Source organism: Schistocerca cancellata, chromosome 5 (assembly GCF_023864275.1).
Source record: "Schistocerca cancellata isolate TAMUIC-IGC-003103 chromosome 5, iqSchCanc2.1, whole genome shotgun sequence".
NCBI lineage: Eukaryota > Metazoa > Arthropoda > Insecta > Orthoptera > Acrididae > Schistocerca > Schistocerca cancellata.
The window spans coordinates 468,664,430-468,808,608 of record NC_064630.1 but is presented as its reverse complement, the minus strand read 5'-3'; the positions used below and the strand labels follow the sequence as shown (position 1 = coordinate 468,808,608).

Here is a 144,179-nt window from a genome sequence, read left to right as displayed (position 1 = left end):
CGCGATAAAACGCACTGTGACACTGTAACGCTGAAATGACCTTGAAAATGGAAATACATAGACGCCGCAGCACATTAATATTTACCATGACAATTTTTTAAATGAATTAAGCACAGCAGAAAAATAAACCTTTCAAAGGACGGAAATTCACTATGAAACCTCAGCTGTTGGTACCCTGCACACCAAGCGATCACCACACAACAGTATAGAAGCAAAATCAATTTTCTTTCAAGATTTAACTCTTTTAACGCCAGCATTGAAACGAAATAATTACTTCCAAATAAATGAGTACTCGGCTGAAGACCTGTTACTATGGAAACTGGCAGTCGGTTAACTTAGATTTATTCATTTGTCAGAGTAACAGGATTGATATAATTCTGTTAAATTGTGTTTCATATTTATGATACTCGGTCATGCCGATAGAGAAACCTGGAATCGGGAGCCTATCCGATGTAATAAAGACAAGGTAGTCTTCCACACTCAATCTGTTATGATACAAAACCTTATGTAATAGGAAAATTACTGTTTTCAGAAGTGTTCCTGGTATGCCTCCTTGCATTTTGCACACTTTAGATGTTGGTGCCCGGTAAATTTCACTTTTAGCCGATAAGGTAAGGTAATTCCCTGTGTGACAAATCGTGTGAGGGCGCTCGCCCTTTTTTATATTTCTATGTCTCGACTGACATGAAGTTTGAAAATTCTATCGTAAAGGAAAATGCTTAGTAGAAGACTTCGTGTCTTCCATTAGCCCTCGAACGCGCTGTGCGAGAGCGAATTACAGAGATAATTGTTTTGATTTGACTTTTAGAAGATATAATAACGCTGATTTCAGTTTATGCACCGATCAGTCAAAACATTATGACCACTGATCAACGTGACGTTGGCTGCCACCTGGTGGCGTTTCGGGCACGTGACGCTGTAACATAAGTCCGTAAACGGAGGAGACACGGACATGGCATCACCCTAGAGAACATATGGGCTGCAAATGGAGAAATCCACTGAGATAAGCGACATTGACAAAGGACAGATTATCATTACGCAGATCCTGTGAACGAGTATCTCGAAAACGGTGAAGCTGGTCGAATGCTCATGTGTTACTGTCTTGAGCATCTACCGAAAGAGACAGAAGAACAGTGAAACTAGGCGCTAAATGGTTGGACCTCCACGACTCTTCATAGAACGTGTGGTTCGGAGGCTTCTTTGCTCTATAAAGTAGGACAGATTGTGTTCTGCCACATCTCTGCCGAAAAACACAATACTGGTGCACGCACAAGTCTTTCAGAGCACGCCGTTCATTGTACATTATTGAGCAAGAAGCTCCGCAGCAGATCACCCCTACTTGTTCACATGGTGACCCAACGATATCGTCAATTACGACAGCAGTGGGGACGGGACCATCGGGATTCGACCAACGATCAATCGAAAGGTGTCGACTCTTGCGATGAATCACATTTTTGCTACAATAGGTCGATGGTAGTCTCCACAAACGCTGTCATCGAGATGAACGGTGGCTGGAAACGTGCAGTGCGTCACGGACGCAGGCTGATGGTAGCAGTGTTATGCTATGGGAAACATTCTCCTGCGCTTGCTTGGGACCTGTGGTAGTAATCGAAGACACACTGACAGCTGCGAACCACCTGTATCCTTTCATGCCTGATGTCTTCCCCGACGGCGATGTCATCTTTCAGCAGTACAATTGTCCGAGTCTCGGAACCAGAATCGTGCTACAGTGGTTTGAGGAGCATTATAGTGAACTCACGTTGATCTCTCGGTGAGCAAATTCGCCTGATGCGTATCTTATGGAACCCATCTGCGTCGCTATCGGGCTCCATCACGGCGTACGCAATTCAACGTCTCATTAATTACGCGAATTACATGATTTGCGTTTAAAAATCTTGCCGTACATCTCGACAGACATAACAATAAACTGTCGGATCCCTGAGATACAGAAGTATTTCGTTCCAAATACGGACAGTCAAGCTATTAAGCAAGTGGTCATTCAGGTTTTGGCTCATCAGTGTATATGACCGTATAAGGCTTGATTTATTTTCTCTGGAGGCAGAATAAAAATTTATTCATTTTGTAGCGTTAATTCAAACGAACAGTTTCTTTGAGTACATTGCTTTGTCGAGAAACCAAACAATTTTCAAGATAAGCAGCAGTGATCGCTCTATGTGGTTCGCAGCCCAAAGCCTTAATATCTGCAAACACGAAACTCAGTTTCTCGCAATTCTTTAAGGAGACTGACTTAGTCACATACAAACAATTCACTTTACATTACGCGGCTAGACCCTAATGAAGAGAAGAAACATGTAATTGGTACACCTTAAAATATTTGATACGTACACAATTGTAGCTTCTGAAATTTTCTCGGTGTATTTCTTCTTCTAGGAATTTTCGGACGTGCAGCCCGACCCAGTCGACATCCTGCCACAATATTTCGTCCCAGAGACGGCCGACTATCTTCACGTGAGTAGACAGCTACTGAAGAGCCCAAGTGCATTCGCGATATTTATGCCAAATCTCGCTCATGCGAAGTGTGGTGGTGTCTTTCAGTGCACGCTTCAGGTGAGGACATGCGCCGAACAGCCGAGTACTGTGTGGTGACTTCGTTCGTGGAAGTAAGAGATGATCTAATCATTCAGTATCGAATGACCCCGTCCATTCCGTTGACACTGGATAATTTTAACTACACGATTCCAATTTTTATCCAGTTTAAAGCCGTTGTCGCGATTTATAAGATTGTCGGGAAGACGTATTTCTACTGAATCTTTGATTACTGAATCCCAGAAACTGGAAACTGGAGGTAAAATTGTTGTTCTATTGTGTTCATTGAGTGTCCGGAGGAAATGCTACTGCTGATTTTAATGGTTCCCGGAAACGGGTGTATCCTTCGTGTTCTATACAACGCTCCAAGCTCGTTTATGTCGTCTGGCCTATATACAGGTATGCAGCCCCACACTCATGAAGAATTTTTGTAAACGCCCGCTTTTTTTCAGTTGTAAGTCGTCTTTAACGGATTCAATGAGGGTCAAGCTCTTCGGTGCACGGAAGATAACTTCGATTTTATTTTTCCTAAGCAATGTGCGTGTTTTAGAGGACACATTCCCGGCATATGAAAGGAACGTAGTTGATTTATAGTCGCCATCTAAGTACTCAGTGCGGTGCTTCTTGTTACTATAGCTGTGCATGGCCTTCCCTAATTGTCATGAAGGTTAGCCATTCTCTTTAAAAACCTCCTCCGAGTGCATTAATTCTGAGTGGAGGTTTCCATTGTCCAATATTACCTGCGTCCATTGTATTGCGTTATTACGAGGGCTATTCGGAAAGCAAGGAACGATAGGTCGCGAAATGGAAACCACAGTGAAAATCAAAACTCTTTTATTTGCAACAGTTAGCTACAATTTCCAGCTACTTATCTGCATAGTCGCCGAGCCGACTGAGACGTTTGTCATAGCGTTGTGCCAACTTTCCAATACCCTCTTTATAGAAGGCAGCCGCCAGTGCTTTCCGCCAATTCTCTACGCTGGTCTACAGCTCGTTGTCTGTGCCAAAATGTTGTCTTCGCCGCCAGCGGTTCATATGAGCAGAGATGAAACTCAGAGGGAGACAATTATGGGTCGTATTGTGGGTAATGAAACATTTCCAATTGAAAACGGTGCAGGAGCATCTTAATTGCCCCCGAAGAATGCGGCTGAGAATTGTCTTGGAGAAGAAAACGCACGACAGTAATGTAATGTTGGCTGCATAGCTTTAGGCGAAATGTCTGACCAGGCCCTCGTACTTGGCTGGAGATATTATTGTTCTAGGTATCTTTATTGGCTCCCTGTGTTTTCAGAACTGAAAAGAACGGCGTAACGCGATCGACGGTCATACTAGAGAGACTGCCCGACACACCTGTGCAAAAATTCATCGGATTTTCACTGTGGTTTCCATTTCGCGACCGATTGTTCCTTACTCTCCGAATAACCCTCGTAACAACGCCAGAGGTTTGTGCTGGGCAATGGAAGCTAAACGCATGGAGATATAAATCTGTGTGCGTGAATTTTCTGCGTACAGAATGTCCCAGTGACCCATCATTCTTGCGTCGTACTAGCACGCCCGGTGTTTCTCGATCTCCATCGCAAATTTGATGTTCCCATGTAATGAGTTTGAGTGACAGTGGAATTTCTTCAGTACTTGCCTGCCATGAGGCCACACAACAAAATCATCATCTACATAATGCCATAATACTGTGGGCTTTAAAACAGCAGACTCAATTGATTTGTCTTCCCATGGCGACGCTGTCTGTTTGTTTAAGAAATTCGTTATTGAATAAGAAGTAGGTTGAAAATATGCTCAGAGAGAGCCGCCAGTTCATCAATGAATAAGTTACCAATAAAATGTAATGAGTCCATTAAAGGCACTTGCGTAAAAAGTGAGACCACATCAAAGCTAACTAATACTCCAAAGCAGCTGAGCTTAACTGTGTTCAAGCGACTGACAAAAGCCGCAGAATTTCGTATATATGGTCAACACTTACCCACATAAGGTTTGAGTGGAGAGGCCAGATGTTTTGCAGTAAAATAGGTCGAGACACCAATATTACTCACTATTAATAGTAGTGGGACACCATCCATGTGGATCTTGGGAAGATCGTATAGTCTTGGTGGTACTGCATTGTGTGGTCTCAGCCTCTTGATAACTTGTTTAAGTTCAGAGCTATCGTTCAGTAGAGTAGCAGTTTTTATTTAAATACGACTCGGTGCGTCCTTTTCGATTTTGCGGTACGTATATTAACTTTGCTGACTATACATCTTCTCGTTGTAGCGCATCTTGTCAAAGGAACCGTGGCATTACTATTTTTTCTGAAGAAAGTACGTCTGTTCTAGAATGTTATCTGAGGCTGCGGAGAGCAGCTCTTTTGGCTGGCGAGACGTTACTCCGTTGCGGCGCACATTTCAACAGCGTTCGGCAAGATTCTCGTCGAACTTCGTCTGCAGAATCCATAGAGAGAGGTCTAACTGCTTCCTCAATAGAATTGATGAACTCCATTAAAGGAGGTGAAGAAGGTGTAGGAGCGAATTTCACAAGCACTGATATCGTCAAAAGATTTCCCTGTGAGGTTCACAGCGGATCGTCCAGAAATAGCTTCTGACGGCTTTCGTGTCGCAAAGTCAGCTAAACTTTGCACTATGTACTTTCCTACTCTCCCTGTGGTCCCAGTCGGCCTTGGCCCAGGATACATCATCAACCAAGTCTCAGCTGAGGGAAGAGTGTCTCGCTGCGATCTTAAGACCTAAGTAAAAAGAAAAATTGGAATCCTGTAATTAAAATTACCCAGTCGCAACGGAATGGACGGGGTCATTCGATTCTCAACGCTTAGATCTTCTTTTTATCCGCCACCCATGGCAGTACACACAACTCGACTGTTCCACGCAGGTCGCCACCTAACGCATGCGCCGAAAGACGCCACCACATTTCGCATGCGCAAGATTCGGCCTAACTGCCGTGAATATATGGAGCTATTTCAGTGGAAGTCTACTCACCTGTTAATGGCTAACAGCCTCTGAGCCGATATATAGCCAATATAAAGGGTGAGTCAGGAGGGAAGGTAAGTGTTTTCGTGAGTGATAGCATTACTGATTCTGAACAAAAAACATGATGTGGACGTATGCCCTATGGCGAATGGTTTCCGAGATAGAACACTTTTAATGTACATTTCTATCAATTTTCTGTATTATTCATTGTCATTATTAAAACGTACCACAGCTATATAGAGGAAGTTAAGACAACCCTTTTAATACAGGACGCTTGTGGTCTATCAAGTTGGAAAACTACTTCAAACTAGCCTACAAAATGTACCTAAGTTACAGTGCACGTGCGTCGCGCGAGATTTTCAATATCATCGTGATCTCTCCGCGCAAATTGTTAGCCATAGACGAAAAATAAATAGGACCTGTTTTGTAGCAAATTTAATTTAGTTTAATTGTGTCCTGAGACAGCTTTCGTTGGAGTGTGCGGTTTTCGATATTAAAGGAGAAAGTGCAAAAGTGATATTAAACGTGCTATACTTCGGAAACCATTCGCAATAGGGCATATGTCCCTATGAAGTTTTTTGTTCAGAATCGCTAATACTATCGCGTCTCAAAGCATGTACCTTTCTTCCTGGCTCACCCTGTATATCGTGACACATTGTCGACGTAATCCGCCTGCACACCTGGTTTTTGAAAACTTTCGAATGCTTGAAATGCTTGCGAGAGGGTAAAGACTAACCTGCTCGTGGCGTAACACCAAACGCAACAGCTGAAAACAATATCCTGATTACGATGAAAAAACGGTGAAGCGCGAGATTAGTGTACAAAAAGTTTGTTTAATCTAGACGCTTTTGAAATACTTTTGCACTGAGTTTTTTTTGCTTATGAGACAGAGAGAGAGAGAGAGAGAGAGATAGAAAGAGGCACAAGTCTTATGACTATTAATATCTTGTTTGTTGCAGTGTGTAAATGATAGTTAAGTGGTGACTGTTATGTATTAGTGAAAGGTAATACACTAAACTTTGTGCACACCAACCGTGAGCCTTTTTAGGGACAATATTTTCCTCTTTTCTGTCAGTCATGCAGTTAGAAAATTCTATCATAGGGGAAATTTCTTAGCGGAACACTTCAAGTCTCATAGGGGCTCTCGAATGGTGTGTTGTGAGAATGGAATCACACAGATAATTATTTTGATTAGTCTTCAACGCCCATTTCATTATATACATCTATAATTAAGATCATTGTAGTGTCGATTTTTTCTTTTAATTTTTTTGATTTGCGACGGACTAGGTTATCACGATCTATGATTTGTAAGCAAGATCATAGATCCTGAGAGCCCTTTTGAAAATTAAGATTTAGCGAGCATATTAGTACAATGTAACATAGACAGTTGCTGCATTCACAGCTGTGAAAAATGTCAACGCCTGCCAGTTGAAACGACACTTGTGCTCCTGGCGGCTAGAAAGCCAGCAGTAAGATTAATGTTTGTTTTTAATTATTTTCTACTTAATTAACTAAATGGTTGTTACACCTCTGCGTTCCAAGCATTAGTAAATGATCAAGAAACATGAATATTCGCGAATAAATGCAAAAGCAGTCGGAAGTCTAATTCGATGACGTAAGTTACAACTTCTTCATGAAGAGAATGTAAACACATATTTGATGCATGAGAAGCATATATATCTGTTTTTGTTCATTCTTATTGTAATAGGTACTTTCGGATGCAGAAAAACCTCAGGGAGGGGGCGCTAATGATATCTTGAGCTACGTTTACTTTTACCGTTATAAAAAATAATCAAGTCACATGCAAAGTTTAAGAAAGTTTTGTTTAAGCTAATTATACACATACACAAGATAATGCTATCTTATAATATAAATAAGTTACAATTGTTGTTCCCTTCCTTAAATAATGAATTCTACGAGCCTATTCTTCATGGAAAATTGATTAATTACATCGACAGTAGGACAATCAATGTCAAAGTGAGTGTTCAACAGAGCTAAGCCATTCAGTCGATCCTCTTCACTGTCGATCTCAGCCATGTCTTTGTACGCTGCAATGTTGAAAAACATCTTTCTACTGTAGCAATAGATGCACGTAGACAAGCAAATATTTTGCACAGCGTGTGGAAAGTAGGATAGTCAGCACTTGCTACAACTAGCACTTTTTACTTATTCATACTCCAGTTAATATTTCTGCTTCTGAATGTAAACTAGCTTCCTACTCAGCGAGTAGTCCTTATTTATAACGCTTCTTATCGAATTTTGGTTCAAATGGTTCAAATGGCTCTGAGCACTATGGGACTTAACATCTGAGGTCATCAGTCCCCTAGGACTTAGAACTACTTAAACCTAACTAACCTAAAGACATCACACACATCCATGCCCGAGGCAGGATTCGAACCTGCGACCGTAACGGTCTCGCGGTTCCAGACTGACGCGCCTAGATTATCGAATTTTCTCTGTACAACAAAACAGTAGAATATTCACGACTTTTCTCGAACATCTGCCAGACAGAATAACGTATCGAGATGACTAGAATGGCCGCGACTTTTCTCGTAGATATGTGTTAGCTATCTATGTGCCAGACAGAAACGTATAAAGTACGATGACACGGACGCGCGTGCTACATAGGAAAGTACAAATACTCGATAGCTCGAATCAGTCGAGGGGGCTGAGGAAAGAAACGAACGAACAGCGTGTGGGCTGACTGGCGGGGGCGGCGCGGTGGCAATGAGGTCGGCCCCGCAATGGAGGGGCGAGGGGGTGGGACGGGGGGCCTCCCCACGCACCTCCCATATGTATCCGCCACTGTCCTTGACACATAACGATATTTTGTGGCGTGTAATGGTTCTCACATCTTATAATTCACTCGACTTTCTAATACACGAATATTTTTGTAAATATAATTATTTATGCTTCAAAAGCGAAGATACTTGCAGTTTTCGCCTCAGCTGTAGCAACAATTGTGGAATTGGTTTCTTCTGTGTTAGAAAACATTTCTATTGGTTATGACGTTTTTATTGTCACATCTGTGTGGTTCTTCCATAAGCTACGGTTGTTGTGACTTATTTGGTACGTTAATTAATGTAGGTATTGCGCTCCACCCCAGTTTCTTTTGTTCCACATTCACTGATTTGTCTGGAAGTGTAGTGAAGGACACTTTACATTTAGTACATGTACGATGTCTTTCTGCAAAACATAAGGTCTTCTGTTGTTTACTCGCCATTTTTTGTTCTTAAAAGAAAACGAAATTATTCTTTAAATATATGTTGGGTACAAGAGTATCTCAAAATGCAACGTCTCATATCTCCAAGGGCCGAAAGAAAGGCAAATGTGTTATTATTTATTGCCGATTTTTATGGCACTACGTACGCCCCCTATTAACCAATACGTTATTACCAATACTACTGTTCATACTCATCCGATACTGTATTCAGAAGTGTAGCTTCCTGTCCGCTTGGAGCGCAGCTGTCTCATTGTACAACATGTGTTGTTTATTTTATTACTTGTGCATTTTAGCTAATGGTTTTACCTAGAAGTGAAAGTTGTTTGGTTTATTATAAAAGTTAGAAATTACAATTAGCAGTTGTAAGACAAAAAGGTAACGAGCGGTCCTCATAAAGTAGCTGATAGCAGTAAATGATGCAAATGATTTTTCAGATGTTCTTGCTGTACACAATAAAATCTCATTAAACAGTAGAAACTAGTGTAAGTAAAAGAAGCAGGGCTACATTAATATCTGGAGTTAGTTTTTTGGTAAAGGTTCTCCTTCCAAAGAAAACGACTTGTTTCGCATTTGCTCATATTCCTCGCTACAGTAGAATAATTCGATTGTGAGGAAAATAGCTGGCGCAAAAACTGATTTGTTTCGCATCTGGTAGTTTCACATCACAGCTCGTTGATTAAGTGTCTGTTTTTTTCAATACTGATCATAGCTACTGTGATATTTAATTTCCTACCACTGCAGCAAAAAATTTGGAGGGTTGGTAACGGAAAATGTGGTCGCTTGCTACTTTGCAATTGGTTCATTTTAGATGGCCCATTGCTATGTACTAACTATAGCTACCACATCGAAACCGTTTTTAAAATTGGAAGGAAAGTCACATCTCACTACAGTAGGGAGAAAATATAAGTTAAAGCATTTTAACTGAGAATGCTGCTTGACGGAGTCACCTGCAAGCACCCAGCCTGGAAACCGAAAGGTTGCGTGATCGAGTCCCGATCGGATGATCCAACTTTGAGTCAGCCTTTAACCTAACAGTCGCCACTCAGTGAGGTGCAGATATGCCAAGAACTACACTTGTTGTGATTTGACATTTGTGTGTTAACTTTCCCCAGTATGATTACTGTCGTAGGTTAGGGACTCGCTAGCCGCCGAAGTGGCGTGCAGTTTGGAACACTTGCACCTGGCCATTTATCTATAAGACATTATTATCTCGTGAATCTTGACAAGACTGTGTAATTCGCTGCTCCTGTTCTCCGATCATGTCTACGGGAATGTTGCACACATCACACCTGAGATGACTCAAGACAGTGAAATAAAGAGCACAGATTTACGCTGAGGTGACAAAAATCATGGGATACCTCCTCAGAACCTCCTTTTGCCCAGTGCAGTGGAGCAACTAGCCGTAGTATGGACGCAGAAAATTGTTGGAAGTCCCCTTCAGAAATGTTGACCTATGTTGCTTCTATAGTCGTCCGTAATTGCGAAAGTGTTGGCGGCGTAAGATTATGTGCACAAACTGAACTCTCGATTATGTCCAAAAAGTGTTCGATGGGACGCATGTCAGGCCATCTAGGTGGACAAATCATTCGCTCGAATTGTCCAGAATGTTCTTCATACTAATCGCGAACAATTATGGCCCGGTGACATGGTGCATTGTCAACCATAAAAATTTTATCGTTTTTTGGGAACATGAAGTGCATGAATGGCTGCAAATGGTCTCCAAGTAGCCAAATACAACCACTTCCAGTCAGTGATCGGTTCAGTTCGACCAGAGGACCCAGTCAATTCCATATAAACACAGTCCACACCATTATGGAATCACCACCAGCTTTCACAGTGCCTTGTTGGCAACTTGGTTGCATGGCTTCGTGGGGTCTGCTCCATACTGGAGCACTGCCGTCGGCTCTTACCAACCGAAATCGGGGCTCATCTGACCAGGCCACGTTTTTCCAGTCGTTTAATGTACAACCGATATGGTCACGATCCAAGGAGAGGCGCTGCAGGCGATAACGTGCTGTTAGCAAAGCCACTCGCGCAACTCATTGGCTGCCATAGTCGTTTAACGCCACATTTTGCCGCCATGTCCTAACGGATACGCGCGTGGTACGTCCCACATAGATTTCTGCGTTCATTTCACGCAATGTTGCTTGTCTGTTAGCACTGACAACTCTACGCAGACGCCACTGTTTTCGGTCGTTAAGTGATGACCATGGGTCACTGTGTTGTCCATGATGAGGAGTAATGACTGAAATGGGATGTTCTTGGCACACTCTTGACACTGTGGACACCGGAATATTGAATTCCCCAAGAATTTCCATCATGGAATGTCCCATGCCTCTAGCTCCTACTACCAATCGGCGTGCGGCCGTAATTACGTCGGAAAATATTTTCCATCACAGTTCCACCTGAGTACAAATGCCAGATCCATGAATGTACTCCCCTTTTATACCTTGTGTACGTGATGCTACCGCTGTCTGTATTTGTGCATACCGATGTGCCGTGACTTTCGTGACCTCAGGGTATATATAAATTATGTTTATGTCTAGGTTGCATTTTGTTTTTCTAATTCGCGCTTCTGCAGGTTATCGTTATCAAAGCAAAGCTTCAATAATCAGTACGACGTATTACCTCATGCAGTACATAATCGTGCTAAGTATAAGTGCATACCCAAAAAAAAGTATGCTCTTATACCCGGTACGATCTGTACTGCTTCGTGTAATACTTCGCATTAAGTAAGCTAATGATCTCATAATCGCAGGTGAAAGGGGCTATCAGAACAAGTAAATTTTGACCAAGACAGATAAATTTTTTGTGAAAGTGCATATGGCCACTTCCATTCCCAGAGGATTGAGCTCAGGTGACCTTGGAGGTCAGGGTACAGGCTATGATCAACATCTACTCCTTGGACCATATGGACGTGTTATAAGTCGTCTTGAAAATCAGCAGCAAGATATGCCGGGCCCCATCATGGAAGTACCACATTCCCCAACGTTTCTCAAAGGGAACCTCCTCAAACAATCCCAGAAGATATCGGCACAGAAACTGAAGGAACCGTCGACCATCAGATTTTCTTGGAAGAACATGTGGTCCAATGAGACGATTACCTACGTCCCTACCCATAAACTGATGCTGTTGATCTGGTGACTCATTAACAGCTTGTTGGTCTGCGTCAGGTTTGATCCCTATAAGATGGAAATTTAGTCAAAAACTTCTGCATAATTTCGATAAAAGCATCGTTCAAATGATGTACACTCTAAGACAAAAAAAAAAAAGAAAAGAAAACAACGATTCGCCACGAAGGAATTATCCATGACACGGTACAGACATACAAATGACTACAATTACAGAAATTATTCAAAAGAAAGAGCAAATCAATAACGCACTGGTCGACATCTGGCCCTTATACAAGTAGTTATTCGGCCTTGATACAGCTGTTGGATGTCCTCCTGCAAATCATGCCAAATGCTGTCCAATTGGTGCGTTAGATCGTCAAAACTCAGGTTGGTTGGAGGGCCCTGCCCATAATGCTCTAAACGTTCTCAATTGAAGGAAGACCCGGCGATCTTGATGACCACGTTAGGGTTTGGCAAGGACGAAGACAAGCACAAGGATCTCTCGCTGTGTGTGGGCGGACATTATCTTGCTGAAATTTAAGCCAATGTTAGCTTCCCATGAAGGACAACGAAACGGGGCGTAGAATATCGTCGATGTACCGCTGTGCTGTAAGGGTGCCGCGAATGACAACCAGAGGGGTCCCTCTGTGAAATGAAATGGCGCCCAACAGTATCACTCCTAGTTGTCGGACTCTGTGGCGGGTGACAGTGCGGTTGCTATCCCACCGCTGTCTGGACCCCAGTCAACGAGACTGAAGGCTGAAGACGTACCTGGAGACACCCTATCCAACTCACGTGGCATGCGGCTCTACAACCAGGAGTGATGGTGTGTGGTGGGAGATCATTTCATACCAGGACATCTTTATTTGTCGCCCATGGCACCCTTAAAGTACAGCGTTACGGCGACGATATTATACAAACTGGTTTGTCGCCCTTTGTGGCATGCCATCCTGGGCTTGTCAGCAAGATAAAGTCCGCCCGCAAACGGCGAAAGTTTCTACTGCTTGTCTTCGTGCTTGCCAAACCCTATCTCCCCAACTGAGGATGTGTGGAGGATTATGGGCAGGGTCCTCCAACTGTCTCGAGATTCTGACGATCTACTGTGCCAATGGGGCAGAATTGGCTCTGTATCCCACAGGAGGACATCCAACTACTCTATCGATATATGTCAAACTGCTTGCTTAAGGGCCAGGGATGACCACCTCGTTGTTGACTTGCTCAGTTTGTGAAGCTCTTTCTCTTGAATAAATCATCCAATATTTCTGAAATGGTAATCATTTGTTTGTCTGTACACGTACATCATATCTACACATTTCCGTCCCATTCGAATAATTTCTTCGTGCAGAGTCGTTTTATTTGTCTTAGAGTGTTTGTATGTAATAACTGGGACAATATTTCATAGTGAAGTCAGTAGTGGCCAGTAACCATACATTCGCAGTTATCTCGCAAAAAGGATGTTGCTCCATTGTCGGTAACTTACACCCACGTAAAATTTCGCAAATGGTTATCATACACCTACAAGCATTCCGTGTTTACAGTATTCGAATTCCAGTGTTCCCTCAAGGTTACATTAGGGAACGAAACGGCACGAGGCGCTGTCAGACAGCGAAGGGGCGCGCTGTGTCTACGGGCCCTGCAGCGGTCAGGCGAAGTTTCGGAGTCGCGGAAGTTCGCCACGTGCCGGCACAAGTTCTCCAGCCTGCCGACGTCAACGTCACGGATGGCGCCGCCAGCACTTCGCCTAAGGCGGCATCCAATCTTCCGCTACACGGGTTTATGCGGGGGCGGGAGCGCAGCCATGGCAACAGCGCTGGTGGAGGGCGTGAGGTGCATCTCGTGCATTCGCGCCAGACAACCCTAGGACCAGGCGAAAATAAGACACCTTTGCCTGCAGTTAAAAACATCGTTCATTCATATACAGGGTGAGTCACCTAACATTACCGCTGGATACATTTCGTAAACCACATCAAATACTGACGAATCGATTCCACAGACCGAACGTGAGGAGAGGGGCTAGTGTAATTGGGTAATACAAACCATAAAAAAATGCACGGAAGTATGTTTTTTAACACAAACCTAACTTTTTCAATGGAATCCCCGTTAGTTTTGTTAGCACATCTGAACATATAAACAAATACGTAATCAGTGCCGTTTGTTGCATTGTAAAATGTTAATTACATCCGGAGATATTGTAACCTAAATTGACGCTTGAGTACCACTCCTCCGCTGTTCGATCGTGTGTATCGGGAAGCACCGAATTACGTAGGGATCCAAAGGGAACGGTGATGGACCTTAGGTACAGAAGAGACTGGAACAGCACATTACGTCCACATGCTAACACCTTTTTATTGGTCTTTTTCACTGACGCACATGTACATTACCATGAGGGGTGAGGTACACGTACACACGTGGTTTCCGTTTTCAATTACGGAGTGGAATAGAGTGTGTCCCGACATGTCAGGCCAATAGATGTTCAATGTGGTGGCCATCATTTGCTGAACACAATTGCAATCTCTGGCGTAATGAATGTCGTACACGCCGCAGTACATCTGGTGTAATGTCGCCGCAGGCTGCCACAATACGTTGTTTCATATACTCTGGGGTTGTAGGCACATCACGGTACACATTCTCCTTTAACGTACCCCACAGAAAGAAGTCCAGAGGTGTAAAATCAGGAGAACGGGCTGGCCAATTTATGCGTCCTCCACGTCCTATGAAACGCCCGTCGAACATCCTGTCAAGGGTCAGCCTAGTGTTAATTGCGGAATGTGCAGGTGCACCATCATGCTGATACCACATACGTCGACGCGTTTTCATTGGGACATTTTCGAGCAACGTTGGCAGATCATTCTGTAGAAACGCGATGTATGTTGCAGCTGTTTGGGCCCCTGCAATGAAGTGAGGACCAACGAGGTGGTCGCCAATGATTCCGCACCATACATTTACAGTCCACGGTCGCTGTCGCTCTACCTGTCTGAACCAGCGAGGATTGTCCATGGACCAGTTATGCATGTTCCGTAGATTCACTGCCCCGTGGTTTGTGAAACCCGCTTCATCGGTAAACAGGTAGAACTGCAACGCAGTCTCTGTTAATGCCCATTGACAGAATTGCACTCGATGATTAAAGTCATCACCATGTATTTGCTTATGTAGCGACACATGAAACGGGTGAAAGCGGTGACGATGCAGTATGCGCATGACACTACTTTGACTCAGTCCACCGGCTCTCACAATGTCCCGTGTACTCATGTGTGGGTTCATGGCAACAGCAGCTAACACACCAACTGCACCCGCTTCTCCTGTGACGGGCCTGTTACGGACCCATTTGCGTGCTACGACCATGCCTGTTGCATACAGTTGGCGGTAGATTTTTGCAATGTGCGGCACGTTGGATGCTCTCTATCCGGGTACCGTTCTGCATACACCCTGCAGGCTTCAGCTGCATTTCGTCGACACTCGCCATAGATGAGTATCATCTCCGCCTTTTCAGAGTTCGAATACACCATGGTCACAGTTCCTACAACACTACACTATCACAGACGTCTGGTAACACGGTGTACTACAGTTGGTCTGCGTGCGGAGACGAATGCAGAATAACAATAGCAGCAAGCGCTACATGCGGACACTGCGACAGTTAGACCAAAACCACAACAGTGCACTACAGCCACACTCGTAAACACGGTCATCATCATAAACATGTCCCTGTAGATGCTGCTCGCCGACCTTGGCCCGTATTTGTTACAACAAGCAACTGAACGTCGGAGGTTTCAAGCGTCAACTTTAGGTTACAATATCTCCGGATGTAATTAACATTTTACAATGCAACAAACGGCACTGATTACGTATTTGTTTATGTGTTCAGATGTGCTAACAAAACTAACGTGGTTCCATTAAAAAAACGTAGGTTTGTGTTAAAAAAATACTTCAGTGCATTTTTGTATGGTTTGTATTAAACAATTACACTAGCCCCTCTCCTCACGTTCGGTCTGTGGATTCGGTTCGTCAGTATTTGATATGGTTTACGAAATACACTCCTGGAAATGGAAAAAAGAACACATTGACACCGGTGTGTCAGACCCACCATACTTGCTCCGGACACTGCGAGAGGGCTGTACAAGCAATGATCACACGCACGGCACAGCGGACACACCAGGAACCGCGGTGTTGGCCGTCGAATGGCGCTAGCTGCGCAGCATTTGTGCACCTCCGCCGTCAGTGTCAGCCAGTTTGCCGTGGCATACGGAGCTCCATCGCAGTCTTTAACACTGGTAGCATGCCGCGACAGCGTGGACGTGAACCGTATGTGCAGTTGACGGACTTTGAGCGAGGGCGTATAGTGGGCATGTGGGAGGCCGGGTGGACATACCGCCGAATTGCTCAACACGTGGGGCGTGAGGTCTCCACAGTACATCGATGTTGTCGCCAGTGGTCGGCGGAAGGTGCACGTGCCCGTCGACCTGGGACCGGACCGCAGCGACGCACGGATGCACGCCAAGACCGTAGGATCCTACGCAGTGCCGTAGGGGACCGCACCGCCACTTCCCAGCAAATTAGGGACACTGTTGCTCCTGGGGTATCGGCGAGGACCATTCGCAACCGTCTCCATGAAGCTGGGCTACGGTCCCGCACACCGTTAGGCCGTCTTCCGCTCATGCCCCGACATCGTGCAGCCCGCCTCCAGTGGTGTCGCGACAGGCGTGAATGGAGGGACGAATGGAGACGTGTCGTCTTCAGCGATGAGAGTCGCTTCTGCCTTGGTGCCAATGATGGTCGTATGCGTGTTTGGCGCCGTGCAGGTGAGCGCCACAATCAGGACTGCATACGACCGAGGCACACAGGGCCAACACCCGGCATCATGGTGTGGGGAGCGATCTCCTACACTGGCCGTACACCACTGGTGATCGTCGAGGGGACACTGAATAGTGCACGGTACATCCAAACCGTCATCGAACCCATCGTTCTACCATTCCTAGACCGGCAAGGGAACTTGCTGTTCCAACAGGACAATGCACGTCCGCATGTATCCCGTGCCACCCAACGTGCTCTAGAAGGTGTAAGTCAACTACCCTGGCCAGCAAGATCTCCGGATCTGTCCCCCATTGAGCATGTTTGGGACTGGATGAAGCGTCGTCTCACGCGTTCTGCACGTTCAGCACGAACGCTGGTCCAACTGAGGCGCCAGGTGGAAATGGCATGGCAAGCCGTTCCACAGGACTACATCCAGCATCTCTACGATCGTCTCCATGGGAGAATAGCAGCCTGCATTGCTGCGAAAGGTGGATATACACTGTACTAGTGCCGACATTGTGCATGCTCTGTTGGCTGTGTCTATGTGCCTGTGGTTCTGTCAGTGTGATCATGTGATGTATCTGACCCCAGGAATGTGTCAATAAAGTTTCCCCTTCCTGGGACAATGAATTCACGGTGTTCTTATTTCAATTTCCAGGAGTGTATATCCAGCGGTAACGTTAGGTGACTCACCCTGTATATTGGTAACAATGGTGCTCACTGCTAATCATCCAGGGCTTAATAGTTGTTATCTTTTGTTTCGCAATTCTATTCAGGCTCATAAACTATATTATATGAATTATATACATAAGTGGTGTCAGTTCTTTCAGGCATTCATGTAACTGACTCGCCTCGAAATGCTACAAATGGCTCTAAGCACTATGGCACGTAACATCTGAGGTCATCAGTCCCCTAGAACTTAGAACTACTTAAACCTAACTAACCTAAGGACATCACACACATCCATGCCCGATGCAGGATTCGAACCTGCGAACGTAGCAACAGCGTGGTTGAGGACTGAAGCGCCTAGAACCACTCGGTCACAACGGCCGTTGACTCGCCTCGACGGGCAATGAGTCCACCAATTTCAGTGAGGATGAGCAATTACGTTCGACCTCCTGCGGGAACCTCAAAGTAGTGACCATGGAGGAACATGAGCGGGGACTGCTGGTAGGTGGCAATAGGTGGGAATGAGGGCCGGCCGAGGGGCGTATCGAGATAGTCCGTGCAACTGCGATAAATATTGTGTCCAGGTGGCGCATTGCTTAACACAACTGCTTAGTGAGTAGGAGATCCCAGGTTCGAATCCCGGTCAAGCTCATACTTCCAATCGTCGCCACTGTTTCCTCGTGAAGGCCCGATGCAGCTGACGTCAATAGTTCCATTCCTTTCCCCCCTCCCCCTTCAATTTAGATAAATCATTTTGTAGTGATGAGCAGTTGAATGTGAACAGCGCATAGCGTTGCGCAGTTGGAGGTGAGCCGCCAGCAGTTGTGGATGTGGGGAGAGAGATGGCAGAATTTTGAGAGCGGACGATCTGGATCTGGACGTGTATCCATCAGAAGAGTAAATTTGTAATACTGTATATCATGAACTGATATATATATATATATATATATATATATATATATATATATAGGGTGTTTCAAAAATGACCGGTATATTTGAAACGGCAATAAAAACTAAACGAGCAGCGATAGAAATACAACGATTGTTGCAATATGCTTCGGACAACAGTACATTTTCAGGCGGACAAACTTTCGAAATTACAGTAGTTACAATTTTCAACGACAGATGGCGCTGCAAGTGATGTGAAAGATATAGAAGACAACGCAGTCTGTGGGTGCGCCATTCTGTACGTCGTCTTTCTGCTGTAAGCGTGTGCTGTTCACAACGTGCAAGTGTGCTGTAGACAACATGGTTTATTCCTTAGAACAGAGGATTTTTCTGGTGTTGGAATTCCACCGCCTAGAACACAGTGTTGTTGCAACAAGACGAAGTTTTCAACGGAGGTTTAATGTAACCAAAGGACCGAAAAGCGATACAATAAAGGATCTGTTTGAAACATTTCATCGGACTGGGAACGTGACGGATGAACGTGCTGGAAAGGTAGGGCGACCGCGTACGGCAACCACAGAGGGCAACGCGCAGCTAGTGCAGCAGGTGATCCAACAGCGGCCTCGGGTTTCCGTTCGCCGTGTTGCAGCTGCGGTCCAAATGACGCCAACGTCCACGTATCGTCTCATGCGCCAGAGTTTACACCTCTATCCATACAAAATTCAAACGCGGCAACCCCTCAGCGCCGCTACCATTGCTGCACGAGAGACATTCGCTAACGATATAGTGCACAGGATTGATGACGGCGATATGCATGTGTGCAGCATTTGGTTTACTGACGAAGCTTATTTTTACCTGGACGGCTTCGTCAATAAACAGAACTGGCGCATATGGGGAACCGAAAAGCCCCATGTTGCAGTCCCATCGTACCTTCATCCTCAAAAAGTACTGGTCTGGGCCGCCATTTCTTCCAAAGGAATCATTGGCCCATTTTTCAGATCCGAAACGATTACTGCATCACGCTATCTGGACATTCTTCGTGAATTTGTGGCGGTACAAACTGCCTTAGACGACACTGCGAACACCTCGTGGTTTATGCAAGATGGTGCCCGGCAACATCGCACGGCCGACGTCTTTAATTTCCTGAATGAATATTTCGATGATCGTGTGGTTGCTTTGGGCTATCCGAAACATACAGGAGGCGGCGTGGATTGGCCTCCCTATTCGCCAGACATGAACCCCTGTGACTTCTTTCTGTGGGGACACTTGAAAGACCAGGTGTACCGCCAGAATCCAGAAACAATTGAACAGCTGAAGCAGTACATCTCATCTGCATATGAAGCCATTCGCCAGACACGTTGTCAAAGGTTTCGGGTAATTTCATTCAGAGACTACGCCATATTATTGCTACGCATGGTGGATATGTGGAAAATATCGTACTATAGAGTTTCCCAGACCGCAGCGCCATCTGTTTTTGGAAATTGTAACTACTGTAATTTCGAAAGTTTGTCTGCCTGAAAATGTACTGTTCTCCCAAGCATATTGCAACAAACGGTGTATTTCTATCGCTGCTCGTTTAGTTTTTCTTGCCGTTTCAAATATACCGGTCATTTTTGAAACACCCTGTATATAAATATATATATATAATGACTTTAGAATATTATTAAGGTAAATATATTGTTTATTCTCTATCAAAATCTTTCATTTGCAAACTATGCCTATCAGTAGATAGTGCCTTCAGTAGTTAAAGACTTTTATTTAGCTGGCAGTATTGCCGCTCGCTGTATTGCAGTAGTTGGAGTAACGAAGATTTTTGTGAGGTAAATGATTCATGAAAGGTATAGGTTACCGTTAGTCAGCGCCATTCTTTTGTAGGGATTATTGAAAGTCAGATTGCGTTGCGCTGAAAATATTGTGTGTCAGTTTACTGTTGATCAAAATAAGTAAAGAGAGAAATGTCTGAGTACGTTCAGTTCTGCTCAGCTGTTTGAAAATCAAATAACGTAAGAGGTTTATCAGCACAGTAATTCATAAATTTTTCTAAGGGGAGGTTTCAAACACAACAAGTGTCTGGCGCAGTTGTCAGATCGATTACTGTTGCTACATTGGCAGGTTATTAAGATTTAAGTGAGTTTGAACGTGGGTGTTATAGTCGATGCACAAGCGATGGGACACAGCATCTTCGAGGTAGCGATGAAATGGGGAATTTCCCGGACGACCATTTCACGAGTGTGCCGTGAATATGAGGAATCCGGTAAAATGTCAAATCTCTGACATCGCTGCCGCTGGAAAAAGATCCTGCAACAACGGGACCAACGACGACTGAATAGAAACTTTCAATGTGATAGAAGTGCAACTGTTCCGCAAATGGCTGCAGATTTGAATGGTGGGCCATCAACAAGTGTCAGCGTGTGAACCATTCGACGGAACATCATCGGTATGGGCTTCCGGAGCCGAAGGCCTACTCATGTGCCCTTACGAGTAATTTACGTCTCGCCTGGATCCGTCAACGCTGACATTGGACTGTTGATCACTGGAAACAAGTTGCCTGATGGGACGAGTCTCGTTTCAAATTGCATCGAGCGGATGGACGTGTACAAGTATCGAGACCTCATGAATCCATGGATCCTGCATGTCAGCAGGGGACTGTTCAAAATGGTGGAGGGCCTGTAATGGTGTGGGGTACGTGAGGTTGGAGTGATGTGGGACCCCTGACACTTCTAGATACGTCTCTGACAGGTGACACGGGCGTAAGCATACTCTCTGATCACCTGCCCATTGTGCATTCCGACGGACTTGAGCAATTCCAGCAGGTCAATGCGACACCCCACACGTCCAGAATTGCTACAGAGTGGCCCCAGGAATAGTCTTTTGAGTTTAAACACTTCCACTGGCCACCAAAGTCCCCAGACACGAATATTATTGAGCATATCAGGGATACCTTGCAGCGTGCTGTTCGGAAGAGATCTCCACCGCCTCCTAATCTTACGGATTTATGGACGGTCCTGCAGAATTCATGTTGTCAATTCCCTCCAGATCTACTTGAGGCATTAGTCTAGTCCATACCACGTCGGGTTGCGGCACTTCTGCGTGCTCGCGGAGGTCCTGCACGAAATTAGACAGATGTACCAGTTTCTTTGGCTCTTCCTTCTATCATCCCGTGTGTCAGTTGATTCTCAAACGCAAGAGGTTAATTACATAGGCAATAAGTGAAGGACTCCTGGGGACTGGACTGTTTTGACTCGTAATCGTAAGGTGGAAATTTCCATTGGGCATTACATTAAGGTCTGACAACATGATAAACTTGATGCTATAACTGTTTTTTTTTTTTTTTTTGAAAACTTTAGATTTAAGGGAAAAGAGTTATTTTTGGATATTATCCTTATTTTCCACTTCTTGCAAACCCAGTCAAAGCAAATAATTTCAAATAATGGCCGGCCGCTGTGGCCGAGTGGTTCTAGGCGCTTCAGTCGGCAACCGCGCTGCTGCTACGGTCGCAGGTTCGAATCCTGCCTCAGTCATGGATGTGTTTGATGTCCTTGGGTTAGTTAGGTTTAAGTAGTTCTAAGTCTAGGCTGACTGACAATGTTGAGTTGTATTATCGATCAGTGTTTCTTCAGACGAAGATCAAGAATTTGACGGAAATGGAACAGAACCTGGCACTGTTCTCAACCCAGGCGATTGTTCTGAGTTGAGGAGTCATTTTTTATTTTAGGAGACGTTGTTCAAAAATCCTTAGTTACTTCTGGGAGTAGGCCGTCTGGATTCAAAGTTATCATTTGTAAACGTGATGTCAGTGAATTAATGAATTAAATAACAAAAAAGTTCATTTATTTAATGTTACAATAAAGTGATTAGAGATATAACAATTTTTATTCGGAAAACAGAATAAAAAACAACAATTCAGGCAACATTTTTAGTTTAATTTTGTTTCTTATTCTCCTAGATCCATACCAGATTGATCCGTCCCTCGAAGACCAATAGTCAGAAATGAATAATAAGATTAACAATATTGTTTCTATTCAGCCCCGTTTATCAGAAACACCAAGTTTTAATTTTTTAAGTTATAAAAGCTTGAGATAGGACCAATACAATTATAAATTTAAAGTTAGGGAAAAAACCTGGAATCCCAATTTTTGATTCCCATATTTCTTCTAAAATTATCAATATTTTTTAAAAATTGATAACTGCTTCTGTTCAGTTTATTTTATGGTGTACGTCCACGTATCCAATAAGAACAAAGTCAGTTCAGCGCACTGTTCCGTGTAATGTTTACAAACAGCGAGTGTACTTGTATTTCTGTGGTGCCTATGGCCACAGGAATTATTTGTGTGTGTGTGTGTGTGTGTGTGTTGCGCGTTTCACATATTTGACTAGGTTTAGTTGTGGATAACTGGTAGCCATTCATTTACAAAGAAACGGAAAACGCGACATTACTAAGGTTTCTCAAGTAGGACTATAAAATCACTTTTCGTAGGACTGTGGGATACTCATTAGAAGTACTTAGTCTCAATGTAGATAGATGTGACAAGTTCAGGTTATTAATTTTATCAACTGTGATTCGCTTTATCACTTCCACACACTTACCTTTCGACAGATATAATGTTCTTTCTGCACAACGCGATTATGGCTTTCAAGATTATCATTTTGTGTCATCACGTGTTTATCGCAAACTGTATTGACATGCACGCAACGAATCTCAGTGCACTAGAGCAGTTGCAGAGTCTGAGGATCTTTACGTCATCGGCCTCATTGCCTACAAGATTGGACTGAATGCAACATCAGAATAACTGACCTGATGACATGAGCCACATGCTTCTGTCATGAACTGTCAAGTCTAGAGACGTCAATATATGATTACAATCTCAGCTAAAGTCAATGTATGATAAATTTGAAGAAGAGCACCGGATCTAGACTAAGACTGTGATCTCAGCCAAGAATTCGAAATCTATTACACATACATTTCTCGATTCTTTGTAGCACCATGTTTCAATGATGGAGTGTAATTGTGAAGATAAAAGGTGAATATGAGATCTAAAAATTCTTCAAAAATAGGGAAAATTGGGCTGAATGTTGCTGGGACATGTGCTCAGATGAACGCCATCAACGAATACTAGTGCCGTTACTTGCCTAAAAATCCTTTTTGACAGCAACGCAATAGTTAACATTCTATGGCCAACCGTTCGAAAAGTGCTGTCGAATATTGTGAAATGGTATCTGTACTGCGGTCCCAGGTTGTCGTAGATGCAGACAGTTGTCACACTGAGCAACGTTTGTAAACTGGAACGTAAACATGGTACGAATTAACACATTGGTCAGAGCGGTTGACTGCCATGCAGCGGGACCGGGTTCCATTTCTGGCCCAACTCAAAATTTTCTCCGCTTGGAGACTTCGTGTTGTGTTGCCCTAATCATCATTTCACGCTCATCGACACGCAAGTCGCCCAATGTGGCGCCGAATGAGAGGACTTGCAACTCGGCGGCCGAACCTCTCCAGGTGGGGATTCACGGCCATTAATGCCATTCGATCATTTTGGCGTGACAGTCACAACTATTGCTAACATTTTCCATGGTAAATAAATCTGCTCCAGTTGTAGTTGACAAATCCTTTATTTTAATAAAATAGTACACGCGGTCCGGGTTTCAGGATATGAATCCTGCCTTCAGGTGCTTTATTGGGTTCCAGAAAGTCGAACCAATCATGTACAAAATCCAGAGAATTTGTCAAGTAGCATGCCAGATTCCGTGCGGATGAGGCATGAAAAGGCTCTCTGAGTCAACCAGTACCACACTCACCCCATGTCGATTACGCCCGCCCAAATGTTACCCTGTCTTGTGGAAATTAAAATTTGTTTCTCTCAATGGTTTATTCGTGATTTCTCTTCCGTATATTGTTACAAATGTTTCCACAATGCTTCGTTGCCGCACGATCAATTGTTTTTCCTTGGGGTCCTCTCTAGAAGCGAAGGTTTAATTATAACCACCCTGTAGATAAGAAATATGGTCGCTTTCCCCTCCCTGTATTAATATAGAGATTATAGGCCAAGCATTTCTGACACATGTTCTAGGCTATCATGCCGAGGTCGAATGGATTTCACCTTAAAACCCGACGTTTCGTCCCTACCTGCGGAGGACATTTCAGGGGGGATCGTAGGTTCTTTGAATGTCCGATTCACACCTAATTTTCAACATTAGACTGTAGCACCACATCTCAAATGCTTCGATTCTCTTCTCTTCCGGTTTTTACACAATCCATTTCCTCGAATTAATGCCTATGTTTGGTACTAGTAGACTTCTTTTGGTAGGAACGCTAATTTTGGTTATTTTTCTGCCTAAGTTGTAGCATTACTTAACTCCACTTACTTACCTGTTCTTCTACTCCTTCCCCTACAACTGCAGTCCATTCCTCCGTGACTACTAGCTTTCCATTTCCCTTTACTTTTATTCTTTCAATATTCTCATATACTTTCTCTACCTCTTCATCTTTAGCTTGCAACGTCGGCATGTATACCTGAACTATTGTTGTTGGTGTTGGTTTGCTGTCGATTCTGACAAGAACAACCCTATCACTGAACTGTTTACGGTAACACACTCTCCGCTTTACCTTGCTATTCATAACAAATCCTACTCCTGTTATACCATTCTCTATTGCTGTTGATCTTACCCTATACTGATCTGACCAGATGTATTCTTTTTCATTTCACTTCACTGGCCCCTACTAAATCTAGATTGGACCTTTGCATTTTCCTTTTCAGATTTTCTAGCTACCCTACCACGTGCATTCTTCTGACATTCCACGCCCCGACTCGTAGAATGTTATCCTTTAGTTGGTTATTCAGTCTTTTTCTCATGGTTACCTCCGCTTTGGCAGTCTCCTCCCTTTACAAGCTTTTATAAAAACTGTCACTAGTTCTAAAAGGAGTCTAATATGCACAAACAAAAATGTTTGCTCGTTTAATCAATAACATAAAATGTCTGTAATTCAGCAAAATAAGAATGGGTTGTTAAGGATAAACGTCTTTAGCCTAAGTTTGAAAACACTGCTGTAAACTGTTAGATATTTTATTTCCATGGGTAGAATGTCAGAGTTTTAAAGCTACACACTTCACCAATTTCTGCACCACAGTTATTTTCATCGAAAGATAATACAGATGATTTTTCCTTCTAGTGTTGCGAATACCTGTGCTACTCTCAAATGCTGATGAACTTTAGTTACACATTTCATAAGTGCATAAATGTACTATGAGGCCATGGTCAGTACTTACAGCACCTTAAAGAGATACCTGCAGGATGTACCTGTGTGAACTCCTCACGTAATTGTAATTACTTTCTTTTCTGCGATGAACACTTTTTACCTAAGCAAGAGTTTACTCCAGAATATTTCCCATAAGACATCAGTGAACGAAAACACAGAAAATGAGTTGCTAACTTTTATGTCCCCAAAGTCGGCAATTATTTTTATGGCAAAATAAGCCAAATCTAAATGTTTTAGAAGGCCAGTTATACGGTTTTTCTAGTTGACGTTTTTATCAATAGGCACACCTAAGAATTTACAAATTTATAATATGTTTATTAGTTCTTGTTTACAGGAGATGGCTTACTTCCGACAGTGTAACACCTGATGCACTGAGATCTTTGAAATTTGAAAGTTAGACCGTTTGTGCAAAACCACAGATTAAGTTTCAGAAAAGCACCGTTTACTATTTTCTCTCTTACCGCTTCTTTGCTCGGTTTCACAACCATGCTTGTATCAGCTGCAAACACGACTAATTCTGCCTCCTGAATAAAATAAAATGGCAGATCATTGACATAAAGCGAGAACAGTATCTTAGATAGCCTCGATCTTCGCTGGCGGTGGTGTTATGGTGTGGTCGTGTCTTTCATGGACGGGGCTTGCACCCCTTGTTGTTTTGCGTGGCACTATCACAGCACAGGTTTACATTGATGTTTTAAGCATCTTCTTGCTTTCCACTGTCGAAGAGCAATTTGGGGATGGCGACTGCATCTTTCAACACGATCGAGCACCTGTTCATAATGCACGGCCTGTGGCGGAGTGGTTACACGACACTAACATCCATGTAGTGGACTGGCCTGATGTGAATCCTATATAAGACCTTTGAGAAGATTTGGAACGCCGACTTCGTGCCCGGCCTCACCGACCGACATCAATACCTCTCCTCAGTGCAGCACTCAGTGCAGAATGGGCTGCCACTCCCCAAGAAACCTTCCAGCACCTGATGGAATGTATGCTTGCAAGAGTGGAAGCTGTCATCAAGGGTAAGGATGGGCCAACACCATATTGAATTCCAGCATTACCGATGGCGGACGCCACGAACTTGTAAGTCATTTTCAGCCAGGTGTCCGGATACTTTTGATCACATGATGTCTGACAGGAATGTACCCTGTCGTACATCCTTTTTAATCCGAGAACTTTGTTCTTGGTCATCCTGTCTTATTGCTCCTTTTTGGTTGTTGTATAATACCTGTCTCTCCCTAGAACTTACCCTATTTTTCTCAAAATTCCGAACATCTTATGCCATTTTACATTGTCGAACGCTTTTCCAGGTCAACAAATCCTGTGAACGTGTCTTGCTTCCATTATCAACCGCAACGTCAGAATTGCCTCTCTTTCCTAAAGCCAAACTGATTGTTATCTAACACATCCTCTTTCCAATCCTGCTGTATATTATTCTTATTAGCAGCTTGGATCTTGAGCTGTTAAGCTGAATGTGAGACAGTTCTCACACTTGTTAGCTCTTGTTGTCTTCGGAATTGTGTGGATGATATTTTTCCTTAAGTCAGACGGTACGTTGCTAGTCTCATACTTTCTACACACCAAAGTGAATAGTCTTTTTGTTGCAACATCCCTAAATGATTTTAGCAATTCCTATGGAAAGTTATCTATCCCTTCTGCCTTATTTGATCGCAAGTCGTCCAAAGCTCTACAAAATTCTGATTCTAAAACTTGATCCAAAATCTCTTCCTTGTCGATTATGTTTGTTCTATCACGTCATCAGATATGTCCTCCCGGTCATAGAGGCCTTCAATGTATTCTTTCCACCTATCCGCTCTCACCTCTGAGTTTAAAAGTGAAATTCCCATTGCACTCATTATACTATTGCCATTGCTTTTAATTTCATTGACTGTTGTTTTGACTCTTCTATATGCTGAGTCAGTACTTCCAACAATCTTTTTTCCCTATTTCTTCACATTTATTCGGTAGCTATTTCGTTTTAGCTTCCCTGCACTTTCTGTTTATTTCGTTCCTAAGTGTATTCCTCAATTGCCCTCAATATTTTTGCACTTATTTCTTTCGTCGACCAACTTAAGTATTTCTTCCGTTATCCATGGTCTCTTTGGAATTGCCTTCCTTACAGCTACGGTGTTCTTTCCAACTTCTGTGATTACCCTTTTTTAGAGATGTCCATTCGTCTTCAACTGAAATGCCTACTGAGCTATTCATTATCGCTGTATCTATAGCCTCAGAGAACTTCAACCGAATCTCTCCATTGCTTCGTATTTGCATATCCCACCTCTTGCATTGATTCTTGACTTCAGAGTTCTCTTCATCATTAATAAATTGAGATCTGAGTCTATATGCTTTACAATTCAGTATCTGATTTCGGAATCTCTGCTATACCATGATGTAATATAACTGAAATCCGTCGCGTACGTCCCGGCCTTTTCCAAGTATTCCTCCTCCTCTTGTGAGTCTTGAACAAACTATTCACTGTAACTAACTGAAATCTATTGGAGAAATCGATTAGTCTTTCTTGTCTCTCGTTTCCAGGGTGTTCAAATTTTGCTACCTGTGAAGGTGATGTTTTAAAGCTCAAGCAATATTTCATCTTCCACAAACATCGTAATGTAACGATTGTATCTAACGAGGAGAAATTTTGGGCTGCATGATGGCTTCATTTTTCCCTTGGAAGGGCGGGGGATTGGGGGTGAGTGAGTGGGGGGGGGGGGGGCGGGGTGCACGGTAGAGAAAATGCAAAGTATGTTTCTTTCCAATTGTACGTCTTAGCCTGGAAGATTCAGAAAAATCCTCAGTGTTGGCCATATTGGCACTTTGTTCTCTCAGCTTGTCCTGCCATGCAGGGCAATGAAAACACGTTAATAAACATAGCGTGAAAGTCTCTACTATTCCCACTGAAATGGTTTTCCTTATAGGGATACCAGCTTAAAATTATGATAGTTCTCACACTTTAACATACTTCGCAACTAAAAGTTAAGAACTTGGTTAAAAAATAAGTGTTAGGCTACAAGGTAATATACATCATTGTCGGAAACAATTTGAAAATCTTGTAAGAGCGTTGCAAGCTGGGGTTTGCTTCGAAATAATTTTTAAGGAAAACATTGATATATTGCGCCGTTTCTGTGTTAGTTAGATTGAAGTTAGCCAACCAGGCCGTTGGATGCGCAAATTCAAGCTTCGCGCCAGAGATGGTGTCATCAAATGTGTGCTTCACTGGTTTCCTAAAACAGAAAATGAGAGCTGTATAGCGAACGTGGGGCGCTAGTAAGGATCATAAGCGAGCCAAAAGCTGAGCAGTCTCGTGCGATATCATCTATTCTACGCTGCTAGAACAACGGACTCTAATTGTATACGGACACTAATTGTATATGGCGAGCCCAACGGCTTGACTGGCTAACATCAATGCAAATTAACTCCGAAAAGGCCGAATTTTGTTTATAAAATTATTTTTCAGCCTGTCTGCCTTGCAACACTCTCACAAGCATTTCAGAATGCTTCTGACTACCCGGTATATAAATGTGGCTTAGTTTTCATAAATTGCTTAAATGACTAAGTTATTCACAAAAGTGTTCAATGGGAACTTTCTCATCATTAAACAATAGTCTCCAATGTTTATATTATTATTTATCTTTCATAACGTATAACAACACATTATCAATGAAATTATGAATACCATCGTCGGTTGCTGGACTTATATGGAACCTCTCGCCTTTGTCAACTTGGGGCAGAAGATGGATTTTGGATAGGTAGGCCACATCTCGACGTGCTGCAGAATATTATTGTGTCAGTAAAACGTTATACTACAGATATGAAGACAGAAATTAACATCCTTGTGTTCTGTACGCAAAACTACATCAATTCTAAGCAGATTTATTCGATCAGTTTCCGGGAAAAGGATGCAAGACTGTGAGATAACGTCCCATCGACGATGAGGTTATTATAGAGGATCAGAAGCTCGAGTTTGGAAGGACGGGGAAGGGAATCAGTGGTTCAGTATCTGCGCACTTTCGCAGTATTGCTAAGCCGCTGCCTAGGTTCCCGCCACCCGGCGCTGTTCTGCGACTTCGGGAGCCGGCAGCTGTTATAAAGATAGGGATAATATCTTTCGGGGAGGGAATGGAACCTCGTCGATACCGCTGTCACTCCGTCTCAGGGCAGTAATGGAACGTTGTACTGCTTGTGAATGTAACCCGTCCCCAATCTCCATGCTCCTGACGTCATTCTCCACCACCCTTTCTTGCTAAATAGTGGGTTACTGCCCCAGGCGGACAGCTCTAGTGCCGGTCGTACCATTGGGCAGTGAACATAAATTTTATCACCCATGGAAAAGTACAGTATGAGGCTCCTTTTCAGTATTACATTTGGACTGCCGGTTTCGGCTTGTAATACTGGTCATCTTCTGATCCACTTAACTGATGAAAGAGGAAAAAAAGGATGGGTTTTGCAAAACTTATAGCAACGTGACACTGATAAGATACGATGGGCATTCAATAAGTTACGCAAGACATTTTTTCCTCGGACAGCTTCGGGTAAGAAAAATGCAGAATTTGTTGTGGAAGATGGTGGAATATTCCTGCATCAGTCCTTGTAATTTCATAAGTTCCGACAGAAGGCGGCGCTATGCATAGCTTTCAAAATGGTGTCTGTACCCAAGATGCGTCCACAGGAGAGAGCTGTCATTGACTTTCTTTTGGCAGAAACCCAGAGCAACGCAGATATTCTTAGCCGCTTGCAAATGTCAACATAGACATGGCAGTAAACAAAAGCTCGGTGAGTTGTTGCGCGACGCGTCTGTCATTATCTGCAACAAGGTCGCGCAGATCTGTCCCACCTCCAGCATGCCAGCCGGCTGCACACAGCTGCGGCTCCTGCACGTGCGGACACACTAACTCGAGGTGATCGACGGATCACATTCAGACTCCTCGATGCCAACCGGGCGCTTCTGTTGGTAGTGCTGACACACTCGTCCACCAGTTGGGCTGCTCAGAGGAGTGTCCCCGCTAGGTTCCTCTCCGCCTAACAGCAGATCATAACGAAGGACCATCTGCACGGAATTGCTTGCGAGTTACATTTTCTTGTTGAACACTGTCACAGGCGATGAAACATGGGTTCATCAGAACTGAAAACAAAACGGCAATCCATGAAGTGGGGCCACGCTAACCTCCACCTCAAGTGGCTCTGAGCACCTTGGGACTTAACATCTGAGGTCATCAGACCCCTAGAACTTAGAACTACTTAAACCTAACTAACCTAAGGACATCACACACATCCATGCCCGAGGCAGGATTCGAACCTGCGAGCGTAGCTGTCGCACGGTTCCGGACTGAAGTGCCTAGAACCGCTCGGCCAAACATCCAGTTCTCCCCCCCTCCCACCCCCCACCACCCTCAGTCTGTAAAGTCATGGCGACGGTCTTCTGGGACTCTGAAGAGGTTATTCTGTTGGATCTCCTCCCTCATGGTGCAACAATCAACTCTGTACACTGATGTGGTACTCTCAGAAAATTGGAGTAATGACTTCAGCGTGTTCGTCTCTGCAAAAATGCAAACGAACTTCTCCTTCTCCATGAAAACGCAAAGCCTCACACAAGTCTGTGCACCCGAGAGGAGCTCACAAAACTTCATTCGACTGTTCTTCCTCATCCACCCTACAGCTCTGCCACGAGGGGTATCCAAGCGGTCTGTGGCGCCTTGACACGGTTCACGCGGCTCCCACCGTCTTAGGTTCAAGTCCTGCCTGGGACATGGGTGTGTGTGTTGTCGTTAGTGTAAGTTAGTTTAAGTTAGTAGTGTGTAAGCCTAGGGATCGATGACCTTAGCAGTTTGGTCCCATAGGAAGTTGCCACAAATTTGCAAATTTTCCTTACAGCTGTGATCTCGAACCTCCCGACCTCCATCTCTTTGGCCCAATGAAGGAAGCACTCTGTGAGAAGCAGCACGTGGATGATGGGGTGGTTATTGATCCACCAAGACGACCAGTAGTGTGGGATAATGAAGGCGTACGGACCCACCAAGTAAGGTGACGTAAGGCCACCGTATTGAACAGAGATTGTTGGAAAATACGGATTTGTAGTCAAAAGAGTGCGTGTATTTGAATCCTGAATAAAACAAACCTGCTTTCAGAAACACAATGTGGTGCTTTACTTATTGAACGCCTATCCTACAAACAAGATGCACCGTGAAAATAAAATACGAATTAAACTACACCTGTTCCGCGAAGCTTGTCAGCGTGGCTATATTCCACAGATATGGATCAACGTAAAAGGTTATGTTGTGTGCCACGAGAAAATATGTGCGTGTTTCAGCCTCCTGAGATAACTGAAATGTCACCTGTATGATCAGTTCAAATTTTAAGTGGAGTTAGAACGGAAAAAATGGGTTCACTTTTACGGATTTTTATCTCATTATAAAACTTGCAGTTTTCTGAATAAAATGGTTTATATGTTACTTATAAACTTACACGGTAAGTATTTTACAAATATATTTTTTTACATGTCGTTTAGACCGGTTGAAAATCTTAAAATTCTTACATGCATTACTACAAGATCGAATAAAATCAGTAACTTTTTATATAGAAGGCCGTGGATTGCAGGGTTGTAAACGTGAAATTATGTTGTTTGTATTGGTAGCACTGTCGAAAACAGTATCGCATCGTTTCGTAGCATAAAGACTAGTTGTTAGTGGAAGTGCTAGCCTTTTTTCGAGGAAAAAGTGAGGAAGAAACACGAACATCTCTCCAAAAGTGAAGTGTAACGCCGAAACGAAATGGTTTTAAGAAAGGTGGGTTTCATGCTAATAGATTTTCGAAGAAAGGAAATGTGCTCAACATGTAGCGTTTGAAGTTACAGACAGTAAAACACAGTCCAGCTCGTCAGTATCCAGAGAAACACCCGTTAGTGCTTCGAATATTAAAATAAAATCTTGTGAAACACAGTTTCCTGAAAGAAAACGCGATATAAAAGATAGGTTAGGTTATATTCTGATAATTTTAAAAATTCTAACAAAAATGTGAATGTGTATGTTGTGAACTATGTGGAGGGCCAGTTAGTTTAGGAGAAGATATTGAGTTATCAAATGGACTAGCCAGGAAACTTACCATTGATTGTGCTAGTTGTAAATATATTCATTCATTTTGGAATTCTGATAAGTGAAAAGTAAATTTTATGTGGTTTTATGGATAGAGAGATATTGGCAAAGGACATTCTGCAGCAGAAACGATTTGTGTTGTGAGGACTATGCCACGTGCACTTTGTAATATCGACGAGTATACAAGGTTGGAGCTGCTGTGGAATCTGTTGCATGAAGGGTGCTGCAAAGGAAGCTGTAGAATTTAATGATGGTTTGACTAACATACCAGCAACTTTTGATGGTACTTGGCAGAACTGCTGCTACAGTTCTAAGAATTCTGTTGCTATGGTGACTATCATTAAGTTCTTAGGTGATGGAGACTCGAAAGTACTTAACAGCGTTGTAGCCGCTCAGCCTTATGATGATAAGATTATCACAAAACTGGAATGTGTTGATCTTGTCTGGAAGAGGATGGGCACCAGGTGAGGAAGTTGAAACAAAGTCCGAAAGACAAGAAACTTTCTAATGGTAATACCATAAGAGGCACGCTGACAGACAAAATTATTAATGAACTACAGCATCTTTATGGGATGGTCATTGGAAGTAATAATGGTGATTTGTTGAAAATGGAGCCTGAAATTTGGGCTACTTTCTTTCACAGACTGTCAACAGATGAAAAACCATTATCCCAACTTTGTCCTCCCAGACTAGAGACATGGTGCAATGCAAACTAACTTAAACTAACTAATGCTAAGAACAACACATACACTCATGCCTTAGGGAGGACTCGAACCTCCGACGAGAGGGTTCGCCCAGTCCGTGACATGGCTCCCCAAACTGTGCGGCTACTCTGCGCGGCTCCAGACAGCTCATTCAACTATACACATTCCATTCCAGCAGCAGTCACGGATGTCAAAACATCTTTATAGAGATCTGCCAAATCCTGAATTACTGAAGAGTCTTTCATCAATCTCACAGGGACTCGCTTACCAAAAAAGTTTTTGATGGAATGAAGACACTTAGCTGTAAGGATCACTGACGCTGTTATTGCTTTTAATCGTGGCAACATTGGTAGGGTGGAAGTGTTATAGCATATGAGCATCAATTCTAAACAGACCAAGAGGATGATACACGGTATGGTGCATGGTGTTTCTGAGAGAGTAAAAACAAAAACTGAAGTATTTAATAAATAAGTTTTAGTCTTTTGAAACTTTAAAAGCCATTCCTGGAAATTTAATGGTGTGGACAGGGACTGTATTGTCCACTCGAACACCTCTTCACGAAGTTGTATGCATTAACACAATGTGGAGCAATTACAGCTGATATTCTAAGTTGCATATGCATCACTAACTCAAGGTATTTTCCCAGACAGGTTAAAATATGCCATTGTCAGGCTTCTCTACAAAAAGGGGGACACCACAGATGTCAATAATTATTGGCCAGTATCCTTGCTTACAGCATTTTCAAAAATATTCAAGAAAGTAATGTACGCAAGAGTGGTTAGCCATCTCAGCAGTAATGGGATAATTTGTAAATCAGAGTTCGGATTTCAAAAATTCTGTTTCACTGATACAGCAATATACAGTTTCATTGTCCACATAATACAGTCTTTAAACAGTAAAATGTCACCAACAGGAATTTTCTGTGACATGTCCAAAGCATTTGATTCTGTGAACCATGACATTACATTACAGAAATTACAATTCTGTGCTATAAATGAATATCATACAAGTGGTTTAAGTCATACCTACAGAACAAGAAACAAAAAGTTTCTTTATATGGGTCAATTGATTTAAGTAAGTTTGCCGCCTCATCTAACTGAGTGAAATTACATTAGGTGTTCCACAGGGTTCAATCATGGGGCCCTTTCTGTTCTTGATATGTGTGAACGACCTCTCTTCTTATCTGAAACAAGAAGCTGAACTGACACTGTTTGCTGATGGTACAAGCGTCATTATTAATCCAGTAAAAGAAACTCCAATTGAAAATGATACAAATAATGTCTTTGGAACAGCCATTAATTGGTTTTCTGCAAATGAGCTTCCTTTAAAATTAAAAAAAAATCACGCACATACAATTTTCTGCTGCAGGAAGTACAGTTGCTTCAATAAATATAACACATCAACAGAAGTCAGTAGATGGGGTAGAGCATACTAAGATTTGGGTGTACATATAGATGCGAATCTTAAATGGAAAATTCATATTTTGGATCTTCTAAAGCGACTAGGTTCAGCAACTTTTGCAATCAGAATAATTGAAAATGTTGAGGTTATAGAAATTAGGAAGCTAACATACTTTGCATACTTTCACTCTCTGATGTCATACGGAATAATATTTTGGGGTAACTCAACACTTAGACAAGAAGTATTCACTGCTCAAAAGAAAGTGGTTGAATAATGTGTGGGGTTCATAGTCGCATCTTTCAGTTTCGGTGGAATCTGAGCAAAGTGTTCCTGTATACTGGCTTTGAGATCAGGTAGAGACGGAATGTGTCCATGGTAAACGCTTTCTCTTTTAAATCCCCTGAGTCAGAAGCAAACTGAGTCAGATCAGGTGATCTTGCATGCCATGCACCTGGGAAACCTCTAGAGATAACACGTTCGTGGAAGGTTGCATTAAGCACATCGTTCAGTGAGCGGGCGACATGAGGTGTTGCCTCGTCTTGCATCAAAACAGTGGTTCCCACACTTTTACTCGCTTCCAAAGCAGGAATCACATGCTGTAGAAGGAGGTCTCGATAACATGCAGATATCTCGGTACAACTGACAGTCTTTGTGGGGGCATCATCTTCAAAGAAGAACGAACCGAGAATAAAGCTTCTTATCAATTAACACGACATCACATACGGCGCGTACAGTGGTTCTTCGTGCACAACAGGGGGTTTAACAGTACTACAGATTCGGCAGTCCTGTGGATTCACTGCACCCTGTAGTGTAAAATGTGCCTCGTCACTTGCCCAGTCACATATCATCAACTTCGATCCGTGTCTGAAACTAAAAAGCAAATTCATAATGTTGCTGTTGATCATGAAGTTTCAGTTGCCGCACTGTCTGGATTTGTATGGGTGACAGTGTAATGTAGTGTTGTTGACCGTGGGATGGACAAGTCTTGTGACACTGCAGGTGCGTTGGCATTAGAAGGGGCACGTGTTGCATGGTCTTTACAGTAACAGCAAGCCCGTCAGTGACTTCGTCCGGGATAGTACGCCATCGTTTCCCAGGTGCCACACCAAGTTCACTTATCTTCTTCAGTCCATTTAATGAACCGGGCGCCTACAGACACCATTCAGTCGGCGATACTCTTCCAATGCTGAGCTCTAATTGCTGTAGTTCACATGAAAGAGTTTCACTAACAGTGGACGGTCTTTCCTATTGATAGTCATACTGTTCACTCACGTTATGGTTTGTCAAATTGTAGCGTGGATGACATACTGTCGTACAAACGACATACAGCGCCATATTTGCACCTATTGGCCGAAATTGAAACAAATTTTATTCAAGAGTAAATCGGTTCCGCATTAACGCATTAGCATATCTACCACGTTTCGCTGCCATACGATGATTACATCCCACACTGGACCTCCGTGAGTAGCTTCACTTTAATTATAACCACCTGGTATATCAATGTTGACTGTCCAACCTGTTCTAAAGGAACGCCGGATCACTCACATCCATGTTGAATTGTTGCTGTCAGTGGATACGTGTCCATCTCAACCATCTTCCGAGCAAGCATTGCGAAGGCGACTGCATACAGTGAACATTTGGAGGCGGATACCTTGCAAAAGACCATTGCTTACAGCGGCACAAAAAGCTGTAGGTCTTCACAGGGCCAAACAACACAGGAACTTAATAGCGTATAGTGTTATCCGACGACACGTGATTTAACCTCTTTTCGACTGATTCCACGGGTCCTGTGCACTGGCAACCCAGTGTGGCATTTAACTAGCAGTGTGTAGAGGGTGTAGGTTAGACCTGAGGCGGTTTTGTATCGACCGATTCGTTCAGGTTTATGTGAACATGAACTAGCACATGCATTTGAACATGCACGGGCACCTAGTGGTGCCCTTTCTTCCATCGTTTCGCTATGACTATGCTGTGGACACTCCTGTCTCCCAAGATGACAACAGGCGTATTTACAGGACTGCATGTAAACGTTCCTGCACTATATAGCACCTCGAATGGCCCGCTAAACCACCCGATATTACAGCTGAAAAACTACCGTACGCGTAGACTACAGTAGTTTTCGTAGTAGCCTTTATCATTTAAGATCCTAACAGCGGAACCTCTACCTTAGGTGTGTTGCATACCTATAGGGCGTTAACCATTTCATTCGGATTGTTTGCGTCAGTGGCGGATTTAAAAATTTTGCGCCCCTAGGCACACCATATTACGAGCGTCGTCCACAAAGTACAGGGCTATTACAAATGATTGAAGCGATTTCATAAATTCACTGTAGCTCCATTCATTGACATATGGTCACGACACACTACAGATACGTAGAAACACTCATAAAGTTTTGTTCGGCTGTAGCCGCACTTCAGGTTTCTGCCGTCAGAGTGCTCGAGAGCGCAGTGAGACAAAATGGCGACAGGAGCCGAGAAAGCGTATGTCGTGCTTGAAATGCACTCACATCAGTCAGTCATAACAGTGCAACGACACTTCAGGACGAAGTTCAACAAAGATCCACCAACTGCTAACTCCATTCGGCGATGGTATGCGCAGTTTAAAGCTTCTGGATGCCTCTGTAAGGGGAAATCAACGGGTCGGCCTGTGAGGGAAGAAACGGTTGAACGCGTGCGGGCAAGTTTCACGCGTAGCCCGCGGAAAATTGGCTCATGCCACAACTGGAGACCGACAGCGCCGACTTTATCTTTCAACAGGATGGTACTCCACTGCACTTCCATCATGATGTTGGGCATTTCTTAAACAGGAGATTGGAAAACCGATGGATCGGTCGTGGTGGAAATCATGATCAGCAATTCATGTCATGGCCTCCACGCTCTCCCGACTTAACCCCATGCGATTTCTTTATGTGGGGTTATGTGAAAGATTCAGTGTTTAAACCTCCTCTACCAAGAAACGTGCCAGAACTGCGAGCTCGCATCAACGATGCTTTCGAACTCATTGATGGGGACATGCTGCGCCGAGTGTGGGAGGAACTTTATTATCGGCTTGATGTCTGCCGAATCACTAAAGGGGCACATATCGAACATTTGTGAATGCCTAAAAAAACTTTGAGTTTTTGTAAGTGTGTGCAAAGCATTTTGAAAATATCTCAAATAGTAAAGTTATTGTAGAGCTGTGAAATCGCTTCAATCATTTGTAATAACCCGGTAAGTTCCGTTTCTATTTCTATCCGCGACAGCGCTACAATCGCAGTTCCGAGCATGCGCGGCAGTTACTCTGACTCAAGGAGAAGATATGTACGCCATTTTCAGATCGCTGCTGCGGACGTGTGCTTTGTAGTACTTCTTTATAATGCCAGCCGTAATTGAAAATTCGGCCGCATGTGAAGTAAGATCTGTGATTAGTTTTCTAAATTCAAAGAAAGTTAAATCAAAGAAAATTCACCGGCAAATCTGCGAGGTTTACGGACAAAATGCTATGAGTAATTCAATGGTTATAAGATGGGTCAGACTGTTCAATGAAGGACTTGGTCAAGTGCACGATGAGGAACGAAGTGGACGCCTGTCTATGGTTACTGATGAACTGGTTCACACAATTGAAGAGAAGAATAAGCACAACCGTAAGTTTATACTTAGTGCCCTTGCTATACAAGTTCCGCAAATCTCATGATCACAAATTCGTGAAATTGTTACTGAAAAACTGAAATTTCGAAACGTTTGCTCACGTTGGGTACCCTAAATTCTTACTGAACAACACAAAAAACAACGGATGGGCAGCGCACTTCAGTTTTTGACACGATACAATGAAGAGGGCGATGGTTTTATTTCTCGGACAGTCATTGGGGAAGAAACTTGGGTATCGTACGACACCCCTTGAAAGAAAACGGCAATCAATGGAAAGGAGGCACACTTCATCCCCAGCGAAGGTTAAGCACATCTTTACACCTCGAAAAGTCATGTGCACCGTTTTTTGGGACAGGAAAGGCTGTTTGCTGACTGATGTCTTACCACGAGGCCAAACAATCAATGCATATGGTTACTGCGAGACCTTTAAGAAATTGCGCCGTGCAGTACAGAACAAGCGCCGAGGATTACTGTCAAAAGGTGTTATTTCTTTCCACGATAATGCCCCACCTTACACGGCGAATGTCACCGAACAACTCTTACGGGGATTTCAATGGGACGCGTTTGATCATCCTCCGTACAGCCCGGAACTCGCTCCTAGCGACTTTCATCTCTTCTTACACCTAAAATCTTTCTTGGTGGTCAACACTTCAACGATGACGAGCTGAAAGAAAATGTTACCACATGGTTGAATACACACGCCGCAACCTTCTATGAAGAAGGCATACAAAAACTCGCGCCACGCTATGATACGTGCCTACAAAATTTCGGAAGCTATGTAGAAAAGTAGTTTAATAGTTGTAGATTTTTGTACAGTAAATACTTTTTCTGTATCTGTACACGTTTGTTTTATATAACTAAACAGAACTTACTTTGTAGACATACCTCGTATGTGCACCCCGCCCCCCTCCCCAATAAAAAGAAAGTTGTTGTTTCTAAATGATAACTATTACCCGATCACTTTACAACTGCCGTTTTTGGTGGGAGCGCTGTGAGCTGTTTCCGTACTCTGCTGTTCGTTGTTCTGAAGGACGCGTCAGCGGTCTAGTCGCGCTCAATCATAACGTAATGTGGTTCCTGAACTGCACTTGGTGCACGGCAGTGGATAAAACAAACTTAAAACTGCATTGTTTTAACACATTCTTCTGTCGAAAGACAACAGAAACGAACACAAGGAAAATAACTGTTCTTTTATGGCCAAAACATTCAACAAGCCTGTACGAGTCAACGGATTTTTGTTATACATTTACTTAATATGTTATTTTACACGAAACCGTTGAAAATGAAAATATAAAAGTTGTGATACGATCTAAAAATAGAAGCGAACGTGTCATACATTAGAAATTAATAGGTACTTTTACAGAGATGCGTTCAAAATTAAAATTAAACTGTCGTTTTACGATCTAATAGCTTGAATGTGTAACAGATAGAAAAAACCACGTTCGGTATTAATACGGGAATCTATAGGAAAGTGTAAGAAATGAAGATGAAATAGAGATTTCGGTGCACGAACTGATAACTAAATACGGACGAACAAACACAGAACTGGATTTGCTATTACGTAATTTTACAGACTAGTGTGGAAAAATCAAATTTGTTTTATAATCTAATAGTTAACGTGTAAAGCATTAGGGTCTGTGTAGCTTGGCGCTGCATAATAAGTGTACACAATACCTTTAATCCACGTAAGGGCTGAACAGTTTTGTACTGCAGCTACTGCTCTCACTATAGCTCTTTCTAACGGTATTAGCAAATCTTTTAAGTATTTATCGACAGAACTGAACTAAGTTGTTTATTAACACTGTTTCATCTGAACATACTCTCCGATAACGTATATTTCCGCGATAACTATACATTTCAGCAGACGCCAAGAATGCACATCAGTTGTAATATACTACAGTAGCAGTATGACTTAAATGTACAGCGCCGAGCGGCTTGGGTCATTCGGGTATTGTTTAATATTTTCGGGCGCGTTCGGTCACGTCTGCACGTGAACGAGGTTTAGTTCCGCGTTCTGCCTTCGGCAATTGTAAAATAACAGGTAATACATACGATTCTTGAAGTTTGATGTTCCATCATCTTTCGGGCGTGCACTCGGGACAGCGACAATTCTTCTTGCGATATTTCGGCTAGAAACCTCCCAGCCATCTTCAAGGCGAGTCGGAGACTGAGTTCATAGCGTTTGCGCGTGCCTATTTATACGGAGAGTCACGTGATACAAAGCTGCTGAGGACTGAAAGCGCATGCGTCAAAGATATCAAAGTTGCCACTACTGCGCTAGTCATAGATAAGATGTATATAGCAAAGATAAACATATAAGCGCAGAGTGCAAACAAAATTGTGCTGCTGCGAATCCACCGTGCTTGTAAATAAGTAATTAATCTTTAAAAGTGGTAACATCTGTCGGAAGTGAAGATGCAGAAATTCTTACCAAACAAAGGTGTGAAATAAGCGATTTCCAAGCATTGTCAAGATGAAATCCTTCGTCACGGTTTAGCAGGTTGTCGGCTAGTTGTATTTCTACAGCTTCCTTAACAACTGAGTCCCAGAAAGATGAAGCAGTAGTTACAATCTTAACATCTGTATAATCCATGGCATGGCCAGTAGAAATGCAATGTTCGGCAACTGCTGATTTGTTGGACTGAAGAAGACGTGTGTACCGCTGGTGTTCGACGCATCGTTCCTGTACAGTGCGCGTGGTTTGCCCTATGTAACGTTTGCCACACTCACAAGGGATTTCATAAACTCCCGCCTTTCGCTAGAGCAGATAATCCTTAACGGACCCCAACAAGGCTGCAGTCTTAGCTGGTGGGCGGAATATCACATCCACTTTATGTTTCTTCAAGATTCTAGCGATTTTAGAAAAAACATTACCCACGTTTGGGAGAAAGGCTGTAGATTTCACTTCCCTTTCCACTTCCTCATCCTTTTCCTGTGATTTTTCTGCAGTTTCTATTTGCAGGGCTTTCTTAATCTGCTGCTGCGAATAGCAATTTCTCCTAAAAACTGCCTACAGGTGTACAAGCTCATCCTGCAGGCTGTCAACATCAGACACTACATGAGCCCTGTGGACCAAAGTTTTCAGAACACTCATAATTTGCGACGGATGGTGACAGCTAGACGCCTGCAAATACAGGTCTGTGTGTGTGGGCTTACGGCATACGCAATGACCTAGGGATCCATCTTCTTTCCGGCGAACCAGCACAGCCAGAAACGGTAAACAGCCATTCTTCTCTCGCTCCATCGTGAACTTGATGTTTCCGTGAATGGAACTAAGATGTTCCAAAAAGTCTATCAGTTTATCCTCTCCGTGGGGCCACACTATGAAAGTGTCATCCACGTATCTCCAGAAGACCGTCGGTTTTAATACTGCTGAGTTGAGGGCTTTCTCTTCAAAATCCTCCATAATCAAATTAGCCACCAGGGGAGAGAGAGGGCTCCCCTTAGCGACACCGTGAATTTGTTCGTAATATTGTTCTTAAAATAAAAAAGAAGTGGAGGTTAATGCATGCTACGAACGTCCAGTTCAGAAGAAACTGAAAATCTTAATCCATGTTTGGAGCAGATTTTAAAAGTGCTGACTTTTCGACCAATAGTTAGCAATACAGGTGCACCAACGTACTCATTGGCAAAATATTTAGCCTCTCTGTTGAGACCGTTTGTGGGGAAATGCATGCTTAAACAAAGCTGTTATATCATCCTCAAACTTGCTGTTAATGAGACACAGGGAGTCAGCGAGAGGTACTTTGGTGAACAAAGAGACAACGTCAAAACTAACTAATAAATCTGCGCTATTGAGCTTCAGACCTTCAACCTACTGATAAAATCCGACGAGTTGCGGATATGATGTTCACATTTCCCTATTCACTAATGAGGTTATTTGAAGGTCTTATTTCAACAGTGGTACAAGTCCGTTACCTCCAATGTTCTGCCTATAATGCTTCTGAAATTAGTGATCCAAACAAACAGAAAGAAAGGTTCATCTCTAGAAAGAAGCCATATGCTAGAATACTTCTGGTATCTCAACTGCAGATTTTTCAGCGCTCATTAACTTTAGGACTCTGTATCTCTAACTGAACAAAAATGGACTTGTACCACTATTGAAATAAGCCCTTCATTTCTTTTTGTAATGTCTGACTCGACACTTAGTTTTTAGTGAAACTCGAAATCAGGAACAATTTGCTTCTCTTTATTTTTAACTTTTGTTTCGTCTGTATTTACTTCTTTTACAGCAGCTGCAGTGCCAGAAATATCATCCGTATTACTTGAACTCGAAGTCAAACCAGCAACATTTTTTGCGAAAATTTATCTACTCTTCCAAGCCTTTTTAGAACATTAGCTTCTCGTTCTCGCCTTTCCTTCGGTAATTTCCGAAATGCTGCCCCATTTAATTTTGCACGTTTGCTCTTTTTTCACTGTTATTCATGTTATGGCACTTACAGAATTGTCAACCGTCAAAACAAAAGAAAAAAAATTGTAAAAGGGAAGAAATAAAGACTGTATCCAGTTGCAATCGTACTACACCGCACATGAGCACAAAGCATTTTACTATAAACACGGCACACAAGCACAAAGATTTTTCTTTTAACACGGAGCGATTAAGTGACCAACTCGATGATTTAATTTCATTGTTGGCTATTTCTCTTTTGTCAGTGAACAGTAGAAACACACCTGCCGGCTGGAATTCGTCTCGTCAAGAAAACGGGAAGTCTCTTTTTTGGCTTCTGTTTCTCGCGTCGTCCGAATTTTAGCTGTGTCGCAGATATGTTCTGAATATTCTTGACACTGTCTTTCTAATTTAAAGAGAAAATAATTTCTTCAGTTTCTTGCAGTGAGGTGTGATGGATCGACTCTTATCCCGTTTATTATTACAGCATTTTAGCGGTTTCTGTGGGCAGAGAAGACAGACTACCAAGTTTATGCAGTCTTGTTGGCAGTTGATGTGGTGTGATGTCATTTGTGTGAACACTGCTGTTATGTCTACACGCAAATGCACCTTTTGTTCCAACATAAAATAAGAAAATAACCTTTCCTCGAAGAAAAAAAGCTTAGTTAAGAAGTTTAATATAAAATTTGCAATGCCACGTACTATTCGAGTGCACAGCGTGGGAACTTTGATATCGTGCAGGCTGCAGCACAACAGATGAGACAAACGAAAGATTGTTTCATCTTATTATTTCGCGAAAAATGTAACTAAATAAATAAATAAAATTTTTAAACTGTTGTGAAGTGTATGTTCTTTTCGTATAAACATGTGTTTAAAATTGTAAAACATTCCCTGTATCAACAGTATTTTTAAACGGATATCATTAAATAAAAGCTCAGACACTGAAGACCACATTAATTACAGTAATGGGTGGCTGACTTGATACTTCCCCGTAATTTCTACAAGAAGTTTAAGTAGAGTCTGGTTTCACATCCTGAGGCGCACATATGGTACAGTATTTAAGAAACTGCTAATTAGTTTATTACAGCTCTTCAGAGGTCCCAGTATTTTCATGGGGAAAATATGGTAGGGTTCAGGAGTGAAACGTTACCTTGGAAAAACTATGAATGACTGTGCTGGTAAACTTCTACATTATTTGATACAAAGACAGCTGAGTAAAACTGAACGTACTCAGCCAGTTCTCTCTTTACTTATTCTGATCATCACTAAATTGACACACAATATTTTTTTACCTCAACGCAGTCTGACTTTCAGTAATCCCTACAAAAGAATGGCCCTGACTAACAATAACATATATTTTTCATGAATCACTTACCTCACGAAAATCTTCGTTACTCGAAATACTGCAATATAGCGAGCGCTAATTCTGCCAGCTAAATAAAAGATTCTAACTACTGAAGGCACTAACTACTTATAGGCATAGTTAGCAAATGAAAAATTTTGGTAGAGAACAAACAATGTATTTACCTTAATAATGTTGAAAAGTCGTCATATATATATCTATCAATTCATGACATGCATCTTTACAAATTTCCTTTTTCTGGCGGACACACTTCCTCTCAAAACTCTGACATCTCTCTCTCCACATCCACCACTGCTGGCGGCTCACCTCCAACTGTCCAACGCACTGTTCACATCCAACTGCCTAATACTACACAAGCGAATATTCCAACAATGAGTCCAACCAGCCACAGACTGCACACAGCACAGTCAGTGATTGTCATACAAAGCGCTACTTGGCGTTACCGACACAAAAACCTAAACAGCCTACTTACAGTAGAAGCCGACCACATTCTCGGAATAAAAACATTTCAAACACTCTATTGTAGATTGCCGCCCTCACAGCTTACTTCAAAATATTTTGATCAATCATGAGAGTGATACCAGACAGAAACCCAACATTAAATTTCCATTCAGTCACCAAGTAAACTACGTACATTTCCAACCTTGTATTGTCGAATTTCGTTCTTAACGCTTATTTAAACTAGCAAGTTGTTGAACAATATTAAAATTTTTTGTCGTTTGTAAGCGCAGTTATTTCATAACGTAGAAGGTTAAAATGAGTACAGAGCAAGAAATGCCGCCCCCCTTAGGCCCGTTGCACGCTTACGCGGATGGTCCGCGTTCCGCGCGCTGTTGGCGGACCCGCGTCATGGTTCACACAGTCGGGCGGATGCGCGCGTTGTGGCGTTCTCTAGGTTATTCAGTGGTTTGGTATTTAACTAATTTGTAAATGAAAATGATAATCTTATTTCAATACATTGATTAATTACTAAATAAATTTTCTCCCGGCTAAAGAATTGGTCAAGTTGCTAAAGAACTCCAAGTTAACGTCGTGTTAAAGTGTTGTCTGTAAGTTGTGTAAGTGTCACTAATCACAGTTCATACAACAGATTCTATACAATATGGATTATGATGGAAACAGTTATCTTCAGCAAAATGATCATTAAAACCACCGAATATCAGCCGCGCACAACACTGACGTATGTTACCGGAAACAATATTCTTCGCAACTCGTGCGTAATTAATTTCGGCTCCATACATCAGCTAGAAAAGTTTTTTATAACGTTCGTGCTATGAGCACTGTTTTTTAAGAACCAATCTGATTCGAATCATTTTCATTCAAATGAGTTCGGGACCACCGGTGCACATTTATTTTTACATATTTGTATTACGTTCAGCATTTATGTCTGTAGAGTTACGTAATTTGAATTTGCTGCTGAGACAATTGTTAAGATGGCGGCAGACAATTGATAGAGACTTTCTATTGTTAGACCAAATAAGTATTTTAACTGCTTATTAAACTTTACAGAAACACTACTTTCGTATTGTGCACTATTTAGACTTCATCAAGCAAACATTTGATTTGTTTCTAAGGAAAACACAGACAAAAACGCGATACAAATCGCTATTCTCAATGGCTGCGCTCCTTGCAGCGGAAAGAAACAATTAATACAGATAATGCTTACTGAGAGAGGAATTACAGTTACAAATAATTATTACTCATGTTTATAATAATAATGAACTCTATTTTCAAGTAATAATTAACAAATAATTACAATTTCTTAACAGACCTCAGTTTGATATGCGTCTTGCGTGCTGAACCTACAAAAGCCATCCAACAAAAGGTAAAAACAAAGGAAGACAAAAACAGATCATAAAAGGAATTTGCAATTATCATTGTCTTTGTATGATACACATCGATATGTACAATTACATCATAGACTATTATATAAATAATTAATATTTATATGTTTTCACTGTTTTTTCATATGTCGAATAGATAATGTTAGAGGCATAATTTCCTCTCGTCGCACTGTAGCCAAAAATTTATCACGTGGATGTTACGGCGTTCTGTGCAGTCGAGTGAGCGCGGTTTTCCCTGCACTGTGCTGGATCTCATCTGTGGTGTAACACATCGTTCTGTTTGATCGGATGTCTAAAGATGAGCTCGCTGCAAGTAAAAGTCATTTCAGCCTATATGATATACAAAAAGAGAAATTCCACGCGCGAGAGACTGTTTTGGGTGCATCATATGGTGGAGCAAAGATGTACGAAAGGAGCGTTCGTCACATTGTATTCCGAATTGCGCAAAGACGAAGACAAATTTAATACATATTTCCGTATGTCTATTCGTTGCTTTGACGAGCTTGTCGGCAAAATACGAGACAACCTGACACCTGAAAGTCTCAGGATACCTATTACTCCGACAGAACGAGTAGCAGTAACCTTATGGTAAGAATTGCAAGTAGGCTGTTTAGATTTTTATATTGGTAATGCCACGTAGCGCTCTGTATGAAAATCACTGACTGTGCTGTGTGCAGTATGTGACTAGTTTGCATTGTTGTCTGCCATTGTAGTGTTGGGCAGCGACAGCTGGATGTGAACACCGCGTAGCGTTGCACAGTTGGAGGTGAGCCGCCAGCAGTGGTGGATGTGGGGAGAGAGATGGCGGAAGTTTTGAAATTGAACTGCTATATATATTATGATTATTAAGGTAAATACAGTGTTTGTTCTCTATTAATATCTTTCATTTGCTAACTATCCCTATCAGTAGTTAGTGCCTTCAGTAGTTTGAATCTTTTATTTAGCTGGCAGTAGTGGCGCTCGCTGTATTGCAGTAGTTCCAGTAACGAAGATTTTTGTGAGGTAAGTGATTTGTGAAAGGTATAGGTTAATGTTAGTCAGGGCCATTCTTTTGCAGGGATTTTTGAAAGTCAGATTGCATTGCACTAAAAATATTGTGTGTCAGTTTAAGCACAGTCGTGTACAATTGTTCTAAGGGGACGTTTCATATGGCGACCCTGCCAGGATACCTCACTGGAATCTTCTGATTTTTTCTTGTGGTTTGTGTATTTAGTGTAGCTTTTGTTTATTGCTAGCGCGTAATTATAGAGAGAATTTCCTTGGTAGTTGTGGTTTTTCATTGTTGCACAGTAAAACAGTTGTGGCATGCATGTAGATTTGCACCAAGTATTTCGCAGCTGCGCTTGCAATTAACTAGATATTATTTTCAGTTCTATGTTAATGTGTTCTCTTATTTTTGCTATTCAAATTGTGCTTTTCTGTGCTATCGTGTGAAATATTGTGACAATAATGGCGTGTGAAAAACGTTGCACTAGGCTCCAAAGTAAACTGAGAAATGACAGTGAAGACGAAAGTAGTGTGTTAGCGCCACCATGTAATGAATTAACTAATGTTCAACATAGTAATTTGGTAATTGTGCATAGGGAAATGGAGCGGGCGGCAAACAATGGTGTTGGCAGTGAAACAATTAGTGAACAGGGAAGCATTATCGATCGATCGGTCGGCAACAGCTCGCCTCAGGAATCCGAAATGACAGGACACAATCTTGCAAATACTGTAGATTCAGGTTTTGCGTCCTCACCCTTTTCTCAAATAAGTCAAGACACATTTTCTGCTATTCAAACTGCGAATATTGCCGGTTCAAATGCGTTGCCGAATAGCACTGAGGAACATGCTTCAGACACCAGTGCACTGTTATTACAGTTAATGCAACAAATGGGACAAAGGTTACAAAAGTTAGACACAACTCTTGAACAAAATCAGAAACAAATGGAACAAAATCAGAGACAAACACAGCAACAGTTAGACGCAATGGAACAAAATCTTCACACCACGCTTGAACAAACACGTGAAGATTTAACTACTTAGTTACATAACATTGAATCGAAATGTCAAAAAGTCTGTAATGACGTAAAAACACAAATTTGTGAGCATTTTCAACCTATTTTTTCGCGGCATGAAAATGCATTACAGAATCACGAAGCAGCCATAAAAGAACTGCAAACCATTGTTCATGAAAATCATGAGACCTTGTGGGCTAAAATTGACTCAGTTGCATCTACCGATTCGGTTACGCACTTGCAAAAACTCAGGAAAACTTAAAGGACACAGTAGATTCGATTTCAACACAAATGGACACTCTGAAACTTGGTTCAGAAAAACACACTGAGGAAATGTGTTCACTATCAGAGAAAGTAGCCGAACTTTCGGATCAGGTCACTAACTTATCTACAAAGGTAGATGATGATCTGAATGACACAAGACCCGTAGCCTTCACTGACACAGAAGAGTATGAACAAATAAGAAAATTCAAACAAAATCAAAATCAAATCAATACACAGTACAAAAGAGAAATCCAGGAAGTACAAGATCAGCTGACACAGGTAATACAAGAATTACGTATTTCAGAGGACACTCGCGCTCCAATGCGGGAAGAGGGACATAGAAATACGGAAAAGCCACAAAATAATAACACAGGGCATTTCGGAAATTATGAAAGAAATTGGTTAGGTACACCGAATTTTGAGATGGAACCGCCGACACGACGTAACAATGACCGATATGCTACTCGCCGACACGATGATTTTGACTATAAGCTGTTCATTACTACACGTAAATTCAAAACGTTTAAGAATTCTGCCAACGACATTCATCCACAAGCGTGGCTCCATCAATTCTCTCATTGTTTTCCTCCCAACTGGTCATTAGAGCACACATTAGAATTTATGTGTGGCTACTTAGAGAATGAACCAGCTGTAAGAATGCGATCGGTCATTCACGATTGCCACAGTGAACGAGAATTTTACCATGCCTTCCTCTCAGCATATTGGTCTCAAGCCACACAAGACCGAGTAAAACATGGCATCATAATGATGAAACATTTCGAACAATCTGAATTTTCCAGTCTTGTGAAATATTTTGAAGACATGTTGCACAAGAATCAGTATCTGTCAAACCCATACAGCACCTCAGAACTCATCCGCACTTGTTTAATCAAATTACCTGAACATTTACGGCATATTATTTTGGCAGGACGTTGCAAAGACGACATTGAAGCTTTTCAGGGACTCTTACAAGAATTAGAAATTGACACAGACAGTCGCGGGATGCGAAAACAGGAACACAACAACTACAGGTCACATCCGTCGCAATTCCGCGATGAAAGAAATAATAACTGGACACGACAAGGCTATTCTCATAACGTAAATCGTGACCAAAACAGACACCACCCCTATGACAACCGTTGGCAGAGTAGTAATAGTTACAGGGAAAGATCACCTTTCCGCGGTAATGACTATCACAGAGACAATCAGAGAAACAGACAATATGGGAACCAAAACAATTATTATCAAGGGAGACAGAATAACTTTAGACGCAACGGTCCAGCACGCAGTTACGACTAGGGAGAAATTCTCCACCACGTGACCGACAAGAAAGAAACTATGTAAACTACCGACAAGACGACAGACGTGAATTTCATCAGAACTGGCGGGATTTAAACAGAGCTGGGCCCTCTTGGCAAGGCGAATTTGTGGAAGTTAGCTCTCCTAATCCCAGTAATGATGCGCGCCAACAAAGGAACAGACAATGATTCGCACCGCAGGCAGCCGAGGCAGCCGCGTGCGCCGGCTGGCTCAGAGAAAAATAACATAGACGCTAACCATGAGAAAAATTTTAGCACTCCTCACCGACGAATACCGCATGATAATTGCATTCAAGTTGAAACTCTGCGTACTGGGAAGAGTAAAGGTTTACACCACATTTCACATGTAAAACCGTTTATTGACAGATAATCTGCTTTTTAACTTAGTCTTTGCAATTTTCACTTCACACTACTTGTACAATTTGTCACACTGAGAAACTGTTAACATGTAACACTGTTTTGAAGTTCAATATCCACTCAAGAACCAAGAGAACTTATTTAAACAGAAATTACGAATGCATTGTTATTGCGAACGGACGACACAGTGTTATTATGTGTGTGCATTCTTGCTTGTTAGTTGCACGATTATGTAACGACTATAAGGCTCACATACTTAGAACATTTACCAGTACTGCTAATGAGATTTTAATGCAACATTTTGGTTTACTGGAAAATACATTTGGGATTTAAAGTACTTTCTGTGAGATTAAAGATGACTTAGTATTTGGTTTCTTTGACAGCTACACGATTATATCACGACGTTACTAATGTGTGACACAATTTACATTGTTGCTTTTGCGGTGTATCTGTTTTATATCTGCACAGTTTTTCTGAATTCTTCTGGAAAGCAAAACATGTTGTATCAGTAACTTTTGTGGTATAGCTACAAGGAGACAGCCTTTTCCATAGCACAAGAATACCTTACAGCACAGTACTTTCATCATCACAACAATAAGCGTAATAACTAAGATATCTCTACGCCAAGCATTTCACTTTTGTTTATCATGAGGTAAGTACATTGGCTTCTGCAGAACTTAGCTTTCGGAGGAAAATAACTACGATACTTCCACAGAGATTATCTTACAGCAAGACGCACATTTAGCGCTACAGGACACGTATTTGAGTGATTAATTTTGTACTAAAAACATTTATTTTCAAAGATATTTGAAGTACAATGATACAAAGGTTTTCCGTAATACATTTCATTCCATTCTTGTAATCTGTAATACCTGAGGGTACAATTACATTAAGCCTCAGGGGGGTACATGCTTACTTTGTGTACCATGTGTTTGGCAAGCACAAGGAACCCTAGCTAATATGGTATTTGCTTATACAACTTAACACATCGGTACCATATTTCTCTAACACATAAATTACACAGCTATCTGATCATTTAACAGAGAAACAAACATCTTTTTACTATGTCAGTGACACATGTTTACGCAATTACAGAGTTGGATTTCTTCACACTTACGAAATTGTATTTTGTCTGTACTGTGTGAACTCTTCATATTTTTTCGGAACCATTGTGATACTATGAGAGCTTTGAATGATGTATTTGGTATGAGATCATGATTTTTAAAGTACGTTTGAGGCAGATGACACTATTGAAATGAGCAGAGAATATTTTTTATGGTTTGAAATTATTGCAGGAAGCTACGACGTTTTTGAGATTTGACTGAGGTGTTATGATGTTATTTTTACGACGAGGATGTTATTATGCTGTTGAGGTATGTTTATGTCAATAAGATGATGCTACCATATATGAGGAATGTGATTACGTGTTTATATGTATATGAATAATGAATAGAAGTTAGGGACTCTTGACTTGTGAAAAAGGATGTTGGAAACCAAGAATCGTACTTTAAGAGTTATGAAATGTGTGTAAATGCGTGAATGTATCACAATGCAGGCGACAATTTTTTGGACACTGTCATATCAATAGCATTTTGTTTCTACAGATTTGTAACGCAAATTCTTGACCTGTGAAATATTTTGTATATGAGACTGTCACTGTAGCGGAAACTGCTGTCGTAAATATTTCCGTAAGAAAGTTAAGTGACCACCTGCACGTAATGCGTTGTGAGCCACCAGGTGTGCCAGCCGCCTTGAGAAAAAGCCATTAGGGTGTGCATTTCAGAGACAGAGGTGGAGAAAAAAAAAGGGGGACCATTAACCTCGCTATTGACATTTCTTTGTAGAAAGCATCGCAAATATAACACATTCATTACTTGAAAACATATGATTACTCGTACTTTGTGCTAATTACTGAAATGCTTATGAACTGATGGGAAATATTCGTACATCTGCACACCTGATTATGACAAGTGTCTTTCTACGAGAGTTGAGAGCTACTGACTTACGAAATGCCACATAGCTATTGAATGATGTTTTTATGCTTTGGTTTGCGTAATTGCTTATTTCATTTGATACCTGTTTTCCAGCTATGTTACAGCATTAGTTTTATAAAATAAACTTAGATGCATTTGCTAATGTGAACACTTTCTGTCAACAGATCTATTAAATAATAATTTTGTAATCCACATTCTTTAAAAAAGGAGCACCTGGAAAGGAAAGAACAATAAGAAGGGACTAGTAACAGTAACTGGACACATAATTTTCTTTTCAAGTACATGGTAATATTTTTTTACAATAAGTTGTTGTGGTGCACCACTTTAATTACATAGACATTAAGATGTGAATAGACATTTCCCTTCACAGGAATTGCATAAATAATTTCTTTACGATTTGGTAACTTACCTGCTAGTGTAAGTTCTCGTGATGCATCACTTTAGTGTTAAGATGTGACATAGGTATTAAACATGGCCATTTTAGTGTAATATTTTTTCTGCTTGAGCTATGTCATGTTTAGGTATAAGTTACTGCTGCTGTTTGCCAGGCATAGTGTTACTGAATTTGACTTTGTATTACGCTGTTAAGCCAGTTTACCACTGATTTATGTTTCTTGTTGCTGCACATTGGCTCATATTAGTTGTAATGTTGCATTGCTTGGTAATTTAGATTTACTGTAGCTTGCTTTGCAATTTTCCATTTTTTTGTCATTCCTGTTTGTGTTAATTTGTTGTGTGTTGCTGCATTGCCTTGTCCCTTAGTTTAGCATCTGAGCTCAGTAGATTTAAGTTAGCTTAAGAGGGGTAGACTATATAAGAAACTGACTATGGAGAATAGGTAAAGAATGCATTGCGAAGTTATATGAAAAAGATTTGGGCCAAAATGAGTATTGTACAATGAGAAATAATTATTTTGAAAGAAATATGAATAGAATACAGGAAGGAGGTATAGATAGGACTTTTTGGGAATAATGATGAATGAAGGGAGATCTCCAAGAAGCAAAGAAAGTTTTGTTTGCAAAATACTGCAATGAAACAAATCCTGTCCTTTCCTTTTGTGTTATCCCACTATATGTTTGTGTACCCTTGTGTATTTGTTTTCTTCCTGTCTCTGTGTAGTTTCATAGAATTTTCTCTTCTTTTAATATTAAGCTACATTCACTATGATGAGGAATACTGTTATCCTCAAATATAATTGGCATTAATAATATGTTATTTACCTTGTAAATATGTTTAGAAATTATTTATTCTGTTTTGTTTTAATGCTCATGTGTGAAGTTGATGTTTCAATAATTATTCTGATCTTTTATGTATGTACTCATGTCATAATTCCTGTAACACTGATTTATATATCTATTTCTATTCTTTTGTAAAGCCTGTATTACTACAAATGTTATCTGTATTGTTATGTTCTTTAATGATGTATTTTGTACCTTTGTTATTGTATTTTTATGTTATAAAATTGTAATTGACACCAGTTCATCAAATTAAGTAACTTGTAAGTTACATTTCATTGCACACGTTTCTGTTGGTCATAGTATATGGACAATATGTGAGAAGTTGGGGCTCTTAGTGTTTACATGTGTGTTAATAATTCAGCAAGGGACTGGATAACAGTATTGCTGGTTCTAAGGACATTTAAAAAAAAATTTTTTAATGAGTGCACAACTGGTGGTTATGGACTTGCTATATTAACTGCAAGACTCTTCAATGGTGATTGTGCACCCGCACAGTCACAACAGATGGCTGCTGGCCATCTCTACAAGGACTACAGTGGGTCTGCACCTCTGGTGACCCACCAATACCATACTCTCTACCAGGACTACAGTGGGCCTGTCCACAATTTCTACAAGGACTGCAGTGGGTCTGCACCTCTGGTGTCCCACCAATACTCTCTACCAGGACTGCAGTGGGTCTGGTCTGTGATGACCTACCTACCAATATTCTTCAAAACTTCGACTGACTCTACTGTGGGTTTGCTCTGTTGTGGCCCATTACCTGTCTGCATGTCAAGAGTCAGCACAGTCTTTCCGTTGGAAGGACAACACTACTTCTTCACGACTGCATGGATATCCACTACTTCCGTGTGCATTGTCTTTTACTGCTCAGACTTTGAGAAAACAAACTGCAGGTTTACTCTTATGATGAATGCTCAGGACTGTCTTTATGGACTGTGAGAAACTTTTAGCTTTTGACCAACATTGTATAAATAAGTGTGTGCATTTGATATCTTTGTTATTGTAATTATGAAAAATTTTTTCAAATCATTATTGGCCACTGCCCCAAAATATTTTGTAAAATTTTTTGTTGGGAGCATGGGGGCTATGTAAGTAGGCTGTTTAGATTTTTATATTGGTAATGCCACGTAGCGCTCTGTATGAAAATCACTGGCTGTGCTGTGTGCAGTATGTGGCTAGTTTGCATTGTTGTCTGCCATTGTAGTGTTGGGCAGCGACAGCTGGATGTGAACAGCGCGTAACGTTGCGCAGTTGGAGGTGAGCCGCCAGCAGTGGTGGATGTGGGGAGAGAGATGGCGGAAGTTTTGAAATTGAACTGCTATATATATTATGATTATTAAGGTAAATACAGTGTTTGTTCTCTATTAATATCTTTCATTTGCTAACTATCCCTATCAGTAGTTAGTGCCTTCAGTAGTTTGAATCTTTTATTTAGCTGGCAGTAGTGGCGCTCGCTGTATTGCAGTAGTTCCAGTAACGAAGATTTTTGTGAGGTAAGTGATTTGTGAAAGGTATAGGTTAATGTTAGTCAGGGCCATTCTTTTGCAGGGATTTTTGAAAGTCAGACTGCGTTGCGCTAAAAATATTGTGTGTCAGTTTAAGCACAGTCGTGTACAATTGTTCTAAGGGGACGTTTCAGAATATGAATATGTATACAGATGACGATTAATTTTAATAATATATTTAATCATTCAAAGCTTTGCTACAACTATGTATTACATTCGTTTGGCAATAGACAATTTTACATTTGTATTGTATTACTACGGACTTGCAATAATTTTTATAACATTTCCCAAGATGGTGATGACGTTGATTGGGCTAGAGGGGGATGGGGAATCGCAACTTGTGTCTGTACGGACGGATCCTCGCGGTACTGCATTGATTGGTTAGGATGCTGTTGGGATATTGAAGGTGTGGCGTAGGTGAAAGAGGTCGGTGGATAATGGAATGAGCTGATGGGAGTTGGAGGGTGTATGTTTAAATTAGCCTGATTTGTTTGCTTAATCGACATAAGCAGTTGAAGTACCTGAGTACGAAATAATAGCTTCTGATCAACATTTAATGTCTTCACAGAGGGCAACAGCGAAACAAAGAATGCTCGGCCGTCGTCTTCCTCCTTCTCCTTACCATCTTTTAATAATGTAAGTAAATTATCTTCAAATTTTGTGTTCTTGATAGGCCTCTTCCTCTTGAAGGATTGTTTTTCGGTGTTGACATTCAGTCGGATATCATCGGTTTGTTCTTTAGAGGGTTCGCCTCGACTGTTTTCTGCGAGTGCATTGTTGTTATACAGATTATCTTGCACGACCGATACTGAGTCAAAGTTACTCTCTGTTGGTGCAACTCGGAGATGGTCAAGAAATTGAAAGTGCTCATGGTAGATGTATTTTTGTCTCTTAGTCGCTGCTGATCCGGACATCGTTCGATTTATTCTAGTGAGGCTTTTAAAATAGGCATCCAGTGCAGTTTTCCATCTCCTCTGGATCTTGTCAACTGAAATAACGAGGCCGATAAGTCTTTTATTACTGAGGACGCGTACATATATTATTTTAAGAAGGAATAAATCTAAGGTTTTATGTCAGCGTAGCCGACTTAATATCTAGAATTAAGTCTACTTTCCTCTGTGAATGTACATAAGTATCAAATATATGCTTTACACGTTACAGGTATCTTGGAAGCGGAAACACATTTACAGATCTGCATTACTCTTATTTAATGGGTGCATCAACAGTTGGACAGATTACAAGGCAGGTGAGCGCCACTATTTGGACTACGTTAAGAGAAGAATGCATGCCTGAGCCCTCAACAGACAAATGGAACGAAGTTAGCCATGGTTTCCAAAATGTCGCTAATTTTCCTCATTGCATCGGAGCCCGGGATGGAAAACACATTCGTCTAGTAAAGCCTATCAAAAGTGGATCACTTTTCTTCGATTACAAGAATTATTTGTCCATTATTCTTATGGCCACCTGTAACACTAACTATTGTTTCACGTTCAATGATGTAGGAGGATACGGAAGGAACTGTGATTCAAATATTTTTAAAAACAGCGTCTTTTGGAGGAAAAAGGAAAATTAGCGTTACCCCCACGAAAGCCACTGCCAGTTACACACGACTCTCCAGTGCCATATGTTCTTATGGCAGACGAAGGTTTCGCATTAACACAACATGTGTTAAGGCCGTATGCACGATAAACCATGACTCACAAAAAGAAGATTTTCAATTACCGACTTACCCGAGCCCGAAGGTTTACTGAATGTACTTTCGGAATATTAAGCCACAAGTGGAGGGTTTTTCACCGGACTCTGATTGTCAATCTTGATCTAGCAGTATCTATTGTCAAAACGTGGTGCATTTTGCATAATTTTGTTCGAGTAAGAGACGGATACAACTTTGAAGATACCCTGTATGCTACCGTCTTCGAAGATATGGCAGAAACTACACCTGTCAGTAAATCGGGTAATACTGTACGAGATAAATTTGCGGAATATTTTGTCGGTAGAGGAGCTGTGCCCTGGCAGGAATAAAAAATTCACTGAACACAGGCCACTTATCTCAATGACAGACATTTGCGCTTGTGTACAGTTTTTCAACATAATCAATGTTTGTATTGTGCATAAACCGAACTTGTGAATGTCTATAATTCTATCATTGTAAATCATTGTATTTTGTATAGAACTATAATAAAAACACAAGGAAAACATGCGTCTACTTACCACACTTTTTCTGATCTGCCTCGTTCAGACCTTCAAAGCCGAGTATTATATTTGCACAGACGTCTAGCCACGCCTTCAATCGCATTTCACGGTTCTTGTAGTCCCCATGCGATGGATCCCATATGTGAGGCCTTCCTCCAACTTCGGCAATTAACATGCCTCTATCGATTTCACAAGACATTCTGGAAACTTTTTAAATCACACCCGTATTTACCACACTAGTCGAATGCTACGGCTGAAATAGGGTACTCTGCTTCTACTGTGCGCGCGGTATCCGCAGGACTGTGCACGCACCAGCTTGTTTCTGTGTATTCACCTGAAGCGGACGGTCCGCGGCGCGCAAGGGCTGCGCCGACTGCTCCGCCGCTTGCGGACCGTCCGCGCAACTGTGTGCTGCCCCATTGGAATACGTGACTACCAACCGCGCGCGGAACGCGGGGCGCAGACCATCCGCGTAAGGCTAGGCGCGCACTGGCGATTTTCCGTCGCGCGATTTATTTGTCGCAAGAATGAAACACAGTGGCTCGAATAGGAGCGCGCGGACGTGCGACAAAAAAGTAGCGGCGATTTAAAAGACGCAACCGGCCCTATTCCACGCGCGACGCGATTGTCACAGGTGTGGAGTGATTCTCAGGCACTGGCATGGGCCCGCGCGCACTAGCGACGCGATTTCTCAGTCAGTCGCTCTCGCTCTGTGTTACAGACAAGTTCAGTGCGCCAGCAGCATGTCTGATAACGGGAGTTGCGCTACGGATGGCATTGTAAGTTGTGTTGTCGATTCAGAAAGACTAATTGCAGAAGTAGAAAAGCGACCAGCTCTCTACAACAGGAAATTAAAAGAATACAGTGATCGCAATTTGAAAGAGAAACTATGGGGAGAAGTATGCTGCAGCCTAATTCGGAACTGACTGAACTGCCTGGACCAGAAAAGACTAACAAAGGTATTTCATGGTTCACTTTTATTCATTCATTAAATTTTTTCATATTGCCAAGATACTGATCCTTGTGAAGTCACAAAGTAGTTTGCAAAATAATCCCTTATCTGCATACCACATGCATCAGCTCTTATTCCTACAGGCTCACAGCCTTGCAGAAGGCATTCGTACGACTCGTCCTCAGTTCGTACACCGTCATTTCGTCTTACGAAATTATGCAGAATACATGCTTTTATGATTATGTTTTTGCAGTTTTCTCATGAAACAAGTTCGCCAGTTTCGACTTGCAGTAGTGATTTTCTTGATGTATCTGATCAGTAATGTAAAATGGCAACAGCAATTGTTGAATGATATGATTCTCTTGATGTATCTAATCAATAATGTAAAAGGGCAATAAAAACTGTTGAATGAAAAAATGTGTGCTCACCTCAAAGTCACTGATAAGTGCTCCTCATGTGGTATACACTTCCTCCATGTCGTATCTTGTTTTGTTACATTCGGTCCTACTGTCTGAAGCAGTGTATCAAAACTACTCATACTCATTCGATAGTATTGAAAGAATTTATTTTGGTGATTTTGTAACTCTTCGTGTAATTTGTAAAACTGCCCTTTAACTAGTCTTTGACTTACAATCGGATGCACCCAGTAACGACATTTGCGCTGCTTTCTCGCTCTTCTTCGTAGTAAAAGCGATACCAAACAAGCTGTTTCGATGAAATCCATGCTGGTACTGAGAGTAGTTGCCATTTTCCTGCCGCTGTGTGCGCACCACAATGTACTTCCGCGACAGCGATTGTTAAGTCGCGCCGACTGAAAAATCGCCTGTGCGCGCCTAGCCTAAGTGTGCAACGGGCCTTAAGGTGCCACCCCTAGGCCCGTGGCTAGTGGGTCTATAAGAAAATCCGCCACTGGTTTTCCTTCGCTGTTCGTGTCTTACTGAATTCCACTAGAAACTGAAAGTGTTGAATTGTCTAGAAACTGAGTGAGGATACGCAATGTGCCGAGTTATCAATGGAACATTTTTGTTCAACATAGTTATTTTCCTGTCTGGTGCCTGAAAATGTACCGTATTTATAGCTAAATTGAAACTGTCAATGTTCAGTTCAGTTTTTATTCTGTAATTATTGATTTGTAACGTGAAACGGAGGGAGGACGCAGAAAAAGAAAAAGAAAGAGAAAAAATCAGATATCACTTAGCGCTCAAAAACTCAATTTCTTCAAAACAAGGTAAAATCTAAAAAAAAAACACACAAATAAAAGCACATCAGTCATTGCTTTAATACGTCGGCGAGCTTGTATAAAACAAGAAGCCCAGAAGTTATACGGTCAACTAATTTTTATTACTTATAAAATGCAGCTAATATTTTGTAAGGATATAAGGTAGACAAAGAATTAACACAGAACGATGTGCGGTTCTAACAAACAAATAAACAAACAAGAAACAGTCAGAAGTCGTCGACTCCCAGTTCCTCTCACAAATGCAGTTATGTCTCTTTTCCTACCAGTACTAACGGGACTCCTATCATTCACTACGTCACTTAGGTACTGTGAAACATCCCCTTAGAAAAATTATACATGACTATGCTTAAACTGACACACTATATTTTTAGCGCAACGCAATCTGACTTTCAAAAATCCCTACAAAAGAATGGCCCTGACTAACAAAACCTATATGTTTCACAAATAACTTACCTCACCAAAAATCTTCGTTACTCGAACTACTGCAATACAGCGAGCGCCACTACTGCCAGCTAAATAAAAGATTCAAACTACGGAAGGCACTAACTACTGATAGGCATAGTTAGCAAATGAAAGATTTTAATAGAGAACAAACAATGTATTTACCTCAATAGTGTTCAAAAGTTATAATGTATATAGTAGTTCATGATATCCAGTATTACAAATTTCAAAACTCCGCCATCTCTCTCCTCACATCCACCACTGCTGGCGGCTCACCTCCAACTGCGCAACGCTACGCGCTGTTCACATCCAGCTGCCCAACACTACAATGGCAGACAACAATGCAAACTAGCCACAGACTGCACAAAGCACAGCCAGTGATTTTCATTCAGAGCGCTACGTGGCGTTACCAATAAGAAAACCTAAACAGCCTACTTACAACTGTACCAAAACCACCGATCCGCAGTTTTGGTAGAGCGCAACTGTACCCGATACTAATCCCACAGCAGATATGTGGGACTTTTTGCAAAAGCAAGTGAAACGTAGCAACCAACATTCCCCCACCCACAATTTCATAGCTCTACTGGATATAATCAATGAGTGGCTTCTACAGAATGTGGCACACCTAAAAAGATGTTGACTCTCGTTTTCGTTGATCTGGGGTCAATATGATGGGTAGAGGCGTCTTTACATGGTGTTAGCGGGATGTGCCTCGAGGTTGACGAATTTTGTACTGCCTGATTATGCAGCATCTATAGGGGAAACACGGGCGCATTTAAACGGAGTTCTTTTCTGAATTTCTTGAATTGTTTTGGTAAGATTTATTGCCTTTAAAATTGTTTGGTCTTAGAACATGGTATTAAAGTATAACTTGATAGATACACCCCTAACTCAACATTACATTTAAGAGGGCAAAATAATTTTGTATAGACTCAAGACGCTAGCGTAAACGTGGCAGATTTACGCAGCTGGGGCAAGTCTCGGCAGCTATGGGACACATTTATGCATGTCATAGAACTCAATAATTAGTAAACAAAATATATGTGTTATTGGAAGTAAACAAAATTACAGCCTTATTGACATCAATTAACCTGATAAAATACAAAATTTTACTGCCAGTGAGCAATTTTTTTGGCGAACTTCCACCTGTTTCCATGATACAGCTTACAATGAAGTTCGACTATTAATTCAAGGCCTATTCATCATCACTGTCCGAGTTTCAATTTATGCATACAAAGGTAGTCTTTCCTGAGCTCATATTTTGCTGCTAAGGCACTGAACCCATTCTTTTGTTTTCTTTTGTTTTGTTTGTTTGATCGATTGTGTCGTTTCAAATAGTAAATACAAAGGTAATTTTCATCCTCTTCACGAGACCACTGGAGAAGAGAAGAGCACCTTGATAAGACATTCGTTGAGGTGGGAGGTCTAACAGACGGTATGGAAGAACTGGTTTGGGAGAGGAGACTGAGAGGAAAGAGTAGAGAAATGATAGACAACATAACGGGAAGCGGAACTTACGCGGATCTGACGGCAGAAGACAAGAGAACATGAGTAGGTACCGTGTGAAAACCTGCCTTTGGATGGAACACTAACGATAACATCAGAATTGGGCCTATCTACATTTTCCCTTGTTCTTGCTTTAAGCAATTGTTGCCCTTATCAGTTCTTGCTGTTATAGAATTAATTCTTTCTGCTTGAGAGTCATTAGGTTCAAATAGTGTTTTTAGCAATTCCTATTCTTTATCTCCCGTGCCTTAATTTTCTTTAGACTGCATTTATAACTAATGTCGTCTTAAAGTTTCCTTAACTGGTTTATCAGTTCGGATGTCATTGCAAAGCATTGCGTAAAAGTGCCTCAAGAGAACTGCGCAAACATGCCCCACCGCCTTGTTTGAATTAGTTTCCAAGACGCAGTAATAACATTCAGGGTTTCAAATTACGAGGCGTGTGAGAAAAGTAACGAGAGCTTTTATCTACAATTTTTTTCATTTTTTTAAAGAACACTATTGCCCCCTTCAAAGTATTTCCCTTCGACAGCTGTAAATTGGCGGAGTCACTGTTTCCAGTCTTGCCAGCAGGCTTCAACTGGTTTATCCTTTAACATGTAAGTCACATTCTTCTGAAAGTCCTCCGCAGCCCCGGAATGACGACTTTTTAAGACATTATTCAATTTCGGCGAAAGAAAAATGTCACAAGGAATCCGATTAGGTGAACAGGGAGGCAGTGGAACAACAGGAATGCTTTTTGAGCTCAAAAGGATGGAAGTGGCCGTGTGACATAGGACGTTGTGTTGATGCAGCATTCACTTTTGTGCAATGTCCGATTCACTCTTTTCCTCAGTCTTTCAAGGACATCTGTCTAAAACTGTTCGTTCACATTTTGTGCTAGAGGAACAAATTCTTTGAGCACGACGTCTCTGCTGTCAAATTGTCCTTCTACTCAGCTGTGAAGTTTTTCGGCACCACTTTGACACAAACCTTTCGCATATGCAAATCGGCGGAGAAAATTCCTTGTACGGAGAAAGTGTTTCAGCTTATCAGGTCACCCATCACACATATTGTGAAACGTAGGTCTGGTCTCACAAGAGCACGCACATGTTCGTCTTTTTCGTCGCTTTTTGAAGTTGAAGATCTCCTGGAGCGAGGTTCATGTTTAACGCGTTCTGGACCTGACAAATACGATTTGTGCCAGCGATAAACTTGTGCTCTTGATAAGGAATGTTCTTCATAGGCCTGTTTCAATTTTTCATAGGTCACGTTCGCGGATTCCCCAAATTTAACACAAAACTTGATGACTATAACGTCGCCCTCAATTCCGCTGTTCCATATTTGTAACACATACACACACACACACACACACACACACACGAATTACTGATGGTGCCCTCAAAAATTAGGTGATGGCTGTACGGAGCTGAATCTCGAACTGAGTATCTGGAGTGCATGAACACTCCGGTCTACACAAGTTGAACAGCAGAACGTTGTCAGATCGCTCGCAGTTTTGGTCGCATTGCTTTTCTCACACACCTCGTATATAAACGTATCTTGTAAAGTCGAACAATTTCGTGTGAACGAAAATAAATCATCTATTGGCATTTCTAGAAGTAGCTTTGATATTTGACAGCAAAATTTACTCACCTTGTGCATAAACACGAATATGTTCTCGTGCTAAGATGTTCACTCAGCTGGTGCCATGAAGTTTGTTACAGGCTCAGCATATGGCAGTACAGTACTGATCTTCCATTGTCGGTGGCGCTCTAGCAGGAAACGTTCCCGAGAAAAGTGCTCTGCGTAATATTCCTTCGTCGTTTTCTGTTGGTACCATGAATCTTCGTTTAATCTCAATAGGAATCCATTTTTCTACTGCAAGGCAGTGCAATGTTAGTTTGGAAATATTTTTAGCATAGCCTTTAACTGAAAATACCTGAGTGTTAATGTTTGTCGAGACGTCTGTTGCTAAATTAATGAAGACAGCTTACAAGAATATTCTATTCCTTCTGAAAGAAAAACGAGGATTCCACTAATATAGTGCATTACATGACGTCGCAAACTAGTGTTGTTGTACGCATATGACGAAACAAAATTGAGAAACACATTATCCTTGTCAACTACTACTCACAGGACAGTTTTTTCGATACATGTTGGTAATGTGCAGGAAATTCAAGGGACAATATGGAAACAGTTTTCACAAGAATTCTTCAGATTTTTAATGTTAAGATTTTAGCTTACAAAAATGTTCAATGTAAATATTAACAATCGACTCTATAACTATAATACACGATCAACAGTATTAAAATCCGTTAGTAACTTTTTCTGACCAGATAGTCTTTTGTGCGAAGTGCATCACAAGAATTACCAAATTTGTATATATTCAATGTCATACTTGGACAAATTAATTGTATAGTTTTCTCGTCACACATGCAGGACATCCGATGCATATCAGTCACATTCCACACAACTTGAGCATTAAGGAGCTAACTACAATTTCGATTTATTCTTTCATGTTGCGAGTGACACCAGGTCTTTCAGTAAAATTTTGTAGAATATGGGTAGGATTATTTTTCACCACTGTGATAAAAGTAAGATAAATAGTTAGTCACACGGCCTTTAAAAATCCAAGCACTACGCAGACGATATATCACGGGTATTAATTATTACACTGCTTCAGTGAACATTAAGAACGCACTCAGTTGCGCCATGTAATGTCGTATCAATGGAATCAGGAGTATTATGTCACAATGTAAATAAGGATGCAGATATGTTCTGACTATTTATTTCAGTGTCTTTCTGTCACTAATTTCACAAACACTGCCTGATATTGCCACCATACAAAGTCCTTTTCTTCGCTAAAACCATAATCACTCACGTATCTAATCACACCGGAGTAGCGACGGAATATTTGGATTTGAGTATTTAATTTTCAGTCATAACTAGTGGATAATTGTTGGTTCCACCATAAAAAATGGCTTCACTGGTTGTCTCTTCAAGTTCCTCCAATAACACACAGATAGGTGGCTCAAAATATATGCCGCATAATTACCTGGAAAACCGAATGAAATTCGATAATAGAAGAAAGACAGTATTAGCAATACAGTTGTTTTTATTCACGTGTGATGTATCCTACAAAGAACCTATGTGTTCTTCCACAGAAGAAGTTTGTAACGAATTATAAGAATAGCAAATGGTAGGTTTTTGGTTATCTATTGGACCGTGTTCGCTATTTCCAGTATTTCTTGTCTTTTGAGAATCATAATTTTAGTCACATTGTAACTGCCCTTTTGCTGAAATGGATTATTCTTGAAATCAGAAAATGTGTATGGTAACAAATAATGTAACGAGAGGATAGCAAATCTCTGGCCTCATTTGTCAATAAATGATTAACTGTTCATTATTTCATGTCAGCTGAATAAACAGATAAATAAGTGATTTGTGAGTGCCATCCGAATTATTAGATTTATGGACTGTGCAAGGAAAGCATATAAAGGACAAACAACGCTGTTGCCAGTTGACTGTGTATTTTATTGCTGTGAGTGACAACAGAAAACAGGTCCAATGATATGTCAAACACATCAGTTTATGTGCATAAAGCATTGTAATTGAAATGCGACTCTATCAATTAGAAGGAACATGGCGAAAAATGCGTGGGAAGTTTTTAAATTCATTTTGACGGCCTTCATTAAAATTTTGTGGCAGAATCTATGGGAACTTCGTTCTTTGTTTTATTTTGTAGGAAATTTTAGTGTCTGCGTTGTATAGTCCACAATGTTAGAGAACATGTCAGTTCACATGACAACTCGCCGTACATGTAGGAGGACGACTTCTACGAATTATCGTGTAGAAAAATGACAGCGAAAGTACATGCCAGTGAACTATGGCTCATATACCGGGTGATCAAAAAGTCAGTATAAATTTGAAAACTTAATAAACCACGGAATAATGTAGAAAGAGAGGTAAAAATTGACACACATGCTTGGAATGACATGGGGTTTTATTAGAACCAGGCGCTCCACCCCATATTGCTAGACTCGTGAAAGATCTCTTGCGCTCATCGTTTGGTGATGATCGTGTGCTCAGCCGCCACTTTCGTCATGCTTGGCCTCCCAGGTCCCCAGACCTCAGTCCATGCCATTGTTGGCTTTTGGGTTACCTGAAGTCGCAAGTGTATCGTGATCGACCGACATCTCTAGGAATGCTGAAAGTCAACATCCGACGCCAATGCCTCACCATAACTCCGGACGTGCTTTACAGTGCTGTTCACAACTTTATTCCTCGACTACAGCTATTGTTGAGGAATGATGGTGGACATATCGAGCATTTCCTGTAAACAACATCATCTTTGCTCTGTCTTACTTTGTTATGCTAATTATTGCTATTCTGATCAGATGAAGCGCCATCTGTCGGACATTTTTTGGACTTTTGTACTTTTTTTTTGTTCTAATAAAACCCCATGTCATTCCAAGCATGTGTGTCAATTTGTACCTCTCTATCTACATTAGTCCGTGATTTATTCAGTTTTCAAATTTATACTGACTTTTTGATCACCCGGTATAATTAAAAGTAATGCAGTCCTGCTTAAATAATGACACATGCTTTCTACAACTCAGTTAATGGTTAAATAATGAACATTAACCAAACGTTCCTCCAATGTCTTGGTTGTGAATGAAAGATAGCAGGCACTGGTGGTCCATTTTCATAATGTTGCAGAAGTTAGGAAGGCATCGATATGTGACGCAACATAGTACTTATATTTCATCATGTGTGTAGCACGCGGGAAGATGTCTTTCTCTGAAATTGTTTTCTTGGTCTTCATAGTCAGAAAAATGGAGTTTGCTCCGTCTGGATAGACTGATTTGTACTTTTCATGGTTTTCCTGCTTCAATTCAGGCAAAAGCAGGGACAATTCCTTCGTTAAGACCGCAGTCGATCACCTGTCCTATCCTCACAAAAGCATACTATTATATTCTGTGTGTGTGCGTCTTTTTGAACTATTTATTTTCACCATATTACAGTGATAAAACATGATGATTCCCGAATGAATAAACAAATAAATGGAAGTGAAACGTTGGTAATAAACATTACAGATAACAAGAGAACAGATGATCTTCAAATGCCATGCTACAGAAGAATGTTGAAGATTGGATGGATAGATCGATTAACTAGTGAAGAGATCATGAAGCGAATTGGGGGTGGGGGGGGATGGGGGTGGGGGGAGATAGGAACTTCAAAGTGCAGCTGAACAGCTTGATTACAGGTTGATAGGACACGTCCTGGGGCATGAAGGGAGAGTTAATATAGTAATGAGGGTAAATGTGAGGGTAATATTGAAAAGATTGGCCGAAACTTGACTATGCAATAAAATGGATGTAGCTTATGTGAAAATATTTGGAAAACGGAGACTAAAGATGGAGAACTGCGTAAAACCAGTCATCACATTGAAGGCTACAATGACAGCAAGAATTACACGTTACGTGGGAGAAATTTACCTAACTGATTGTACTATTTAAAGTTAAGCAACTAAATATTCCGAGTGTACCTCAGAGACCTAGGGCTTGTAGGCCTGCAATGCCATTAGTTTGTTCTGGAATTGTTGAAAATGATAATGTTGAAAAAAACACGGAATTTAGTGCGAAAAGAACAAGTTACAGTAAATGAATTACGTTGATCATAAGCAAAGGCTATAAAAGAACGAAAGCTACTTTACCGCTCAGCAGAAGAAATGAAGGAGTGTGTAGTGTTAACGTCGACGTAACCAGGGACGTCGCACTAGATAATCCGTACTCGATAATCTAACATGGGAAAAAATCGACTTCGTTCTTCCCAAAATCCGCCTGAAATCTTTTGGGAAACCGTGGAAACATAAGTTAGCACGGACGGGGATACGAAGATAGCACTACACTCTGATATCTCAGTTGAAAGAGCTGTTAACTGGAAAGACATGAATATAGTACCGCGAAAGTGTACGTTACTTCATCAGAGTATAGGGTTCTTGAGCTTTACAATGGACTACATGTTACTGTAATATTGTTACGACTGTGAATATCATAGAAATGTAGGTGCCGAAACATTGGTTCTCAGGTCAAACAACGATACCTATTCATGATTCTAATGTGACAACACGTGGAAAAGTTCTGAAGTACATATTACTATCAAAAGTTTTTTTGGATATATAGCGACAGAACCTTGTACTGTCTGGAAACTGCAGATATGGATGTAACAGCACTAACACAGAGGAACACATGTGATGTGGAAATTATCGCAATCAGAAAAAAAATCATGATAGTCTACGTTTCGAATGTAGCTCTTTACAGGACGTGGAAGGTGGACAGTGGAGTACATTGGAAATGATTCGATTAGAAGCCTTTTAAATGTGATGTTACAGGAGAGTGTCGAAGATCACATGGACTGTCGAGTAAAGAATGAAGACGTTCTGCAGAAAATAAACGACAAAAGTTAAATGATAAATAACATAACATAATGAATGAGAGAAAAAGAGTGAGTGGGCACGTGTTAATAAATGTTGCTGAATACAGGAGGACTTAAGATTTGGAACGAAGAGATAGAAGAAGCCATACAAAAGTAAAATAAAGCACATAGGGAGTTCTTACAGAAACAGGAAACTAAAGAAAAATTTAATGACATCAGACATTAAGCCAAAAGGACAGTAAGACAGGCACATAGATCATCATGGGCTGCATTTACAAGTAGAGTTGAACACGACATACATGGCCGACAGGAAGCAGCATTTAAACTGATCAGACAGCTAAAAAGAACAGACAAAGGTACTGCAAATATTAGTATTATTATTTCAGAAGGCTAGATAAATCCCTATATGAAATATGGAATAATCCGAGTGCAGAAGAGCCAACGGAAGAGAACATAGAGGAAGGGTCAGAGTTTATAGATTTGACAGAATTAAAACAGGCATTCAAGGAAGCAAAAAACAGAGTAGCACATGGATTAACAGAATTACTGCATAATTGAAAATATATGGGGGCACAATTCTAGAACTCATAATGTTCCCTCTATGTAACATGTGTTAGTATGCTGCTGAAATACCAGAAGAATCGAGATGGGCTAAAGTTATTTCAGCGTTTAAAAAAGTAGACAATAGTAACTTACAGGGGAATAAGTCTTATGAATGCTTCTTAAAAAATTGAAGCAAAATATTCAATGAAGGCTTCGAAACATCTCTGATTCAGTTTTATTAGAACATCAATCAGGATTTCGTAAAGGAAGCCCTTGTGCGGGCGGTGTTTTAACTTTGAAATAAACTACACAAAAAAGTCAAGAATTCAGTTTGGAGGCACACCTGGCATTTATCGACTTTGAGAATGTATTGGATCTCACACACAGAAAAGTCTCTGGTGAGTAATGGAGGAAAGAGGTTTCTTCAGACACTTGATAAAAGTACGCCCAGGTTAATACAAAAATACCAAAATAAGAATAGATACTGGAAAAGAGTTGAACCTAGAAATGGATATAAACCAGGGAGTAAGTCAAAGCTGTAGTCGGTCAGCAACACTGTTTAATATATACATCGACGAGTTGGTCAGGGAATTGCACGCCAGAATACTTGAAGGTATGAGAATTAGTCCAGGCAAATTTTTAAATACGACTCTTTCTGGCCGGTCGGAGCGGCCTAGCTGTTCTAGGCGCTACAGTGTGGAACCGCGCTACCGCTACGGTCGCAGGTTCGAATCGTGCCGCGGACATGGACGTGTGTGATGTCGTAAGGTTAGTTAGGTTCAAGTAGTTCTAAGCTCTAGGGGACTGATTACCTCAGAAGTTAAGTACCATAGTGCTCAGAGCCATTTGAACCATTTTTGAAGTATTTCTGCCGACGATCAGGTAATCATACAGGACAGTGAAGATACATTACAAAAAGATTAAACAATATAAGGCCAAACTATAATCTAAAGATAACGACAAAGAATGGTCTCTTCAGGAAAATATTCCGTAAGAACTAAGATGATTATCAAACGATATAATAATAAACCAAATGTCCTTTCCAATACCTATGATGTAATATAACTTTTGAAGAATAGAGATACATAAGAAAGAAAATTAACAAAAAATGGTTCAAGTGGCTCTGAGCACTATGGGACTCAACATCTGTGGTCATCAGTCCCCTAGAACTTAGAACTACTTAAACCTAACTAACCTAAGGACATCACACACATCCATGCCCGAGGCAGGATTCGAACCTGCGACTGCAGCGGTCGCGCGGTTCCAGATTGTAGCGTCTAGAACCGCTCGGCCACTCCGGCCGGCGAAAATTAACACCTACCAACATATTGTTGCCCGATAAGAAAACTGAAGCGTAAAACGAGAAGAGAAACCTACATGAAATTTTATAAAGTCATGGAACTACCCGAAGTACTATAGGGGCTAGTTATACATTAAGTTCAAAAGACCTAATACAACTTGTAACATCAGAAATGAAATTACTTAACTCAATGAAAGGCTGCCCAAGAGAAGACAGAATAAGAAATGAAGGAATAAGGAAAGAATTGTGAGTACAGTTATTTGCTGAAAAAGTAATGCAACGAAAGCGGGGGCGGAAAAGGCAGCTACTGCATATGACATCTCAGAGAATCCCCTGACAAGCGATGGAACACAACGCATTTGGAGAAGGAGTGCGCGAAGACCGAGGGAGATGGTGAGGCCAGAACAGGCCATAAGGCCTGATGCAGGATTGGCAGAAGAAGAAGAAGAAGAAGAATCGAAGGAACACTGGAAGGAAAGAATCATAGGCTCATATCTAGGTATGACTGTATGAAGTACATTGTTGACAACGTAAGATCCAGCAGTCGTAATGAGGCAGATATTTGGCGACAGGAATCGAGAAAATGGAACTGATGACCGAAACAGCAACGTGGAATCCCATAATGCAACGGATGCACTCGGTTCATATCTAGGTTAGCTTTTCCTTTGTCTTTGCATATCACGTCAAATGGATTTCAGCTGGATTACATGAAATATAAGTTGATTCTTTTTATGTTTGGTCATAGACCGTTTGGGTTAATACTAGTTCTAGATTGACCTATCTGTAAAAAACCAAAGAAATACTGGTGTCCTTTCCATTAGGCTTGTAGCTGACGGAAATTTATAGTTCAAGTAGCGATAACGCACTACGTAAAAATGATAGGCCTATGATAACAAGGAGGTAGTACTTATCCACCGTATGTGTCAAGACAAACGGTTTTGATTTGATTATTCGTGTCAGATGAGTATATATATATTTACATAAAACTTGAATCATGGGATTGGGAAATGTTTCTGATTGATCTACAACTCCCTCTCGATTGTATCAAACTGGAATATTCGTGTTCAGTGACTCAGTTTTTAGTTTTAGTGGTGGATTGGCTGTTAGTACTTCTCTACTATTTTCTGGAAGCACATAGTAAATAAAAACTTTACTCGAAAACATTAGGGAATAACGGATCTCATGGTAATTAACTTGCAGTATCTGACAACAAAGAGGTGACTGTAAGAGTAGGTGCGTTGTTTTTGTTTTGGAAATTAGATATTCGTTAGGGCTAAGTACTCGCGTAATGGCATAGGACCAGGAAAGAGTTTCTCATACTATGCAGATGATCGGGTGTCCTTCCTTCGGTTAATTATGGGCAGCGAGGTAGAGAATAAAGTCAACTTTCTACATGCAGTAGGCAGAAGAATTAAGATTGATGTCCAATGTATTCCTAGTAATACTTCTCTGAAAATCAGTTTTAAGGAAGAGTTTTAGGGAGCTATTATTGCTGCTGAATGACAGCGCTCCCAATAAATGTTTCCTAGAAGCTCCCGGAAACGAATACTTATGTTAAGACCCTTTTACTCTTTCCAGACTTAAGCCTACAGGGCTGTACGGAGATGTGCACTCGTACAGTCCAAATAAAATGGACAGATTGTTATCATACAATCTCTGTCAGTCTGGAGACGCCTACGGGACCAACTTTCAATCACTGACGAGCAATAGTTGCTTCATTTGATGGGTGAACACAGCCTGCTCGTCACTGGCTGGCAGTTCTATAGCAGAACATACAGTCACCAGCGATCTTTATTTTACAATCATTATTGCCTACTTTGGCCCATATGAACATATACCCGTCTGCATTGAGCTTCTTCCTTCTTCTTGTAGACAGAGTAAACGGCTTGTATGGCACCAAAGTCCCATAAGGAACCTTAGCAAGGAGTCCTGTACTCTCTGATATACTCCATGTCTTCCAACCCAAGATGTTAGAGTCTGGAAAAGCTTCAAGGCCACCATAGTCTGCGTGGTTGCCCATACAACTGCCAAGGTAAGCCATGTACTGCCTCCAAAAACCGCTTGAACATCACAAGTGAACTGCATTCGTAGTCCACGAAACACATTAGGACCAACTTCTTTTTTTGCTGAACAAAGATGTTTGAGACTTTCAAGGCACTGTTAACGTGTTACAGTTGCTACCCACGCTTGGTGATGACTGCGTACTAGAACGTGTGACCTAGAAGCTCCATAAAGGCAATGCCATCGATAACATGTAGCCGTTTCTATAATTATCGGACTAAATATCTCAGATAAGCTTTCGAAAATATCTGGAAAGCTAAAAATTCTGTGTCCATGAAGCATCAATCGACACTGTTCTTCCAGCTTGTCTTGAACGAAGAAAACACTCGTGCTGCTCGTTTGGCTAAAGACGGCCCTAGACGGAGGAAGACGTCTGGCAGCTGCTTCTCCTGGTGAATAGCGACGACCTTATGTGGGTACGCTCTTCTATGACCTTTGGTTCCTTGTGAGGGATGATCGTTTCAGATGGGAGTGTCCATTGTTGGTGTACGGCAGCTGTTATCCTGAGGTCCGTAGGTAAGTGTGGCTGTCTGTGAGGCGTGGAGGATGCTATTTCTGGTGAATGGCGACAGCACAGACAAATGTGGCTATCAGCGGCGTCTCACAGCTGCTACTGCCGTCATTGCAACTGCCTCAGACGAGCCTGGACTTCAACGTCTGGCACTGCTACTCGTGGTGATGGTGACGTCCTTACATATCGGTCACATGAGACGGGCGTGGCTAGCGGTGGCGCCCAACAGCTGCTACTCCTGACGAATGACAACGGCCTCGGGCGACGCCCGGCAGCTGCTACTCTCGGTGCAAGGCGACGGCCTCAGACGAGCGTGCCCTCGAGGACGTCCGGCAGCTCGCGGGGCCGGCCCTCCAGGCCTCACATGTGCGAGCCGGCGGGGGGCGGCGGCTCGGGCAGCGCTCGCGGGGGCGGCGCCGGGGGCGGCAGCTCCGGGGGCCCGTACAGCCTCTGCAGCGCCTGCAGGCTGCTGGAGGAGACGGCGCGCTCCAGGATCTCGCCCCAGCGCTGCTCGCTCAGGCACTCCAGGTCCCGCGGCGAGCCTGGGCAGCGCGCCTTGCTGCGCCGCCGGCACCAGATCTGCGGCACAAACACACAGCCCGGTCCTGCTTCAGACACAAAGTGCGCGGTGCTCACGCCAAGACTCAGTGTCCACATTTGAGGACTGCATTTGACCCTGTTAGACGAGGTTTTTACGTCATGCTGACGGGACAGGCAACATGATCATTCTGAGAGCTTAAATGGAAAATTACTTTAATTGAGATGTAAGCTGTTATCACTGTGCCTTCACTAATGGCCATGGCAGTCAACAAAAGTGATTACGTGTGCGTTGAGACAAGCGCGGAAGACACATTGAGAATATCATCACTGTACTGCACCATACACTGTTCGGTCAGTTCACGAACCTTTCCTACAGCAGGAAGACTTGAATTAAGTTACATGGCAAGTAACACGAGACAGATATTTTGATTAGTTACCGTACAGCCAGATATGTGCTAATAGACAGTATTGCACTTCTTTGAAGATGTAGTCTTAGAACAGTAATGAAAATCGAGAGGGAAATGACGAGGAAAACATTGCGGGCATTTGACGACACATGGCCGTTGATTATCTGGTTGGGCGATTTTTGAACAACTGCCACTTCTTGGAAGAAAAGAAATCGGTCTGTCATAGGCTTTCAACACAAATCGATTTTACCAGGACACTTTCATCTACATCTACGTCCGCATGGATACTCTGCAAATCACATTTATGTGCCTGGCAGAGGGTTCATCGAATCACCTTCACAATTCTCTATTATTCCAATCTCGTATAGCGCGCGGAAAGAACGAACACCTATATCTTTCTCCCTATGTAGGTCGGTGTCAACAAAATATTTACACATTCGGAGGAGAAAGCAGGTGATTGGAATTTCGTGAGAAGATTTCGTCGCAACGAAAAACACCTTCCTTTTAATGATGTCCAGTCAAGATGCTGTTTGTAAAAAAAAAAAAAAAAAAAAAAAAAAAAAAATGTGCAAATGGCTGAGCAGTATCGGACTTAACTTATGTGGTCATCAGTCCCCTAGAACTTAGAACTACTTAAACCTAACTAACCTAAGGAGATCACACACATTCATGCCCGAGGCAGGATTTGAACCAGCGACCGTAGCGGTCGTCCGGTTCCAGGCTGTAGCACCTAGAACCGCTTGGCCAGCCCGGCCGGCCCAAATCCTGTATCATGTCAGTGACACTCTCTCCTATATTTCGCGATAATACAAAACGTGCTTCCCTTCTTTGAACTTTTTCGATGTGCTCCCTCAGACCTATCTGGTAAGGATCCCACAGCGCGCAGCAGTATTCTAAAAGAGGACGGACAAGCGTCCTTAGTAAATCTGTTACATTTTCTAAGTGTCCTGCCAATAAAACGCAGTCTCTGGTTAGCCTTCCCCACAACATTTTCTTTGTGTTTCTTCAAATTTAAGTTGCTTGTAATTGTAAGTCCTAGGTATTTAATTGAATTTACGGTCTTTATATTTGACTGATTTATCGTGTAACCTAGGTTGAACGGATTCCTTTTAGCACTCATGTGGATGACCTCACACTTTTCGTTATTTAGGGTCAACTGCAAATTTTCGCACCATTCAGATATCTAACAGAGAGTTCTTCTGTACTTCCTATGTTCACATTGGGAGAGGAGCGTGGCTACAGAAACCAATCGAGCTAACTTTTTATTTTCATGTCTTGATCGCTACATTTTCTTTATATAAGGTGACTGATTTCAACCGCACGGTCATCTTCGGGCCTAATAATAACAATTGGAAAATAATTAGGAAAGTTTAGAAGGTTACAATAGCAGACAGAATAAAATGTATGCAGTACACTACTCAGGTGAAGCAGGTAAGACAGGGCACCAAAAACACAGCCTAAGATAAAAAAAAGAATAAAAAATAAAAAAGCCGGATCACCAAGAAGGAATTATCCCAATGGGACGGAAATAAGAACGTGTGACGTGCATGTACAGACAAACGTATATTACTATTTCAAAAATATTGGATGATTTATGCACGAGAGCACAAATTGTGCAAATCAATAATGCGTTGGTCCACCTCTGGTCCTTATGCAAGTAATTATTAGGCTTGGCGTTCATTAATAGAGCTGATGGACGGTCTCCTGGAGATTATCGTGCTTAATTCTAATTGGCGCGTTACATCGTCAGAATTCCGAGATACTGGGAGGGTCCTGCCCTTAGGGGTCGATACGTTTTCAATTGGGGAGAGGTCCAGCGACCTTACTGGCCAAGGTAGGGTTTCTAAGGCACGAAGACTTGCAGTAGCACCTTTCGCCTTGTATGAGCGGGCATTTTCTTGCTGAAATGGCAGCCCAGAATGGCTTCCAAGAAGCGCAACAAAACGGTAGGCAGAATAATGTCGACGTAGCGCTGTGCTGTAAGGATGCCGCGGCTGACAACCAGAGAGATCCTGATATGAAACGAAACGGGATCCCAGACCATCAGTTTTATTTGTCGGGTCATATCGCAGGTTGGTACACCACCGCTGTCTAGGACGTCTCACGACTCGTTTCTGGCCTCGAATCATATTGCCTTCAGTTATGAGTCCCGCTTCGAGTTACCATCGAAGACGTGTTTGGGGCACCCCAGACAGCAGTGGGGAGTCGCTGGAAGGTCCACTGTGAGGATGCAAATGGGGTTTGCTTTAACTACACGCTATAACGGTCGTAAACGTTAGTTACCTTTGAGATTGGACGTGGTGAGTTGGTGTTAGTCACGAATTTCTTAAAGGCGACAAAGACGCCAAAATCAACACCTCATTGAGTTTAACCGAGGTGGTATGATACGGCTACGAGAAGCTAGCAGGAATGCAGCTACTGTACATGGTTGCTGGCAACATGTACGGTGGCAAGAAGACGGAGGTCCGGACGGCCGCGTGGCACTACCGACAAGAAATACCGTAGTGTTTGGCGTAGGGCTGCCACCACAGTGACATAACGAGCAGTTACAAATCAGTTACTTCAATGACAGCTCCGAGTCTGACACCCTGCAGCGTGTATTCACTCACCCCAAACCACCGCTATTTGCAACTTCATTGGTGTCAAGCCAGAGCTCATTGGAGAGCTGGGTGGGAGCTTGCTGTGCTTTCTGATGAAAGGTTGTTCTGCCTCGGTGCCAATGATGGCCGTATGTTGGAGGCCAGTTGAGGGCTTGCAGCCAGCCTGTCGGCGTTCTAGGCACACTGGACCAACACCTGGAGTTATGGCCTGGAGTGTGATTGCGTGTGCCAACAGGAGCACTCTGGTCATAATCCCACACATCCTAATTACAAATCTCTGCGTCACTCTGGTGATTCGACCTGTTGCGCTGTCAGTCATGAGCGGCATCCCAGGGGGTGTCTCACAGCAGGATACCGCTCCCCAACATACTACTGTTGTAATCCAACATGCTCTATAGAGTGTCGACTAGTCTCTTAGTGCCGACAGTTGTGCCCGAGCGGTTCTAGGAACCGCGCTGCTGCTACGGTCGCAGGCTCGAATCCTGCCTCGGGCATGGATGTGTGTGATTTCCTTAGGTTAGTTTGGTTTTAGTAATTCTAAGTCTAGGGGACTGATGACCTCAGGTGATAAGTCCCATAATGATTAGACCCATTTGAACCATTTTTGATACTCAGATTCCTTCCATATTCAGGCAAGCATATCCTTCGTCACGGATGCTGTGGCAGTACGGATCCGGTTGTTAAACTCTTCCAGGTTCTGTGAGAGTGGTGGTACAGCCATGTTCAAATGTATCCGAACGATCTGAATTGCATTTCACCTGATTCGCATGCAACACGCATAACGCAGCTGTCTAGCAGGTCCTCTAATCGCTCTTCGGTACAGTCGTTTGACTATTGAAAATGGTTCCAACAAGTCACCACTAGAAAACACTGCACTGTATCGCAATGACTCAAGGTATAAAATAATACCACGATACTAAAAATATCAGGGAACACCTTATCACAGATAAGACTGTCCTTAAGGCTTATAAGCTCACATTTATTACAATAAATGTATGGTTAAGAATCGGAGACCGGCCGTTGTGGCCGAGCGATTCTAGGCGCTTCAGTCCGGAACCGCGCTGCTGCTACGGTCGCAGGCTCGAATCCTGCCTCGGGCATGGAAGTGGGTGGTGTCCTTAAGTTAGTTAGGTTTAAGTAGTTCTAAGTATAGCGGACTGATGACCGCAGACGTTAAGTCCCATAGTGCTTAGAGACATTTGAACCATTTGTCACAGGCTGCTCGATCACCAGATCTGTCTCCAATCGAGCTCATATGGGACATCATCAGACGACAACCCCAGCGTCAACTAGAAACAGCGTTAACCGTCCCTGTATTCACCGACCAAGTGCAACAGGCATGGGACTCCATCCCACAAACTGACAACTGAAACCTGTCCGAAGCAATGCACGTCCGTTTGCATAGTTACTTTAAACATTTATGTATTTTACATCTGCAATGGCTTATCTCTCGCTCATAGGATCCTGTGATTTTGCAGTGTTAATTACTTCAATATGTTACCTAGATAAATATATTCTCGAAATTTCATCACTGTATATTATTTAATTTTTGGTGTGGCGATTTTTTTCCGTCAGTGTATATCAAAGAGCGGTTTTATCAAAGAGCGCTTTTCGACAGGCTGTAGCGGACGATAAGGAGAATTTCCTAACGTTCGGAAGTAAATTTTGTCGTTTATAGTCACCGAATTACAACACGTATGTTTACAAAGAAACTATATAGTTTCTGTGGCATTTGAAAGAAATTTCTAAGAGAACTTCAACGACATAACAAGTATGGACTTGATAAAATAGTATCTAGGTGACAGCACCGCAAACCACTGTCCCACCGTCAAGAGAAGAGGTTCTACAAAAGTCTGCTCTACTAAACCAGGCGTAAGCAAACACGTTAACTCAGGTACGGTTCGATTGTTTACCTGTGCGTCTCAAGCCCATTGGTCTGTTTTATGCTGTTGTAGCAATCAGGTAATTGTTGCTTGTGAAGCTATTTAGAAATTCACAATGTGTATGACAGTCGAAAAAGTTAGTATTGTTTACGGTAAATGTCGCCAAACTACTGGGTTGGTGCGTAAGTTCCTAGCGATTTTCCGTAAGGTTATTGAACTCAACAGATACAGGTAACCGAGACAAGTCATCAATAATAAATTTTCCTTCGCTGTTTACAACAGTTTGCCAACGCTGGGGTAACTTTCCGATTCGGCGACTGTAGAAATCATGTGGCTTTGAGGTGAAGAACTCTTCGAGGCGTGTTCGGAGGGCATTTTCATCCGGAAAGGAGTTTCCTTGAAGGCTGTTCGACAGAGAGCGGTATAAGGTGGATGCCGAATGACTTCGCAACCCAACGACTGTGTAGCGTTTTCCGTCAGCCTATCAGAATGCGAGCGAGCGTTGGTGTGGAGTAGCATCATTTTACGCAGTCTTCCCGGTCGTTGTTCTTGGATTCCGCCTGCAAGACGTCTCAGTTGTTGACAATAAATGTCAGGAGCGGAAAGCAATTCGTAGTACAGCACACCATCGCTGTTCCACCAGATGCATAACATTATCTTGTGTGGATGCACACAGGTTTTGGTACGGGAGTTGTTGCTTTGTTTGAGCTCAACCATTCCTTTCGTTCCCTTACATTAGCATAAAGACACCATTTCTCTTCACCGGTAGCGATATAGGGTAGGAATGGGCGGTGTTGTTCACGAGACAATCGAAGACGAGCAAGCAGAGATGTACACCCGCACATTTTTTGATTTTGGCTTAGAGCATGCGGTACCCACACCACAGAGTTTTTAACCTTCTCCATTACATGCAAATGTAACACAATGGTGTAATGATCGCAGTTCATCAAATCCGTCCGTTCTCGAGAACACTGACGTGGAATATTGTATATTAATGCGTTTAAACGGTGTTTTTCAAACCCTGAAGGTTTTCCTGAACGTAGATTGCCACTAATGTCAAAACGACCTTCCTTAAAACTAGAAAACCATTTCCTTGCCGTGCACTGTCTAGTGGCTTTATCCCCATACACGGCTGTTTCTGCTGCAGTCACCCCTCTGTTGAACATAGACAGAAGAATACGTCGGTCATGTCCCGATTTCTCCTCTTGCCACTCTGTTTTCTAGCGTCCACAGTTGAACTTTTTATCTCCAAACGACAACATGACAATATGCAAACTCAAATAAGATCAGTGAACTACAAATACGAAATGACAACCGATTAATAAACCCATATCAACCGAGATACCAACAATTAAAATAAAAACGCTACGATCTGGTGCACCAGCCTAATATTAGAGCAGCGGTGGGGTTGTATACTATAGAGTATCCCCATAGTGCTAATTACTCACGATCTGTCTTTGCAAACGCTATAAAAATGTTCTAAAATAAAATGCGCCAAACAAGAACAGCAACTGATAAAAGAAATGAAACTAGCATTTTAGCAGCAGCAGCACATAATGCAAATGTCACTAACAGGCATTTCGGAATTACGAGAGGGATCAACCAGACGAGTGTTTTGCGAACATTACATTTTATCGTATTTCATTCTCTCCACATGTCACTCCATCTACAACATCTGGCAATGACATCCAAAATTGGTTACAGTTCCCGAATGTTATCTACGAAGTTTCAAAGTGACGCACCATATCCATGCAAAATTTTATTCAAAGAATAAACATCGTTTACAAAGCATTAGCAAATCAATCTTCGCAACACGCAGAAATTGTCAACTGAAAATCAAGAAAACTGAAATAAGTGGATAAAAACATCGTTCTCGGCCTTTCAACGTTTGCTGCGTTTTGTTGATGGGAATTCAAATACACTCAAGTATCTCGAGTTCCTAAGATATGCCGCTGCCACAGTTTTTGGAGGACATCCCATAATAAACACACGAACCATACCAGAGTTACATGTTTGCTTTCATTTGGTGTCAGCGGGCAGGCGTTTGTGAACCTGTTCTCTTGAGGCGGGACAGTGGTTTGCGGCGCAGTTATCTTGGTACTATTTGATCAAGCTCCCTTCGTATTATGTCGTTGAAGATCTCTTAGATGCTTCTTCCGAATTCCACAGAAAAAAGCATACAATTCCATTAGAGGGAATGTAAACACCGTCGCTCTCTTAATTCGATGACTATAAACAACAGAAATTACTTGCGAACGTCAGAAAATTCTCCATATTGTGCGCTATAACATGGTAAAAATCGCACTCCGATATATTTATTAATTCTGGGTATATTTCTGGTGCCCTGTCTTAGCTGCCCATCCAGTATTGTCGTTACCACAGTATCTACGTCACCATTATGCACAGTCTTATATTAACGCATGAAATACACTGTGTGACAAAAGGAGTGGAACCCAGAAACGAATGGAGGAAACGAAATGGATCATGTATGCCCTTTGATTTTAAGACGTTGACCACGTCGCTATGTGTAGTTTTATTTGAAATGGGGAAAGAAAATATTTTAGTGTGTTGAACGCTGGTGCAGTTATAAAACCAATATAAGAGCCGCAGTTTGTTCTTCTTCCTTAGGAAATTCACGTGTGTGATCGTAGACTATAATGTCACTAAACAGTAATAACAAATGAAACTAGTATCTGCATGCTTTTAATATGAACTATGCTGAATAGTAATGCACATGCAAGCCGTGTCCGTTACCACTAGTATCAAACGAAACTTTACTAAGAACACCATTAGATGGAGCTCCTTCCACACAAATATGTTTAATATGGGATATCATGTGACTATACCTTTTCTCTTAGTGTATCTTTGTTTTTATTATTTTTTCTGTTCTTTGAGCTACTTAAATTTTTGGTATTGTTTCTCTATTAGGTGGCTTGAAAACTGCGCAAGGGGACGAATTTAGGTAATAGGAAAAGCATGCAATGAAGTGTTTATTTCAAAACTAAAAGCAGCTTATACAGGAAAATGACTGCTCAAGAAATTCGCAACAGCAATGGACCCATGTATAAGGAAGGCAATCTATGAAATGAAGGTGAACGTCACGCATTCAAAGTTCTTACAAAGAGGGTGTTGAGATCTGATGATAGTTAAATAATTTTTGCTTGAACAAAAATATTATAATGAGGTTAATTTGGAGACATGTATTTACATTTTAAAATTTAAGAAACAATAAAGCAAACAAAAACTCCAAAAAATTCTATTCATGATCTCAAGCGTAAAATCATCATCACATCTTTCATTTATAAATTACCCTGCACTTAAAATACCTGTTTTAATGTTTTTTAGGATTCATCAGTCCTAACACGAATAGAAATCTCCTGCATACATTTAGATTCTGAATACGTTAATATTGTGATTCATTTAAAAATCGTGTGAAAATGGTAGTATGAATGGCTAATTGCCTTTTTTGTGAAAAAGCCAACAGCAGAAGATAACTTGCTTTTGGAGACAGGCAGAAACTTATGAGAAAACTCTTTAAAAAGAAAGAGAGAAAACATCAGCTAGAAATTAAACTACGCTGCAAATCACGATACAACGTATGGCAGATTTCTTCAACAGCAATACGTTTGAAACAAGGAATATAAACAGCAGACATGCTCATAGTCGACACGGATGTCACTTTGCTAAGAGGCAAAAGTAAAACTGCTAAGAAAGGGAAAGAACATTTTAGCATATTACTGAATGATTCGGCAGTATGTAATTTACACGAATAAAATGACGACTAGCTGGTGATTTGATTGTGGAAACTAGCAGGGTATTTGCTATCGTCGGACCCTTAACTGATATGCAAGTTAGGGGGCAGAACCACGCTGTTTTGAAAATCATACTCAAGTGGGTCTGTATTGAATCTGCACAAGATATGTAACGCATTCTTATAATGGCCCACTTATAAATTCTACGTGGGATGGTAGCTTCTCATATAATTTATTCATTACATTATAAATCAAAGTTTCCCTCCAAAAGTGATGATGGGAAAGATTCTGGTGAATGTGACTGTTTAACAGAGAAATGCCGCCTAAAAGTTTACAATCACATTTATTTGTTTTAAATGGAACACAAAAGTGACCAATAATTTGTACTAGGAACAATCATATATATTATTGTGAACGAAACATCTAAGCAGTGTGTTGTACAGAACCTAGTAAAAACGACACCACGAGGAATCAAGTGTGCTTCTCTACTGCGAGAAGAGGGAGCAACGAGAAAGGTGAAATGTATAACATCAATAAACAGGTGGGAATTCGGATGCAGTACCACGATGTCACCCAAGGAGGCAAAGCGATTCTATGGATGACACCGCTGAGAAAACTCAATTTGAATTTTGAACGGCTAAGAATTCAGCAGAAAGCCTATAGGTCGGAGATGCGTGTATCTGACAGTACAGCGCAAGGCGGCGTGCTGATGGCTGCTATGCGTGGTCGGCTGCGCTGCATGGAGGTGGGGTTCCCCCCCTTGGAGAGCGATCGAAGTGAGCGCGCGAAAAGAGTGTTCGTCCAAGTGGCCGGAAAAGCGAATCTGTGTGCAGCAAGGGCGGCAAAGTACGCTACTGATTCCTGCGGCGGTCAGGAACCAACTCCCCCTCTCAATTCTCTTCCGTCCTACGCTCAGAGAGCGACAGCTCCGCAGGTGCCAGAACTCGTCTAATAGTCGCCGATAAACAAATCTTTCGCCAATCATGGCCTCACAACAAATTCGCCTGGACTCCCACTACCATACTCCAAGAACCTAGGTGCCAGTAGCATTCTTTTGCACCAAATCCCGACGGTTGCTGCAGACGTATGCTGGCATGCAAGTCGAGCAGCCCATCACAGCCCCAGCCAGAACTTTGCGCGGGAAGTTTTACGGTAGACAGTTGCCAAAGGAATATGATAACTGAAGTCTTACGTGTGACGCCGCTCTGTCGGCTATGCCGTGGATGTCAGTGACCATTCCTCCGAAACGTCCCAAACAATAGCACAGCTGTGGCGCCGAGCCGACGCGTTCCTGCCCAGCACATGAGGATTCTGCGAAAAAACTGTTGCCAACTACTGTTAAAATAGCAACCGCCTGTTGTCTTGGACTCTGAGACCCGACATCAAAAGAGAAAGCCGCCAGCGACAGGTTGGGGCTCGGTCCGCAATTCCCAATGAACGGATGTCCCTTCACCTCCTACTCGTACTATTGTGAGCGGTTCGCCTCGTCACAGCCCAAACGTTCCTGCTCGTCTAAGTGAAATGAACAGAATTACGATATGCATGCATCTTACTCCAGATCATGTAGAGGCCGGTAGATAGTATCAATTACCTCCTTGAATGCCAGTGTAATATGGTAGCGAGACGACATTAATTTGCGAGTATGTAAATTCAGATTTAAAAAAGAAATGCAAGACAGGCTGGTTTTATGACCCTCAATTAATGTATGACGAAGCCAGAGGGCTTGTCGTCTTGCATCACCCTGACCCAGTTTATTATAATTTGCAGTAATCATAAAGGAAAAGAGATACAAAAACAGTAGAATTGATGGCACAAACACGGGCATTTGTAAGCTCAACAAATTTCTTTTCATAATCAGCCCCCACAAAATTATCAGGTTCCATAAGTGCTATACACAAAAGTAGTTCACAATAAAACGTTCAAACTATAGAGGAAGTGTATTAGTGTGTATAACGTATAGACTGTGACGAATTTACTGTTAGCGGGTATATAACAATAAATTGAAGTGTCTCTTGATGACTGGGCCTGCAGTGAAACATGTGTCTTGAAAGACACTGTAAGTAATGTTCCAGTATCACTACTTAAAACATTAATTGACTGTTATCACAGCTGTTTCGGAAGATTTCCATTTTCAAGTACGTCTACGTTGTCCTGGCGTATATCTGATGTAACTGTATCTTGTGACTGTTCTCGTTATATTTCACGTGAAATTCTAAAATATCGACTTCACTTCGATTTTTGATGTTTCATACAGTGTGGCGTCATATTTTAGTGTAATGTTGTAGATATGTCTCGTAATTTTAAATAGTTCACACCATAGATTAAATGTCAAAATAATCTCATACCCTTGGGGTGACGAACTGGCCTAAAACGCTGAAGAATCAGCAATGATCAACAACGTGACGAAACAGAAGGCAACGGTAACCACTGTATTAAGGAAACATAATGCGCATCCACAGGACCTATGATCTGTAATTGAAAAATTGCCATTGGCCAAAGATTCCGGACTAGTCCACCTTTCAGATTTCGGGGAGGGGACTGCCAAGGGAGAGATGACCATGAGGAAAAGATGGAATAATCAGTGCAAGAGTAACGTTCTGCGAGTCGAGTGGTGGAATGTCAGAAGTTTGAGCATGGTAGGGAAAGTAGAAAAACTGAAAAGGGAATTGCTAAGGCTCAATCTAGATATATTGGGAGTCAGTAAAGTAAAGTGGAAAGAAGACATGAATATCTGGTCAGATGATTATAGGTAGGAGCAGAAAATGTTACAAAGGGAGTAGGATTCCTTGTCAGTAGGGAGGCAGTGCAGAGAGTAAGTTTTTTTGAACAGTTCAGTGATAGGATTGTTCTCGTCAGAAATGACAGAAAACTAACACCGAAATGATAGTTCAGGTACACATGCTGACGTCGCATGCAGAGGATGAAGAAATACAGAAAGTATATGAGGATGCGGAACGGATAATTCAATACGTAAAGGGAGATGAAAATGTAATAGTCATAGGTGACTGGAATGTGGATGTACAGGGATTACTTATTTCGCTTTAATTGTATTAATATTAACTAACGTATATGAAACGTGGACTTGCAGAAGAGCACGGGCTAACGGCTTCTGAACGCAAAAACTAGAGAAACAAATTTTAACCCATGGGGGACATCACACATTATGACTGGACACTTGGCTAATGAACGTTGTAAGTTATCCAAATAATTTATAAGGGGTTCGCAGCCTCTAGTCACACGACGAGGCCCATACAACGGGCTTAAAGTGAATTTCTACAGTTGGTTTAATAGAAGTGACAAAACCTTATGGTTATGCATCAAGTTTTATGAAGTTGACTTAGGACATGGCCTGTTTTAGGCAAACAATTAAATAATAATTTATGTAAGTACTATACGATGCATCCTATAGGATGACCATATCTAAAATAATTTACTAGCGCATTATAATATTAACTTGTTGCAGGTTCTGAAGAAGACGTTATTACTAACGTTGAAACCTAGGTAAACGATAAAGTTAACCTGCAACTGTAGGCTGTATATTCTTATATAAACGATATCAGTTGCTGTCGCTGCATAAAAATGTTAAAAATCAAAATTAAAGCCAATAGCAATGTTATGAGAGCACCACTAAACAGTATGATCCTAAAACTTACAAAACTTCATATTGGAAAACGACTTTTTCAACATTTTCATGCGAGATGCCTACGTCACATGGAAAGTGTTTTGGAAAAATTATGACAGGAGAGAGAATGGAAAAAAGATTCTAACATCAAAGTTGATCAATATATATTATTTTACAGTGACGGACCTTGGTTTGCAAAACTTAATAATAACGAGGGTTAATTATCTCACCCACAAAATACTGCGAAATGAAATATCCCTTGCATATTCAGCACACGACAAAGGAAGTGCAGGTGAAGCACCTGATATTTTAATGAACATCTGAAAATTCTTGTTCTCTCTTTGCAGACTACAGAGTTGTAATGCTTCACCAACCATAATTTTATGTTATGTAACTGGCTTTAGTAGAAATTCAGAGAAAAAGAAAAAAAAGAATACTTTGTAGCAGAGATCACCCAGTATGAAGTTTCCATCCGCCGATGGAAAAGGTAATCCTATAAAGTAAATCTGTTTACAGAAACTGACCGCACGCGCTTTATTGCCCCGCATAACATACATTTAAACAGTGAAACCAATATTCACCGTGGTAAATTCTGTGGATTCCGAGGTCACAAGAGCCACCAAAGCTGTTGTAAGCTTCGAAATTTGGCAGCGGATATTTCTCAAGTAATGTCCACTGATTCGATCATTAAAGTCTGCTTTGCGTAACGTCGTGCGTATAAATTCTGAGGGGCCGTTTTTGGTCGAGGAAACTATGGGCAGTGCTAACGGGACAAACGTCAGCAGAGGTGAACGGTGTTGTTCAATGAGCAGTTGAATGGAAATGCATCGGCGAATGGTCATAGTCGATGCTTCCCTAATGCCCTCCATTAATAACGTGTAAAATGGAATCGAGAATGTTGGAGATAACTCTCCACACGCGGGAAAGCCTTTAAAGCGGTAACGATGAGGATTTAATACCGAAAATGAAACATGGCCAGCTCAGGCAAAACCCCCTCCCGTGCCTGCACTTGGGCTGTTGCTGATAGCGCGAATGCACTCGGGCATCATGTTTGTTGTAAAGCTTAACGAATAACGAATAGATGCCGCTAAAAAAATAATCTCCCGTTTGTATTGGATTAGGGAAATGGTCTCCCAGTTTTCGGTGACTGAAGGCTAACACAGATGCACTGTCAGATCCATGGATGAGGTCACTTGTAGGGGATTGCCATAGCAGGTCCTGGGCTAAATGAAATATGTCGGTTCATCCAGAAACTAACTATCCCTGTTATCTCTGTTCATCAATTATTTATTCCAAAAGATGAAAATTACGCAAGTGAAACATTTTTTGTGCAAATCATATTTTTTCCACGTAATATTCTTTCAGTTCCATGGCGTTTCTTCAGCGAGACACAAGGGCGAGAATGCCCTACCGGTACTTCGCCCTGGTGACGAAGCTATTTCCTCACTGCACTAGTCACTTCCTCGCTGTCCTTACAAAGTTTTCTACGAATGTCATCCTTTCATGGTCCAAAAATAGAAAGTGTGAGAGAGGTAGGTCGGGCTGTAGTGCGAATGGCGTATCCCCGATATGAGTAGTGCTCAGAACAGATTTTGTGTAGCTGTGAGCGCAGCACGTCTGAACTAACTGTATTCCCTGTGGACAAATGGTTGGTGCTCCCGTAGCCAATGAAGCCGAAGTGTTAGGGATGTCAAGAGGCTTCATATCGAAGATGTATATAGCATGCAAGGAAAGCGGAAACACGTCAACCCCTAAGTCTCAGGACAGAAGTCAGTGTGTGCTGAATGATTGTGACAGGTGCTTAAAGAAGAGGATTCTGACTAAAAGTAAGAGGTTGGACAGCTGCTGAAGTCAATGCAGAACTGAAGGTCGCTCACCTGAAAAAATATTAGCACCAAATACAACACGAAGAGAGCTTCATAAGCAGGGCATTGTAGTGCAAGCTGAAATTCCAGAACCGCGTATCAGTGATGGAAATGCCCGTAACAGCAAAACGTTGCGTCGAAGCCAAAACATCTGGACTGTGGAGCAATTGAAGAAAGGCATTTGATCGTATAAGTCTTCTTTCGCCCATTATACAAATTGTAGCCGAGTTTACGTTTTAAAAGTGTAGCATTGCGGAGATTCGGTGGTGATTCGGGCAGCCATATCGTGGTATTCCATGATCAACGTGGTTGCTGTGCAAGGTCGCACTACTGACAAGGATTAAGTGACGATTTTGGCTGATCAGATCCATGCCATGGTACCCATGTTTCTACTCCAATGGTGATGCTGTGATCCAAGACGACTGGGCCACTTATCACACAGCTGGCATCGTTCAAGACTGGTTTTGGGTGCACAGGATCAATTGTCTCATCTTTCTTGACCACCACTGTCACCAGATCTGAATATCATCGAGCCTTTGTGGCCTATGACGGAGAGAAGGATGCGCGATCGCTATAAACCTACAACATCGTTACTTTAATGTGCCACTACTTTGCTGGAAGATCGGTTTGAGATTCCCTTGAAAAATATACTGGTACTCTATTTGTCCATTCCGAGATGACTAGAAGCTGTTCCCAATGCCAATGGTTTTCCACACCGTAGTAGACATAGTACTGTGTCGTGGTTTTGTTTGTTTTCATATTTTTGGCCATCTTTTGTACGTGTGTATATGAAACGATGTGCCTGCACACAGACCAATTTTCTCTAATGGCAACAGGCAAGCCATCAGCTCCTGACATCCCTATCCGATGGATGTGTCATCATTAACAGTGGCATGTGCCGTACTTAGACATTTGCGTTGATGCGGGTCCCGGGACTAGTAACTACTTTGCGGATAGACGATGATGCTGACATGAATATCTGTCAATATGTCTGTGAATATTCGTAGCAATAATAATTATTTCGTTAAAAAATATTAGTGCTAATGATAGTATTTTCAGTCATTTGGGTTACATACAATCGATAATAACAGCACTTATTGTTTAATTCCCTATTACTGTCAATTTATGACTGGTGGCACTATGTCGGTTGCACTACACAGTGTCCTGGAAGGGGTTGAGATTTACAAAGGCTTAATGTATCGACATGCCCTTCATCCTGGTTTTATGCACAGTTGCATTTACATCCTACTTGCGTCTTGCCAGCAGCTGTCTTCTTTCCCAGTCATTTCTGATTCGTTCGTCTTAAACGCTATAACTTATGTAATTACCGGAGGTTGCACAAAGTAACATGAAGGCTTATGAGGAACACTACATCATTTGGAGTCTTCGCTCCACGTTCTGGCTCTTGTGTACTTTTCACAGATGCCATAAATAACATTCAGTATAAAATCAGTATATCTCCCAACATTTTCCGTAAATATACACTGGTCAGCCAGAACATTATGACCATATAAACCCGTCCAGGCGATAGCAGCGTCAGCTGGCAAGGAATAACTGCTAGTCAGACAATCACACAGTGCATGCCGCATCAGTGAGTCTTCTGTCCGTTTGTAGTATGGTTAAGACGCGCGATCCATCTGAGTTTGACCGATAGTAGATTGTGACGGCCCGGGAGCTCGGCACGATCGTTTCCGAAACTGCACGACTTGCTGGATATTCGAAGAGAACTGTGGTGAGGGCCTTCGATAAGTAGCAAAACCAAGGTCAAAACACCTCCAGACGCAGTATATTTAGACAGCCAACCCTCACAAAAGATGTCGGACGTCGCGAAGACTGGCAAAACGGGAAAGGCGGCGAACTGTGGCGGAACTGACGTCAGACTTCACTGCTGGGCAGACTACAAGCGTATCTGAACACACAGTGCACCGAACACTCTTAACAATGGGGCTCCGCAGCCGAAGATCCATGCATGTACCAATGTTAACACTACGACATCGGCAACTACAAATGAAATGGACACGTGATCATCGGCACTGGACATTGGCACAGTGGCAGAGCATTGCACGATCTGATGGATCCGATATCGCCGGTGGTAGGGCGCGAATCCGTCGTCCTCCGGGAGAACAGCTTCTTGACTCCTGTGCTGAGGGTCAGAGACAAGCTGGAGGCTGTTTTATTACGCTCTAGGGAACATTCAAGTGGGCATCTATGCGTCCAGTAGAGCTCGCCCAAGGCCAAGGAGTACTGTACACTGGTTGCAGACCACGTTCACCCTTTCATGACGATCATGTTTCCCGTCAGCAATGGCATTTTTCAGCAAGATAATGTGTCATGTCGCAAGGTCAAGAGTGTGATGGAATGGTTCGAGGAACACAGTGGCGAGTTCCAATCGACGTGCTGGCGCCCCAGCTCGCCGGATCTGAACCCGATCGAACACATCTGGGATGTAATTGAACGTGGCGTCATAGCCCATCGTTCCTCTCCAGAATTTACGAGATTTGGATGACTTGTGTATGCCTATATGGTGCCAGTTCCCTCCTCATTGCTTCCATGCCACCACGTATCGCCGCTGTTATCCGTGCAAAAGGTGGACATGCCGCCTGTCAGGTAGGTGGTCATAATGTTCTGATTGATCAGTGTATTTACTGATACACGTTGCATAAAAGAGTGTGAAATGTGTGACAACGCGTAACGTAGTCGTTTGACTTCCAAATATTGTGGGAAACTTTCACAAAAGACAAAAGAAACTGCCCCTGCGTTCTTAGTCAATGAAGTACAAATCACTAGGTCAGCCTTCAAGTGAAGATAATTTAGTACCGCCAGGCTTCTGGCGTTGCCAACGGATTTAAGAGACTTAAAATGTGAATATCTGTTAACGAGGATAGAAGACTTGAGGATGTTGATACATAGACTACGAGGACGTGGCAATTTCGGTGCAGAAGCGGACAGCGTTTCCCTTATCCACGCAAACCTGTAGCCGTCACTCTATGTGATACTTCAAGGAGGTTGCAAATTTAATCCAGCAAATTTATCACAGTATAGGATCAAGAAACTTGCGCTCTTACTTGTTCAAATGTAGATAGTAAAATTTTCTTCCACCACGAGGAATTTAACCAGTTACCACCAAGTGATGCACTACCACTCTACCGCGCATTAGATACTTAAATTGCGCAGACATCACTTTTAAATCTCCCTGGAGGATGTGTCCTTTTAGATGGAATTTTCAAATACGGTCAATGTAGGAAGTCTGAGACGCGCTGTGGCACGATGAGCTACGTTTCATCTCACGAACACCTCGACAAAAGGAAGACGACTGGAAAGAAACCGGAGAGAAGAGATGGCGGAGCATCTGGTTCGGAAGGAATGCGCTGGCCCAGTGGGGTGTGTTGACGGCGGAGCAGCGCGGCTGCAAACTGGGGCGACCCCATACGTCAGGCGGAGGGCCCGCTGCAACTGACCTTGGTGAGCAGCAGGGTGCGGCAGACGCGCCGGAAGTGGCCGTCTAGCAGCCAGAAGAGGAACGGGCTCCAGAAGCTGTGGCTCAGCGCCAGCCACGTCGCCAGGAAGTCCAGGAACGGCGGCGCCTGCAACACGCGCAGCCACGTGCCAAACACTCTGCGTAGCAGCCGATCGCGCTGGCTTCCTCTCACACTGTAGAGCTCGACCAGCCTAGGTCTGCCTGTTTATTTCATGTACACTGCTAGCCATTGAAACTGCAACACCAGGAAGGGCAGTGGATAGTGAAATGTTACTATTTGTGTGTGTACAGTACAGTAAGAACAGCTATGTGGTTAAATTTGTAGGATTTTGGATTGGACGTATACAGGGTACAAAACCTAGCCCAGTTGGGCATGGAGTCGAACCGAGCTCGGGTGACATTCCACGCTGCTTCAGCAGATCATCAAAAGTATTGATGCCGAGCAGGGGCTTGCCATTCTTCTCGGCAATCCATGGCCAGATGTTTCCAGTGGGTGAGAGATGTAGGCCGTGTGCTGACGAAGGGTAGAGTCGAAGATTCTCTCGGCTGAGGTAAGTCGCGGCTGTACTAGGACAATATGCGGTCTGTCGTTATCGTGTTGGAAGATAACATCATGCAGAACCCAAAGATATAGGCACAGCCACTGGCCTTAATAAGTCAGAGATGAGTCGTTTGCTGTCAAATTACTAGCACGATCACTGAGCTCGTGTGATGGAGAGAAATATAATGTAGCAATGTTCTCTCTTCTCAGAGCGTCGAGACACGCATTCGCTGTGATGCTGTTCACAGGAACGGACCTCGTCTGGAGGGCGACGTAGCGTCACTCCTGCGCCCACTGTTTGTGACAGTACGTCACAAAAAATGCACATTTGGAGACAGGGAAAAGAAGTTTTTTCTATGACACATGTGAAACATAAATTATCGAAAGACTAAGTACGTCGGTGCTATGTATAATAAGTTATTATTATCAAGTGACAAATATCGATGTAATTAAATAAACACAGTTTTTTGGTATAATCTCTGTGTAACATAGGCCATGAAGATCAGAGACAATGCTTTGATTGAAGCAACTCTACCGTTTTTGTTTCGTCTAGAGGTAGGCCGCAATTGTAGCGTTGAATAATATGTAATGTAAGTTTGGTTGTAATTTAGTAAAATATACTTATAATTGTTATTACAAAGTGTGTATTATTGACTTCGTTGTCACAGCGCATGATCGCAATCATTAATTCTGATTAACCAAGTTTTTACAGAACTTAGTAGTGTAGAGAGCTCATCTGCCCTAGCGGGATTTAGTCGGCCATTACGCTGACTGTATTATTTAATTAAAATTTCATGTCATAATATTAAATGTAAATGCGAGAGACTTCTCAATTTCGATCTTTCATTAATTTCAAAGTTAAAAAGAGTAGTGATAGATTTATTTACCGAAATTCACAGCACTGAATGAGTTCAGTATGTCTCAGTTTGGCCGCCTAACTCTCCAGTTTTGCCTTGCAAATAATGAACAAGATATATTGAAGCACGCCGTGGTGGCCGAGCGGTTCTAGGCGCTTCAGTCTGGAACCGCGCGACCGCTACGGTCGCAGGTTCGAATCCTGCCTCGGGCATGGATGTGTGTGATGTCCTTAGGTTAGGTTAGGTTTAAGTAGTTCTAAGTTCTAGGGGACTGATGACCTCAGATGTTACGTCCCATAGTGCTCAGAGCCATTTAAACCATTTTGAAATATTGAATATATTTTTCAATCAATAAGTTCCGCAATATCTCAGTTAATCTTTATGTAGTTTTGTACATAAATAACCAGTAGTCCCTGAGACCCATATTAATAATTACAGTTTGCGTAAGAATACGAATATTTTCTTTCATAAATAGCAGCGCTCACGCAAACTGCTTATTCGAAGGCGGTGAGTCGCGCGTTGTGATTAAAAATATTATATCGTACGTACTTCGGGGCAGCCGATGTCCGTACGAGTGTTATCGCGGTATAAGTTAATTAAAAGTCTCATAGTAGCCCACAATATTTAAAGCCACCCTAACCGAAATCATAAAAAAATATAATTATAAAAACAAAAATATATAATCATCCCGTGATAAAGTGCACCCACATGTACAGGGTGTTACAAAAAGGTACGGACAAACTTTCGGGAAACATTCCTCACACACAAAGAAAGAAAATATATTATGTGGACATGTGTCCGGAAACGCTTACTTTCCATGTTAGAGCTCCGTTAGCGAGGATACATGCATCCACCCTCCGTCGCATGGAATCCCTGGTGCGCTGATGCAGCCCTGGAGAATGGCGTATTGTATCACAGCCGTCCACAATACGAGCACGAAGAGTCTCTACATTTGGTACCGGGGTTGCGTAGACAAGAGCTTTCAAATGCCCCCATAAATGAAAGTGAAGAGGGTTGAGGTCAGGAGACCGTGATGGCCACGGAATTGGTCCGCCTCTACCAATCCATCGGTCACCGAATCTGTTGTTGAGAAGCGTACGAACACTTCGACTGAAATGTGCAGGAGCTCCATCGTGCATGAACCACATGTTGTGTCGTAGTTGTAAAGGCACATGTTCTAGCAGCACAGGTAGAGTATCCCGTATGAAATCATGGCGGTGAATCGAGGAAGTACAGTACATACTGACGAAACTAAAATGAGCTCTAACATGGAAATTAAGCGTTTCCGGACACATGTCCACATAAAATCTTTTCTTTATTTGTGTGTGAGGAATATTTCCTGAAAGTTTGACCATACCTTTTTGTAACACCCTGTATATGCAGCCGCTTCTAGGCGAGCCGTCGTCATACTAACAGGCCTTAACGTTCCAGATGTCGTCACTGTGGCAGTGTGCACACTTGCCTTTCTGCTTATAAGCCCATTTTCTCACTCTAGATATGCGGCCTGGCTGTGCGATCTTGTCCTCTCTAGCTGAGGTCCTGCAGGTTGTCAACTTGCTACACTGAGTCATGGCCCATATCATGTATTCATTAGACTGTTCATTCCATTCAGCAGATCCTGTGATTCTTCTGCACTTTCCCTAAGGACAGCAATATCATCAACGTATCTTATCATTGATATCCTTTCACCTTGAATCTTAATTCCAGTCTTGAACTATTCTTTTATTTCCGTTGTTACTTCTTCGATGTATAGTAGGGGCTAAAGACAACATTCCTGTCTTACACGCTTTTTAATCCGAGCACTTCGTTCTTGGTCTTTCAGTCTTACTGTTACCTTCTCGATCTTGTGCATATTGTATATTACCCGTCTTTTCCTGTAGCTGACCCCTATTTTTCTCAGAATTTCGAACATCTTGCACCATTTTACGTTGTCAAACGCTTTTTTCAGATCGACGGATCCTATGATTTGTCTTGATATTTCTTTAGTCTTGCCTCCATTATTAACCGCAATGTCGCAAGTGCCTCTCTTGTTCCTTTACCTTTCCTAGAGTCAATCTGATCGTCATCTAACACATCCTTAGTTTTTCTCATTCTTCTGTATATTATTCTTGTAAGACAATACGATACATGAGCTGTTAAGCTGATAATTCTCGGACTTTTCGGCTCCTGCAATCTTCGGAATTGTGTGGATGATGGGTTTCCGAAAGTGAGATGATATATTGCCAGACTCATACTTTGAACACACCAACGTCAATAGTCGTTGCTACTCCCTCCCCCTCCCCTCTAAATTATTTTATAATTTTGATAACTGTTATCTATCCATTCTGCCTTATTTGATTTCAATTCTTGCAGAGCTCTTTTAAGTTCTGATTCTAATACTGGATCCCCTATCTCTTCCATAACGACTCCTTTTCTTCTCTTATCACTTCATAGACAAGTCTTACCACTAACAGAGGCCTTCAGTGTCCTCTTTCCACTATCCGCTCTTCCCTCTACATTTACTCGTGGAATTCCATAATTGCTCTCTTAATGTTACCGCCCTTGCTTTTAGGTTCACTTACTTTTTCGATTTCTTTACATTTTTCTTGTAGACAACTCGCCTTAACTTTCAAGCAATTCCTATTTATTTCATATCTAAGTGATTTGTATTTCTGTATTCGTGTATTTCTCTCAACTATTCTGTACGTACTAAAAGTTTTTTAATATATTAAACAACGATTGCTGACGCGCTGCGATTTTAAATTTCTTTAATTTCTGTACGTCCTTCTTTCATCGGTCAACTGGAGTATTTCTTCTGCTAGGTATAGCCATAGTTTCTTCGTAGTTACCCTCTTTCTACCAACGTTGTTCTTTCCAACTTATGTGATTGCCCTCTTCAGAAATGTCATTTCCTCTTCAAGTGTAAATACACTCCTGGAAATGGAAAAAAGAACACATTGACACCGGTGTGTCACACCCACCATACTTGCTCCGGACACTGCGAGAGGGCTGTACAAGCAATGATCACACGCACGGCACAGCGGACACACCAGGAACCGCGGTGTTGGCCGTCGAATGGCGCTAGCTGCGCAGCATTTGTGCACCGCCGCCGTCAGTGTCAGCCAGTTTGCCGTGGCATACGGAGCTCCATCGCAGTCTTTAACACTGGTAGCATGCCGCGACAGCGTGGACGTGAACCGTATGTGCAGTTGACGGACTTTGAGCGAGGGCGTATAGTGGGCATGCGGGAGGCCGGGTGGACGTACCGCCGAATTGCTCAACACGTGGGGCGTGAGGTCTCCACAGTACATCGATGTTGTCGCCAGTGGTGGGCGGAAGGTGCACGTGCCCGTCGACCTGGGACCGGACCGCAGCGACGCACGGATGCACGCCAAGACCGTAGGATCCTACGCAGTGCCGTAGGGGACCGCACCGCCACTTCCCAGCAAATTAGGGACACTGTTGCTCCTGGGGTATCGGCGAGGACCATTCGCAACCGTCTCCATGAAGCTGGGCTACGGTCCCGCACACCGTTAGGCCGTCTTCCGCTCACGCCCCAACATCGTGCAGCCCGCCTCCAGTGGTGTCGCGACAGGCGTGAATGGAGGGACGAATGGAGACGTGTCGTCTTCAGCGATGAGAGTCGCTTCTGCCTTGGTGCCAATGATGGTCGTATGCGTGTTTGGCGCCGTGCAGGTGAGCGCCACAATCAGGACTGCATACGACCGAGGCACACAGGGCCAACACCCGGCATCATGGTGTGGGGAGCGATCTCCTACACTGGCCGTACACCACTGGTGATCGTCGAGGGGACACTGAATAGTGCACGGTACATCCAAACCGTCATCGAACCCATCGTTCTACCATTCCTAGACCGGCAAGGGAACTTGCTGTTCCAACAGGACAATGCACGTCCGCATGTATCCCGTGCCACCCAACGTGCTCTAGAAGGTGTAAGTCAACTACCCTGGCCAGCAAGATCTCCGGATCTGTCCCCAATTGAGCATGTTTGGGACTGGATGAAGCGTCGTCTCACGCGGTCTGCACGTCCAGCACGAACGCTGGTCCAACTGAGGCGCCAGGTGGAAATGGCATGGCAAGCCGTTCCACAGGACTACATCCAGCATCTCTACGATCGTCTCCATGGGAGAATAGCAGCCTGCATTGCTGCGAAAGGTGGATATACACTGTACTAGTGCCGACATTGTGCATGCTCTGTTGCCTGTGTCTATGTGCCTGTGGTTCTGTCAGTGTGATCATGTGATGTATCTGACCCCAGGAATGTGTCAATAAAGTTTCCCCTTCCTGGGACAATGAATTCACGGTGTTCTTATTTCAATTTCCAGGAGTGTATTAGTGAGCTATTCCTTATCGCAGTATCTATAGCCTCTGAGAACAACAAGCGTACCTCTTAATTCCTTGGTTCTTTCGTATCACACTTCTTTCCGCATTGATTCTTCCTGACTAATCTCTTAAACTTCAGGCTACTCTTCATCACTACTAAATTGTGGTCTATGTGTATATCTCCTTCTGGGTACACCTTATAAACCAGTATGTCATTTCATAATTTTTGCCTGACTTTGATGTAGACTAACTGAAATCCTCCCGTATCTCTCGACATTTTCCAAGTATACCTCCTTCTCTTGTGATTTTTGAACAGAGTATTCGCTATTACTAGCTGAAATTTGTTGCAGAACACAATTAATCCTCTGTCACTGCTAGTATCAAGCCCATATTCTCCAGTAACCCCTTCTTCCTCTCCTTCCCCTGTAGCCGCATTCCAATCGACCATGAATACCAGATTTTCATCTCCCGTTACGTACTGAACTACTCGTTCAATATCCTCGTATACTTTGCCTTTTTGCCACGTCGGCATGTATACCTGAACTATCGTTGTCGGCGTTTGTTTGCTGTCGATTCTGTTGAGAACAGCCCTGTTACTAAATTATTCACTGTAACTCTATTCATAACGAATCATGCTGTCGGTATCCCATATTCTACTGTTGTTAATATTACCCTGTACTCAGCTGACCAGAATTCTTGCCTGCTTTCCATTTCACTTCACTGACCTTAACTATACCTAGACTCAGCCTTAGTATTCAACGTCTCAGATTTTCAAGCTTCCCTACCACGTCTAAACTTCTGACATTCCACGCCCCAACTCGTAGGACGTTAGCCTTTCGCTGATTTATCCATCTTTCTTCATGGTCGCCTCCCCCTTCGCAGTCCCCTCCCGGAGATCTGAAAGAAGAACTATTGCGGAATATTTTGCCAATGGAGAAATCATCAAGACTTTTTTTTATTTCATTACAGGACATATGTCCTATGGATACATGTTATGTGTCTTCGATGCAGTGGTTTCCGTTGCGTTGTGCATCCTAATGCCGTTGATCGTTACTAATTCTTCGGCCTTTTGGGGGCAGTTTCCCAGCTTAAGGCAAAAGAGTGTTCTGAAGCTCAGTTCTCTCCTCTGGCCATTTTGACAATGCCGTTGGTGGAATGAGGGTGACTTCTTATGCCAGAAGTCTTGGGCCGCCACTACTGAATTTATTCAAAATTTAAGCAGTGACGGGGTTCGAACGCGGGACCGAGGTTGTTTTAATGACGAATCAAAGACGCTACGCCTTTTTTAAATTGAATTATCGCCTTCAGTGTGAACTTTAACCCGACCGTGCGGATACTAACCAAGCATCAGGCCCGAGACTAATTTTTTATTTCATTTCTTTTACGGGAAAGAACGGACGCAGTCGGCTTCAGGCTGGGTGTAGACAAGGTGAGTGGGCATTAGTCGACTTCAAACCCGGGGCTTGGCGATGATGTCTTCCCATCCACCTGTCACTGCGCAGGTTTCTTACACGGACATGGCACTAGGTTATTTTTTTATTATTTTTATTTTTTGTACTTTTTAATTTTTGTTTATTTTTGATTTTACTTTTTTATGAAAAGAAAACCTGATAGACATAAATTCCAGAGTTCAGAGGGTGAAAAGAAAACAATTTTTTTCTCTGGGAAGAACACAATGAGGGAAGGCTCCAGAACAAGGAAAAGGAAAAATAATAAACAAACAAAGCTATCGAATTCCTTGACGATTAAAGACATGGTTCAACATATTTTCAATTAAGTGCTGTAACGTGGAAGCGTCTGCTACTTCCAATGGGCGTTCATCACGTATTGGTGCAACACATGGGAGTGGGGGTTGTTGGAACACCCGACTACACAGTGGGCATAGTGTCCGAGAAACATACGATCGAATTAGTCTTCGCCCGAGGGAAAACGGGTAAGTACGGATACAGAAGAAGTTCAACCAAGAAAGCACTTCAGCTGATCGCATAGGGAGAGCCAATTGTCGGCGAATCCAGTGCTAGTGTTCTCGTTCGCAAGAGGCAAGCCTGTGTAGTAATGTATCAGATTGATGACATTTGTCGCAAAGACCAGTCGGATTAAGATCAAGGCGAATGTGGCGTTCGTCGGTTGGGATCAGATTGCGAATCACAATACAGCACAATACAGCACAATCGAGAGCCCAGGCACAAAGCTTTGGTGAATAGCAAGAATTTTCTCTAGCAGTGTCGACAAACCGCTATTAATCGCCTTGGAGACCGTTTTGTAATCGAAATTAAGTAGTGTGAGCCAATGGAATGTGTCACTACCAGGACGTCGGAATGAGAATTAGAATGATTTAAGGGGTCGGGAATGAAACCTGCTCTCGGATCACCTCATTCACCGGTGACGTAAGAGGCCAAAATTATACATAAAGTTCCTTAGGAATACCGTCGAGTCTCGGTGATTTTTGCGATGGTGAACCAACAATAAGGCTATGTATATCATAGTGACTAAAGTCACTTAGAATGCAAGAGTAACAACGCAATCCAGGAAAGGAGTGAATCTGTGGGCTGTTTAGGTTCTTATATTGGTAACGCCGCCGCCACGTAGCGCTCTCTGTATGAAAATCACTGGCTGTGCTGTGTGCAGTCTGTGCCTAATTTGCATTGTCTATGTAAGTAGGCTGTTTAGGTTCTTATATTGGTAACGCCGCCGCCACGTAGCGCTCTCTGTATGAAAATCACTGGCTGTGCTGTGTGCAGTCTGTGGCTAGTTTGCATTGTTGTCTGCGATTGTAGTGTTGGGCAGCTGGATGTGAACAGCGCGTAGCGTTGCGCAGTTGAAGGTGAGCCGCCAGCAGTGGTGGATGTGGGAAGAGAGATGGCGGAGTTTTGAAAGTTTGTAAAAATGGATGTCATGAACTGCTGTATATATTATGACTTTTGATGACTATTGAGTTAAATACATTGTTTGTTCTCTATTAAAATCTTTCATTTGCTAACTATGCCTATCAGTAGTTAGTGCCTTCTGTAGTTTGAATCTTTTATTTAGCTGGCAGTGGCGCTCGCTGTATTGCAGTAGTTCGAGTAAGCAAGATTTTTGTGAGGTAAGCGATTTGTGAAACGTATAGGTTAATGTTAGTCAGGGCCAATTTTTTGCAGGGATTTTTGAGTCACATTGCGTTGCGCTAAAAAAAATATTGTGTGTCAGTTTAAGCACAGTCCTGTATAATTGTTCTAAGGGGACGTTTCAAATCCATCAGCGGCAGTCTTATCAGTAGCAGCAGCATCATAAAGGTCGGTAAAGTAATTTAGATCGCTCTTGAAGTTTCACGTTGGAACTTCAGTACGTGACCATCGGTGTGAGTAAAGGACGTGATAAATGCCCTTTTTCGATGCGCCCGCAACCGGATAAGGTGATATAAGGGGGCCAGTTCATTCTGTAGGAAGGAGTTGGATTTTGATCGCACCCTCTTTTGTCGCTTTAACTGAAGAAATTCACCTTAACATGGCGGGCATCCATAATCCGTAAGGGAGCTTATCTGGCACCGTCATAAAGTTGTCGCAAGATGGAATAATAAAATTCCTGCATCCGACCGAGATCCCTCGCCCTTTGAGCGCTGTAACACGTTACCGCTTTTCGATGCAAGGGTGCCCTGAACACCATTCCACAAGAGACGGACAACGGTCCTGCAAACGCAGGCTATTGGCCCAAACATTTCCAACGATAATCTTGACGGAAGGATCCTTTCAGAGGGATGTGTTCACCATCCAGGGTAGGCGATACAGTTTTACTGGTTAAGGTCCATGATTTAAGGTTACAACTACGGTACAGTGATCATTGAAACAAGTGGGTATCACTGCTGTCCACATAAAAACTCAGAAAGATAAAAGCGATCGAGTCTGCTACTGGGCCGGCCGGGGTGGCCGAGAGGTTCTAGGCGCTGCAGTCTGGAACCGTGCGACCGCTACAGTCGCAGGTTCGAATCCTGCCTCGGGCATGGATGTGTGTGATATCCGTAGGTTAGGCAGGTTTAAGTAGTTCTAAGTTCTAGGGGACTGATGACCTCAGAAGTTAAGTCCCATAGTGCTCAGAGCCATTTGAGCCATTTTTTGAGTCTGCTACTGGAAGTAGTTGTAAAATCCATATACCTGACGAAAGTGGGATGATGACAGATCCACACATCGCGTATTTGCGGAGAGAGCAGATAACACAATCAAAATCTCCGCCTCCCGAGTTTTAGAAAACAAATACTCTATATGGTCTTTACAAAATCGCACAATATGCGGAAGGGCCAGATCCAGAAGGGCATAAGAAAGAATTAATGTCACAAGAATGAAGTCTCGGCCGTTATCAAGAATTTAGAAATTGGTCAGTAGCAGTCCCTCTCTGTGAAATAACGCAGTGTCAGTAGATAGTTCAGGAGCCACTTTAAAGAAAGTAGAAAAGCCTAGATGAGAAATGTGTTCAACTAACACTTCTTGTAAAAACATCACTTCTGCACTTGAATTGTAAATCCTCGTAAATGGTTTCAGCGCCAAAAGTCTAAGCTCGGAATTGTTTCTGTTCACGTTGAAGATAAGAACGGTATTGGCCTGCATCTGTTTATTGCCAAAACTTTGTAGTTGATTACTTTCAAGTGATCTTTAAAGCCGCGTGTCACAGTCAATTCCTGAGTCAACGGACGAATCTGAATGTAGAGAGGTGGACCCCTTACTACCACCCTCTTTCTGGTTTTTCTTTTTTCACGATGCCGCGCGTTCAAGTTGGAAACGTTGTTTGTTGTGGCGGTGCAGGAAGACTGTCGCAGGGGGCAGTGAGGGATGGGGCGGGAAGGGGGATCGGAAGGGCGGGGGTTATCTGGTACAGAGGATACACCCCACTGTTCTACAGGTGGTCGGTGCAGCTCCTGGGAATCAATGAAAACTATAGCTGACCGCTCGTCTTTTACCGTTACCATATGTTCCACTGGTACACTTGTGCCGATCTGGTTCTTATCAGTAGCGGCCTGTGGCAAGCTTTCCCCATTCGGAGTCGCGAAAGAGGGGTGGGAATATGTTACGGACTCAGGAGTGTCTGGCAAGTTCGTCGATATAGTATGGAGCTCCGGAACAGGTCTATCCTCATGTGATTCCGAACAGGCGGTCTCGGTTTCGGGAGTCATATCGGAGGGGATGCTGGACGCTTTCGAATCTTAAACAGCAGCCGATATGTTATCATCCGGTCTGAACTCGGGGAGGGGAGAGGTCTGCTCCAATGGAATATTTTCAGTAGAGCGGAGAAAGAAAGAGGAATCGTGTGACTGTTCACCATCTTGCGTCCGTTTACGCTCCTTTTGAACTGAAGATGGTGGTGGCGCGGGAGCCACAAAGTCCCTACTCGAGGCTAACGGTGGAAATGCTCTAGGGCCATCGCTCGCGTTGCCTCTCAGAAATTTTGTTAGGCACAATGGCTGTCACTTGTGGAACGAGGTCCGCTAAAGTTAGACTTTAAGACCATGACACAACATGGGAAATTTGTGCAGAGATGTCCACTCTCATTACATTTGAAACAGTTTCCTTCTCGTCCTGTGTAAGTTATATGTACCTGGTATCCACACTCCTTCAAATGAGGGAATATTCCGTTTGACCAACATGTCCACGGATCGATCTCCATTATAAACTTTTAAACGATTTTGAGCAGACCGGCATTCCCGCAGTATATTCCGTATGTGCCCAACCGGGAGCAGGACGGTCTTGAAGAAACTGTCGTCAACTTTGGGCGGAAGGTAAAACACCCTATCATTCGTATATTTCACCTGCGTGTTCGCCAGAATAACCATACTATTAGAGCCATCACGATGAATGAAAGGGACTTCTTGTCTGTGCCAAAAAAAAAGGAGCCTAGAAACTTGGCATAAAACACATACGATTCAGAATCGAAGAGCTGTGTGAACCTCTTCTGAAGTGACCTTGATCCTATCTATAAGCCAATAATGAATTTCTAACGAACATGGCTGCACATGTGGTGTGGTCTTGTCAAAACTAATACTGACGATACTTGTGCGTGTAATATTCCGGGAGCCATCGACGACATTACGGCACAAGACATTGCCGGGTCAAAATTGAATAACGAACACGAGAGGCTGAGGGACAAACAACGATAGGACGCACACAACGGTTCACACAACAGTGAGGACAAACAAGGAAGCTCTCGCAGTGTTCCGGTAGAGGCAGAACCTACTCGCCCACCGAACGAAGGGGGACTATGCCTAGACCACAGATCATACCTTCCTATACGTTGCTAAAAACAGTGTTCTTTCTCTTTCCACCTTTGAGTCTTCGAGTCAAAAAATAATCGCTGTTGGACGCCTTATGCCACAGGAGATCGTATCTGTGTTGGCCGTGGTGCGATCTGTGCCCAGTCGCTGCCCTACAAATGAAAGTCCAATGGACTGCATGGCTTTGAACCACGTCCAGCGTGGCGCATCCTTCGGCGAAAGCCCTCGAGGGCGGTTCCTCTGTCCGCCTATGTGACTCTACTGCTCGCCTGAGCACTATCCTGTCACATCATCCAATGTGCTTCCCAAGTCCTCTTTCACTTAAGTAAAGCACGCAGCTTCCAATGAAATGTAAATTATGTTAATTAACTACTGATAATTACTGGTACTGATATGTATTACATTTCTCAGTTTCGGATCAAATGGCTATTTATTTCCTGATTTTATATTGGTTTTGGGGCAGTTTTGAAAAACGGTCAGATAGCATTAGGCATATTTTAGCCCCCGTTCAGTGGACGTTTTTTCTTATTTCCACCCATATTATCTCGTACCAAAATATGCAGTTGAAGAGATGTGTTTCATGTTATCGAAAATGATCAAGTGCTCGTAGCAGTTGAGGTATGCCTTTGAAAGTCCACATTTACATGGCATTTATTCTTGCTTTGATCCATACTATAACCTCTGAAAGCTTGTCGGCAGAGCTACGGTAAACCCTGTAGATTGTCCTATTTGCCTCACTCCATATGTCACTTGACTTCACGCTGAAATTGCTAATTTTGTTACGAAGCAGCATTCGCCATATAATCTGCAGTGGTTTGCGGTTAGACGTTGCCCTTTCTTTCGGTGGGGTCTGTTCTAAGAGACATTGCGGATATATAAGGCCAGAACTATTTTTTGCAAGTACGTCTTAAAGCACATAATGGTAAAGGTAAACATAATCTGATGAAGAAAAAAAATGGTTCAAATGGTTCTGAGCACTATGGGACTTAATATATGAGGTCAGCAGTCCCCTAGAACTTAGAACTACTTAAACCTACTAACCTAAGGACATCACACACATCAATGCCCGAGGCAGGATTCGAGCCTGCGACTGTAGCGGTCGCGCGGTTCCAGACGGAAGCGCCTAGAAACTCTCGGCCACAACGGTCGGCTGATGAAGAACAAAAGCTGGAAATACACATTATAACTACATCCATGTGCAAAAAGCAAGAGCGACAGTTACTTTCGCATGACTTTTCGCTGCCAAGTGACTTAACTTGGATGAAACTTGGACCATACGTAGAAAGAAATGCTACAATGTAGCACAGAAGGTAACTGAAAGAAGTACGCAATGAGATCAACAGAAATGAAATTTTTTCTTGATGGGTCCCCGGCACAATACAAACAGAAAGACATGATTTTCATTAGGGTATGTGATCAATACGAACATAAATAAACTTTCTTCATCGATCTCTCACGCAGGCCACAAGGCAGGCAAGACGTTATTGCGGTAGGTCTTTCCATTCCTCCTTCACGGTTGTTGAAAACGGCTGGATGGTAACTGGAACACCTGGACATGCCGCAGTATGTCTCCCAAAGACATCCCATATACGGTCGATGGGATTTAAGACAGGGGAACGAACGGACAGTAAACTCGCCGAATAACCTAGTTCCAAGAGATCCTCCACCTGCGCTTTTCCATGCGATCACGTCATCTACAAAAATGAAGTCAAACTGAATACACCCCTGAAAAGACGCATGTGTTGCAGGAGTACAGTGTCACAACAACGTTGACCGATGAGTGTGCCATGTTCAGAGATCCGGAGGTCGGTACACGCATAAAACACTATGCCTCCCCACATATATAACACTTGGAACACCAAAACGATCACGTTCGTCAATGTTCCTGTGTGCATTACGTGTTCCCATCTCCCGCCACAAGAGGTTATGTCCACCTTTGTTGGACGCGATCGTGTTAGTGGCACAGGTGCTACTGTGTGGTTGTCATTATGTTGCATGAGCGCACTGACATCCAAGTCTCTGAACACATGCATGAGTCTACTGACATCCAAGTTCTTTTCAAAGGTGGATTCTGCTCTTACTTCATTTTGTGGATGGAAAACTGCGACAGCATCGAACTCAGCATAGGGAGGAGGTGATGGACCGAGAAGATATTGGGCGAATAGACTGACCTGCCTGCTCCCCTTGAAAAAAATCGCACCGATCACGTGTAGGTTGTGTTTGGGAGGCTTATTTCAGGACGTCTATATGCCCCAAAGACGATTCAGCCGTCAGCAGTTGTCAACAGAGCTGGTAGAGGAATGTAGCGTCCTGCCACGAAAACCCCTTGCCAACCTCGTCGGGAGCACGCGAGCTTGGTGCAGAGCACGCACTGCCGTCCGTGTGTGACCACACAACCTGTTAACGACCATGTCCTGCCGTTCGTAACGTTCAGTGGACCATCGTGGATAGCTGTGAATTCATTTAATTGTTGTCCTTAAATAACAGTGATATTTCTGTTCATTTCAATCCGTATTTCTTTCAGTTACCTTTTGTACCGTACTGTACTGTACTGTAGCAGTTCGTTCTGTGTGTGGTCCCAGATTCATCAAGCAATGTTACTTGGCAGTCCTTAAGTTTTGCACAGGATTCTACTATTTGGTCCGAAATACCGGGCAAAATAGTACCGGTCATCATCATCATCAGCCAATTCAATCATTAGATGATGTGGCCTCTTCGAGTCGTGGATTCAGGTAGGCTTTCAGAAGTTTTCTCCAAGTGGGACGCTCTTGGGCAGTTCTCTGCCAGGTGTTACCAGCGATCTTCTTGATGTCTTTGTCCCATCTGTCTGGTGGTCTTCATCTAGGCCTCCGGTGCTCTCTCGGACTCCACTCCAGTACTAGCTTCGTCCATCCGTTGTCTTTTCTTCTTGCGACTTGGCCAGCCCACTGCCATTTCAAGGAACCTACTCTCTCTAAGATGTCATTAACCTTCCTCACAGACCGGATGTCATCTGCCCTTTTCCTGTCCTTTCTTGTATGGCCCAGCATTGATCTCTCCATGGCTCTCTGTGCTGTCCTAAGTTTCCTTTTTGTAAATGAGTTCAGTGTCCATGTCTCGCAGCCGTACGTCATCACAGGAAGAATGCATTGATCAAATACTGCTTTCTTCAGATTTACTGGCATTTTTCATCTGAATACTTTTGAATTTTTCCCAAATGCTTGCCAGCCAATCTTGATGCGTCGATAGATTTCTGGCCTTATGTCTCCCTTCATATTTATAATCTGTCCAAGGTAGACATATTCACTGACCTCTTCTAGTAGATTGTCCTTGACTTTCACATCTCCAGCTGGGACCCATTTGTTGAATATTACTTTTGTTTTGGAAAGGTTCATGTTCAAGCCAACCAGCTGACATTCCGATGCAAGATCTGTAACTAAATTTTGGAGCTCTGCGAAGTCTTTGGCCAGTAAGGCAATATAATCAGCAAATCTCATGTTGGTAAGCCTTCTTCCATTAATTCTAATTCCCTTATCTTCCCAGCTCAGCTTTGACATAGCCATTTCCAATACAGCAGAGAACAGTTTTGGGGAGATGGGATCGCCTTGCTTGACACCCCTCATGATGCGGAATTCTTGAGTTGATTCGCCGATGTTAACATAAGCTGAAGAATTCTCGTAGATTTTCCTGAGCACTTCAATGTATGCTGCTCCCACTCCTTGCTCACTCAAAGCTTGGAGGACAGCTACATGGCTAACGGAGTCAAATGCCATTTCAAAGTCAACAAAGGCAATGCAGAGAGGCAGTTGGTATTCATTCGCCCTGCTTATCACTTCACTAACGGTTATAATGTGGTCAATAGTGCTAAAATCCGTTCTGAAGCAAGCGTGGCGATTATGCTTCTCACCTTCGAGTTATGTTGTGTGACATTAATAGTACCGGTATAGAGAGAAAATCATCACATAGAAATAATACAGAAAATTCTTACCTAGACAAAACTTTCGCGTATGTAAAACAGAATATGAAGAATGTTGTGTCTCGTTGGCCTTAAGCGTCGAAAAATTATTATTAGATAAGAGAAAATGGAGCTAACTTTGAAAGAAACCGAAAGGACTATGAATGTGTTAAAAAAGACGTCCCTTTTTATTACTTGTTTAAAACGCTTGCAGTTTTCTAAAAACAAGTCGAAAAATATTATATTCGCTAACTGATTGACTGAAACACTTGATATCTCTTGTTTCCTTTGCTGTGAATATTTCCAATTTGTGTGGTTCAGTGTTCAGCTGCTCATATGCACGTATACTTAATATGCATTCACGTAGTTATGGGCCACTTTGAATGCAAATGTCACCGTATATTACATGTGTTATTCTAGTGAAATAACGGAACACGAGTTGTTTAGCCTGCCTTTAACAAAAGGTAAACAACCAAAACATTTGCGGAGAGATAACAAAAAGTAGTGAATTATAAACTCCGTCCCCAAGTGAGTATCATCCAAGTGTTCTATCCCTAACTCATTCTATCGTTCCTATTTGCAGTGGTAAATTGTTTCGGTAGATATATGGGAGTAATTAGCGATACCTGTCGGTCCACAAACTGCGCGATGCGGCAGTGATTAAAACATTTCACATACTTTGAAGAAAGTTGAACTATAAGTCCGCATCCAGATGTTCTCGGTTGCGGTTTCAGTCCTTAAACATTTTCATATAAATTTCAGGATGGCTCGTTTATAATGTTAAGGTGTACTCTTATCTCCACCTTTGTCTAAAACAGTTATTTGGTTTTATTCTTTTTTTTCTGTTTCCTCGAGACCGAGCTAGACAAACCAATTGAAGATGAAATTAGTCACTACATAATTCGCAGACGTCTGGCAAGAGAATTACGTCTTCCACTGGTGTATGTTCCATGGAACATTTGTTTGCTTTCTTGCTTTTTCTAGTAAATTCCAATGAGGATCTCCCCATAGTTCTCATTCAGCAATTCTCAGTGTTTCAATGTCTTTCGTATAGTGAATTCCATTTATCACCGCTGTAACATAAAACAAATTTTAGGATTTCTTTCCAAATTCATTGGAAAATTAGCTTTGTTTACTTTACTAGATGTACTACATGCAATTTTTATTTTCATGTGCATTTGTTTTGCTGTTCATCAGTTCTTGTCTTCAACAGCACCAAAAGAAAAACTCATCAACCGGTCCAATGATTTCATTATTGATTTTTATTACTTCCTTTTGAATGTATCGATTAGTAATTATTTCAGATATATTTAATAAGGCTAAAATAATGGTAAAACCACGTTATTTAATGTGTCCTGTTGCTATACTAATCAGTCACTATACAGATCGAATCACCCAAAACTTGCATTGCAAATATATCGAAAATAGAAAGTGCTAAGGATTTACTGTTTTCACAGAATGGATTGGTAGTCAGGCGCTCGTATTAGCCAATAAACAGATTGTAACAAAACTTAGAAAGTGTACTTTTTGTGCAGCTTTCTGAAATACACTTTTTGAAATGGAAAATGGTTCAAATGGCTCTGAGCACTATGCGCCTTAACTTCTGAGGACATCAGTCGCCTAGAAATTAGAACTAATTAAACCTAACTAACCTAAGGACGTCACACACATCCATGCCCGAGGCAGGATTCGAACCTGCGACCGTAGCGGTCGCTCGGCTCCAGACTGTAGCGCCTAGAATCGCACGGCCACTCCGGCCGGCTCTGAAATGGAACAGTGGCTTTTGACATTAACAGACTAAAAACAGGGTAAATTAGATTATCAGTGGTGTTCGTTGTAGGAGTTTAGTGCTAATCTTTTACGAGATAACGTATTGTGCAAAGTTTCTACGTCGACACTTGTTTGTGCCATTCAATCTGCGCATTTGCTAGTTACGATGTTATGTTTGCTTACAGTTTCCAAGTGGGTTCCTTGATTGCACTGCAGCTTGCTAGTCAGGTAGTGTGTGGCAGTCCAACGAGTAGGTCATCAGTGGACGATAGGATTATTCAGGGCATAAAAAGCCGAAATGCTCATTGTGTGTGGAGAGTGTAGGAAAAATGCAAGTGGCCGTGCGGTTCTAAGCGCGTCAGTTTGGAACAGCGTGACCGCTACGGTCGCGGGTTCGAATCCTGCCTCGGGCATGGATGTGTGTGATGTCCTTAGGTTAGTTAGGTTTAAGTAGTTCTAAGTTCTAGGGGACTGATGACCTCAGTAGTTAAGTCCCATAGTGCTCAGAGCCATTTGAACCATTTTTTGAAAAATGCAAGTCGTTCTTGTACAGTGTATGCTGCAAGATATTCCAATAGACGTCAACCATCGCTGCAATTATTTGTCAACCTCTTCAACCAGTTATGTGAGAATGGTAGTGTAACATCAAGACAACGTAACAGAAGGAAACAAATCATGACACTAGAGAGAAAATCAACGTACTTGCTCTTGTTGCAGTTGATTCGCACGTTAGCTTCCACGCAATCGCACGAGGAAGTGGCATGACTAAGGGACGTGTTCTACGCTTTCTCCATCGACATAGGTTCCATCCCTATCACATCTCTCTCCATCAATAGCTGCATGGAAACGATTCTGAGAATCGTGTTAACTTCTGTACATGGGCACTGAGGCAGGATACCACAGGCGCATCAGGTATTCGTATTTTGTTCAGAGCTGAAGCCACATTTTCCAGTCATGGCCAGGTAAACCACCGAAAATGCACTACTGGTCTGTTGACCATCCCCGCTGGCTTCGCCAGGTGGAACGTCAGCGTCTATGGAGTGTAAACGTGCGCTGTGGAGTAGTGAACAATCCACTCATAGGCCCGCTTTTCATAGTTGGGACAATGAACGCGCACAAGTACCACAGCCTCCTAACAGACCACGTTCCACGGATGCTATAAGATGTTCACCTGCAAACCTGTGACACAGACATGATGGATGTCCAGCCCATAGTGCTCGAAGTATTACAGCATGTCTTCACGAATTGTTTCCAAATCGTTGGGTTGAACGTAGATTAACTGTGCCTTGGTCGGCCCGTTCCCAGATTTCACGCCTAGAGACTTTTTTCTGTGGGGGAAGGTGAAAGTCGCTGTCTACAATGGCCTATCAACAACACCTAATGATATGCAAGGACGTATTACTGCAGCCTACTCGGACATCTAGCTGAAATGCTAGACGTATGCAGCAATCGCTCCGTACCAAACTGGAAGCGCATATTGCGTCTGCTGGCGGTAATTTTGAATACAATCTGTGATGCTCAGGTGTCTCATTACTGGTCAGAATCCACATAACAAGTGTATGCACTTGTTCGTTTGTGTTTGGGAAATCGAAGTAGAATCCTGCAACAAATGCCACTGACATTCTAATTGACCCTACTTTTAATTTGTGTATGTCAATAGGCATTGTTCCATTTAAGAAAGAATATGTTTGCTCAAAAAATAAACTTTCTGCATATTATCAGACTACTTACTGGCTAAAAATAAGAGCCTCTGACCACCAATCCATTCTGTGAAAACCACACACTTTCCATTTCCGCAATATTTGCGGAACACGTTTTCCGAGATTCGTCTTGTATATCTTTATGCCGTGTGTTTCAACGTCAGTGTCGGCGTTTAAGGCTTTGTATCATTTATTAAATTCAACTAACAATTGTAAATAATACTTCAAATGAAAGAACAGCACTGTTTCCTGTGTCTTCCGTAACAAAGCGCTAGTAGGAAACATGGCGACTAGTCAACAAAGTTTTTTTTATGTTACAGTTTGCAAAGACTGATTGTGTTGTTACAGTGCAAATTGCGTTCCGTATTAAGTTCCATTGTAACCCTCCAAGTGATAATAACATACGTAGATGGTATCAACTCTTTGAAGACACATGCTGTCATTGCAGCGGCAAGAGTACGGGACGACCAAGAGTGACTGAAGAACGTCTTGGACGAATGAGAGAGTCTTTTACGCGTAGCCCAAGAAATCAGTTCTGAAGGCAAGCCGTTAATTAGGAATTCCAGTGACGTCTGTGTGGAGACTCTTAAGGAGGCGCTTACAACCACGTCCTTCGCTGTTGTTGCAATCTCAAAATCTACAGAGTAATTTTGCAAACGAAATGTAACTGCATGACGATGAACATTTTCTGGATAGTATCGTCTTCAGTGATATATCGCCATTTCACCTAAGTGGAAATGTGAACACACAGTATGCGGATCCTGGATTCAGCAAATCCTCACGAGATGGTACAGTTGCAACGAGACTCCCCTAAATTCAATGTTTTTTGTGACGTACCACGGCGGAAAGTTTATCGCTCTGGAACTGTCGCTCTTTCCACATTTGAAAAAAGTTGAACCACAGAACTTTATTTGGCGTCAGGAAGGTGCGCCATCTTGCTGGCGTAATAAGTAAGTACGCTGTTGGTTAAACGACGTTGTACCCGACCGCTGGACTGGCCGTAAGAGGCTGGATGACAGAGGTCGTTTCACATGGTTTCTAATTTCAACCGATCTCACATCGCATGGTTGTATGTAGGCTGTTTATGTTTTCTTATTGGCAACGTTACGTAGCGCTCTATATGAAAGTCACTGGCTGTACTGTGTGCAGTCTGTGGATAGTTTGCATTGTTGTCTGCCATTGTAGTGTTGGGCAACGGCAGCTGGATGTGAACAGCGCGTAGCGTTGCGCAGTTAGAGGTAGAGATGGGTCGAACTCGTTCATTCCCGTGAAGTACTTCATTCATTTCACTCTTTGCCGTAAAGCGTTCAAATGAAGTAGTTCATTCATGAAGTACGGAAGCCTGGCGAAGTTGTCCACTTCGCCGCTCAGCCGCGGCTACGCTCGCTTCGCCTCGCTCGTACAATAAAGCTTCGTAATAGTTCATAATTTTACCAACAGATGGCCGAACTATGAAGTAACGTCCACGCAACGTTTTGCGTCTTACAGCTTCTGAGTTCACTTAAATACTGCATGGTCGAAGAGGACAAAGGAAAGATAAATAGAGAAGTCTGTCACATATAAAGAAGGTATTACGTTTAACCTTGCTCGACATTTTCTCATGAAGCGCCAAAAAGAGTCTTCATCTGCCAAGTGAAACCTTATTTGTTGTATTTATGGACTGAAAACTAGGGTTAGTAACGAAATTCAGTCCAATTTTATGTTCCTTTTAAAATTTAATCCAAAATAGAATGAGTATGTTTACCACTGTCACAAAGTCTATATACCTACGTTAAGTAATTATTCAGAAGTTTTCCTGTAGATTTTATTTTTGTTGAAAATAATAACCCTCTAAATTCAAATGTAAACTGTCACCTGTAGTCATTGGTACAATTTCAGGTAAAATCCCTCTTTATTTTATTCGGAAAGCAATTTTTGTGTCTGTTCACGCTTATATAATGGCTAGCAACTCGCGATCGCGTAGAAGTAGTAAAATTTGGAGTTTCTTCGCTGATTTAGGTGATGGGAAAGCAAAGTGCAACTGTTGTTGTCAGTGTATTTCACCGCGCGATTCGTCGACAGGCAGTAGAGGGAGGACTGAAGTGAAGGGAGAATGAGTGACGTAGTGCCAATGTAGTGTGTGAGAGAGAGGGGAAGAGAGTGAGTGAACGAACTAGAAAAAAAGTGTGGAGTGTGCTATCTGTGGAGAGTTTGAAGTACCAGTTCATTGAAATTGAGTGGTTAGTTCACACTTCACTGGAGTGAAGCGTTCATTTGAACGACTCATTCACGAGCTCCCCATCACTAGTTAGAGGTGAGCCGCCAGCAGTGGTGGATGTGAGGAGAGAGATGGCGGAGTTTTGAAATTACATATATTATGACTTTTGATGATATTAAGGTAAATACAGTGTTTGTTCTCTATTAAAATCTTTCATTTGCTAACTATCCCTATTAGTAGTTAGTGCCTTCAGTAGTTTGAATCTTTTATTTAGCTGGCAGTAGTGGCGCTCGCTGTATTGCAGTAGTTCCAGTAATGAAGATTTTTGTGAGGTAAGTTATTTGTGAAAGGTATAGTTTAATGTTACTCAGGGCCATTCCTTTGCAGGGATCTTTGATAGTCAGATTGCGTTGCGCTAAAAACATTGTGTGTCAGTTTAAGCACAGTCTTGTATAAATTGTTCTAAGGGGACGTTTCATGGTTTCTAAGTTCAACCGATCTGACGTCATGCGGTATTTACGTTTTGGCGGGTTCATAAAGGATGCTAACATCGCATCTACCCAACTTAATAAACAGAATTGAAGTACTTGGTCTAACAATTACTTCAGAGACACTGATCTAAGTTTGAGGAGAAATCGCCTGTCGATATTTGATTTTTACTTTTGATGTAACATCAGTTCCGCTGTCTGTGTGTGAAATCCTCTGGCATTTTCTCAATCAGCTTCTCACGAGATGGACTGAACTCCATTCCAGACCTTTCCAGCATATAAAAATTCGAGATTAGCATCACGAATCGAATTCAGGACCGCCGCATTACTATCCAGTAACGCAAGCCAAGAGTCCACGAGGCTGGTTATCAGTCATCGTGATCTCCATTCTTGAAATGAAAGTTGTTTCACACCTTTGCCGGAGTAAGCGGCAACCGCTGAACAGATCTTCTGAAATTAATAATTTTTTTTTAAATTGCTATCTTTCAAAAAATGTGAAACTTAAAAAAATATCTCTGTACCAATAAGGAAGTGGAGAGACTGAATTTTAAATTTTTGAAGCAGCATGGATCGCTTAGTCAAAATCAATGCAACGTCAGACATCTTTCTCCTCTACTGCACAACAGGAAAATCTTTGTGCCCTGTGAGTCACACGATCTTCAGAATATATGTGTTATTCTAACTTATAGAGTCTATTCTATAAAGTGACTTAAAATCTTAAAGTTACGACTACTACATTTTTAGTTACGTGAGCAACGAAAGTAATTCTGTGTGAAGTTAGTGATTTTCGCAGGATACGTCATTTGAAAAGAGAGAAAAAGTTTGAGCAGGATTACCCGACACGCCTAGAAAACGGCAGACAGGTACAAAATTGGATCTGAGAACTATGGGACTTAACATCTGAGGTCATCAGTCCCCTAGAACTAAGAACTACTTAAACCTAACTAACCTAAAGCCATCACACACATCCATGGCCGAGGCAGGATTCGAACCTGCGGCCGTAGTGGTCGCGCGATTCCAGATTGAAGCGCCTAGAACAGCTCGGCCACAACGGCCGACCACATTTACGAAGATGTCGTACAGTTGTGTCATGCAGAGAGGCGAGATGCAGCTAACGCAAAAACATTTTTACGAGCTGCGGAACGAGGAGGAGAATGAGAAAAGATGAATGCTCAAGAGTGCAAGTTAGACATGGAATCAGAATGAGCCAGAATGATGAATTTACGCTCCCAAATGCTTCATTCACTATGACTTCTGGTTATAGAGCGATACTGATTTTTATTTCAGGTTATCGTCCGAAGTCAGTCCATTTGATTGTGTGTGTGTGTGTTTGGGAGGGGAGGGGGTGCGCGACCATTGACACTTTATGAATGGTATGTAGCACATCATCACCAGTGAAATCACTGCAGTTCTTCGATTCGAATATCTAGAAGGAGAAATTCGTTCAAACTAGAAAATAGTGGACAGGAAAAAAGAATTTTTTCTTCCATTCTCATGGGCTTTTACCGTTAATCATATAATGCTTTGAAATGATAAAAATAATAACAGTAATTTCGTGAAGGGCACAACTGTTTTTTTTCGACCTAACACGTTAAGATGATGGTGTTCGTGACATTTTCTATGAAAATCTTCTAGGTTGAAAACGGAGATATGTTGCAAAAAGATCTACCAACGCTTCCACCGTTATTGTTAGCTTGTTTTTGATCGTCAACGATTCTGTCCAGATATGGGTTACGGAAAAAACGGAAACCAATCAGTTACGTTCTTTCTCCTTATCGTCTAACGGATGTTCGCCCATGAAATCGACTTTCTATTACTGTTAACTTTAGCTACCAAATTTAGTTACAGCTTCTGGGCTGAGCGGCCGTGGCTGATATACAAAACTATTCTCTGACGTTTCGTCTCCGATTGCGAGAAATATTTTTAAAATTAAAAAGACGTTTGTATCTCCGATGGTGTCTCCCGCAGTCGGAGATAAAACATCAGAGAGTAGTTTTATACATCGACCACGGCTTCTCAGCGCACAAATCTTAATTGAAGTAAACACTGCATGATTAACTAAGAAGTTTAATATTAATCATAGCGGAGGACATTATGGACAATATGTCAATCCGGTGTTTAGTATTCGCATTACACTATTTGGTGAGATTTGCATGCAGTTAACTAGTCCGAGTCACTGCAGACGAAGATCACAATCTTTCGCTGAGTTCCACCATACTGGTGAGTTAAGCACCATCTGCAGACGTTATTACAGGGGAAAGCGCCCTGTTATTGGGTACCATTTTTAAATTAAAAAGTACTGGCAAATTATAAGTTTTTAAATTATGAAAAGTTTCTGTACTGTTACTACGGAGTACTTAAATAGTACCCTCGCAAAAAATCTTGCGAATGTTTTCTCATTCTGTAATAGCTGAACAAAGAATTAAAACGAATAATTTTTACCTTTGGAAAACAAAGTCCTTAATTTCGAATTTTCGGACATCCTAATTACGGGTTATAAATAACACTAAAATTTAATTAATTAGTAACACAGTGTTTTTTCGCACCAAATGTTTTTTTCCTGCATAATTGTCAGTTACTCTGCAGACATTTCAGCCATAACAAGAAAAATGCTCTGTCTTCATGCTTTTTTGAATCAAAACGCGCATCGTCAGTGACACCTGCATGTAGCTCATAACACCAGTGAAAACTACCGATGCGCTCAACCCAGGTTTTCTGAGAGGTATCAGTTGACCACAGTTGTCCGTACTAAACGTAGTCCGTGTTCATTTTCAGATGATGAGTTTTTCAACACGGTTTCATCAACGTCTTAGACAAAGTCTTCCCCATCATAATTCTGCTGTTTGCTATTCTCTGGTTCTTTCATACAAACAGCTTCCTTTTTGGTAGCCCTAGATGTTGAACGTCTGTCAGATGCAGCAAATGAAGCTCCTGGAAGAGGTTTTGATAAAGGTGGTGTCTTGAGATCACGCAGTAGTGTTGACATGATCTCTACTGCTTCACCTGCTCTTGGTGTCGGGTTTAATGGTGGAAGTACAGGAGGAGGGCTGTTTTCAAAACCAGAAATCACTCTTTCCTGCATTCCATAGACTGCAGTCGAAAATGGCCCTGCTGTGGCTTCTGGGGCCCTATCCGAATTCGCTGCAGATTGATAAGGAGCAAAAACTATAGATTAAGAAACCAGGGGTAGAACGATAGATCACGCATTTTTTGAAACAATTTGCAGCCACTTCTCTTGTTATAGCTCTCCACTATGCTCATCCCATCAATGGCCAGACGTCTTTGTCTCTCAAAGACAGGAGACCTGACAGCTAGAATAAAATTCGGAACATATCTTTGTATAAAATGAAACCAAATTTCGGGTGCCCCAAGTAGTGCAAACGATTACTCCTTGCTATTAGGGACCATGCTTTACTTCTCTTTCGGCAGAAACTAACTCTTAAGCGAACTATGTCAGACACGTGTTATTAGATAGGAAATAGCATGCTCTTATAAGAAATGTTCCGGCGTAACGACGAACGCCGGTGCGAAGATCAAGAACGATAGAGCAGGAGGGCTGTGAGACGTCAGCCAACAGCGTGCTGACTATCACGTGACCGCGACAGGAGCGGCATCTGTACTAAGAGAATAAAAGCAACGCGCCGCCTAGCCGCGGCCGCTGTCGTAGACCCGGACAGTACAAGAAGCACACTAGAAAAGCCGCAGTGATATTAACGACAGCAGTGAATTTTGAACTTGTGTGATTAGTTTGCATCGAAATTGTATGTATCAAAGGGCATTGATTATTTGCATGTCGCCAATTGCTTGCGACCTATCATGTTGAAACGAAAGTTAACTATTGTCAATAATTTACTGTAATAAAATCCATTAATGTGATTTGCTTATATGTTGTCTAGTTATCAGAGAAAACAGCTTCCTAGGCAACCTATAAGAGACGAGTGGGCAGGATCCCACAAGAAACACTTACAAGGGGCGTCTTCCCTGGCTTGAAGAAGGACTTCCGACTTAACTCTGCAGAAAATATTTATCTTGACCGCACTGCAAAAATAGCTGTGGAGAACGAGACGCCGGCCAGGGTGGCCGAGCGGTTCTAGGCGCTACAGTCTGGAACCGCGGGACCGCTACGGTCGCAGGTTCGAATCCTGCCTCGGGCATGGATGTGTGGGATGTCCTCAGGTTAGTTAGGTTTAACTAGTTCTAAGTTATAGGGGACTGATGACGTCGGAAGTTCAGTCCCATAGTGCTCAGAGCCATTTGAACCATTTTTTTGAGAACTCACAATGGCATATTAGAATGTCCGTCGCTACTGATTGTTGCAGCGAGCTACGTAGCACAGCACGAAGCATGGAAGATATTCAGCCACCTGGATTAGGCAACCACTCGAAATATGGGCACTTTACCCTTCTCTCTGATGAACGCTCTCCGCCCAGGGCAACATACTGGATTTTGTTTCTCAAGAAATCTTCGAGGCCGTCAACAGTCTGAAGAGTAATATAGTGTTGAAAGTCTTCCATAAATATGTGAATATAACTTGCATCACTGGTTCGCAAGAAGCAAGAGGAATATACAAAAACTAACAGACAAATATCTAGGCACTTCGGGCATAAATGCTGCCACTCGATATGAAGAAGTTGGCAAAAAAGAAGAATTAATGACGGACCGCATCAAATCAGGCACAAATATGTTGAGACGGAGAGAGATGGTTCAAATGGCTCTGAGCACTATGGGACCTAACGGCTATGGTCATCAGTCCACTAGAACTTAGAACTACTTAAACCTAACTAACCTAACGTTATCACACAACACCCAGTCATCACGAGGCAGAGAAAATCCCTGACCCCGCCGCGAATCGAACCCGGGACCCGGGCGTGGAGAGCGAGAACGCTACCGCACGACCACGAGCTGCGGACGAGGGAGAGAGAGAGAGATAGACAGAGAGAGAGGGGGGGGGGCGGCGGAGGGGGAGAGAAAATGAGTTGTACTTTGCACAAGCGGCTCAGTCGTTGTCTTTTATGGAGAGAAAATTTCTCTCCCTCTTTCTCTCTCTGGGAAACAAATCACAAACGAGCTTGCAATATGGTCAAGGATCCTGCAGGAAATCAATATTAAGGATATTGGTCTCTAATTAAGCGCACCTGTTCTTTTTTCCATTCTTATATTCTGGAGCAGTCGGTGCTTTTTTTCCTCTCGCTTCTGACTGTCCGCTGCGGGAGATTCACGATAAATGCGGGCTAAGAGAAGAACCAGTGCTGCGGAGTACTCTCTAATTCCATTAGTCCCTTATTCTTTCTGAAATGATTTACAATTTCTTCAGCAGGAGGAGTCCTTATTCTTACGTCATTCATGTGGAAGTTTGTGCAGTGGTCAAATAATGGTAATTCTGAAACTTCCTGGCAGATTAAAACTGTGTGCCGGACCGAGACTCGAACTCGGGACCTTTGCCCGCGGAAGATTTTGAGAACTACCAGAACGTTCCTTGAAGACAGACTAAAGTAGTCCTGACGACAGTGACCATGGCACCCGTAGAAACCTCGGGAGTATTGCAGCAAATGACACAATTTTGAAAACCGCCTATGCATCATACATCTAGCTTACCGGATAAGTCTGTACAGTCGCATGCTTACAGCGTAGCAAAATAAGTTCTAGATAACTATCGCTCCGTTTCGTAAACACGAGTACACCGTGGAGGAATACTGTCATTAATTTATGTTAGTAAAATTCCATGGCCAGTGACAATCTAAATAAAATCATTTTGGGTATTAGGTTGCGCCATTATGAAACAGTAAAACAACTGAAATGCAGCGTTTCTACCGTCTTTGCAGCAGTCCTCTTCAGGGCGACTAACTGCAGGCGGTCAAGGCGGTCAAGTCGTTGGCATTTTATTTCTTTTTGAATTTATAATGGCGGGGCCTAATACCCAAAATGGTTTAATTCAGATATTGGCATTGTATGTAAGTGAATGGCTAACCATGTGGAAAACAGAAAGGAATACATTCGCAAACACGGGAAATGTGACGGTATAAAGGATGTCAGGAACGAAATTGCTTGGTAAACTACGAAACGAAGTTCTATAATTCTCGAGCGTCCACCTGGGTGCGACGTGACCCAGGCGCACAACCAACAATTCTACAAGTTAGAAATACGCCCGATAAACGGATGGCACACAAAGTGAAGTACCAGAAAGAAAGGACAAGAAAAGATGTTTATGGAAACGCTAGAATAATGGACATTAATAGTCAGCCAGGCGCTGGAATTTGCAGTGCAGGCAAAAAATGCTTGGGAGAAACAAGTATTTAATTACATACGTTGAAAGTTTGGGGCTGAGAGGCCGGGGGGGGGGGAGCTGATGTATAACGTTCTTTACTAATGTTTAGTACGCATTTTGAGAGAGACATTACACAAAAATAACACAGTACCAAGCGCTCTCAGGGGAATCATCAGAAACGTAATACAAACACTGTGATAATTTTAAGAGACTGGGAAACAATATTAGTCGTCATCCTTATTAAAATATGGCTGGTGACTATACACCAACAAGATTATTTTAACAGTCGATAACTTTTAATGGAGAATGAGGTAATTAGTCAAAGGTAACCATGCATTCTACATCACGTGAAAAATCTTGATGCGCTCTACGGAGCTCACAATGCTCTTGTATATTGCGGCTCCTTGTGCTTCTGATGAAGTTGTCAGTTGTATTTATAATGGTATCTCCCGCAGGTGGAGACGAAACATAGGCAAATTATTTTTTTTTAACAGAAAGAGATACTAGCTGTGGAAGCATTCACCCATTTTTTTCCGAGTTATCAGTCTTCAGACTGATTTGATGTGTCCCGCCACGAATTCTACTCCTGTACCACCCTTTTCATCGCAGAATAGCAATTGCAGCCTACGTCAATTATCTGCTCGATATATTCCAATCTCTGTCTTACTCTGCAGTTTTTACCCTCTACTGCTCATCTAGTATTATGGAAGTTATTCCCTAATGTCTTAATACATATCCAATCATCTTGTCCCTTGTTCTTATCAGTGTTACCCATATATTCTTTTCCTCGCAGAAACTGTGGATAATCTCCTCATTTCTTACCTTATCCGTCCACCTTATTTTCAACGTTCTTCTGTAGCACCACATCTCAGAAACTTTCATTCTCTTCTGTTCCGGTTTTCCCACAGTCCATGTCCTACTATCACACAATGATGTGCTCCACATGTACATTCTCAGAAATTTCATCCTCCAATTAAGGCCTATATTTGACATTAGCAGACTTATATTGGCCAGGAGTGCCTTTATTGCTTGTGCTAGTCTCCTTTTTATGTCCACCTTGCTGTGTCCGTCATGGGGTATTTTGCTGCCTTGGTAGCAGGGTTCCTTAACTTCGTCTTCTTCGTAAGCTGCTATTCTGATGTTAAGTTTCCCGCTGTTTTCATTTCTCCTACTTATCATTACTTTCGTCTTTTCTAGATTCACTCTCAATCAGTATTCTGTACTCTTTAGACCATTCCATTCAGTAGATCCTGTAGTTCTTCTCCATTTTCACGTTGGATAGTAACATCATCAGCAAATCGTATTGATATCCTTTCACCCCGAATTTTAATCCCACTCTTGAGCCCTCCTTCTATTTCCCCAGCGGAGGTTCGAGTCCTCCCTCGGGCATGGGCGTGTGTGCTTGTCCTTAGGATACTTTAGGTTAAGTAGTGTGTAAGCTTAGGGACTGATGACCTTAGCAGTTAAGTCCCATAAGATTTCGCACACATTTGAACATTTTTTTTTAATTTCCCCCATTGCTTCTTCGATGTTTAGACGTAACAGTTGGAGCGAAAGACTACATCCCTGCCTTACACCCTTTTTAATCCGAATACTTCGTTCGTCGTCTCGCACTCTTATTGTTCCCTATTGAATATTACTCATCTTTCCCTACAGCTTACCCTTACTTTTCTCAGAATTTCGAACATATTGTGAACGTTTTTTCCTGGCCAACATATCCAATGAACGAATCACTCTTGCTCCCGTTATTAACCGCAGTGTCGTAACTGCCTCTCTAGACCGTCATGCAACAGATCCTCATGTTTCTTTTCAGTTATTCTGTTTATTAATCTCGTCAGCAGCTTGGATGCATGTGCTATTAAGCTGATTATGCTATAATCCTCGCGCTTTCCGGCTCTTGCTATCTTCGAAATTATGTTGATGATGCTTTTCCGAAAGTCTGACAGTATATTGTCAACGTTATACATTACACACCAACGTGAACAGTCGTTTTGTTGTGACTTCCTCCAATGTATTTAGAAGTTATCTATACCTTCTCACTTATTTGATTTTAAGCCTTCCAAAGCTCTTCTAGGTTTTGATTCTAATACTGGATCCCCCACCTGTTGCCTTTCGATTCCTGTTTCTTCTTCTATCCCGGCATCCGACAAGTCTTGCCTCTTGCAGAGGCCTTCAATGTACTCTTTCCACCTATCCGCTCTCTCCTCTGAGTTTAACGGTGATGATGATGTTTGATTTGTAGGGCGCTCAACTGCGCGGTAATCAACGCCCGTACAGAGTCCCAATTTTTACCTCTTTAAAGTAAGTACCACTATTAGACTGTTGTTTATTTACAGTGTTACATTTACACTTAGATAATAATGATTTCGGCTTCAAAGTGCCATTATCAAGTGTTTTAAGTGTTATAAATTGCCTAAGATGGCAAACTGTCCAATTTTTTACATAGTCCAAGCGAGCCACTGCCATGAATGATGGTGACGATGATGATGAAATGATGAGGACAAGACAAACATCCAGACCCCTGGCAGATAAAATGCCCAACCCGGCCGGGAATCGAACCCGGGACCCCGCGATCCAGAGGCACTCCTAACGTTACCGCCCTTGGTTTTAATTTCACCGAAAGTTATTTTGAATTTCCTATATGCTGAGTCCATTCTTCCGACGAACATTTCTTTTTCTACGTCTTCACATTTTTCCTACAGCAATTTTGCTTTAGCTTCCCTGCACTTAGTGTATATTTCATCCGTAAATGATTTGTACGAGGTTTGTAACTTAAATAGTGGCAACTAATTATTCACAACTGATGCAAAAGAGTTACATGTTTGCACCTGGTACTGTCCTTCAAAGTAGTCACCAGCGTTGTGTAGAACCCGTTACCAGCTATGTGGAAGGCGTAGTATACCGTTAGCAGAGCCTGTTCTGTTGATGGTGCGAATGGAGCGTACTACTGCCTGTTGAACCTCTGTAACAGTTCTGAAGCGAATGCCACAAGAAATGGTTCCTTCATCTACGAAATCAGAGTCTCAAGGACTTAAGTCCGGGCAGTATGGTGGATGGTACAGTACTTCCCAGTCCCATCGACCGAACAGAGCAGCCACAGATTGCGCTGTATGCGTCCGCGCATTGTCGTGCAAAATGATGGGTGGTTGCGCAGGAAGTCTCGCCGATTCTTTCGCAAAGCTGGTCGCAGATGATGCTCCAAAAACGAACAGTAATACTGTGCATTGACGGTCTGCTGTGGAGGAACGTAATGCGTTAGAATCACACCATCACAGGCGTACAAGGCAATCAACGTAACTTTAGACCGCTCCATTCGCACCATCAACAGAACAGGTTCTGCTAACGGTATACTACACCTTTGACATCGCCGGTAACGGGTTCTAAACAACTCTGGTGACTACTTTGTAGGACAGTAACAGGTTCAAACATGTAACTCTTTTTTATTGGTTGTGAATAAATAGTTGCCACTATTTTAGTACCAACCCTTTTATTTCTGTATTCGCGAATTTCGCTGATCGATTTTGTAGTTCATTCTTTCGTCAATCAGCTGAAGTATTTCTTCTATTATCCAAGGTTTCTTAGCATTTACCTCGTTGTACCGACGGTTTTCTTTCCAACTTCTGTGATTGCTCTTTTGAGAGATGTAAATTCTTCTTCAACTGAACTGCCTTCTGAGCTTAAACCTATGAAATTTTAAAATGTGTTAAATAATCGAGGAAGTTGAGTGTATATACATTGCCTGACGAAAAAGTGAAGCGGCCGGAGGGCATGGTCAGACGTTAGTGTAACATACACGCACACTCCGTCATCGGGTAGTACAGCGATTAGAATAACAATTCTCTGTGGCAGGTGATCGGCCAGAAGAGTGCATTATTGTTGTTCGTATTTAGTGTTGTCACCTGGACTAGTAGAGTATTTAAGTGGCTTATTCGTGCGGCACAATATTGTCAGAACGTGGCATAGTTTGAAAGTGGTCTCTTTGTTGGTCTCTATTTGGCTCGCTGGTTGAATCGTACAATACACCGATTTGTGGTCTATTCCGATGTGACAGTCTGTAATGTTCAACTGCATGGGTATCTGAGGGTAGGCAAAGATGTCGTAGATTTTCCAGTTGACCTCGTCTGGCCATCAAAATGGAGGATCCCCGAATAGCACGCGATGCACAACCTAATACCCTCAAATCAGCGCCTGGCATCCGAGAACAAGTAATGGATCCACTTCTTTGTAATGCTGCACCACTGGTCGGACACCATCAGCAGCCTTGTTAGGGAATTACCATCTCGCGCTTGAGCTGCCGTTAGCACCACAAAACAAACGCCGGCGTCTGAAGTGGTACCGTGATCGGAAAGCACAGACTGTTGATGAATGACGTCCCATTGTATTCAGCTAACCACAGTTCTGCAGTACCCCTGACGACCATCGACGGCGTGATGGGGACAAATTTCATTCTTCCAGTGTTTTGGAGAGGCACAGCGAAGTTACTCCTGGCGTCGTGATGTGGGGAGCCGTCAGGTATGACTTCAGATGACAGGCGATAGTGATGGAAATTATGGCACACTGGTTAGTCACTGATAGCCTCTGTCCTGGTGTATTATCGCTCATGCTACATTATTGTGGTACTGTTTTTCAACAGGTCAGTACTCGTTCACGTATGGCACGCGTCTTTATGAACTGTCTGCTTGATGTTAAGGCACTCCTGTGGCCAACAAGATTCTCAGATCTTTCCCTCACAAAAAAAAAAAAAATAAACCTGTGACCAGCTCAGATGTCAGGCGTGCCACCGTCGAGAATACCAGGGGCCACTCACAACAGAAGTGTGCCAGCTTGCCTCAGGAGGGGATTCAACGGCTTCACGACACTCTTCCCAGCCAAATCAGCACATGTGTCCACAGCTTAGGGTGTACAACGTGGGCTCATACTGCCAAGTTGTTTGTTAACGGGAGCCGGAGGTGCCTATGCTGCCCATGTTAAAATCACTAAGTTTGAGGAACATTTATGAATAAACTACCAAATAGAAAAATTTGATTTTTTTTTACATATAGAGTGGTTTAGTATTTCAGTTATGACAGAGGTATTTTGGAGTATCTTTTCTAGTTTCCTTCCAATTATTTTTTTTTATTAATGACCCAATTTTTTTACAAATAATTGCTTTATAATTAAACTGAAATGAAACTACTGAACATATTGCCAAATGGCTGTGTTACAATGTAAGTCTGGCCACTAGGAGTGCTGTATAAAAATTTCCTCTCTCTAGCTTGAATGGATTTTGAGAAAATGTTCCTTATATTCGAAAAATTCTAATTTACGGGAAATGGCTATCACAGTTTCTCAATACACTCCTGCACTATAGGATGGATTATCAGGGTCTTCTTCTTCATCCTCCAAAAGCTTCCTCTTCTGTCTTCTTTTCTGGCCTGTTGTTCCATCATACTTCATATACCTTTCTCTTCTTTCTGCTCCTCTTATCCTTTCTCTGTCAATATTTCTTAGTGCTCGCACAGTGTTCACCCCAGCTGTAAATCCTAATGCCTTCAGAACTTCACACTTCACACTGTTCCCTTGGTTGTAGGTTGCTATAGCATCATAAATGCCAAAGTGCAGTGTTTTTATGCTTACAAACACCCTTTTAGGAATCACTTGCCAAATCAAATTGTTTACGCTCTCATTAGGATTCTGCGTCTTTCCGTGTAGACATTTGTGTAACAATTGTGGCTGTGCTAAGTCATGAAAAATTGGTTTTATTGTTCCCTCCTGATTCTTGTACATACTGCATATTACCCGCTTTACGCAAGAAGTATAATACTACCAACAACAGTCGCAACACTGAACCAATTCGAAACGACGATGTTCCGCGCTCTTATTCACTGTAGTATCGCAACTTGGTATTAGTGTTAATTTTCTTTTCCCTACGTTCTTCCTCTTCTTATATACACGGTTTCTAAAACGTGGCATCGTAACCAGAACAAAAGTGTACGACAATATTAAATGGAACAAGATGTTCGAAATTCTGAGGAAAATAGGAGTAAGCTGTAAGGAAATAGGGTAATATTTGTCACAGAAAACAATGTAGGCAACCCTTGCACACTTGCTGTATGCGTAACATAAGGCGCTGTATGCGTAACAGGCCGAGAAAATCCCAAGTAGCTCGCCAGGAAGTCACGAGAGGGTGTTAGATGCATTCAGCGGCCGCCCATTTCCTCTGCAGGCGTGGGGGAAATTGGTAATAACTCCACTTCTAGGGCGAGTAGAACAATAATTCAAAGTTTACATTAAAGAGGAATGTTCCAATTAATTTTCGGAAGCCAAAAAAAAAATCGTAATTTTTTGGATTTGACATCCTCCGGCTCCCCTTAACTTGACACTTCTGAAATAACTGCACACATCCTGTCATTCCGTGAGGTTTTATTTCGTTTCCTCCTCCGCTTCTGGGTTCTTCACGTTTTTGTCGGCAGTGTATATGAACCAAAGCATTATGAGCACCGTCAACAGCGAGACTGACGAATAGGAAATCATTCTAGCTACGGTATGAGACGCAAAAGGGGAATTCACTGACATAAATGACTATGACAAAGGACTAGCTGTTAAACCCGGCGCCTGGGAATGGGCATCTCGGAAAGGGCGTAGCTGGAAGGCTACTGTCGTGCTCATATACGAAAAGTTGTTGAAAGACAGTGCAGCTACGATTAAGCGACAAGCTGTTGTACGTCCATCATTTCCGACAGAACTTGGAGGTTGGAAGTTTGTCCTCTTTGTAAAGCGGGATAAGCGGCGATATGCGGAAAACATGACGGCAGAGTGTAGTACTGGTGTAGGCGCTGGTGTTTCGGAGCTCATCATACAGCATACATCGTCGAACATTGAGCTCCGTAGCAGACGACCGCTGTGTGTTCCCAATGACATCATCAGCTACAGTTTCAGGATCATCAAGAGTGGACAGTGGATGAACAGAAACATGAAACACGGTCAGATTAATCTTGTTTCTTCTTACAGTACCTCGAGGCTCATGTGCACAGACACCGTGGCGAAAGGCTGCTCAATACATGCGCCGCGCCACAGACGCAAGCCGGGAGCGGCCTATTATGCAGCTGGGGAAATTCATCTGAGGCATGTGTTAGTAACTGAAAGCACCGTGGGAGCTGTGGACTTAATGAGTATTATTGCGGACCCACTGTGTCCCTTCAAATTTGATACGAGGCGTGTTTTTTAGATAAGTACCGTTTTGAAATTTAAAAAAAGACGTGCTAAGATATCTCAATAATTTTATTTTTACGTGAAAGCCTGTACCTTAATCTACTTTTGTACGTAATTTCCGTCAATACTGAGGCACTTGTCATGACGTTGTAACAGTTTTTGAATACCCTCCTCATAGAAGTCTGCCGCCTGACTTGTTAACCACTGCATCACCACTGTTTTGACTTCGTCATCGTCTTGAAGACGTTGATCGCCCAGGTGTTTCTTCAAGTGCTGGAACAGATGTTAGTCACTGGGCGCAAGATCGGGGCTGTACGGAGGATGATCTAGAGTTTCCCATCGAATAGATGTGATGAGATCTTTGGTCTGATTCGCTACATTCGGACGGGCATTGTCTTGCAATCAAACGATGCCCTTGCTCAACTTCCCACGTATTTTGTTCTGAATTGAACGGAGCAGATTGTGCAATGTCTTACAGTAAGCTGCGGCATTGACTGACTCATTACGAGGCAAAAATTCCACAAGCAATACTCCTTTTTTTGTCCCAAAAAACTGTGCACATGATTTTCCAGACAGAAATTGTTTGCTTAAACTTCACTTTTCTGGGTGAATCTGAATGCCGCCATTCCATGGACTATTGATTTGATTCTGGTGTGACGTAGGCCACCCATGTTTCATCGCCCATAACAATTTGGCTTAAGAAATCATCGCTGTCGTTGTGGTACCGCTCAAGGAAAGTCAATGCACTGTCTAAACGTTTTGTTTTGTGCACATCCGTCAACATTTTCGGTACGCGACGTACCCACAAGTTTTGGTAATTCAAGTGCTCGGTCACAATGCCATACAAAACACTACGAGAAACATTTGGAAAGTCATCCCACAAGGAGGAAATCGTAAAGCGTCTGTTTTCTTTCACCTTATTGTCCACTTCCTGCACCAAACTTTCATTAACGACCGAAGGACGCCCATTCCGTTGTTAATAATGCACATTTGTGGGGCCGTCTTCATATGCTCTCTCCCAATTTCTTACCATTCCATCACTCACTACGTTTTCTCCGTAAACTGCACAGATCTCACTATGAATATCGATCGCTTTTTGGCCTTTAGCACTAAGAAATCTTATAACAGCCCATACTTCACAGTCGGCGGGACTCACGATTATTGGAGGCATCTTAAACACTCAGTACACAACGTAAACAAGGAAGAATCAGGCTGTAATGGCGTCAGTGCGTAGACGACAGATGTAGGTGCACAGTGCGCATACGCAGAACGCCGACCGCAGCGCTGCGGCCGCGGTGTGGCAAAACGGTACTTACTTAAAAAACACTTCGTATCTTCCCCGATGGGGATGACATTTTATAGCCGGATAACTGTCCGTATCACAAGGCTATAATCTTGCTACACTGGTTTGAGCAGCTTGGTAGTGAACTGGAGTTGATCTCTTGGTCACAAAATTCGTTTGACCTGGAACGTGATTGAACGTATCTGGGATAGTGCTGGGAGCCAACTGCGCGCCGCTAAACAACGGTCCGTAATGTTTGGGAATTGCTTCACCTGCGCGTAGACATATGGAAACCTGACAAGGACTTTTCGAATCCGTTCCACCCAGGATCGGTGCTGTATTACGCTCCAAAAATAGACCAATATGCTGTTGAGTAGTCTGTCATAATATTTTGGCTCATAATTGAAAATATACGGCGCTGACTCTTGTTTTACATAGAAACTAAGAGAGGAAGGAGTGAATGGATACTGTGTCTCGTTGAGAGGTCACTGACCTTGGAACCAGTGCACGCTGCGACGACCTCCTGCAGCGTCCAGGGCGTCACGAGGACGATGAAGCCGAGCGACATGGCGGCCATGGAGCGCGTCGCGCTGCAGTTGATCCGTCGCTCCCGCGGGGCCATCTGCTGCAACACGTGCCCCCAGCAGCACACAAGTGAGAAAGCGAGCAACAAGCTACACCACTGCTGTATACGCTTCAGCCACCGACGTTACTGAAACGTTGTGTGTAACACAGAAGCTGAGCAGCTGGCTAGCACCTAGCTTTTCACAAACAACGTAACGACTTACATTTTTAATAATTTCAGTTGGTCTTACGCAGTTTGCAGTTCAAAACTGTTGATATTGTAGATAATACGAAACGGGTAGACGGATACTCACCGTAAAATTACATGTTGAGTAGCGGACAAGCACAACGAAACAAACAACAAACCGAGATTTCACCCAAAGCCTTCTTCTGCAAATAAAGGAAGACACGTGCACACATTTACGCAAGCAGACAAACTTCACGCACGCATGACAGCTATCGGGTCAGAGTGGCCGGAGTTAGCTGTCATGTGAAGTTTGTCGTCTGGTGTGAAAGCATGTATGTTTTCCCTTCTTTTCTGAAGAATACTTTGGTCTAAAGCTCAGCGTTTAACAGTCTTTTCATTGCACCTGTCTGCAACTCAACGTGTCATCGTTACGGTGAATAGCTATCTATCCTCTTCATAATAATGTTGACATCTCAACATGGAATTTTCATTGTTTGAGGTAGTAGATAGAAATTATTTGTCTTGTTTTGCAACGAAATTAAATTTTTTATTTCTCATCTATATTTTATCGATATTAAAATATTTCTGGAAACGGCAATCAGTCGGTGAATGTTGTTTACTTACTTACGTAAGATACGACTTTCATCTTCATACTACAATGACAATAGAAAAAACATTTAACAGGAGTACACACAAATATTACAGTTATTCTTTAAAGTCTTAGCATGTGCTGTGGTCATCCTGCGGAGAAAGAGAAGCATAATGTGAGGAAATATTCACTTCGTTTCTTCGTGTGCGCCTGACATAAAATCTTTTAAATATTTTTCTTCATATGAAATGGTTGTCATCTTGTGGTATACACAGTTACAAACTGTGGGTCCTTGAATCTTGGTAACCACTGGTCGTAAATATAAAGTTCACTTCGAAAGTGCACTTCCCAGTAGAAACAAGGAGGCGGTCAAATTAATAGGCGTATTTCAACTTGACTATCGATTTGCCTATTCCTGTGTTATCCGCACCTGAAATGTTTTCTTCGTGTCTGGTTTTTGTACTATTGATGTTGGTCGACGAAGTATATTACAGTAAGGGAGACTGAGACAATTTGTTGTTGGAAATAACAGTAAAAAATTATTTAAAGGATTATAATGATATTGCTACTGGAACACACATTCATACATATTCATAACCGTTACGTATTTTCTATTTTAACGTTACCGAATTGAAGCTGGTAAAGAAATGTGAGTTCCTGAAATCTGTAATTTCATTTAGAATGTCATTTGTCGATTTTCGTCATGAATAAATATTTCCATTTGCTGCAAGATATTTGTTTTCGAGCCTGAAGTTGAAGTTTGTATCTTGAAACATGTTGTTTCGTTGAACAACAGCGGTCGCTAAAAGACCTTTTCAGATTTCTCGAACGGTTACGGCTGATTAACACAGTCAATATGGTTTTAAATATTTCATGAACATGTGTGGATCGCAACCAGGGTTGTACCGAGGGACTGGCGAGATAGGTCCCTGGAGAACGCAGGCACGGAAGAGGCGAAAAAACTACCAAAAAATGGTAACGAGGAAAAACGGTTTAAGAATTAAGTAGAAGAGGCACATGAGTACTATTTAATGCGTAGGAAAATAAGCCCTCCCCCGTCCCCAACTCAGTCGCATGTTGCTGTCACATTTCCATTTCTACAGTGTCATTTCGTTCAACTAGCATCATAAACGAGCGACGGCTAAAGAACAGAGGGCTATCGTTAACTTGTGGCAACAGTACTCTTGCTTCAAACAGTTCCCTCCTACACAGCCCGCTCATTTTCAGTAGTTGAAAAAGACACGATATTTGGGAGAATGGTTCCGATTTCTGACGATTTCAACCGAGTGAAGACGAGTGAGACGAGACAGTGGAGGGAGCATACACAAAGGAAGGCAAATAAAATTTACTTGCCCCGCTAATCAGTACTTTTGCTGTTCCGAAGATTCGGATAGCACACTCTTCTGTGCAAATAAAAATGAATTCAGGATTGAGCCTTCACTGACTGGTTACTAAAACTGCCACGACCTGTGGTGCATACAGTGAAACTTAGTGTTTAGTGTCGCTGCCTGTCGTACTGCGGGTCATTTGTTACTTAGTACTCATCATTCCTGGAAGGTTCTTGAAACATCTCATTTTTGTAACGTCTGCACATTCTGGAATTTAGATTAGATTAGATTTACTTTCATTCCAATTGATCCGTAGTGAGGAGGTCCTCCAGGATGTGGAACATGTCAGAAAAACAATAATACATGACAAATATTTACAACTGAAACAAATAAGCTAATGTACCATTCCAGAGGTCCCAAGTGGAATGATCGACATTTTTTAATGAACACTATATGAAAGAGTCATTTTACAAATACTAATGCACTGAATTTAAAATTAAAAAGATTTTTTATTTTTTTATAAGGTAATAAACATGTAATACAACTACTATAATACTTATTTACAATGAACACATTACTGCACTGAAATGGTGCAGAAGTTAGATTGTACTTACACACACACACACACACACACACACACACACACACACACACACGTATATTTACAATGAACACATTAGTGCACTGAAATTGGCAGAAGTTTTATATATATATATATATATATATATATATATATATATATATATATATATATATATATATATATATATATATATAAAAATCAGTTGGTTTTACTGAGGGATTCATCAATGGAGTAGAAGGAGTTGGCCACCAATAAATCATTTAGGCTTCTCTTAAAGTGAATTTCATTGGTTGTTAAGCTTTTTATGGCTGCTGGAACATTATTGAAAATGTGTGTTCCTGAATAATGCACATCTTTTTGTACAAGACTAAGTGACTTTAAATCCTTGTGAAGATTATTCTTATTTCTAGTATTGATTCCATGAATTGAGCTGTTAGTTTGAAAAAGTGATATATTTTTAATGACAAATTTCATTAAGGAATAAATATATTGGGAAACAGTAGTTAGTATCCCTAGTTCCCTAAACAGGCTTCTGCAGGATGTTCTCGAGTTCACACCACATATAACTCTTACTGCACGTTTTTGTGCCCGGAAAACTTTAGCTTGGCTTGATGAATTACCCCCAAAAATAATCCCATATGACATTATGGAATGAAAGTAAGCATAGTATGCCAGCTTTTTCATTTTTATATCCCCCACGTCTGACAAAATTCGCATTGCAAACAGAGATTTGTTAAGACGCTTCAACAGTTCTGTGGTGTGCCCCTCCCAGCTGAATTTATTATCTAGCTGTAATCCCAAGAATTTAACACTGTCCACTTCTTCTATCTTCTTGTCATCGTATGTTAGACATATACTCGTGGGACACCCCTTACAAGTTCTGAACTGCATGTAGTGTGTTTTTTCAAAGTTAAGTGACAAAGACTTGGCTAGGAAACAGTGATCAATGACCACAAATATTTTATTAGCTGATATTTCTAAGACTACACTTGTTTTGCTATTTATTGCAATGTTTGTATCATCGGCAAACAAACCGAACTTGGCATCTGGTAATGTTACTGATGGAAGGTCATTGATATACACAAAATGGAATCTTGTGGGACCCCACATGTAATTAGTTCCCAGTTGGATGATGCCTGACAGCTTGATACATGTCTCTTTCCTAATAACACCCTTTGTTTCCTGCCAGAGATATAAGATTTGAACCATTTTGCAGCATTTCCTGTTACACTATAATGTTCTAATTTACTTAAAAGGATATTGTGATTTACACAGTCAAATGCCTTTGACAGATCACAAAATACACCAGTTGCCTACAATTTTTTGTCTAATGAATTAATCACATTTTCACTGTAAGTGTAGATAGCCTTCTCAATATCAGAACCTTTTAGAAATCCAAACTGTGACTTTGACAGTATGTTATTTGAGATAAGATGGTTAGAAGTCTGTATAATTAACAGCATTCTGGAACGTTTGTATAAAGAGGTCACTTGTGTTCTGGTTGTATGTTGGTGTCAGTAGTAAACGTGTTTCGAGCGCTAAATGTTGTATTTGATTGCCTTGTGATTTGGATTTGATTGTAGTTTTGAAGTGACACTGTTTGGTGGAGACGTCATGTACTTCAACACATCTACATCCACATTTCTCCAATTAGGCAACGTAAAAGCCATTACCTTCACGGGCAGGAACCGGAATGCAAGCAGTACATCGTTCGTAAGATCTCAACATAGAGAAGACGGATTGACTCCAAAACATTATTAAGTCAGCAGCACATCAGTCAACCATCAGTGTTTTCCGGAGACGCCGGTCAGCACCCGAAGAAATGGCTGAAAGGATTCGTCCGGGTCGCCAAATACAACAGATGGGGTAACGTGATATGCTTGGCAAACATTCATCAACGGCACAGCCCAGCAATGGTTCGAGAACAACAAACACAAGCTCAATATCTGGGGCAAATTTTCGTACCAAGCTGAAGAAAACATTTAGTGATAATCTGCAGCAAGTCTACTTAGCAGAGGAACAACTGAAGAACAAGACCCTGAGTAATGTCGAAACGAAACAGTCATATGTACAGAATGTTTTGGGCCTTTGCAACGCTACTAATATGACAGAAGCCGACAAAATCTCAAATCTGATGAAAGGAGTCGCAGCTCATCTGGTAAAGGATGTCTCAACAACAGAAGAAGTGGTGCCAGCACATCGATGAAATGCAGCAGAAAAAAAAGAGAGTCGGGTGAAAGAGGTATTATCGACTCCCGAATTTGGTTCCTATGGCAGTTGTGGAATAGCGCCAGGATCTATATCCTCATACCGCAGGTTGTAAGAGAAGAGATACAGCATTTTATGGCAGCCAGTACTGTCGACCGTCAAGGTAATAGAGAATGCTGAAGGAGTTTATCAATTTTTGGCACCAATCTCCACCATCATTCGAATGCACCATCATGAATGGACTCGGCCGATTGGGAATTACACCACCGCCGTCACGCGACAACCCGACGTCTGACCAAAGATCAGAGGACAACACTATGGTCAGTTTGCGTGTGCAGTGCGCTGTTGCGGGGAAAGAAAGCAGTTTTGGATGACTGATACGCTGCAAGACGTCAACCATCCCAGCAGTCCTATTCACACCAGTCACCTGCAGACGATTATAGTCAACCTGTGGGGCGGTCCATCAACCTGTCCTGGAAGACGATGCTCCCTAACAAACCATAGCAGCTCTCTGTCGCCGTACAGAGGTACAATCTGCTCGCCTAGCAGCCAACTGAGGGAAAACAAGTGAGGCGATCAGTTACGGAGGTGAAGCCGACACAGATGAAAATCCTACATCGACGACAGTTACCAAGATGACAGGAAATCTCGTCGATATAAATTCACTCAGTCGCTAGTAGACTCAGGGGTTCACTTTTTCTAACGTCGAATACTTCTGCAATACGAAAGCACTTATGCTTAATGTCGCGTGGGGAATACGTACAGCCAACACGAACAGATATTGAACAATAACTAGTAATGATGGAACATAGACCTTCAAACTTGTTGCTTTAACGCAATGTAATCATAACATTATTCTTCCTTTAGGCATCACAGGTGATTCTAGAATGTGGAAGATAATTGCCCAATATTGGCGAAGCTGTTTCAAAAGAGACGGTGTTTGCCATTAAAAGACATGGTTATCCCATCATCATCTACGAGTGAGTGCCATTTGTAAATCGAGATTATGAGATAAACTGTGAAGATTCTGTCTAACGCAAAAAAACTACTCAGGCTCACAAAAGAAATCTACATGCCGGCGCCAGCCATAAGCACTGTAGATGGAGAAGAAGAACTTTTTGTATCACAGTCGTCATGAGTAGCTGCAACTCACACCCAAAAGCTGTAGAGCAGCTAAACCAGTCCACAAAGGACAGACTAATGCCATTGAAGTTCTCTTTGAAGCTGACTACAACATCATGTATATAGATATCATTGATCCTATGAATGTGGCACTGGTGGATCCTCAAGTTCTGTTCATGTTGTTGTATCCTGATAATGAAGAAGTCGAAGATAGCTCTCCCACTGGAACTTAATGATTGTCGAACAACTCTTCAGTTTTCTGAACGAGGAACCCCTAATGTCTACCTGTGCCTCAGGACACTAGGAGGACTTCATACAGAGCACTAGGACGACGTCTTAACGCTTTTGTCTTCTTGATGAATGGTCATAATCCTCGACTAAAAATGTGAAGTCTATCAAATGATGGACACGATTCGGCTCGAAGTACCACTTTATTGACTTTTGTGGCAGTACCACTTCCAAATGTCCTAGGCTGTATCTCATTGGTTAGTGCTTGCCATTGTATTGATCTCAGTCTTTCTGTGGAGCACCCGGAATTCACATGCGAATCATCTGTTTTGCTTCTTTATTTCTGCTGATCACATATTTCACGTAGTCATCCTGTGTATAGTTTGATTGAAACGGGGATGGCCTCATGTCTGCGAAGCAGATGAAATATGCAGTGCATGTAGTGTCTTGCTTTGTCATTCTCCATTACACCTATAGCCAATGAAGTGGAGGATTCTGGTACTGAAATGCCAACAGGATCTAGCCTGATCGGGGAACAACACTGGGGAGTGGTAGCCATTCTGCTTCTGTATCTCAGATATGGACTGGAGAAAAGACAGACCAAGTGGCCCATGGTAAAACACCTTATCAGCACGGAGGAACATCAAGCAGTTAGCCAGCTCTCATACAGTGTGTTGACAGCTGAACGAGGAATCCGGGAGGAAGTGGAGGGGATGCTACAAGACATCACTGAATCTTCAGAGAGTGCTTGGTCCTCTCATGTGGTCTTTGTGAAGGAGAAGGACGGCACATGACGTTCCTATGCCGATTACCGATGGCTAAACAAAGTCACAACGGACGATGTCCATACATTACTGTACATTGAAAACAACACAGACTGCTTGAAATGAGCCAAGTATTTCGCAGATAAGGACATGGTGAATTGAGACTTACGAGGCTCACTGGAAAAAGACTGCCATCATAGCTCCCCACAGCCTGCATGTGCTCTAAGTTATGCCATTTGGACTGTGTGATGCCACGTACACCTTGAACACATGTGGGCTACTTGCTTCGAAATCTTACATGGACAACATGTCTTTGCTATGTAGAAGACATTGTCGTATTTTCGAAGACATTTGAAGAAGATTAAAAAACCTGATAATGGAATGAAGTGTTTTTAGACTGCATGTCTTTGTCTGAATCCGAAAAATGCCTCTTTATCGCCCAAGAAATAAACCCTCGTGGGCCACATGGACAATGGTGATAGTGTCAGTGCCAATTCTAGCACTGTATGACGAGAAAGCTGAAACAGAACTTCAGACAGATGCTAGCAGTTTTGAGAAAGGGGCAATACTAGTACAAACTGAGAAATGTGCTGGAATGGTTACAAATTATGCTTCCAGGTATTCAACAAGATGATTTACATTACAACAGAGAAAGTGTGCAGTTGTTTGAGCCCAAGTTCCAGTTGTACTTATTTGGCTAACCATTCACTGTCGTGATGGACCATCATTCCCTATGCTGGCTTAATAGTTAAATAGCCTGCAGGATCCGTTAGGTCAACTGGCGAGGGAGGTATTTCACCAGGCTTCACACTGGTAAACAAAAGTGGACACAAACACAAGGACACTGAGTGCCTTTCATGGTATCGCTGCTAATTACATTGCTGCTAAATAGTGGGCCGGTACAGCATAGTTGAAAACCATAAAGCGTTGTACGAGGAGGAACTGATGAAAGGAGGATTCCAGTTACAGGACAGAAACTTGTATAAGATGGTGTGCAAATGGTTGCTCATCATCACAGCTCATCTATGTCCACCTATTCCAAAGTTTTTCTTCAAGACTTCAACATCTTCTCGCCTGGGATTTGTGAAGACTCTAAACAGAATAAGACACATGTATCAGTGGCCAGGTTTAACCCAATCCATTATGCACTATGTGAGACATTGTAAGAAATGACAACAATGGAAGCATGTGCCGCTGTTAAGTCCAGGGTATCTGGTACTAATCGCCCATGCAGCAGAACCGTTTCACTGGACTTAAAATTGACTTTTTGGGAAGCTTCCCGAAATGGACAAATGGAAATCGATGGATAATAGTCTGCACTTGTTACCTCACCTGTTACACTGTGACCAAACCTATGTCGATTGCAGAAGGTCCAGAAATTGTAGAGTCCCTTGTAGGAGACATCATTCTAAAGCACTGACCACCCCAGGTCCGCCCCCAGTAGCTGAGTGGTGCCGGCACGGTAACTCGGCGTGTTCGGTCTGAGGGTTAGCTGCCGTCTGTGATAAAAAAACTGAGTTAATGGATCAACGACGAACTGAAACTGGTGTCTTGCGACGTCCGCCCCGAACAGATACAAAGAACGAAGACGAACAAAATGAGATTTAAAAAAAGAAAAGTGATCAGCGCGACAGACTGTCAATCCTAAGAGCTCGGGTTCGATTCCCGGCTGAGTCGGAGATTTTCTCTGTTCAGGGACTGGGTGTTGTGTTGTCCTAATCATCAACATTTCATCCCCATCGACGCACAAGTCGCCGAAGTGGCGTCAAATAGAAAGACTTGCACCAGGCGAGCGGTCCACCCGAGGGGAGGCCCTCGTCACACGAAATTTATTATTTTAACATCCCATGTGACGAGCTCTGATTGACAAAACAATTTTCCAGTCAGAAATATTGTTGATGTTGTTGTGGTCTTCAGTCCAGAGACTGGTTTGATGCAGCTCTCCATGCTATTCTATCCTGTGCAAGCTTCCTCATCTCCAAGAAACTACTGCACCCTACATCCTTCTGAATCTGCTTAGTGTATTCGTCTCTTGGTCTCCCCTACAGCTGTTACCCTCAACGCTACCCTCCAATTATGAACTGGTGATCCCTTGATGCCTCAGAATGTTTCCTACCAACCGATCCCTTCTTCTAGTCAAGTTGTGCCACAAATTCCTCTTCTTCCCAATTCTAATTAGTACTTCCGCATTAGTTACTTGATCTACCCAACTAATCTTCAGCATTATTCTGTAGCACCACATTTCGAAAGATTCTATTCTCTTCTTGTATACACTATATATTATTAATGTTTCACATCCATACATGGCTACACTCCATACAAATACATTTAGAAAAGACTTCTTGACACTTAAATCTATACTCGATGTTAACAAATTTCTGATATTCAGAAACGCTTTCCTTGCCATTGCTAGTCTACATTTTATATCCTCTCTACTTCGACCATCATCAGTTATTTTGCTCCCCAAATAGCAAAACTCCTTTACTACCTTAAGTGCCTCATTTCCTAATCAAATTTCCTCAGCATCACCTGATTTAATTAGACTACATTCCATTATCCTCGTTTTGCTTTTGTTGATGGTCATCTTATATCTTCCTTTCAAGACACTGTCCATTCCGTTCAACTGCTCTTCTGCGTTCTTTGCTGTCTCTGACAGAATTACAATGTCATCAGCAAACCTCAAAGCGCGGTACAGATGGACCCAACAATAAGCCAAATGGACCGCTCGGGGTTGGCATCACATTCTTTTCACCGATGAGTGTCGCATATGCCTTCAACCAAACAATCGTCGGAAACGTGTTTGGAGGCAACCCGTTCAGGCTGAACGCCTTAGACTCACTGTCCAGCGAGTACAGAAAGGTGGAGGTTCCCTGCTGTTTTCGGGTGGCATTATGTGGGGCCGACGTACGCCGCTAGTAGTCTTGGAAGGCGCCGTAAAGGCTGTACCATGCGTGAATGCCGTCCGACCGATAGTGCAACCATATCGGCAGCATATTGCCAGGCATTCGTCTTCGTGGACGGCAATTCGCGCCCCCATCGGGCACATCTTGTGAATGACTTCCTTCAGGATAACGACATCGCTCGACTAGAGTGGCCAGCATGTTCTCCAGACATGAACCCTATCGGAACATGCCTGGAATAGATTGAAAATGGCTGTTTATAGACTACGTGACCTACCAACCACTTTGAGGGATCTACACCGAATCGCCGATGAGGAGTGGGCAGTTTGGAGCAACAGTGCCTTTATGAACTTTTGGTAGTATACCACGACGAATACAGATATGCATCAATGTAAGAGAACATGCTACTGGGTATTAGAGGTACCTGTGTGTAAAGCAATCTGGACCACCACCTCTGAAGGTCTCAGTGTTTCATGGTACAACATGCAATGTCTAGTTTTCGTGACCAGTAAAAAGGGCGGAAATGATGTTTATGTTGATCTCTATTCCAATTTTCTGTACAGGTTCCGGAACTCTCTGTACCGAGGTGATGCAAAACTCTTTTTAATGTGTGTACGTATATTTATGTAATGTAGAGACTGACACTCGAATATTTATTACGCTAACTGAATATGGATGAAAGACAGAAATGCATGTTGGCTTAAAATATACAACGAAGTGGCTGGTTTCTGTATTTATTAAAATAACGGATCTGCAACTTTATAGAGAACTCCATAAGTAGTCATCGCTGTAGTCACAACATTGTCTGTTTGCAGTTTAGATCGTTGTTATGAAAACCCAAAGTCTCTTCTCTGACCAGTTTTGCTTTCATCATCCTGTTGATCAAATTATGAGAAATACTTTGCCGATTTTCTTGTCTTGCACGTTATTTGAGGCCTACACAATGTGGCATTAAAGAAGGTAAGCCTGTTTCCAAATTCGCATTTACGCGTCCGATCCTCTTCGGTCAGCTTTTTATCGCTAAAGAAACTCGTCCGTGGGCACAATTCTATCCGTGTACCCTGCAGCAATAAGACAATGCATATTTGAATATAACTCTTGCTCCAGAATTGCTCTTTTATTTGAACTAACATAGAATTTCCTTTAGTAGACCTTTATTGAGATGGCTTTCCACTTTCCTTTTTTACATCAAAGCTCGGAGTACTAGCAATGTTGTGAGAATAATATGCCCGTATCTGCGCATATTCCACGTAAGATGTATGGACGGTCCCCCGTCACTTAATATTGGCGGCATTCCAACCATATCGGCGTATAAAATCTTCGCCCCTTTTGAAATATCTGCAGCGATCCCTTCCTTGAGATAGATAGAGACAGAGACAGAGAGAGAGAAACAGAGAGAGAAAGAGAGAGAGAGAGAGAGAGAGAGAGAGAGAGAGAGAGAGAGAGAGAGAGAGAGGAAGAGAAAGAGAGAGGGGGGGAATCATAATTTAACTTTGCTCCTAAAAGAAGAAAATAAGAAAATGGAAGTACTATTTCAAAGGATAAGATTTACGGCTGATATCTCATTCACACTACAATTTTCTGATAGCCTACACACTCTCCCCTGCTTAATACGAAGTACACTTGTAACAGATTCATCTGAACAAGTTGTCATTGCGGAAGAAAAGATGAAAAAAATAAAATAAACTGGGGGAGTCGCACAGCATACTTGGTTTCTCCCCACGATGTAAGCGGTAAGCGAACCCTACCAACGAACTTCCACTCTTTGCTGAGCGACACTTGATGTGCTACTTCTAAGAAGAAACCTGTCAACTCTAAAAACTCAAAAATAAAATTGTTGTTTCCAGAACAAATCTCTCCCGCGCGTTTCGGTAGCGATGTTGTCAATGAAGTGAGTCAGTGTTTGACAGTTTAGTGCCACATGTTGCATGTGAGCTTACGAAGAACATTTTCGAACTTTGTTAAACGGACCTATTTTACATACAGTACTTGCAGTATCGAGAGTCAAGTAAGAGCTCCAGAACGTAAAGGGAAGAGGAGAAACCATCCGGGGTTAGGGACGCATAACTTACCCAGGCTGAAGAGGTTCATTCCAGGATATGTAGTAAACCTACAGAACCTTAAATCTACATATCTAGGTGGAGATTTTGAACCCACGTCTCCTACATAAAAAGTCACTACAAAAAATGTTTCTCACTCCCTAAAAACAGCACACCAGGGAGGCACATGACTCTCCAACGCTGACTTAAGTCATGGAAGTGGGGAAGTGTGCCCTGTATGAGCTAGACGGTTGGGTAGAATCCGTGCAGTAAGGTGGATACACACAGAGACGTGAAAGAACAGCATAAAGGAACTTTTATATCTGGATGTGACCAAGAACACGCCGTGAATGAAGTTACCAGGTTTAATGTCATATCAACGCTGACAGTCCTACGTTTCTACAAGGACTGGAACACTACTTGCAACCATGTAACACGGGGTCGTAAAAAGATACTAACCGGAGTTACTACGCTTCGTCACTAACAGTCGGTTTCAGATCAGAAATCAGAGAACGGCACGCAGTAGAAATTTCGAGTGGAGTTCCTCGCAAAATGTGATTATGCCGAGTTGCACAGTTGCACGTCTGACAAAGGGCCAAGCAATACAGAAATGAATAGTAGCTGACTGAAGTCGAATCGCTATTTTGCCTCTTTCTAATGATGCAAGACGTCGAGTTTTCTGAGGTATTTAAGTGGTGTTGGTTTAACCTGCAGTGTATGGAAGGTGTAGTTCAGGTTGGAGGTGGTTCTGTGATGTTTTCTATGTGTTTTTACATGCCATAACTTGATCCCACTCATACAGGTGTTATGTGACCATTTTTCTGAAAACAGCCACATAATGTGTGTAAATTCATAATGAACAACTCATTGATCAGAACATTTCGTCGACATCGAGGAATGTGATTAACCACAGTACTAGTTATTTTAACATTTGCCTAATGTAACATTACACTTCAATTACTGTTAATGCAAATTTGCATGTCTTATATAACAGGAATGACGTTGGAAGCATTCTGGAAGGGCAGAAGCACATAGACTGGCAGAGAAGTAAAAATAGGCCACCTCGATCCGACCCATTTTGTGGAAGGGCACCCGAAGGAGACGCTGGTCAACAGTCCACGAACTGGACAACACTTTGTATTTGCCGCACTAGGGTCTCCAAGCGATGTGGAACACAAGTAAGACCTCTGATGGCTCAGGAGCCCTTTGTCACAAAAAGTTTACAGCCCTGTAGAGTGGGAGGAGGGGAAACATTTAAGCTATTTATGCTATTGTGCATAAAAATAGAAAGCTAAGTTTTTCACTGTAAAGCGCTAGGCGCAGCAGGTAGACATCTCGAAAGTGGAATGGGGATACGTAGTTTTGGGTCACTGAACGTGTGAGACGTATAACCTCGGTTCAGTTTACAGTGATAAAAGCTATAGAAAGAATAATTTAAAATTAAGAATAGAATTTTTATAGGGGAAAATAGTGTAGAATCAGAGTTCGGTAATTGCAGATCAAAATTATAGTATATCAGCAAGTAGTTTATCGTCTAAGTACAGCAAAGCCACGGAAGCTCCGTCATGGAGAAGGCAGTGACGTTAAACTCTTGTGATAAAAAACCTATAAAAAGGCCTGATCGTCATTATTGCCGCCTTTTTTCTTGATTGTTTCGTTAAAGGGCGGGGTACCCGTGTCAGTCAGCGAGACAATAATTACATTGGACTTTATCGTGTTAAGATTCACGATAAACTGTTAGAATAAAAGTGATGTAGTGTACGCTCTCTGACTGTTGGTAGCAACAGAGTATTAAGGGGATTTTAGGACTTTAGTGCTAGATTGGAACTTTACGGACATATAAACGACAGAAACTCAAATTATCTGCTGATGCGAGTGAATTCAGAGGTACCGGTATTCAGATATTAACGTCTGGACTTTTGAAAGTGTCGAGTGCCGTTAGTTGTGAATCTGGACGTAGAGCGCGTGTATATCGGCATTTGCGGACTATTTAGATTCCTCCAGGCTAGGAACCTTTTAAATAGACCGTCATCCATCACCATCTTCATCCTTGAATATAGAGTGAAAGTGGAGTACAAGAGTGTTGTACTTATTTCATTTACCTAGTACTAATCAGTGAAGGTTTTACGGAACCAAAGCTATTCAGCAGTAAGTCAGCACCATCTAGCGAAAAGCGTAGGCATTAACTAACACGCTAACTGAAGTGAACGTTTACGTGTTTTACGGACTGCTTAATATGAACTTTTGTGACTCTTTGACGTCCCCACTCCCTCCGAAAGGTGGCGCAGGCTGTCTTAATCATAAAAGGGAGAGTGTTAGCCGGGCAAATTAATAAATAAAAGCGATATTTACAAGACTCGCAGTAATAGCAAAACACAAGGCCCGCACCTAATCAGAGAGTCGTCGCTGTCACGTCGGGAAGCAAAGCTGGAAAATCTACCGACGATACGTATCTACGAGCAGACGTCGACGTGGAGTACCTAAAAAGGGAACCACAAGAGAGTTGGGGATGCTTCAGACGCCGCTGGAAGTGCTGACTTAACAAAAACTACGCGCTTACTTTGTATAAGAACCACATGAAATGACCCACGTGAATAAACAAAAGGTTAGACAAAGAGGTTTGGCTGTGCTGATGAGGGTCACCTCATTGGTCCAAGAAAGAGTGAGATGACTTTTTCTGTGTAAAATTTTACAATGCATGTAACCAATGAGAGGATAGCCCAGGAAAGGGGACTAGCGTGTTCTAACGAGCAATTTAATTCGTTGACACTTGCAAGATCTGAAGACAAGCCAATCTGAGTTTAGTATAAGATGCAGGCTGCAGCCGTGCTACATTTCCTAACAGAAAATAGTAAAAAATGACTTCTTCATCAGAAATTTCACCTTCAACTTCATCATTGGATTCTACAGCAAAAGATGAAAACCTCATCTTTGACTGGTTGGTTTAAACGTTTATCTAACAGTCGGCAGATGATGGCTGAAGTGACCGCTATAGCAAAAGTCTACTAATACCAGTATTGCTGGCCCCTGGTTTGGTCACAACCGAGGTAGAATCTTCCTACACATCGGTCAGGGTCCTGAAGATGGCGTACTGAAATGCTGAAACTGGTAGAAAAATAAAATAAGTCTGGAAACTAGACAGCTGAAAGGTGTTTAATTTGACATCCTTCATGTGTTCTTACGTCCTAAATTTACAGTGTCATTGGTTGGTAAATTAGAGTTGACAACATATCATTTTTATAAGAATATTGTGCCGGCCGAAGTGGCCGAGCGGTTCCGCGGGCTGCAGCTTGGAACCGCGAGACCACTACGGTCGCAGGTTCGAATCCTGCCTCGGGCATGGATGTGTGTGTTAGGTTTAACTAGTTCTAAGTTCTAGGGGACTAATGACCTCAGAAGTTGAGTCCTATAGTGCTCAGAGCCATTATAAGAATATTGTATTTTCTGTGTGTGATGTTTATGATCCATTTTGTGGAACTCTTTCCTACACCACTAATGTCTTCACTGCTGTCTTCTTCTTGTTACTACAAACTAATAAAAGAACAACAAAAACTTTAGACTACACATTCCAGGATGTTTCACTGCTTTACGAAATTGCAGGAATCTAATAAGAAAAGGCGCAAATTATATCGTCGTTCCTATCATTTAAGGTGTCGAATTCCCTTGCGACAGGCAATGAAAATCTGAAAATACCAATAACTGATGTTAAACGAAAAAGTAGTCACTTGATGCACAGAGTTATAAGTGAAGGAAGAAGAAGACCTCTGCTGCCCACGTATGTAGTCATCTGACTGTCGTTAACGAGTAGTGTGAATAGGTTTTTCTTTTTCAATTTTTAACGGTAGGCAGCATCATCATCGTCCCAAAGTTAGCTTATATGTATTACAAAAGTGTCTGGGCCGCTGACGAGCCGATCGTGAGGGTTATTTGTGCGGAGCGCGCAGCACGGCGGTATCGCCCTGGATAAGGACGCGCACCCGCGGTACGGGGATCGATCACCGGCTACATCAAAGTTGCCCGCAAAAGTGTTTCGCGCTCGGCAGAGCGTGCTCTGTTCTCTGGAGCACGTCCGCTTTGCTGCAACGAGAAAAGGAACGTCGACGTCAGGGAAGGTGAACTTACACAACCTTGTGTTCTGTTTACGTTAGCTGAACCGTTAATCGATGGCGTTCTGCGAGCGTCCATGGAACAGCTAAAGAGTGGAACTTGTAAAGTGCCAAGTGCTAATCATCACATTTCTCAGGAGAATGAAAAAAAAAATACATATCTCTCTTTGTACATAACTGATTTGTGTCCAAAACACTGAGAAATTATTCGGATACCACAGAACTAATACTACAGAATAACGAGAAAAATTAGAAAATAAATGCATTATTAACATTATAAGTACTATACGAGGAAACTGACTGGCTCTATGTAACAATAAGATAGTTTTTGCAACCAGATTCTTGAAAAGAAGGAAACAGCAGCTTGTTATAATACTATTTATTTCATTCAAAGAACGCGATTTCGGAGCGACAGGTTCATTTTCAGACAGATTCCCACGTATATATTACATTTGTAGTTGTTTACTTTAGTCGTTGGCGACTTTTTGTTCCAAGAGCTATTTTAAACAACAAAAATGTAATATGAACGTTAACAACTAACTGAGGATGAACATGTCTGTTCGTAACCGTTAACGACGCTCTCTGTGGAGCTGGGCTGTAAAGTCCCTGTGTCATTTTAAAAAATCATTACTTGGAAACTATTAAAGATAGAGCATCGTAATTTGCTATAAAACGTTTAGCTACTCTCAAAGTTGTTTTCGTTTTCTGTTTGTTGTAGATTTGAGTTGGAGTGCTACAAACAGGCGTCAGACCACGAGAAATTGCAGTGTCTCATCTGATATGCGATGGAGCCACCGAAAAAAGAAACAGCAACGTAATGAGGTGGTTCAGAACCTTCAAAGAGGAGGGAAGTTTCAACGGCTTTTCTCAAAGGGGTCGTCCATGAGCATCTCAAGCATCTGCATCTGCATTTCAACACA

General features: G+C 42.2%; 1 protein-coding gene across 1 annotated transcript; it reads right to left on the bottom strand.

The window, feature by feature from the left end:
- Window positions 1-72,068: 72,068 nt before the first annotated feature.
- Window positions 72,069-127,218, bottom strand: LOC126188606 (uncharacterized). Its single transcript, XM_049930207.1, has 3 exons — window positions 127,135-127,218; window positions 89,836-89,961; window positions 72,069-72,287 (listed from the first exon to the last, which is right to left on the bottom strand). The coding sequence occupies exons 1-3, from the start codon at window positions 127,216-127,218 to the stop codon at window positions 72,069-72,071; spliced, it is 429 nt and encodes a 142-aa protein (XP_049786164.1).
- Window positions 127,219-144,179: the final 16,961 nt, after the last annotated feature.

What these genes read in the sequence shown, in the direction of transcription:
- LOC126188606 (XM_049930207.1), bottom strand. Translation starts at nt 127,218, where the DNA reads ATGGCCGCCATGTCGCTCGGCTTCATCGTCCTCGTGACGCCCTGGACG. An exon ending in CAGCGTGCACTGGTTCCAAG is followed by an intron (nt 89,962 to 127,134) that starts GTCAGTGACCTC and finishes CGCGTGTTGCAG; the next exon opens with GCGCCGCCGTTCCTGGACTT. An exon ending in GCACCCTGCTGCTCACCAAG is followed by an intron (nt 72,288 to 89,835) that starts GTCAGTTGCAGC and finishes TTTGTGCCGCAG; the next exon opens with ATCTGGTGCCGGCGGCGCAG.